Here is a 144,179-nt window from a genome sequence, read left to right on the forward strand (position 1 = left end):
GTTATTGCAATATTTAAAAAACTAGCGGGGTCACCCGTGGGAATCCCACGGGCATGGATGTGTGTGACATTTCGACATATTGAGTTATATGCTGCACATTCATTTTTACAAAATGGTTACTGGCAAGTCATCAGATCCAGAAATGGTGTGAATTTAGTTATTTCACATAATATGTGACCCCTCACTCCTCTCCACCTGACACTCTCCTGTCTCCACCTGACACTCTCCTGTCTCCACCTGACACTCTCCTCTCTCCACCTAGCACTCCTCTCCTCTCCAAACCCTCACATCCCTCTCCTTTCCAATCCCTCACCTCTCCAATCCCTCACACTCCTCTCCTCTCCAATCCTTCACACGCCTCTCCAATCGCGCCTCACACTCCTCTCCAATCGCGCCTCACACTCCTCTCCAATCGCGCCTCACACTCCTCTCCAATCGTGCCTCACACTCCTCTCCAATCGTGCCTCACACTCCCCTCCAATCACTCCTCTCCAATCGTGCCTCACACTCCTCTCCAATCACGCCTCACACTCCTCTCCAATCGTGCCTCACACTCCTCTCCAATCGCGCCTCACACTCCTCTCCAATCGCGCCTCACTCGCCTCTCCAATCGGCTTTCCCCGTCTCGTTTCTCTCCTTTTTCTCCCGTCTCGTTCTTTTTCTTGCTCCAAATCGGCCCGTCGGAATCGGAAATCGGCCCGTCTCGCCCGTCGGCCCGTCGGAATCGGAAATCGGCCCGTCTTGCTTTTGTGCTTGTGCGTAAATAAATTGTGTTCATGACACCATTTCTGGTGTTGGGCTAGCGGCTAGGGTGCCGGCTTAGGATCCTGGGTTCGAATCTCGGTCGATCGCCGAATTAATGCCAGGGGGGTTGACTCAGCCTGTCATCCTTCCGAGGTCGGCTAATTGAGTACCAGTTCACTGGTAATTCCCTGTTTGTCGTTGAAGGCGGCAAAAAGGGTTGGCGTCAGGAAGGGCATCCGGCCGTAAAACATTGCTTCAAAAAGGGGACAAAAAAACAACAACTACCACGGTCCCCGAAAAGGCCAACCCCCGCTTTGCGGGGAAAAATGGCCTCTAAACGGTGGTTTTTACACCATTTCTGGATCTGATGACTTGCCAGTAACCATTTTGTAAAAATGAATGTGCAGCATCTAACTCAATATGTCGAAATGTCACACACATCCATGCCCGTGGGATTCCCACGGGTGACCCCGCAAGTTTGCATTGACGTTCGTCGATGGACTCGTTCGCCCGTCTCATTCGTTTTCTTGCTGCATCCTGTTCAAGTCTGCGTTCTTCATCGATCGTCTCATTCATTTTGGAAATAGAAGTTTCCACGCAGCGCATGAATTGTCACGATCCTCAAGAGGAATTTGTCTCGTAATCATCAAATGATAAATGGCAAGTAAATTATATTGTGGAAAATTAAAGATTTCAAATAAACCTATTTAAAGTGTATTCGCACATAACTAATTTTAAAAAACGAAGAAATATCTCTCGGTAATTTCCTGAAACATATTTTACTTCCGGCTAATAATGTTGAATTAAATAAAAACGAAGAAATATATGTCGGCATCATTGTTGACGTTTTTGTGACGACTGTCATCAAACGAAAAAGTAATATATCTTAACGGAAAAGCAAAAGCGAATTTTTAATATATATCGACACGTTGCCGTCGGTGTCATGTTGGGCGGTGTATGATACACCATGACGCGATTTTTAAAAATATATCTCTGCATTTTCCCGCGTGTGTGGAATGTTCTCAATTATTGCTGACACCGAGTCCAAAACCATCGATAAAAATGAAATCATATGGTGAGTTAGATTGGAGATAAAGGCGTGAGAGAGACTCAATGGCCTTGAAGTTGAAGTTACAGGCGTTTGAGAATTCATTTCGTTCTATAAACGGCAACTTTCATTGGATTTCCTTCCCGTTTTTTTTCAACCGAGTCGAAAACTATGTTAGCGACTGTGAAAAATGAAATGATATATCGAATTTTTAATATGTATCGACACGTTGCCGTCGGTGTCATGTTAGGCGGTGTATGATACACCATGACGCGATTTTAAAAAATATATCTGCATTTTCCCACGTGTGTGGAATGTTCTCAATTATTGCTGACACCGACTCTAAAACCATCGATAAAAATGAAATCATATGGTGAGTTAGATTGGAGATAAAGGCGTGAGAGAGACTCAATGGCCTTGAAGTTACAGGCATTTGAGAATTCATTTCGTTCTATAAACGGCAACTTTCATCGGATTTTCTTCTCGTTTTTTTTCAATCGAGTCTAAAACTATGTTAGCGACTGTGAAAAATGAAATGATATATCGAATTTAAAATAGATATCGACACATTGCCGTCGGTGTCATGTTGGGCGGTGTATGATACACCATGACGCGATTTTAAAAAATATATCTCTGCATTTTCCCGCGTGTGTGGAATGTTTGTGGAAAATTAAAGATTTCAAATAAACCTATTTAAAGTGTATGCGCACATAACTAATAAAAAAAACGAAGAAATATCTCTCGGTAATTTCCTGAAACATATTTTCACGGAGGTATATAATAAACCTGGAGAGCCAATGATGGCTGTCGGCTGAAGCTAGCGGAAGTTGCTTGGCGGCCATATTGGGAAGCCGATTGTGTCTGCGTCCGTGTTTGATCTCACAATCAGCTGATCTCACAATTTCTGATTCATTTTGGATGCTTACCGACTGTAAGGAGTCTTATTTGTGAACGCGCTGTTTCAAAATGCCACAGTGTGTTGCATTTGACTGCACAAATACCTCAGGGAAGGCCTCCACATGCACATTTCACAAGTAAGTGACAAACCGCGATCGCGGGTGTTCTGCTTTTTCAGTTTTTGGCGTGGTCACGGTGGTGGGGCTAGGTAATTAAGTTTCAATGAAGTTTCAATGAAGTTTGAACACTGTGTTTGAATTTGATGATGTTAGACCACGCGCAGGGTGTGCAATACGACACAGATCTCAAATATAACTGTATTGTGTATTCACTAGGGCTATGTGAGTATGTCAGACTGATGTCTGATTGACACATTCATTGATTCAGATTGAAGTATCGAGATTGACTCGTCAGCTCGTGATCATTGTCAAGTGATTTAATTTGTGATGAGCTTAACTTAATTGTCCAGTCTACTACTGTCAGGGTTTCCATGCCCTCCTGTTTCACTCGTGAGCAGAAAGAGCAAATGGGGGTTACTTGTGGAAGGTACGAAAGTCCGACACATGGCAAACATTAGCAGATGAAGTTGTATTTAACTATACATATGAAACTCAAAATATTATTTTGATATGGAGTCGTTTTGACTCGGATGTTTTGACTGCCCTCTGAGGTTTTGACCCGCAACCACATTTTGTGACCACAACGTATTTTGTTTCAAGGTTTCCAAAGGATAAGGACTTGTGCTCCCGATGGACATCTGCCCTGAGAAGGGAGTCCTTCTACCCCACCCCAGGCACCACAGTTCTGTGCAGTGATCACTTCAATGAGAGTGACTTCGACAGGACTGGTCAAACCGTCCGACTGAAGCCGAAGTACTCGAAGTACTCGATGCATGTCACATGCTTAAACTTGCAAGAAACTGTCTTGATCCATGAAAATGATGGAGGATGGCAACAAAAAAGTCATCGCGTGGAAATACATCCAGGCACTCTTTGATCTGCAGAAGAGGGAAGGCTTGCGTCTGGGAAATAAGCTCTCCCGGAAACACATCGAGTGGAAGAGCAATGTCATGAAGGTGGACACAGCGCTCAGACATTGAGCACTAGTGTGGCAGATGCAATTCGGTTTTGCAGGGACACTTTGCAACTATCAGAATTTCAGGGCAGTGAGGCTACCTGCCAATACATTGAAACATTGGACAAACTGTTTGACATTCTAAATTCTCGCAATCCATTGGCACGAAACTACAAGGCACCACTCATGACATCACGAGAAGGACTTTTCCTGCCATTCCTGGATACTGCCTACAGTTACTTGTCCAACATCAAAAACATGAATGGTCAAGTTATGACCAATACGCGTTTGAAAACCCCCTTCATTGGTTTCATGATCTGCATAGAGAGTGTCACAATTTTGTATTTCACATATGTCAAACCTGCCTCATCTCCCCTGCGATACCTGCTCACGTACAAAATGAGCCAAGACCACATTGAACTTTTCTTTGGAGCGGTCCGCATTGCATGTGGAAGTGGGAATAACCCAACGGCCCGGCAGTTTGTTGCCGCATATAAGCGCCTCTTGATGCGACATGACATCAAGTCTGCAAGTGGGTTGCCCTTTGTCTGATATGGCGAGTTCACCAACACTTCATGTAAATATTTAAACTGTAAAAGATGTGTTGCATGAGATGTCTATATCTCCGCTCCATTATTCATGTAACAATTACCATGTCCTGTTGAACGTTCCATTGCAACATGTAAGTCTTGTATGTTATGAATAGCAAAAACTTCCGAAACCCAAGAATTGTGTGGGTTAACTACATGACAGCGTTTCATGTCATTTATGTGACTGGTTTCTAGCATCTCGGTAATAGAAACATACACATCTTAGTTACAATATAATGACTGAATTAAGTAACATCATATAACATGACAACAAATCAGATCTTTATATTGAGGAACATTATAGAACAAGCCAAAGAATGGCAAACGACGATGTACCTCAATTTTATAGATTTCTAGAAAGCTTTCGACTCCTTGCCCAGAGAAAGTCTGGGTCATAATGAAGAAATACAGCATACCTGGAAAATTAGTGAACCTTGTAAAAGCCCTTTACCAAGACTTTCAATGTGCGGTCGTCGACCAAGGTGAAACAACAGAATGGTTCAAGGTGAAGACGGGAGTTAAACAGGGGTGTAACATGTCAGGATTCTTATTCCTACTAGTGGGTGATTGGGTCATGAGAAGGACGATAAAGAACACCGAGCGGTAATTTTGGGCACTTTTTTTTCAAACAAGCTCTAAACCATTGGATTCCCCAGGAAAAATGCGTCTAGAATCAACTTCAAACTTTATGAACACCATTTCCTTAAAGAACGGGATTCTGAGCCCGAATATCAGTTCAAATATTAGTATTCTATATTAATTAAATAGTCGGCGGTCCTAAAATTCGCTCCAGCTGCATCATCAGTGCGCCACGCGTTTGCTTTGACAGGCTTTGTTTACAAAACAATCGGCTTCCCAATATGGCCGCCAGACTATTTCCGGTGGCTTCACGGCGGCTAATGCTGCGAGGTGGCCAATTGGCTCTCCATATTATATACCTCCGTGCATATTTTACTTCCGGCTAATATGTTGAATGAAATAAAAACGAAGAAATATATGTCGGCATCATTGTTGACGTTTTTGTGACGACTATCATCAAACGAAATAGTAATATATCATAACGGAAAAGCAAAAGCGAATTTTTAATATATATCGACACATTGCCGGCAGTGTCATGTTGGGCGGTGTATGATACACCATGACGCGATTTTAAAAAATATATCTCTGCATTTTCCCGCGTGTGTGGATTGTTCTCAATTATTGCTGACACCGAGTCTAAAAGTAAAACCATCGATAAAAATGAAATCATATGGTGAGTTAGATTGGAGATAAAGGCGTGAGAGAGACTCAATGGCCTTGAAGTTACAGGCCTTTGAGAATTCATTTCGTTCTATAAACGGCAACTTTCATCGGATTTTCTTCCCGTTTTTTTTCAACCGAGTCTAAAACTATGTTAGCGACTGTGAAAAATGAAATGATTTATCGAATTTGATTTGAAATAAAACTGGGGGAGAGCAAGACACCACGGGCCTACAAAACAGGACTCAAAGCTATGCGAGTTAATAAAATGGTGGATATTTGTTTATAGCCACTCCCAGAATGGGTGGAGCTATGGGTGGAGCTACTCTGCAAACCGAGTAAGCCACACCCCGGACAGACACCCAACAGATAGACAGACAGACAGACAGAATCATCTACGGCTATTATAATATAGATGCCTTTGTTGTACTGGCATTTTGATGGCAGCCTTTGTTGTACTTTGTGTTACACAGTGGAACAGTGTGAATGAGTTGGAAAAGCTTCCATGCCTCACAGAATTGAAAATCACCTTCAACTCAGTCATTGAGAAGGAGCAAGACAGCAGAACGACACGGGAACTGGTTGTGGCACGTGTTGGTGGCTTGCGAATGCTAAATCTCATGCCGGTAATTCGAAGGTGGCTGTTTAAGGATGGAAAGAGCTGGTTGTTGGATGGATAGTCGATTGTGTTCATGAAGAAAAGGTTGTATTTTGTATATCTCCTGTGAAGAAACTGCAGACACGATCCATGACAGGGAATGGATATTTCCATAGCTTAGAATGAACCATAGACATTAGGGTGGCACTAAAATAGGGGTAAAATTTCAAACACATGAAAATTATGGTCTTACCATTCAAAGTGGTTCCATTTATTGTAGAAATCACAAACGTAAATTTTATGCAACAACACAACACACAACATGCATTTTAAGGCCATGTTCCCTGCTAGAGCGGGGGTTAGCCTTGCGGTCCCCATGACAATCTTCTCCATTTTGCCCTATTTTCTGCATCTCTCCTTGTTAACCCCCTTGCCCGCATTTCTTCTTCCACCATCTTTAGCCAAGTCTTTCTCGGTCGTATAATCGTATAATCGTATCGTATAATATTTAGGGGTTGCTCACCGCAACATGGGTTGTTGCGGTGAGCATACAATGCAAAATTGTATAATTACATACAATTATATAATAATATTATAATTACATATTATGTCCATACATATTACGTAACAAACTGCAACATAGACAAATATAATCTGATCATTAATAATTCATAAACTTCAAAAATAATGAACATAAATCACTGGCATCTCTTGATGCCAGTATGCTTTAATGGGTTAAGATGAAAAGAATATGGAAGAATGATCGTTTTAAGGCCATTTTCCCCGCTGGAGCAGGGGTTAGCCTTGCGGGCCCCATGACAATCATGGTTCCCTGTTTGAGGCAATGTTTTTATGGCCGGATGCCCTTCCTGGCGCCAACCCTTAGTCGCCTCTTACGATGTGCAGGGATACGGTGTACCTATTCTAACCGGGGTACACACCGGGATCATTCATCCCAGCAAGCCGGTACTCAATTTGCCGACCTCGGAAGGATGACAGGCTGAGTCGACCCCCCTTGCGTTAATTCAGCGATCGACCGGGATTCAAACCCAGGATCCTAGGATCCCAAGCCGGCACCCTAACCGCTAAGCCAACACCAGGCTAGGTTAAGATGAAAACAACAACAACAGGCATTTTAAGGCCATTTTCCCTGCAAGAGCGGGGGTTAGCCTTGCGGTCCCGATGACAATCTTCTCCATTTTGCCCTATTTTCTGCATCTCTCCTTGTTAACCCCCTTGCCCGCATTTCTTCTTCCACCATCTTAAGCCAAGTCTTTCTCGGTCTTCCCCATCCTCTACTTCCTTCTACATTAATTCCCATCACTCTTTTCAACCAGTCACTTTCATCCTTCCTCAACACATGACCAAACCATCTCAAACTGTTTCTCTTCACAGCATCCATCACAGGCTCTATTCCCATCATCTTTCGCAATTCATCATTTCTCTTCCTCTCTCTCAACGATACTCCACACATCCACCGAACCATTCGCATTTCCACCCTTTCCAGCCTTCGTTGCTGCTCTACGTTCATTACCCATGTCTCACTCCCATAAATCATAACACTTCTCACACATGCAGCGTACACCTTTCCCTTCAGCTTCAATGACACTCCCCTCCTCGTCAGCACGCCACTCAGTTCCCGAAACTTCTTCCATGCACATCTCACTCGAGCAACCGTTGCCGAGTCTGATCCACCTTCTCCATTCAGCATGTCTCCAAGGTAACAAAATGTTTTCACACCTTCCAGCTTCACGCCATCTCCAAGATCCAACTCAACATTTCCTCCATCTGCAGCTCCCTCTGTGCACACCTTACACTTGAATGTAGCTGCCACACTGGTTAATGACCCTCTCAAACCACTACATTTTTGATGAACCCACTCAGCGCACATTGTACATTGAATGGAATTCACTCCGACACCCTTCCTGCACACAGCACACGGCCACTTCCCAGTTCTTTCCACCTCACCACATCCTTTACCAGTTGCCTTCACCATCGTTTTTCTGATATTCACCTTCAGACCTTTTGTCTCCATACATTCCTTCCACTTGTTCATCTTCTCCTTCAGTCCATCCATACTTTCTGCAATCAACACCAGATCATCTGCATACAACAACTCCCATGGTAAACCCTCCTTTACGTTCTGAGCCAGCACCTCCATGACAGCTACAAATAGTAGTGGACTTAGTACCGACCCCTGATGCACTCCCACCTTCACCTCAAACTCACCACTGTTCCCGCCCTTCGTCCTTACAGCTGTGCGTGCTCTTTTGTACATTGCCATCACAACTCTGATCAACCATTCCTCCACTCCTAACTTCCTCAATGCCCATGTCACTACTTCACGTGGAACCCTATCGAATGCTTTCTCCAGATCAACAAACCCAAGAAACAACTTCTTCCTCTTCTCCACGTACTTCTCCTGCAACTGCCTCACAATAAAAAGCGCGTCTGTCGTTCCTCTTCCTGGCATAAATCCAAACTGCATTTCGTCAATCTTCACTTTCTTCCTTATCCTCCTCTCCAACACCCTTTCCAATACGTTAATTCCATGCTCCAATAACGTTATCGCTCGATACGAGCCACAGTCCAGAGGGTCACCTTTCCCCTTGTATAGAGCGACGAGGGTACTCAGTTCCCAAGCCACTGGAATGCGGCCTTCTTTCACCACCAGATTGCAGACCTCTGTCATTCTCTTCACACCCCAATTTCCCGCTGCCTTCAACATATCTCCCACAACTCCCGTCGGCCCTCCCTCTTTTCTACTCTTCATTGCTTTTATCGCTGCCTCAACTTCCTCCTCGGTTATCTTCTCTGCCGGTCCTAAAACTGGGTTACTCTCTATGTTGCCATCCCATTCATTCTCTGCATTCAACAGTATTTCCATATATCTCTTCCATCTTCCTTTAATTCCATCTGGGTCCACAACGATTTGTCCCACTTCATCCTTCAAGCAACTCACCCCCATCACATCACACCTCTCTTTCGCTATCTGCTTTGCAATCCTGAATACCGCTCTCTGACCCTCTTCCGAATCCAAGCGCTCTCCGAACATTTTCCTACATGCCTCCTGTGCCTTTGCTACCTCTTTCTTTGCAGCCTTCCTGGCTGCCTTATAACTTTCATGCTCTGCCTTTTCTGCCCTCATACCCTTCGCCTTCTGCCACTCCTTGAACTTCTTCCTCTTCTCGTCAATCTTCTTTCCAACTTCATCATCCCACCACCATGTTTCCAAGTGCCTCGGTGGTCCTTTTGTCCATCCACATACCTCACCAACGGCTCCCAACAGACTATCTTTCATTGACATCCAACCACTTTCAAGCTCAACCACATCATCCTCCGCCATACTCAGCCTCTCTTTTAATGCCACCCTCACTAGGTTAAGATGAAAAGGAAAAAACAAAAACGTACCCTATTATTATTACTGTTATTATTGTTATAATTATTATTATTCGGAAGCGCGGTGGCCGAGTGAGTTAGACCGCGCGTGTTGGGTTGACCACGCCACTTGAGAAACTTTAGAGGCAATGAGCAACCACTATATATGATTTGATCACTGAAAATTTACCAAGAGTGTTTTCTCATGGGATCAAACAAAACGAGACCATAAGACCTAAAATTATGAAACATTCGGTTTTTAGTGCCACCCTAATAAACATGTTGCTACTTTATCACAGGGTAGTGCCAAAGCAACCCTCAACTGCAGCAGCAACCTTTGAAATTGAACAGGATAATGCACATCATGACTTGCTCTTAAGAAAAGTTGGTTGATAAGTTCAACCTACATTATTTGATAACTTCAACAGTTCAACCTACAAAAGAAAGGAGTAGTCGTTGTTGATGGGGATAACGGAGAAGGTGTGGGTTGGTGAGTGAGATGATTATGTGAGTGAGTGAAAGAGAGTGTGATGTAAGAATCTAGGCAATTGCAGACACACAGAAAATGGTGACCTTGTTAAGTTGGGCTTTATTTGTAAAAGTCACCAAGTGTATCGACTAGTAACCTGACTGTTCTCATCACGATAGACTTTCCAAGCACTTCATTCAATAATCCCATTCCAACTACACAGCCATGGCCATTAGACATCTGGCTTGTGCTGATGGGCACACACACTGAAATAGCCAAGCAGGTCAGGGGATACAGCAAGGGATCTGAAGCCAAGATGGGTTGGAAGGGAATGGGGAGGAAGGGAGGTGTGGGGTTGGGGGAAATAGACATGAGTATTACATTGCAATCTAATACATTACAACCTAGGCTTCCCTGATTCAGGAAAACCGAACAATGCCCACCGACAGCTGATGTCTTCTTGAATCTGCACACCCTTGCTTGTGCAGGTGAGCAAGAAGGAACGAAATAAAGCAGAGTGGGCCTACGTGAGGAGGTTTGGATTGGAGTGGCAGAAAGCCGGAGGCCGGGAAGAAAAGGGTCCAAGTGCAGAGTTCTTGCAGCTTCACCCTCGATACCAGAAGCTCATTGAGAGTAAGGGTGGTGTAGTTATGTTGTTTTTTGGGGGGCACTGTTTTCAAGGTGCGGCATGGGGAACGTTATGGGAAAGCCTGAGTATAAGGAACACAAACTGCTGCTTGGACGCTGTTGATTGTTACCAAGAATCGCAAGATGTCGTGGTGTTGTTCTTTTCCCCATATCCCATGATGCTTCATGCCATGAAAGAGTTCCATTCTTCCTGCAACCATCGTTTGCAACATGTGATAGCATTCGAGGAAGAGAATGCAGCTGTAGTTTAAATGTAGAACCAATTACTACTTACTTGATAATTGTGTTTAATGTGGCTCACGGAATGGCTTGGTAAGTCATAATTAAATATGCAATTATCTATTACTAAAAAGGACAAGCGTCTGTCATGCGTTATTCTGAAGGATTCCTGCAGTCATATAATTTTTTTAATGGCCCCGAGTGGGCAGACGGTCATCTCTTGAGGTTGTAGTTCAGACCTCTGCTGATTGGGGGGACCCCCTCCCCACCCTCAATCTGAAGTCGACAAATCTAAGATCGGGCGATCCTGCGGACCATCGAGTAGAATGGTTGCATCGGGTTTCAGAGCCATCCGTTGGTAAATAAGGAATGAGTAGGGATCCGAAGCTTCAGTGGTAACCCCACCTGTAAACCACCATGATCCGAAATTGAAAAATCGAAGCCTGCGTGTACAGGCCATTGAGTACAAGGGCTGTATCGGGTTTCAGAGCAATCAGTTTGGAAATAAGGGACGGGCTGGGATCCGAATTTTGGGGGGGTAACTCCTCACGCTCTCAGGAGCCCCCATGATCCGAAATTGAAGCCTGAACGATTGTGTGGGATATTGTCTTGTATTCATGTGTCAAGTTTCAGACCAATCAGCCGGGTGATAAGGGAGGAATAGCAAAAATAGCACAGAGTTAACGGACGGACAGACAGACAGACAGACATCCGGACATCATGACCCATTTCATAAGTTAATCTTTTCATAATCAAGATGAGATGACGTAAAAACGGTACCGTTTGGAAGGTAATGATCCATATGCAGTACTGTACTGGCTTGGAAAGCTATTAAATGATTTACTTGCAACAAACATTTGTGTCAATTGAATATGTACCGTATTAGAAATGCCTGTTTTAATAGGGCATCTTCCTGGGATTGAAGAAGAAGCAGGACCTCGAGCTTTTATGTAGCGGTTCCTGCTGTCAGAGAATAATAAAAATGTTACCGCTGGAAAGCTAATAATCGATTTACATGGAACCAAAACTTTGCATCCGTTTAATGGTAAAGTTGCCTGTTCTAATAGCAGGCTTTATGGGATTGAAGAAGAAGCGGGAATGCGAACCTAATTAAACGGTTCCATTTATTATTCCATGGTTTTGTTCCCAATTATCAGCAAAGTCATGGAATCCATCATTGCTTCGGGTATCAAATCCTTCCTCTTCTCCAATGCATTGATCTCTGATCATCAATTTGGTTTCAGACCAGGTCACTCTACTCTGGACATGCTGCTTCTGCTGTCTCAACAATGGATGGAGGTCCTCAATGCCAAACAGGAAATCAGAGCTGTCTCCCTCGACATATCACGTGCCTTCGATACGGTCTAGCACCCCACTCTGCTCACCAAACTCTGCTCCGATGGTATCCATGGACATCTCCACGCATGGCTGGCGGACTTCCTCTCTAGTCGTAGTCAACGTGTGGCCCTGAATGGATTTCTCTCATCTCCCCTTCCTGTTCAGGCTGGAGTTCCCCAAGGCAGTGTTCTGGGCCCTGTGATTTTTCTGGTCTTCATCAATGATCTCTCCGACTCTCTGGAAAGTCCTCTCTATCTCTTTGCTGATGACTTCATTCTCTGCCGCCCCACTCCTGATCCCTCAGATCAGCAGTCTGCAGCCTCCTCACTCTCTGCAGACCTGGACAAAATCACAGACTGGTCAAACAAGTGGAACATGTCTTTCAATCCTGACAAATCTCACACTCTTACGATGTCTCTCTGAAAAGACCGACTGGACAACCCTCCCATCCACTTTCTGAATAATCCTCTCCAAGAAGTTCTGTCACTCAAGCTTTTGGGTCTCACTATCTGCCATGATCTTTCTTGGGAAAACCACACTTCCAAGCTGGCCGTCAAAGCCAGTTGCCGACTGGGCATCGTCCGTCATGTGAAGTCCTTCCTTGGCACACCTGAGCTCCTCACCACATACAAGGCTTTCATCTGCAGCTTAATGGAATACTGCTCTCTCTCCTCTGGGCTGGTGCTCCTGCCTCACACCTAGCTCGGCTTCACGCTGTTGAAACCAAAGCTTTCAGAATCATTGGAATCTCCCGCGATGAAGCTGATTGTGAGGGCCTTTCACTCACTCACCGCAGGCAGGTAGGTGGTCTTTTTGTCTTCTACCAACTCCTCTCCGGCCTAGCCCCCCCCCCCCCCAGCTCTATCTGTGCTCTGTCCCCCGCTCTGTCCCCCAAATATTCCTACAGGTCGCACACTATCTGCCAGCAACCCTCTTCTGGTGAAACTGCCAAAATCAAGACTCTCTGCTCACCTTCACCCTTTCATTCCTCTTTACTCCCGCCTCTGGAACAAACTCCCTCACTCTCTTCAATCCCACTCCTCCCCCCAGGTCTTTAAAACAGCTGTTCTCCACCATCTCTTATCTTCCCCCATCCAAAACCTTGATCTTTTCTACCCCTGTTAATTCACCCCAGATCCACTTTTTTGAAATACCAACTTCTTTTCTGGAAGTCCTTTCAGTGGCCATGTGTTTTATACCTCTCACACCCCCCCCTCCCCCAAGCCCTCCCCGTCCCACGGATCTCCCGATGTCCCCGTTCTCTGCTGTTGTACTTGTGTGCTTCCTTCTCTCTCCCCATGTTGTCTCCCGCCCGCTCCCTTTATTGTATGTTTTGTGTGTCCGTTTTTTTTTTTGTGATTAATGTTAGCTCTTACACGAGCCTCGATCTTGTATACAAAAAAAAAGAAAAAGAAAAAAGATAGCGGGAACCCTTTAGAGCAGGGTTTCTTAACCTTTTTCCCTGTCAAGACCCCCAACGGATTGCCCACGATGTCCCCATACCCCCTTCGCCAGACTGTTGACTGACCAAGGCGCACCGTAGGTGCACTTAGCTAGGGGGGACTGGGGGCATGTCTCCTTAGATTTTTTTTTGATTTATCGGTGCTCTGTGGTGCATTCTGAGGGGTGTTTTTACTTTAATTGCCTATTTTCTTGGATGAAAGTTGGTAACTTATAATTACCCAGAAAATGGGCCAAGTTCAGGGATCTGCACCTGATTACCAGTCCAATTAGGTTCCAGTGTGACTTCAAAATATCTCAATAGCTTAGTTTTACATATGGATAATTAGGAACAGAACAGGAAAGAAAATCATTAGGATTTTATCCATATTTATTTCTTTGCTTGTTAACAAAGAAACAAAACAAACTAAACTAAACTAAAACATGCAAGTTTTATGCAAGCCGTTTTACTAATCTAGTGAGATTGTTGCTGCTGTTTTCATGTAATCAGAATATGGAATCGGGGCTCAGTTCGTGACAACACCACTCGCATATCATCGGACACATCAAGTCGATTTCTCCACTTTGATTTCAGGTTCAATAATACAGAGAAACCTGTTTCACAGAGATACGTAGTTGTGAAGAGAACCAACACATTCATTGCGCTCTTCGCCAAGCTAGGGTAAGCTGCTATCTGCTCACACCAAAACTGCTTAAAATCCAGCCCAGCCTTTCTGAAATCAGCTTTCTTTCTTTGATCTTCTTGGAACTCGATCAAATCATCCTTCACTAAATCGTTGTCACTCATCGTAGAAATATCAAACGAGAAAGGGTTCTGGATCCAAACGGATGCCGTGCTACGATCATCAATATCTGAGAAGTAACCCTCAAAATTGGTACTTAGGACTTTCAAATGGTCCTTGACTTCTTGAAGTATTTCCCCAGGCAATGCCTTTTCATCTTCTCCATCAAGAAGGATATCGCCAAGGATTGGAAAGTTCGCCATGTTTCCGCTTTCAACACGGCAACTCCAAATAGGTAATTTCTTCGTGAATGCCACTAACTTTCCCCTTGAAGTTGATATTTCATTGAATTAATTACAATTTATTATTATTATTTATTGCGAGCCCCATACCCCCAGATTTTGGTTCCCATACCCCAAGGGGTATGGATACCCCAGGTTAAGAACCCCAGCTTTTAAAGGACACAGAAGAAGCACAGAAGAAGCACAGAAGAACTTCGATGTCTAAAATAATTTACAATGTATTCCTAAACATATCTGGAAAGTTTGGTGCCGGCACCCCAAAGTGCACAATTTGTGAGCTGAGCCGCTCCACTACAAATCAGGTTGGTATACCATGTTCTTCACTATGTCAATGCACCCCCCCAACTCTTTACGCTCCATCACTCCATGACTCATTGTATGAAGCTTATATGTAGGCACAGGCTCATAAAAATGAGGATCCATGTGTGAGGAGCCAATGTCATTAGCTTCATCTTAAAAACACATCTCTTGTAAAAAAAAGTATTATTTGATTAAAAACAAATTTTGAAGATTTATTTGTTATTGACTTATAATTCGTTTCCCTGATTAACTTGTGCAAACGACAATTAAAATTATATTAATCAACTTCAACCGGAGTGTCCCTTTTGAAGTAGATGCAATATTGCATTCAGTTGTGCCGTGCAATAGATTTTTTTGGGGATTATTTAATGGCGCATTCCTTGCTCTTGCTATATGTAAAATGTGTAGGGTTTGAAAGATCCAAAATCTTTAATCCTTTGGGTTTTGGAGTATATTTGTTTTCAGACAAAAGTATGCTCTATCTCTAAGTACTTTTCCACTGCCCCAGCCCAAAGCTTACATCTCTTCAGAATTAGGCCTATTCCACGTCTCATTGGAATGCATGTTGAAATATACACTAGTTCCTACAGTTCCGCTTTGTCTCACTTCACCTGTTCTCACGTACAGGGATGCAACAATATGTACCAGCTCTTTTCCTTCTGACTTATTTTTGTAGATCCTCTGTTTAAATATAGTGGAAATATAACTTTGCCTTTGAGTGGCGATTGATTAAACTAGAACTCCTTCATGGCACAAAGCAGACTGGGTTCTGGTGAAATTGTCCATATTATTGAACCATGTGCCGAAGCTTCAGTATCTCTTACTCGTATATTTGGTTTTTGCAGAGTTTGGTGCACCGGAGGAATCGGAGTTACAGACATCTACGCGCATAATGAAGGATGATCTTTTACGTGAGTGTGCTCACCTTTTCCATTCCTTTAAATCTTCCTGGTGTGTTGTGAAAGTGATGGCGGATACATGCATTCGCAACCACGTAATAACCTACTGCACTAAATATATGTATATATATTATGTATAGATATTTTGTTTATTTATTTATTAATGTTGAAGGATTCGCGACTTCCGGTCCCTCGGGCGACGAGGCTTGCTTCGAGCTCTCCACGGCATCGAAGTTTGAGTGTTTTCCCATTCGTGTCTTTGTCCGGTTTCCGCTGGTTGTTTTGTTGTGTGTGTGTTGTTGTGTGTTTCTGTTTCGTTTTGGTTTTGTGGTTGTTGCGGATTTGTGTGTGATTGGTCGTTTTTTTTTATTCGCGCCTCGTGCACGGCCTGGTCTTTCCGGGCTCCCTTCCCCCCGTCGGTGCTTTGTGAGTGTAAGTTCTTTCCTTCATAGTATTTGCTTGTTTCTTTGATTTTCTTTTCTCCCCCCTGCCTCTCGCGGGCATCTTACCCTTTGTCCGGCGTTTTTAAAAACAGGACAAACGGATAGACAAAGAATTCTATATTGATTCTTTCTCTCCTCCCGGACACGTGCTTGTTCGCTCTCCTCCTCATCTCGACTTGTGCCCCGCCCCCTGTATCTCGTTTTTCTTCCGCCTCTGCTCCTTCTTTCTCAAATCCACGTTCTCGCTTGGAGACTTTTCCCAGATTGTTTTTCATGGTTTTCATGGTTCTGTTTGGATATTGTTGGAATATGTTTAAACCGCAGCCGTGATGCTGACGCCGCCCTCCCCCCCAGAATTTCCATGTTTTAAACGTTTCCCAGTGTTTACCCTGGTTAGAATAGGTACACCGTATCCCTGCGTGTCGTAAGAGATGACTAAGAGGGTTGGCGTCAGGAAGGGCATCCGGCCATAAAAACATTGCCTCAAAAAGAGAACCATGACAATTGCAAGTACATATGGGCAGGGTACAGCCCGAAGTGGAGATCGGTTTCTGAGGTTTGGGACATGGAATGTAGGGACAATGACAGGGAGATCAGGAGAAGTGGTGGAAGTATTGGTCAGAAGAAGAGTGGACATATGTTGTGTGCAAGAGACGAGATGGAAGGGAAGTGGTGTGAGAATGGTGAAGGGTAGGCAGGGACAGAAATACAAGTTTGTGTGGCAAGGGTGCCCGGAAGGCATGAATGGTGTTGCTGTCCTGTTTTCTGAGGAGTTTGTAGACAGTGTGGTGAGTGTGACTAAAGTGAGTGATAGGTTGATGATGGTGAAAATGATGATTGGAAAGCTCTTGGTGAACGTCATCTCGGGATATGCTCCGCAGGTTGGTCGAAGCGATGAAGAGAAGGACAAGTTCCGGTGTGCGATAGAGAAGCTGATGGAAAACGTGAAAGATGAGGAAGTTGTTGTGGTGGGAGGAGACCTAAATGGACATGTGGGAAGGAGTATGGATGGTTTTGAGGGAGTTCATGGGGGTTACAGATATGGTGTGAGAAATGGAGAAGGTGAAAGGATTTTGGAGTTTGCTGATGGAGCTGATTTGTTGATTTGAAATACTCAGTTCCAGAAAGAGGATAATAAGCTTGTTACATACACGTCAGGTGGGTCGACGACAACCGTTGACTACCTGATGGTGCGTAGGCGAGATATGGGGCACCTCCGGGACACAAAGGTGATCCCGGGGGAGGAGGCTGTTTCACAGCACCACTTGGTTGTCTGCGACATAAGGGTGAAAGGTGCGAGGATAGCTCGGCGGGTCAAGTACCAACTGAGAATGAAGGTGTGGAGGTTGAAAGAGGTGACAGTAAGGGAAGTATTAAAAGAGAGGCTGAGTAGGGTAGAGGATGATGTGGTTGAGCTTGAAAGTGGTTGGATGTCAATGAAAGCTAGTCTGTTGGGAGCCTTTGGTGAGGTACGTGGATGGACAAAAGGACCACCGAGGCACTCGGAAACATGGTGGTGGGATGATGAAGTTGGAAAGAGGATTGACGAGAAGAGGAAGAAGTTCAAGGAGTGGCAGAAGGCGAAGGGTACAGGAGCAGAAACAGCAGAGCATGAAAGTTATAAGGCAGCCAGGAAGGCTGCAAAGAAAGAGGTAGCAAAGGCGCAGGAGGCATGGAGGAAAATGTTCGGAGAACGCTTGGATTCGGAAGAGGGTCAGAAAGCAGTATTCAGGATTGCAAAGCAGATAGCGAAAGAGAGGTGTGATGTGATGGGGGTGAGTTGCGTGAAGGATGAAGTGGGACAAATTGTTGTCGACCCAGATTGAATTAAAGGAAGATGGAAAAGATATATGGAAATGCTGTTGAATACAGAGAATGAATGGGATGGCAACATAGAGAGTGACCCAGTTTTAGGACCGGCAGAGAAGATAACTGAGAAGGAAGTTGAGGAAGCGATAAAAGCAATGAAGAGTGGAAAAGCGGGAGGGCCGACGGGAGTTGTGGGAGATATGTTGAAGGCAGCAGGAAGTTGGGGTGTGAAGAGAATGACAGATATCTGTAATCTGGTGGTGAAAGAAGGCCGCATTCCAGTGGATTGGGAACTGAGTACCCTCGCCACTCTATACAAGGGGAAAGGTGACCCTCTGGAGTGTGGCTCGTACCGAGCGATAAAGTTATTGGAGCATGGAATTAAGGTATTGGAAAGGGTGTTGGAGAGGAGGATAAGGAATAAAGTGAAGATCGACGAAATGCACTTTGGATTTATGCCAGGAAGAGGAACGACAGACGCGCTTTTCATTGTGAGGCAGTTGCAGGAGAAGTACATGGAGAAGAGGAAGAAGTTGTTTCTTGGGTTTGTTGATCTGGAGAAAGCATTCGATAGGGTTCGACCCAAAGTATTGACATGGGCATTGAGGAAGTTAGGAGTGGAGGAATGGTTGATCAGAGTAGTGATGGCAATGTACAAAAGAGCGCGCACAGCTGTAAGGACGAAGGACGGGAAAAGTGGTGAGTTTGAGGTGAAGGTGGGATTGCATCAGGGGTCGGTACTAAGGCCACTACTATTTGTAGCTGTGATGGAGGTGCTGGATCAGAACGTAAAAGAGGGTTTACCGTGGGAATTGTTGTATGCAGATGATCTGGTGTTGATTGCGGAAAGTATGGATGGACTGAAGGAAAAGATGAACAAGTGGAAGGAATGTATGGAGACAAAAGGTCTGAAGGTGAATATCGGAAAGACGAAGGTGATGGCAAGTGGTAAAGCATGTGGTGAGGTGGAAAGAACTGGGAAGTGGCCCTGTGCTGTGTGTAGGAAGGGTGTCAGAGTGAACTCCATTCAATGTACAATGTGCGCTGAGTGGGTTCATCAAAAATGTAGTGGTCTGAGAGGGTCATTAACCAGTGTGGCAGCTACATTCAAATGTAAGGTGTGCACAGAGGGAGCTGCAGATGGAGGAAATGTTGAGTTGGATCTTGGAGACGGCGTGAAGCTGGAAGGTGTGAAAACATTTTGCTACCTCGGAGACATGCTGAATGGAGAAGGTGGATCAGACTCGGCAACGATTGCTGGAGTGAGATGTGCATAGAAGAAGTTTCGGGAACTGAGTGGCGTGCTGGTGATGAGGGGAGTGTCGTTGAAGCTGAAGGGAAAGGTGTATGCTGCATGTGTGAGAAGTGTTATGATTTATGGGAGCGATACATGGGTAATGAACGTAGAGCAGCAACGAAGGTTGGAAAGGGTGGAAATGCGAATGGTTCGACGGATGTGCGGAGTATCGTTGAGAGAGAGGAAGACAAATGATGAATTGCGAAAGATGATGGGAATAGAGCCTGTGATTGATGCTGTGAAGATGAACAGGTTGAGATGGTTTGGTCATGTGTTGAGGAAGGATGAAAGTGACTGGTTGAGAAGAGTGATGGAAATGAATGTCGAAGGAAGTAGAGGATGGGGAAGACCGAGAAAGACTTGGCTAAAGATGGTCGAAGAAGAAATGCGGGCAAGGGGGTTAACAAGGAGAGATGCAGGGGCAAAATGGAGAAGATTGTCATGGGGACCGCAAGGCTAACCCCCGCTCTAGTAGGGAAAATGGCCTTTAAAATGCATGTTGTTTGTTGTTAATGTTGAGGGTCCAGTCACGGACTATATAGTCCTCATCAAGGCCAGGCCTTAAATAAAATAACTGCATTGATAAATGTGAGGAAGGTGAGTGAAAATGAGTAAGAAAAGTGTATGATGAAAGTGTTTGATGTTTGTTTGCGAGAAAGCGAGATTGAAACTAGCCCGGTAGCTACGGTTTGAGTGAAACAGAAAGTAAGACAAGCAATCCTGACACGGAGGGTGTAAGACGGTTCCTGGCACCACTCTAACGCTCCTAAGTCAGGACGGTAGTACTACCCTGAGCGGTTGCTGTCGACAACCTACTTCCTAAAAATGTAGGGATATAGAGGAAAAGGTCATTCCTCTATATCCTGGGCCATCATATAATTGAGAAAGAAGTAAAAAACCAGACAGGATGTTGAGATATTTGGGAAGGAGGATGGCCTTTAAGGCCAATTTGGGAAGGAGGATAAGGGAGTATGAACAATTCAGGGTGGCAGCAGGTATTGGTATCGTTCGGACTGTGTAATCCAAGTGCATGTTGTCATAACATTTGAGCATTAAACTCTAATCCCAGCATGGCAAACATTAATTGTTTTTCCAACACCGACATTTCCTGCATTTTCAGCTTTGTACATCTTGTGTCCTGACCATCCAACACGAAAACCAATAAAGAAAACTTTTCCAAGTAAGACATAGTTGTACTTTTGGTTTGGGTTCTGGTGGACCTTATAACTGGTGAACTTTGTCGATTGTAGCGAGGAGTTATAGCTTGTGATTCGAGAGGTGTAATTCATGAGTACGGTTGACGTTCTCTTCTCATTTTGGATTTAACACCTGCTGGCATGCACAACACGAGATGTCACGAATACTGTGGTATGTTTTTGGGTAAAATATCTTCAAAGCAGGAATTATGGTCGATCCAAATTCAAATTATTTCCATCTCGTGCTGAAAGTGTTCTTTTTTGTTGCATGTTTCTCACACAGGTGCCATGTCTATAAAGAGGGTTAAAGGCCTTCTCACACATCTTCTCAAGACCAAAGGTTGTGAACTCAGCCTTTCATATGTGACTCAGGTTTGTATGTCTGTGTGCTTGCTTGTCGGTTATTTGTCACATTTGCTTTGCTTTTATTGTAAAAAAAAAAAAAAAAAATCTAAATCTCAGCTCGTGGACAGATTGCAAAAAGGTAATGTACTGACAGTGGAGCAGCAGGTCGATGCAGCAAGCAAAGTGGGGAGGGATAGGGGAAAGGAGGGGATGTTTCATTTAATTTTGGGGATGCTTCAACATTTGCATCATTTAAGCAAAATAATTTCATCTTAAAGTGTTCCTTTATTTGCAATACACTTGGTCCTCACTTAATGTTGGAGTTGCCTTCTCGAAAAACAACGTTGGGTTATGGTCGATTCGTAGATCCGAAATGTTTATAAACTCCTGCCCACAATTTGACAACAGCGGCCAGGACACTGTTCGAAGGTGGATTGCCTGTCCAAAAAGTACAATAACATTTGGCTAATCTTGTTGCCAGAAAGTCATGACTGTTGACCCAGATTGCCATGGGATACAAAGACATGCTCAGCGGTCAAAATACCAACTCCCATGCCCTACCGATGCGGTTGGACTTACCTTCTGAGGAAACACTTGAAACTCCGATTTTGGTTTTTTGGAATGCAATGCAAGTACCCAGTGATCCTCACAGAATACTTGTTACCCCTGAGTTCTGAGTTCAAATCCCAGTCAGTTATTGAAGTAACACCAGGTGGGGTTGACTTAGCCTGCCATCCTTCCGAGGTGGGCAGAATTAGGACCAGCTTACTGGGATGAATGAGTCATTCGAGTATCCTGCATAGGAGCGACGCCCCGTCCAGGAATGTGCCCAATAGCCAAGAAACTGCTTCGGTCGCCATATGCATCTGATGATGCGGGAGTGGCATCATCATCATTGATCTGTTTGCTTGGAAAACGATTTTTTTTTTTTTTTTTTTGTTTCATGCAGGCACATGACACTCTTGCATCTGATTGGTAGTTTGATTGTATTGGATGTAATAATTGGCCTTAAATGAATAATACAGTTCTGTCTCCTCCAATAATTCACTGGTCAACAAAATTTTAAAACTTTTATGGTTCTGGTATATGTTGAGGTGATTCTAACCAACATGAATCTGTATATTTCGATTATTATATCCAATTTGCATAGCACATCCAGTTTTACAGAACCAGTATACCATTGGAATATCAGCCACAGCCGAAATTTGTCTTGTACTCACTAATTAGGACTTTGTAAAGAGACTATCTGAGCTGTTAAGCGTTGCTTGGGATAGCTTTGTGGCTCTTGCTAACAGTGGAAATTTTCGAGCACCAAATTATGAAGAGCTTGTGGACAAGATGTTGAAGAGTTACCAGGCGCTCGGTGCTCGAATGTCACTCAAGATACATTTCATCCATTCTCATCTGGACTTCTTTCCAGAAAATCTTGGCGATGTCAGTGATGAACATGGAGAAAGGTTTCACCAGGAAATTGCCATCATGGAGATTCGATACCAAGGCCGATTCAATCCAAACATGATGTGCGACTACTGTTGGACTTTACAACCTGAAAGTGATTGCTCCTACAAACGCAAAAGTAAAGTTCAGAAGCACTTTTAATGTGATGTAAATAAAAACTTAAAGTTCATATCATTTTTGGAGATTAACATTTTTTTATGTGATGTAAATAAAAACTAAAGTTCATATTATTTTTTGTGATATTTTATAAAGTTCATATTATTTTTGGAGATTTACATTTTTAACTCAACTGGACTATGTCCAGCTGAGTTTTTGTCGACACCCAGTGTCCGTCGTCTGTCTGTCATCTGTCTGTCTGTCTGTCTGTCGTCTGTAAACAATTCGACGTCTACTCTCTAAAAGTCACAAATATTGATCAAATTTGATGAAACTTGTTATGCAGCATCTTTAAGACATAAACTAGTTTGGGATTGCATTTGGGCGTTGCCCGCCAAAAAATGGGCGCGGCAGGGTGGCCATATTGAAAAATCAATTTTTGTCAATCTGGTACTTCCTAATGTAGCTTGAAGGCTGAAACTTGGTGTGTGGACAGTATGTAACAAACCTCAACACATATATTACGGGTTTTGACGATGTCTGAAAAATGACCTCATCATGACCTATGACATGACTTGACCTATAAACATCAGTTTGGACGACGTCCAAGCTCTAAAAGTCACAAATACTGATCAAATTTGATGAAACTTGTGCCTTTTGCCACTTAAAGATATTTGAAAACACACATATAAACGCACATATAAACATATAAACGCACATATAAACTATCTAGTTTGTGGTTCTATTATGCATATTCTAACCATATTGATATCGACCAGTTGAGTTCAGGTTCCCTGGAACCTCTATTTTTATGTGATGTAAATAAAAACTTAAAGTTCATATTTTTCCATGATATTTTATAAAGTTCATATTATTTTTGGAGATTTACAATTTTTTATGTGATGTAAATAAAAACTTAAAGTTCATATTATTTTTTGTGATATTTTATAAAGTTCATATTATTTTTGGAGATTTACATTTTTTTATGTGATGTAAATAAAAACTTTAAGTTCATATTATTAGCGCTGAGGAAGCGCCTCTAGCGAATGACTTCCAGCCAGTGTAACGCAAATTCCTGTCACAGGAATTCTGAGATCATATAAGTGTGACGTGGCAGTTCCTGATTGGTTCGTGTTGGGGAACCCCTTCTCGCTGCCGACGTGACGTAAATTCGCGCACGCGCACTGGTGAAGCGCGAGATTCGGCCCAAGGTTCTTATTATTATTATTATTATTTTTGTATACAAGATCGAGGCTCGAACCATGATCGAGGCTCGAAATTCCATGCCTGAACCTCAGCGCAATCCAAGAGGATTCACTTGTTTTTTGTGACAATAAATAGACTTATTGAGACTTAATCAAGAAATTCGCATGCTCTAAAGATTTTTTCCCCACTTATGATGTACTACGTCAACGTTATGTGATAGCGAAATTTTAAGGTCAGATTGGGATTCGTGGGCACCAAATTAGTTAGAAACAGTTGAAAATAAGTCAGAACCAATTTGGCTGTTGACCAGTGTAATAATTTGTTCCTGAGTGCCTTGATATATATGGCTAACCCCCGCTCTAGCAGGGAAAATGGCCTTGAAATGCCTGTTGTGTTGTTATACATGAACCAATGGAAGCAAAGGTTTGGTAAAGCTGATTGTTCAACATAATGCGAATGTCAAGTGATCGTTTCATGCAGAATTTTAACTTCCCGTGTGTACTGCAGAACAGCGATGATGAATTCCAAATGACAACAGACGAACATACGCTTCATTTCTATGCCATCGCACCGGGTAATAGCCTGCTTGTGCGTTGGTGAGCGGACATTGGACAATGCCGGAGTTCTACGTCTCTGTAAATTCTTGCCATTTTTAAGGAATGCGCCAATTGCTGCAGATGTGTAACGAAGAAAAATGAAGTAGTCAAGGACCATGCTCATGGGACATTTCTTTGTGACAGCTTTGGACGAGTTATTAATAGCTCGTCCTTTAATTATGAGCTCCTGTGTGTTTTCGAACAGCCAACTGATTGATAATAACACTCAAGTCGTAACAGATGTGGATCTTCTAGAAGCCTTGCACAGCTACACAACGTATTGCCAGATTTTAATTGTTAATTCATCAGAGGCCGGGTTAAACGCAGCTGGAGTTTGTGTCGACAGTAAGGTAGTTAAACTAGGCCAGCTTGAAGAGTAAAAATGACAAACAAGACATTTCACTTTTTGGAGTCGCCCTGCTTTGCTGCACTCCACGGTGCGCTTGTTGAACTCAGTAGTATTGCTGTGCTGTGCCGAACATCGTACTCCTAGACGATGTGTTTGAGACGGTGGCAGACATGCTGTTAATCGGGCAAGTATGTTCGCCAAATTAACATCTTTTTATATGATCTTTTCCCAATTGATTGTGTGCATTCATGTCTCAAGGTGAGTGCTATGACAGACCCTGGGATGCCACAGACTGTGAATGCTGAGGGAGGGTTGTGAGGTAGGGGAGAGGGAGCGGCACAGATGTTCAGATCTCTCCCTCTCCACCAAGTCGTCTGGGGTGTAGCTCAGCGACCCGAGTCTTCATCGTTTGTCCTTTCCTCACCACTTCTTATCCATTATCTTCTTTTGTCTCAGATTTTTTAAATGCATTTTTTGTTGCAGCCTAAATCATCTCTTCAATTCTAGTGTTGTCTTTTTCACATGCCTTGTGTGTGACCAGGTTTTCTGTATAGCTTTTATGTATGTCACCAGTCCTGTAAGTGGTTTCCATTGGCTTTTTCCCAGAGGGGTTTCACAGTGATCTTGGTCTAACTATTTTGTATGCAGTTTTTATTTATTGAGCTTGTGTTCATTTTTGCTTCGATGCATGTTGAAACAAAGAGCAATCGCAGTTTGTAGACCCTCACCATTAATGGTTTTGTGGTGCATTTTGTCTGGCAAATAAATGGAAGAAAGTACTAAATAAAAGGTCATCAATTGCAAATGAAAGGTCTAAATGGTCGAGTTGTAAATGTGCAAAGGTCAAATTATCTGAAGTTCGAAAGATTGAAAGGTGAAAATGCTTAAATGGGTCAAAATCTTTGAAAGACTCAAGTGTCTCAAGCCTAAAGGGTCTTAAAAGGTCAAAGGGATTTAAAATGTGTAATTTAAGGTCGAGAGCATCAGAATTGTCTGAAGGAGTCCAAAGGGGTCTTAAAATGTCTAAAAAGGATCTAAAGGTCAAAGAGGTATTCAGGGTATTAAAAGGTCTGAAAGATGTGTGAAGGCCTAAAGGCTAGAAAGGAGTCAAGGGATCATGAGCACCAAGGAGCTTTCAAAAGACCTCCGAGGTGGAGTTGTAGAAAGGCACAGATCAGGGGATGGGTATAAAAAATATTTCAAAGGCTTTGAATATCCCTTGGAGCACAGTCAAGACAATCATGAAGAAGTGGAAGGCGTATGGTACCACCAAGACACTGCTTAGATCTGGCCATCCCTCCAAACTGGATGACCAAGCAAGGAGGAGACTGATCAGAGAGGCCACAAATAGGTCAATGGCAACTTTGAAAGAGCTACAGGCCTTTATGGCAAATATGCTTTATGCTTTATGGCATGTGACAACAATATCCCAAGCACTCCACAAGTCTGGCCTGTACAGTAGGGTGGCAAGAAGGAAGCCATTACTCAAAAAAGCCCACCTTGAATCCCATTTGAGGGATGCAAAAAATACTCCGGAGATTCTGAAGCCATGTGGCAAAAGGTTTTGTGGTCTGACAAAACCAAGATGGAACTTTTTGGCCGAAAAGCAAAATGTTACGTTTGGTGCAAACCCAACACAGCAGATCACCCAAAGAACACCATCCCTACTGTGAAGCATGGTGGTGGCAGCATCATGTTATGGGGATGTTTCTCATCAGCAGGGACTCGGTGGGGCACTTGTCAAGATAGAAGGGAAAATGAATGCAGCAAAATACTGAAAACAATCCGAGAGGAAAACCTGCTGCCTTCTCCAAGAAAGCTGAAATTTGGGATGGAAGTTCACCTTTCAGCATGACAATGACCCGAATCACACAGCCAAAGCTACACTGGAGTGTCGAAGGAACAAAAAGATAAGTGTCCTTGAGTGGCCCAGTCAGAGCCCCGACCTAAATCCAATCGAAAATCTGTGGCACGACTTGAAGATCGCTGTCCATCAACGCTCCCCATGCAACTTGACTGAGCTTGAACAGTTTTGTACAGAAGAATGGGCAAATATTGCCCAATGAATGTGTGAAAAGTTGGTCGAGATCTTTCCCAACAGACACAGCTGTAATTGCTGTCTAAGGTGCTTCCACCAAGTACTAACTCAGGGGGGAGGACACTTATCAAGCCAGGATATTCTAGTTTTGTATTTTTAATTGATTTGCTGAAATTTGTAGAATTTGTTTTTCATTTGGAAGTAGTGGGTGATGATGTGTAAATAAAGGTGGAAAAGTCTGATTCAAAGCAATTTAATTCCAGGCTATAAGGTAACAAAAGGTGAAAATTTTAAAAAGGGGTGTAGACTTTTTATTGGCACTGTTTGTTATCGTTTTGTTGCCTTATCTATCAATGGTAAAAGCCTCGTGCTGGCTTTACGGTTAGGGCGGAGGGCTTGGGATCCTAGGGGTCCTGAGTTTGAATCCCAGTCAGCCATTGAATTAACAGCAGGTGGGGTTGACCCAGGCTGTCATCCTTCCGAGCTCGGCAAAATGAGTAAGGAGTACCAGCTATCTGGTATCTGGCACTCTATCAGCGGCATGGATGCATCCCCAGGAAATTGTGCAACCAGCAGCTACAGCTGGCTGCATACGAATAAATAAATAAATCTCAATGGTGAAGATTCACTTTTAAAATTCTCAGATCTGGATCCGGATCTTCACCAATATTGAATCGATTAGTCCTTGTCACATACCCAACCTCTCCACCAAATTTCGTCCCAATCTGCCCACAACTTTTTGAGATATCAATATCTTTCAATCAACCAATATTTTTCCCTCCATCCCAACACATTAATTAAACACGACCACCCATTAAACATGAACAAACAGATGAACACAGCCAAGTCCTGTCAGCATGAACTCTCCTTGGTGGGAAACGTGAGGAGTGGGGCGGTCAGTGAAGAAGATCCGAGCACGAAGAGCAGATGATTGACAGGAGATTGGGGCGGAGCATCTGGAGGCCTCAGGACCGGTAGTCGGGAGGAGCCCTCCAAGTGTCCTCATGGTGAAACCTGGATCCATGACAATATACATCTCCGCAAATGACCGAAACGATGTTTGAATGTACTGCATTCTTTTTGTCCCCCGTCGCTCAGCGGAGCGAAAGGGGGACTATGGCTTTCCCCTCCGTCCGTGTGTCCATCCGTCCGTCTGTCCGTCTGTCCGGGCGTGCGTAAGCGAAGGACCGCATTCGAATTTAGTGTGTGGGTGCAACCCACGTCAAAATCCAAGATGGCCGCCGCCATGTATGTCTGATGCCATGTATGTCTGAACCTTGTAACCTGCATATCTTGAAAAATAAGCGAAGTACCAACTTCTAATCTGGTGTGTGGGTGTATCTAGGCATAAGGAAGAACGCTATTGAAAATTGGGTCGCCACGTCAAACTCCAAGATGGCCGCCACCATATATATGTCTGAAACTTGTGAGCGAAATATCTCGAAAAATAAGCGAAGTACCAACTTCTAATCTGGTGTGTGGGTGCATCTAGGCATAAGGAAGAACGCTATTGAAAATTGGGTCACCACGTCAAAATCCAAGATGGCCGCCGCCATGTTTGTCTGACCCTTGTGAGCGAAATATCATATCATAGCATGTTTTCTGCGTGTTCCACTTTGTCAACTCACATCACTTCCCCGACGGGGGACCTAGGCGTAACGCTTGTAATAATTATAGTTTCTCCAAGGATCACACAATGATGTTCCGAAACTGGCGATTTCTCGCATGTGGGTAGATAAAAGGCGGGAAGATGTTTCTTGATGTAAAGGGTTTATTAAAATGTATATGGGGAGAAGAAGGATGGACAAGACTATAAATAATGGAACAGATGTGCCGGTTGGCAGACCACTAGGATTTTGAGAGTTTCACATGGGGATGAAGGAGAGAAAAAAGATCTTGTATACAAGCAAAACTATAGCCCAAGTAAGGTGCCAAAATACCGGACTCAAACCAGACACAAAGGGAACAGACAGGACTTTTGTGCAGGCATGAGCCGTGACCATGCAGGTTGGTGTGGCACAGGGCTGGTGGAAGAGAGGATGGATGCGATGAGGAGATGCACTCAGGGGAAATGGCGTTCACTCCTTTCGGTGGATCCTTCACACCAGAGCGACGAAGCAGAGAGAGCCGAGGTATGATGAGCAACTACTTTGATTTCAATTGAATTTTATATTTTGAACACAGAAGAACACAAAACGTGGAGTTTCATAGTACTTTGGCGGTTTGGATGTGGTTTTGGCAAATTGTACGGAATCTCGTCCTCAGCAAGTACTACTGTGTTCAAAAAGTATCCGACCTTTATTTTTCGTGCGTAAAAAAAAAGAAGCTAGGGAGGCGTTGATTGGTGCACGTATGTAGGCGATCCTAATGCGCACGCATGAATTTTTTCCCACCTGCAGAAGCTGTCATTCGACGGCAGACCGCCGATGAGTGAGGATATGTAAGTGAGCGCCGTCGGATTTTCGTTTTTGACAAAATGACGGAAAAACTTGAACAACGCTACTGCATCAAATTTTGTGTAAATCTTGGCGATTCCCAAGTGGAAACGATCCGCAAGATTCAACACCGTTCATTCCATTATGAAGGAGGATTTTGGCTTCAGGAGAATCTCAGCAAAGTTCGTACCAAAGCTGCTAACAATTGAGCAGAAGCAACTCCGTTTGGAGATCGCACAGGACATGCTGGAGACTGTGAACAGCGATCCCAGCTTCCTCAACACAGTGATCACTGGCGACGAGTCCTGGGTTTATGGGTACGACCCAGAAACCAAGTTGCAGTTTTGATGCAAGTTTGATGAAACACAAAATTTGATGCAGTAGCGTTGTTCAAGTTTTTCCATCATTTTGTCAAAAACGAAAATCCGACGGCGCTCACTTACATGTCCTCACTCATCGGCGGTCTGTCGTCGAATGACAGCTTCTGCAGGTGGGAAAAAATTCACGCATGCGCATTAGGATCGCCTACATACGTGCACCAATCAACGCCTCCCTAGCTTCTTCTTTTTTACGCACGAAAAATAAAGGTCGGATACTTTTTGAACACACTACGTACGTGCAGAGAGTAGGCCTAAGGTCATTTTTTTAAAGGCTGTCTGCCTGTCAAACAGATTTTAAAATCATTCCAAACAGGACATTTATTGTTTTAGCGACATCATAAAGTACCCAAACCATAGGCATGAAAAACTAATGTAACATGTTAAATAAAGTAAGTGTGAAAGATGGTGCATCAATGGCGGTAAATTTGCGGGAAAAAAATTCCGAAAGCCTGCAAAACTTTTTTTTTTGTATTTCCATTGAATTATATACCTGAACACTGGAACAGAAATCGTCATGTTGCCATTTCCAAAAAACTCCAGTTTAGCAGTACTTGGACAAAATATGATGCCATTTTGCGCCATCTCGACCAATGAAATTTACCGCTCGCTCTCTCAGCATTGGGGAATCGAGATTCGGGCATAATCGTGACTCGTAGGAAATATAGATTGTGCTCAGAAACGTAAGGATGGATTTGAAAAGACCCTTCCATGACCTTTTTCTCAAGAATTTGTGGAGTAAAAGGTGTTCTATGGGCTCTAGTTATGAGAGCTTTCAATGCCACAGAGTCCAGGAGAGACAGGTGAGATGCTCGGGCAACTGTCCATAGTAGAGAGCAGGCGGGAGGGAGTAATGCATTCGATCGTGTCCGTGTGCGTGTGTGTGTTCATGTGTTTGTGAACAAGATATCTGGAAAAGTTCTGAACGGATTTGGATGAAAGTTGGTGGGATGATTGCCCTTGGGATAAGGAAGAATTGAGTAGTTTTCGGTGAAGCTCAGGATATTATTCCGGATCCAGGAATTTTTTGAAGGATTGTTTACCATTGGAAGATAGGGCTCATTTTTTTTTTACATTATCTTCTATATTTAACATTGTGATATGAAAATAGTTTTCATATTTGTTGTAAATGTAGTTTAAACTCGTAGTTATGCGTTAGAGCGGTGTATTTTGTTAGCAGCGTCGTCTTCAAGGTTCTTTTTTTTTCTTCTTCTAATAAAGACATATTCTGTCATTTTAAAACCACCAAAGTGTGTATTCGGTTTCCCCGTTTCATAAAATGTATCTGTTGATACGTATAATGCTTTAAAACTGTTTTTTTTTGTTTGTTTTTTTTAAACCTCAGAAGAGATATCAACATTTACCTCAGGGAATGTCAATCGCGGTGTCAGTATTTGATGAACTTATAAAGACTTAGGCGACTTATAAGTATGACCAGCATGTGCACGGGATTCTTCCCAGAAGAATGAGTGGTCGCATTTGCTTGTACGACTTAAAATGAGCGAGTTTTGTTTTGACGTTTGGGCCAGTTTTTCATGTTGTATCCCTAAGGAATGAAATCAACGTTTTTTCCTGGCTTACAATTTTATTTGAAGTCACACGTGCCTCAAAATACACTCACTTATATAGAATTGAACGCTGAATCCGAAAATGTAAGTGAAATTGCCTTGTTTTTTTTAACATTATCTTCTATATACAGTATTCTAAATATATATCTGTGCAGAGTCTGTCTTGTGTTGTCTTGTCTTGTCTTGTGTTGTCACTGAACTAGTCCCTCAAACTTTTGTGAAATCGTACTATTCCAACTTGACCCATGGTGGGAGTATGCGCTCTACTGAGTGGCGTTCTAGTTGAGCCATGCATAAAGGCCTTGTAGACTGATATATTTGGCCACCAAATTGACCCAATCTGTCCACCAAGTTTCTTCTGAATCAGTGCTCAACTTTTTGAAATAAGCTATATTTCATTTTTGGCCCCATATCTCAATGGTGAAGAATTGCTAAACTGGAACGACACTCTTCAACGTCACGTCGACCAATATGCCTCCGCCACATTATAATACTTGTACCAAGTTTGATTTAAATGCATTCAGCTGTTCTGAAGTATCACATTTTTACCTGGCATGACCTCTGCCCTTTGAACTGTTGATGCCATAATCCAATCAGTTCATCTTTGCATCATATATATTTATACCAAGTTTGTTCAAAATCCCATCACTTGTTCACAAGTGGATGCAGCAACATAATTTTTTACTTAACATGACCTTTGACCTATTGACCCCAAAATCTAATCAGTTCATCTTTTCATCATTATACATACCTGTACCAAGTTTGACTTAGATCCTTTCAGCCGTTCTTAAGTTATCGCAGTAACGAAATAATTGTAACTTATCGTGACCTCTGATGTTTGACCTCTTGACCCCAAAATCGAATGTTTATTTTTGCATAATAATATAAAATTATACAACGTTTGGTCAAAATCTCATCATTGGTTCACAAGTTAGCTCGGTAACAGAATTTTAGCTAATGGGACATATGACCTCTTGATCCCATATAAATCAAGCTATAACGACACCCAGTAGAAGCGTATTCCACTGATAGGTCGGATCTGGATTCGGACCTGAACCAAAATCTCATCGGCTTGTTATTGTCACCTAACCAACTCATCCACCTAGTTTAATCATAATCCGTCCACAACCTTTGAAATATCGTGCTATATATAATTTTTGGACCTCTCAATGGTGAAGATTCACTTATAAATTTTAAATATTCTCTTATCCGGATCCGTATTCAGATCTTCACCAAAATCACATGTCCACTAAATTTTCGCCGAATCCGTCCACAACCTTTTGAGATATCGTGTGCACAGACAGAGAACCAGACAGCTAGGGGTGAAAACATAACCTCCATCTCCCTTCGGTGGCAGAGGTAATATCCCCATGGGGGACAGAAGGCTATTTCCCTAATAGACCATGAGGCGTGCCTCCAAAATGTGTCCAGAAAATGATTTCCGTGGTGGATCTCTTGGGGCAACATGGAAACACTTGAATTCACTCGTCAATAGTATGCTGAGTGCTAATATCAAAATCCACAATCCCCAAACTAACCAGTTTTTGATTAACATGCATTTAAATAATACTTCACTTAAACAGCGCCCTCTATTGGCCAATATTGGATAATTGTGTACATTTCAATGGGAAAATGTTGTGGAGGTGTTATTTTGAGTATTGTCTCTTGCACGCTTCCGAATCATCAACATTTGGTTCATTTGGACATATTGATGGGGGGGGGGGGGGGGTGGAGGGGAGGAGCTGTTTGGAGATGACAGGTCTTTCATTCTAAATTATTTCAGAAAATTTTACAGTAAAGCATTTTTACATGAATATGTTTGGGTCCGGACGAGGAATTCCAACCGCCCCCTCCCCTCCACCTCCCCAAACCTCACCCTCCTCTAGTCCTGTTCCCAAAGCCTTGTTTGCATTATTAAAATGCTTTCAATACTATGGATTTCCCCACAATTTGTCATTTTATAATAAATTTCGGTTGTCATTAGGTACATTACAGACGTTATCATTTTGATTTGTAAACTTTGTATTAGAACTATATAACGTGTGTTGTGTTGAACATACATGTATACCTATATGTACGTAATATTAATTTCAGAAAAGAGGACTTTGAGGAGGGAAATGGAGACAATGTTCCCATCCCAATTTCTGCACATTGAATCAACTTAGACCCGAGTCAACTCGTACCCAAAAGAAAATAGGCCTTCCATTTTTCCATTCATCGAAATTTATTTTATAGCTCATCTGGAACATAGTTTTGGGGACCTCATGGGATGGCGCGTCATCCGTCTGTCAGTGCATCTGTAAAAACTTGCAACTTCTTCTTGGAAAACTGCTAATGGGATTGTGGCCACACTTGGTGTGATGAAATCGTCATCCAAGTTACGACACTGATGTTATTCTCCTCATGGCCGCTACGCGACACCTTCGCGGCTCTTATATATAAGAGACTGCCTTTCAGCGCAGACAGGAGATGTACATCCATTATCGCAATGTAACTCTATAGCTCCTCTGGGCTTCCATAGAAAGGTAACGATTCTGCTATATATATCATAAGCTCATTTATAGTTATACCACCTGTACGCATCTGTACTCACCTGTAATATTAATACAATGTTTATTGGTTTCTCTCTAGATGCTGTTGAGAACGAATTTCGATTAAACCTACTTTTGGGACGATGTTGTATCTTGATTTTACAACACTTAATCGAAATTCCTCTCCTGACATCGCTCGGAATCGAGATAATGCCCACGCTCCTGCAATGCTCGCCTTGGAGAAGAATGCCCAGCGGAGGACCCGTCGAGCTGGCGTAAGCCACGGAGAAGGGACCGGATGCATCGGAACCACGCAAGCATTTCATTTCGGAACTACGTAGCCAAAGCAACGACCTGCGGCAGAAAACCCGCCGGGTCGACGGACGTGCTTGGAGCCGAAGGTACGAGTCTAGCCGCAGTTGCGGGAAACGCTAACGGCTTTCCGATCGTCAATCGCCTCAACGGAACCTCCTCGACTTGTGTGCCTCGGCCCGAGATGAGAGTCCCACGCGAGTGATCACGACTCCCATGTCGGCCGTGCCTCCACACGGCCGGCACACTCCGACCACTCGCTACTCGGTGGAACCATCTCCTCTGCGCGAATCGCGCACTGCTCGTCGGAATCACGCCGTGCCTCTCACGACCGGCTCACTCCGACCACTCGCTACTCGGTGGAACCATCTCCTCCGCGCGAATCGCGCACTGCTCGTCGGAATCACGCCGTGCCTCTCACGACCGGCTCACTCCGACCACTCGCTACTCGGTGGAACCACCTCCTCCGCGCGAATCGCGCACTGCTCGTCAGAATCACGCCGTGCCTCTCACGACCGGCTCACTCCGACCACTCGCTACTCGGTGGAACCATCTCCTCCACGCGAATCGCGCACTGCTCGTCGGGATCACGCCGTGCCTCACACGGCCGGCTCGCCCTCCACTCGCTTCTCGGTGGAACCACCTCCTTCACGCGAATCGCGCACTGCTCGTCGGAATCACGCCGTGCCTCACACGGCCGGCTCACTCCGGCTGCTCGGTGGAATCACCTCCTCCACGCGAATCGTCGTGCACTGCACCCATCGCGGGCTAATACTCGGGAGGCCCGCGATTCCATTCTGATTCCGATCACCTCCTCGCCGCGAAGCCGCACGTTGCTCCCTTTTGCGGGCCCTACTCGGTGAGGCCGGCGATTCCTATCGCTGCTCGTCGGAATCACCTCCTACGCACGAATCGTGCGCGCTGCACCCATCGCGCTGCTCGGAATCACCTCCGACGCGAAGCCACACGTGGCACCCATCGCGGGCACTCTCTGCGACGCCGGCGATTCCTATCGCTGCTCGTCGGAACCCCTCTTACGCGCGAATCACGCGCTGCACCATCGCTGGATGGAATCCCTACTATGCACGACGTGCCAGTTGCGCGCGCCGCATCTTCGCTGGATGGACCCCTTTCGCATGCGATTCCCCTCGCAGGCCCTACTCTGTGAGGCCGGCGACCCCGTTTTGCTGCTGGTCGGAATCCCACCTACGCATGGCTACTCAGCGAGGCCGGCGAACACCGCTGCCCGGAATCGCCTCAACGCGTGAGGCTCGTTTGGCCCCACTCGGGGGACTCGCCACAGCACGGATGAGTTTCTATGGACGTCGAGCGGGACCTTCATAGCCTTTCACGACACTCGGGCTTATGCTTATGATAGATGATCGTATACCATGTGTATTCTATAAGATGATCGTATACCATGTGTATTGTATATGGCTACCTATGTCTAAAACTCCGGACAAAACACGGCCCGAAAGCTGCACAAACGAGACGCTACTTCAAGGCGTGATATGTATTCGATCCTCTGACCCGAAAGCTAACAAACGAGACGCTACTTCAGGTCGTGCAGTCTATCGCTGCCAAGCATGCTCGCCCTCTCGACTCGGCGTGCTCGCCCCTCGACTCGGCGGGCTCACCCTCTCGACTCGGCGAAGCCGCACTGGTTCAACGGGCCGAGCTCAACTTTCGGTTTCCCTCGTACGCGGTGCGCCCTAGATAATACTTTTCGCTCGTCGGCCGGGTTCGTATTCCGTATACCGATCTCCAGCCCGCTCGAATGCTGCTGCCCAATGGACGCGAGACTTTAGATTTCGGAGTGCTACTTTACTCCGTCTGGGGATACCGCTCAGCTGGAACTCGCCGTCAAACCCGCCCGCACGCGCCCGAACCAATTGATGACGTCATCGACTGAATCACGCGTTTGCTTTACAGCGTCATTAACGTAATTGCGTGCTTCACGCGATCTCATCGGGGATTCGTTTACATTTCCATGTACCTTGGTAAACTACGTACCAAATGTCCTTTACGTAAACGACGTAAACTACGTAACGCGGCGCTACCTCAAGGTCGCGCGCCCGCGCCGTTTAGGGAGTACACGGTGACCTCGTGAAATGGTGACATTGAGCGTCGCGCCCGACTCCCTTGTCACCTGCGCAAGTAACGGGGGCACCGTACTGCCTGCTCGCCCTTGACTCTGGGCTTGTTGTTTATCGGACAGAGTTCTTGGCTCGTATCCACGCACATTTCGAGACTGCGAGACGCCTCGTCTGATTCCATTTTCCCTCTGCCCCAGACTGACTGTGGCTCAGACTGACCCGGACTGTGAAGGTCGTCTGACTTCGGTATGCAGACGCCTCGTCTGATTCCATTTTCCCTCTGCCCCAGACTGACTGTGGCTCCGACTGACCCAGACTGTGAAGGTCGTCTGACTTCGGTATGCAGCGCGCTGCTGCCACCTCGGTAGGGGGGGGGGGGGGGGTGGGATCCCTGGAGGTTGTTGTTGCTCCCCCGGATCCCTGGAGGTTATTGTTGCTCCCCCGGATGCCGTCCGGTATAACGCCTCCCAACTCGCCCCTCGTGGGGACCCAGGATGACGTCCATGGATGTCTTTGTGTCTTTTGAGTCTTTGAGTCCGTGGATGGTCAATCCATCCGGGACATCTTGCATGGATGGACAGTCCATCCGGGGCGATGGGTGTCTTTGGGTCTCTGGGTCTTTGCGTCCGTGGCTGGTCGATCCACCCGCGGTCCGGCTGGATCCGTGCCATGCAATGAAGGCGTTGAATGGATGGATCGGTCGGACATCCGTGGATGGTTTGTCCAGCCGGGACTCTCTCTCGGTTTGTGCATGGGACAATTCAATTCGTGAGAATTTGACCGATGTCTTTGTCTATCTGGACAATCTTACGGTTTGTGGGTATGACCAGGAGCATCACGACGCTAATCTGAAACGCTTCCTCGAGGTCGCGCGGACATATCGCTTAACCATGAATGCGGCGAAGTGTCAATACTCTCTACGCACGGTAGACCTTTTGGGGTACACCGTGACCCATGGCTCCGTCTCTCCGGATAAGGAGCGTCTGCGCCCTTTGCTCGATATGGCTCCGCCTAGTGATGTATGCATCACGGAGGTTCTGCACGCTCCGCTGGGGAGGCGCGTTCCGGACGTTTTGTGCGTCGTCGTAATCAGTCATGCCGGTCGTTCGGGCAGCCTACGGAGGGCACCCGTGGCAAACGTTTTGCTTGAAATTATTCGCCGGAGCTTGTAATCCGTACGCGCTGCCGTCAGAGAGCGCTCGAGTCTCGTGATTTCAACACAGGGGGACTCCGGGGTATCGCGTAACTCTCGTTATGGCTCTCGTCGGTTCTCTCCCTCGGCAATTCCATGACATGGATCTTATGTGGATCGACCATGTACCCTTGGGAGCCAAGGCAGGTACAGACTTACTGTAATTGACTTACACTGTCATGGCCTCCTGTCATGTAATCTTACTTACTGTTACAGCTTATTGTAAAGAGGCTTACTGGTTTACACATCATCCACATCGACACATCTGCCTGAAATGCGTTGCATTGCGACGAATGGACATTCGCTCTTCGACAAGGCACACCTTATGTAATGAGTTGCATATCGCAAAGGTACACCTTATCCATCTAGCTACTGTGCCGACTACCCCACTGTTCAACGAGGTACAAATTATCTAATCTAGCTACTGTGCCGACTACCCCACTGTAAGACTACTGCTACCCACGGGCTCATCGTCTTCTCCCTGGAATGAACACTGCTTGCTCGGTTCGATATCTTCTTGATTGGGATTTCCTCCTCGATACATCTATATCTGGGGATTGATTGCTAACCAGGCTAACAGGTTGAAATGCAGTAACCCTGCCATCGGGATTGATGGCCCCTGGACGTTCGACTGGCAGTAACATCCTTCCGATGTATTTCGTTCTTTGCATTCCTATGTATCCCTCTGCTGAATTATCAGTATGTGTCTGCTGTTCATTACCGCCTAGTTAAGTTCTAAGCGCGGGGAGAATGTGATGAAATCGTCATCCAAGTTACGACACTGATGTTATTCTCCTCATGGCCGCTACGCGACACCTTCGCGGCTCTTATATATAAGAGACTGCCTTTCAGCGCAGACAGGAGATGTACATCCATTATCGCAATGTAACTCTATAGCTCCTCTGGGCTTCCATAGAAAGGTAACGATTCTGCTATATATATCATAAGCTCATTTATAGTTATACCACCTGTACGCACCTGTATTCACCTGTAATATTAATACAATGTTTATTGGTTTCTCTCTAGATGCTGTTGAGAACGAATTTCGATTAAACCTACTTTTGGGACGATGTTGTATCTTGATTTTACAACACTTGGCTTAAATGATATTTGGTATGTTGGAACTCGAGTACACGGCATAAAAAACAAATCAGGGTCTAAGGGGGTCTACCGGGGGGTTTCCCCCCAAAACAGGTATTTGCTTTGTTTTCATAAACGACACAGACAATTCCAATGAAACTTGACCACAACCTTCATTTATTTGTCGAAACTTCAATTCATTCCCCCCCAAACTCACCCCCCACCCACAATCTGGAACTCATTTCACAGCTGCCTGGTATTTCTTCCATTTAGCATTTCATTTTGGAAATCAACCAAAACTTTTGACACTTCACAAATAACCACATGTAAGGCAACTAACAAATAAAAGTAAGAGAAGGTGGTTGATTGGGGAGGTGGTTGAAATGAAGGGAAAAGGGAGTGGGTCGGAGAAATGAATAATGCGAGAAATGCATGTGAGAGTAAAACGGGAAAAATCATGTTAAATTTCCTATTTTTGTGCATTAAATAGGTAGATGGCCACTTCAAAAGAAACATGAATTTGTGAGGTTTATCGAGGTTGATATTGAAGGTGTAAATGCACCAATAAGGTGAAGTGGTTGCTTTGAAATTTCAAAGGAAAATAAAATAAAAGCATACTTTTATCAACTGCCCTATAACCCGCTGCCCTATAACCCGCTGCCCTATAACCCGCTGCCCTTTACGTGCACAGGTGAATTGGATGTCTATTTGTAAGTGTGGTCTGTCTGTCCGTGCACATTGTGCTTGTACTGATCTCATGGAAGGTGTGCGTCACTATGAAATCCATTCTTCTCTTGCATAGTTTACACTGCAGACGTTTTCAATTAGTGATTATTTTTCCAAAGTATGTCAACGGGATTGCAGGAGGATCTCTTTTTTTCATGAAGTCTGCATGCACGTCCTGGTGCATGTCGCAGATGTGTTCAGAGCAGTTGATTGCTTTAATATAGCACACTAGCAGAAGTACCCGGCATTGCCGGGCAGGGGAGGGGAGGGGGAAGGGGAACGGGGGGAAGGGGAGGAGAGGGGGGAAGGGGAGGAGAGGGGGGGAGGGTAGGGGGGGGAAAGGGAGGGGGAGGGGAGGGGGTAGGGTGGAGGGGGAAGGGAGGGGGGAAAGGGAGGGGAGGGGGGAAGGGTAGGGTGGAGGGGGAAGGGAGGGGAAGGGAAGGGGGGAGGGAAAGGGAGGGGGGGGAAGGGGGGAGGGAAAGGAAGGGGGGAGGGAAAGGGAGGGGAGGAAGGGGAGGGCCAGTCAACAATAACGTTGCAGTTCTCATGGGAGGAGAGCAGCACAACAATCGTGCCATCGTCCTGCATCTTCGCAACAACAGCACGAAGCGGATTTGGAGACTCACCGATGCTGTGACGCCCTCCAGTACCGGCGTTGCCGGGCGGGGGAAGGGAGACCCGTACATTCGCCCTCTCGACTCAAGCTCACTCGGACAAAAGCCTCGCACAAATTACACCGTGAAGGACCAATGGCCATGTCTATGCCACAAATCAAGTACGTGAGCGAGTCTGGCGCACTGAATTGAAAATATATAGAACGCTCATACTCCGTGAAAAGTGTAGCCGCCGTGTTGCCATCTTGGTTAGTACGACTCGACCAACTCGCTTCGCAGATCTCGTTTGTTTTGAACGTGTCCCAGATTTTAAAAGCCAGACAACTGTTAAAATGCCATTTTGTGCGGCAATAAACTGCTTCAATCGGTTAAGGAAGGGTTGTGGAAAGACGTTTCACAGCTGTTGCAAAGACGTTTAATTCATATCGCCAAAATCGACACAAAACACGATCGCACAAAAGGTGAAAAAACGCAATTGCTTTCGCTCTGAATTACGTGCAAACGCATGACCGAAATCACCATTGCCCAGCATCGAGTGCCAACCAAGATGGCGCCCGGTAGCTACATCTCCACCTATGTGGTGTGAATGGCAATGGTCATTCTATATATTTTCCGTTCAGTGGTCTGGCAGCGAGGATGGAACATCACGTGATCGCTCTGAGCGAATCAGCGAGCTGCTCTGGCACCGGCTGAGATTCCGTATATAATGTTCCTCGCTGAAATGCGCTGAGGTAAATATGAATAAAAAATATGGATCTCGTCAAATATTTTTAGGTAGGCCATGTCCTTCCCAGGCTCAATGGCCATGTCTATGCCAAATATCAAGCACGTGAGCCTCTCCGTTTAGGAGTCTATCGGTAACATACACACATACACACACACACACACACACACACACACACACACACACACACACACACACACACACAAACTGTGTTTTATTTATATAGATTTGGCAAACAAGAAACAGCGAAGATAAACCATCACAAATATCAGCCTTTGCCAACAACTTGGAGTCAGTCTTTAAATAGTTGAACATTGACGTAAAGTTTAAAATCTCAGGATGTAGGGTCCTTGAGGACTTTTGATAAAATAATTTAAGAATAAGTTTCAAAGACTTTGTCTCGGTCGGCTCATTTTGACGAAGTCTTCGAGGCCACTTGGGACCGGGCCGGCTGTGACCGTGAAAGTGCATTTGGCGTTCACACTATATCCGACCATCAAGAAATAACACATGACGTGTATTCTTTAGTGCGTGATGTCATACAGTACAGGCCTATCCGACCAAAGTGAGGTCAACAGCTGCAGTTGCGTGGTTTGCAAGCACCGAGACAAACTCTTTGCCTGCACACACTCAGGAATGTCTGCCATTTCTCTCCTTCCTCTCAGAAATCAATTAGTATGATGACGTCACCATTACAATGTTGAATGGCTGCTTCTACACAGCCAGAATTGCCTTTGTAATAATGTTTGAGTCACAATGCCCTTGGTATTCGAGCAGGTGATTCTCGCTACTCAACACCCTGCCTATGACCAATAAGATTTGTTGTGATTCTCATTAAGGACTCGGTATGGCTAGGGTCGGTATGGCTAGCCTTAATGATGCCCAAGTGACCTCAAACATGTGGTGTAAATGAGCCTAATGAGGGTACAGTAAATAAGAAATTCATAGATCAGGGGATACTTTGAGATTCAAGGATGGATGTTGGTCATGTGGCAGTTCAACATCATGCCTCTGACAATCATTGCAGGGATCACCACATTTCTGGCGGCGGTCCCACATACTGTAAAGTGTGTCAGAAGATAACTGTGGAGAAACAAGCATTCCAGGTGCACAGGCCGCGTCACACAGCCAACGAGGGTCCTTCGCACAAAGGGATGAGAAAGAGGATTTGGAGTATTAAGTGGGTCGACTATAAACAATCTTCAGCGAAATGAAACAGTAACACCTGTACAATGCAGTCACCAAACTGGTTTATTCAGCCACGTTCACTGCATAAGTCTGCATTTTACAAGTGACTGCATTTTACAAGATAACAATATTTCTTCTGCAAAATATTAAAAATGAGGGACTTGATGCAGTCTCATTCCCTCTTCTCTCTTCTGCGCATTCTTCCCCCTGTTACATCTGCCTTTTGTCCCACTGCCCCACTGTCAATGCCTTCTACCCTTTGTCACCTGACTCTTCAATGAGATGAGACTTTGTATCTAGCTTTGTATCTATACTAGCAACGGTACGCGCCCTACGGGCGGGGCTTCAATTGGGAAGCCGAAATGAAAAGGCAAAATATCAGAAATTGAAGGCAGAAATTTTTTATTTTAAACGATTCATATAAACATCCGTCAAATCATATCACACGTAAATCATCCCACATTGGTGGTTCATTGTGATGTGATTGTGTTTCATTGTGATGTTTGTGCGGCGACGGGCGGTGTGTACAAAGGGCAGGGATTTAATCAACGCGAGCTGATGACTCGCGCTTACTGGGAATTCCTCGTTCGTGGGACACTGTCTCAAGCCCCAGTCCCCATCACGGATGGGGCTCAGCGGTTTACCTGAGCCTGACGGCGAAGGGCAAGGCACACACTGGCCCGTCAAGTGTAGCGCGCGTGCGGCCCTGGACATCGAAGGGCATTAAACGTTCATTAAAGGATTGCGAAACGAAAAACATTACGAAATTACGTTCACACCGTCACGTCAAACACCACAGTGAACACATACATCGTCACAACATCGTCACAATGAGAACATCGTCACAATGAACGTTATGCAAACGCGAATGTTATGTGGGAGTCCAAACCTGAGAATGCTGGAGACCAAAGCTGAAAATGGGAAAATTAAATAGCCTATTTTACTCCCAGGGGTCCCAAGATTACCCACCCAAAATATCTTTGCGATCGGTTCAGCAGTTTTTACGGTACCTTCAAACAGACAGACGGACATTTGGTGAATTATAGTAAGATTATAAATGGAGCCATGTCTGTCTGTCTGTTGTGCTACAACTTCAGAAAGGATTAACAGATTTCAATGAAACCAACAGTGGATTCAGGGAACTCCCAGGAAGGTGTTTGACACATTTAAAAATAAAAATATTTTTTTAAAAAGAGGAAGCTTTGTGTTATGGGTACATGGGCACACGTGGTGAAACTGCAAACGCCAACTTACAATGCTGGCTATCCCTGCACGGAGGGCAGGATCTCCCAGGAATCCTTTTTTTGTTCTTGACGCATAAATTATCCATTGCAGCACAGATGGTATTCCCATCAGCAAAGCGAACGGTCTTATATGCTCGTCTGTATTATAAAAGGAGCCATGTCTGTCTGTTTGTCGTGCTATAACTTGAGAACAGATTCACGGATTTCAATGAAACCAATGACGGCGGATTTGGGGAACTCGCTGGAAGGTTTGCGATGCAGAAAAGGGTAGGTTTGTGTGTGGATACTTGGGCACACGTGGCGAAAAGCGATGGCGAAGGTGAGAAATTATTTTTATTTTGATCTTACTAATAGTGTGTTGTGCATATATTCGTAATTCAGCATCGAAAAAGGCCGTGATGAATATCCCATTAACAATCTCCCCCTCCTCACTCCCTGGGTGTATAGCAAGTCCGGTATCTATACACCGCCTAATTATATTTTTCCCATTAACAACAACTGTTTCTATTTTAGCAATTACACAAAGATTGGTATTCCCATCAGTGAAGTGACAGGTCTTATATTCTCATAAACATGAAATTCACATGCTCAACAATCAGTGAGAATAGCAAGCTGCACAGTAACAAAAAAAATGGCCACAATAAAAATTTGAAGGTACACTATGAAGACAATCTTGATTCTAACAAAATTCATGACATTTAAAATAATCCTTTTTTAAAACCACAAATCTCCAAATCATTCCATCTTTCACCACAACCAAATATTATCAAAACGTTTAACACTGGATACTCACAGGTATTCTTGTTGGACCAATGGCTGCCAACCATATTCCCATGGATACATCTTCTCCCTGCACAAAACAATTTATAGATATGAGACATTGCAGCACTACTAATTGTGCACCAGGCAAGCCTTTGTGGTGTCAAACAGAAGTGTTGTCAATAAAAGTACATGTCACTAGGTGTGTGTGTGTGGTGTGGTGTGGTGTGGTGGCGGTGTGTGTGTGTGTGTGTGTGTTGTGTTGTGTTGTGGGTTTAATAAGCACCTTGTCTCAACTCGGACGGTTTACAAGAGATTTATTAATGGATAAGGATACATGCATGGGAGACGTAGCGTTTAGGCCAGTAACACAACTTCATAGCCAGCACCAACATCTCAGCCAGCACCAACCGGTATTCGGTTTAATATACTTTCCCCCAGGACAAAGGAACTCAAGGACAGATTGCTGCCTCGAAGAGAAATTGCACAAAGTTTGCAAGTCAAAGCCTCATCGGGAAAAAAATGTTTTGCAAGGTCAAACATGCGATATGGTCAACAGTTGATACTTTAGTCAGACGCCAATGAAAATAGGTCACAGTGGGTCACTGCTGTTACCATCAGCATAAAGGGAATTTAATGAAATTCCCCCCCCCCCCCCGCCCCCCTCCTGTGTGTGTGTACGAGTGTGTGCACATATGTGTGTGTGTGTGTGTGTCGTTGGTTGTTATCTCAATTTGCGGGTTTCAGGAGGTGGAACATAGTCCTCCTAGGACCCAAAGTATCCATCTCCACTTCGGTAAGGGATCACGCGGTTCATGGACCAAACTGTTCAACTTTTTCTGAGTTTTGTTCCAAGGGCTCTTTTCAGGATCGCCACAGAACCCCGGATTGCCTCCAGTTGTAGTTCATTTGTGGAAATATTTCCGGGAATGCTTTTCAAAATCTCTGAGGTTCTTCTTCATCATTCCTGATGCTCAATTATCACCGGTAGAATTCCGATGCTCTTCAGCTTCCAAGTTCTCTTGATTTCATTTTTGAGGTCCTGGTATTTGGTCATTTTCTTGATTTCTGCGTTGTTTAGGCCAAAATCGCTGGGTCTCAATCAGCAATGCTGTCTTTTGCTTTTTGTTCCTGAGTACAATGTCCGAATGCAATGCTTTGTTTTCTATGTTCACACTCGATGGAATAATCAGGTCATACATGAGCATGACGTCCTCATTTTCAATGATTGTCCTTGGTTTGTGTTTCCATGAGTTTTCTGGAACTGGGATGTTTACATTTTTGCAGATATGCCAATGAATTGCTTTGCATACTTTGTTGTGCTGTTGTGTGTAAAGTTGTTAAGATAATATTTTTTTGCATCCCAAGAGCAGTTGACTAGTACTTCCTGTTTCTGTCTTGCAGAATCTACACTTGTCCGTCTGGCTCAGTCCCACCATCTTTTTCAATCCATTGGTGTGGTGCCCTTGATCTTGGACATTTATTACGATTCATTCGCTGTCCCAGTTGAGCTGACCTCTTAGCCATGCCAATGTTTCACATTCCGAGTGTGTGTGTGTGTGTGTGTATGCATGCACGTTGTTTTTGCCTGCTAACCCCACACGTATGTGGGCCTCAGGAGATGGAACGGAGATCTACCAGGTCTCAAAGTATCCACCTTTGTAGGTGTGTGTTTGTGTGTGTGTCGTTGGTTGTTATCTCCAAATGCGGGTTCCAGAGGTGGAATGGAGCCCTCCCAGGTCTCGATGTATCCACATCCATGTGTGTGTGTATGTATAACTAAGTGTGTGCACGTATATGTGTGTTTGTGTGTATGTATGTGTGTTGTCACTGGGACCTTTAATAAAGCCTCAAAACCAAAAACGTGATTGGACATGTTTCTTCAATAGAAGTTGCACATAATTGAGGAAATTGGTGGGACATATAAGTTGGCATTTCAGAGGCCGAGTACTTTGCTTTAGGTCCAAGGCACACTGTACCTTCAGTCGTTATTTTTCTAGCAAGAAGTTGAGTGAAAATAGTAATAGGTATCCACAACCATCTTGTGGAATGTCAGCTGACTCACTTTATTACCCTTGCCAGAGGGGAGGGAATTGCATTTGAGTCCATTTGTCTGTCTGTGCAGAACGGAAATCTGTGTATTTATGATCCGCCTGTCTGTGTATTTATTTTATTGTCTGGGAAGGTAATCTGCCTGTCCTACCTGGACTTGTGTACAGTTGGTGTTAGTCCATACATTGAATGTGGTTCATTGTTGTCAGGGAAACTCGAAAGGGGGGCAACAAAATGCTACCCATAAAAGGCATGACAGAATGTCTGTCCACATCTCCCTCGACAAAAAAAAAAAAAAAACTCAAGTAGAGTACAAATGTGCAAATCAAGAGTGCAAATGGAAAGGCATAGTATTTGCTAAATACCAAAAACTGGCTTCAAAGGTAAAATCCAACAAATACATTAATTTAATGCTTTATCTACTATGCAGTAATAATATTAAATGGATGAAGAAACCTTATTTGCTTCCCAAGAAGAATGTGCTATGTCGTGTCAAGGCTGACATCAAGCATGGTTGCACAAAGGCTAACAATTTTACAAAGAACAAAATCGGTAAATGCATGTCAGAGAAATTGTTGACTACGTATTCAATACTGCATTTTTTTTTACAACTAAAATGGCCACCAGTCTACCATTTGGCCAACAGTGATCAGATTGCAAAATAAAATGAGCTGCACGTGTATGCCATCATGTATTACACTTGTGCCAAGTTTGAACAAAATCGGACCATGCATGTCTGAGAAATTGTTGGAGACACGTTTAAGTAACAAAATGGCCGCCAGTCGGCCATCTTTGATCGTATCGCAAAACAAAATGATGCACATATGTATACCATCATGTATCGTCTCTGTGCCAAGTATGAACAAAATGGGTCCATACATCTTTGAGATATGGTTGTGGCCGCACGGACGGACGAGACCCAATCTATAAATCTCCCGTTTCGGACCAAGTCCATCATTAATGTAAAAAAAAAGAAAAAAGATCGTTTTAGACCATCTTTACCTGGTATGGCTTCAAATTGGCAGCATTAGCTCGAAGCCAGCGTGCTAGATCAACAGACAATACATAGGCCCCTCCACATGCAAATGATGGATAAGCTGGAGCTGGATATGAATCTTCTGCCCACTTTCCGACATGATCTACAGCCCAGTTTCTGCGAAAACTGTCACGAAGAAACATTTACTCACTGGAAATAATAATCTGATAAGATTACAGACAACTTGTCCTGTACAAAAGGTGTGTTCTGACTGTTAGAATTTGTATCTGCAAATCTGCAAATAGGATTTTTTGTATCTGCATTTGTATCTGCAAATAGGATTTTAACAAACCTTACCTTCCCCACCATATTTGTGACTGTTGCATGTATCCCTGTTTTGCAGCATTCTGCAAAATCTCTGCAACATCCAAGTAGCTGTCATCATCTGTCTTCAACAACATGAAGAAGTCCAGAGACTCAACTGCCCTAACGGAAAAGGGGTTTGTGAATACAAAAGACGTGCAATACAGTATCACAAATGTAGCAGATGAGTGACAAAAATATGTGCTATATAGTATTAAAAAATTGACATTCTTAATTGTATGGTGCAAGCAGCAGTTATCTAAAAGCGAAATATTTGTTGCAGCTGCCAATGTTGAGAGATTTTTTAACATCACATTATTAAACATTAAATATCTACATTACAAACTCAGACCTGCCTAACCTGTGCAAGTCCAACCAGTAATTGGTGGGCTGAGATCGGAGATCGCTGATGGTTCACTGTAAAGCCAACTTGTAATATTAGCTAGTTGGAAGCACTTGAAATTCGAAATTTCGACTTTTTTTTCGAAAAAGCACTCGAAATAATGAAAGGGAACTTAAAAAAAACATTGGGAAAAAATAAATGATTGAAAATTAAGTACTGTAATCCGAAATTGGGATACAATAAATAATTGAAAAATGAAGTAATGGAAATATTATTCATTCAAAAGGCGGCACACCACGGACTCCAAGCTAAAAAAAAAATACTTATGCCTCCGTCCAGGAACTTTCATAAGGAACTGTTAGAATCACGATTTTCTGAAATTTCAGTAACCCTTTCAATATATAATTTACGATTCAATTCAATAATTTATTGTGGGGGCAGAAACGGCAGAGCATGAAAGTTATAAGGCAGCCAAGAAGGCTGCAAAGAAAGAGGTAGCAAAGGCATAGGAGGCATGTAGGAAAATGTTCGGAGAACGCTTGGATTCGGAAGAGGGTCAGAGAGCGGTATTCAGGATTGCAAAGCAGAGAGCGAAAGAGAGGTGTGATGTGATGGGGGTGAGTTGCTTGAAGGATGAAGTGGGACAAATCGTTGTGGACCCAGATGGAATTAAAGGAAGATGGAAGAGATATATGGAAATACTGTTGAATGCAGAGTATGAATGGGATGGCAACATAAAGGGTAACCCAGTTTTAGGACCGGCAGAGAAGAAACCGAGAAGGAAGTTGAGGAAGCGATAAAAGCAATGAAGAGTAGAAAAGCGGGAGGGCCGACGGGAGTTGTGGGAGATATGTTGAAGGCAGCAGGAAATTGGGGTGTGAAGAGAATGACAGAGATCTGCAATCTGGTGGTGAAAGAAAGCCGCATTCTCGTGGATTGGGAACTGAGTACCCTCGTCCCTCCATACAAGGGGAAAGGTGACCCTCTGGACTGTGGCTCGTATCGAGCAATAAAGTTATTGGAGCATGGAATGAAGGTATTGGAAAGGGTGTTGGAGAGGAGGATAAGGAAGAAAGTGAAGATTGACGAAATGCAGTTTGGATTTATGCCAGGAAGAGGAACGACAGACGCGCTTTTTATTGTGAGGCAGTTGCAGGAGAAGTACATGGAGAGGAGGAAGAAGTTGTTTCTTGGGTTTGTTGGTCTGGAGAAAGCATTCGATAGGGTTCCACGTGAAGTAATGACATGTGCATTGAGGAAGTTAGGAGTGGAGGAATGGTTGATCAGAGTAGTGATGGCAATGTACAAAAGAGCGCGCACAGCTGTAAGGACGAAGGACGGGAACAGTGGTGAGTTTGAGGTGAAGGTGGGAGTGCATCAGGGGTCGGTACTAAGTCCACTACTATTTGTAGCTGTGATAGAGGTGCTGGCTCGGAACGTAAAGGAGGGTTTACCGTGGGAGTTGTTGTATGCAGATGATCTGGCGTTGATTGCAGAATGTATGGATGGACTGAAGGAGAAGATGAGCAAGTGGAAGGAATGTATGGAGACAAAAGGTCTGAAGGTGAATATCGGAAAAACGAAGGTGATGGCAAGTGGTAAAGCATGTGGTGAGGTGGAAAGAACTGGGAAGTGGCCGTGTGCTGTGTGCAGGAAGGGTGTCGGAGTGAATTCCATTCAATGTACAATGTGTGCTGAGTGGGTTCATCAAAAATGTAGTGGTTTGAGAGGGTCATTAACCAGTGTGGCAGCTACATTCAAGTGTAAGGTGTGCACAGAGGGAGCTGCAGATGGAGGAAATGTTGAGTTGGATCTTGGAGACGGCGTGAAGCTGGAAGGTGTGAAAACATTTTGTTACCTAGGAGACATGCTGAATGGAGAAGGTGGATCAGACTCGGCAACGGTTGCTGGAGTGAGATGTGCATGGAAGAAGTTTCGGGAACTGAGTGGCGTGCTGACGAGGAGGGGAGTGTCGTTGAAGCTGAAGGGAAAGGTGTATGCATGTGTGATTGTTATGAGAAGTGTTATGATTTATGGGAGCGAGACATGGGTAATGAATGTAGAGCAGCAACGAAGGCTGGAAAGGGTGGAAATGTGAATGGTTCGGTGGATGTGCGGAGTATCGTTGAGAGAGAAGAAGACAAATGATGAATTGCGAAAGATGATGGGAATAGAGCCTGTGATTGATGCCGTGAAGAGGAACAGGTTGAGATGGTTTGGTCATGTGTTGAGGAAGGACGAAAGTGACTGGTTGAGAAGAGTGATGGAAATGAATGTAGAAGGAAGTAGAGGACGGGGAAGCCCGAGAAAGACTTAGCTAAAGATGGTCGAAGAAGAAATGCGGGCAAGGGGGTTAACAAGGGGAGATGCAGAAAATAGGGCAAAATGGAGAAGATTGTCATGGGGACCGCAAGGCTAACCCCCGCTCTTGCAGGGAAAATGGCCATAAAATGCCTGTTGTTTGTTGTTTTTTCAATAATTTACGAATACCATTATGCAAAAATCTTCTTCGTGCAAACATTTGCGTGTCACAGCTTCACTTTGCCAATGACCTAGCCAGCAGGATAGCCTAGAGGTAGGCACACCCGCCTCTAGGTATAAACTGTCAACCTGGTGTTTTTCATAAGCAGAGTGAGGCATCAGTGCGTGTGCTGACCATCGGAGGGAAGGCCGTTAAGCTACTTGACGAGTCTGCTCGTATTAATTGGTGGATGTTAACCCTTTGAGTACGGGATTTTTTTTTTGATAATCCCGGGATCCCCAGCAACCTAAACAAATTTTTTAAAAATTCTCGAACCTCGATGAATTTAATAAAACGGGATTAATTTGGCATTTTTGTACGGGAATGCAACCACGTACTGACGATCTATTTATAGGTATAGTCGATGACGTGTAGTAACGTCAGCCGTACACAAAACTTTTTCACGGGTTGCGGCACTGGACGTCATCCATACTCAAAGGGTTAAAGATCACATGGCGTCTTTCGCAAAAGGGAGGCAAGTTATTGCCAGCACCCTGAACAAATTCTAAATTCATGCCTGATTGCCTGAATATGCAGAGACACTACATTAGCAGCGCAGCTGCGCTTCAGCAATTGATGCAACCTGCGTGCTGAATTCAGAATTGAATCCCAGCCCAATAAGCATTTGCGAACAAAAACGTTGCCAACTTCCGGAATGGACCTCTACACAGGTGTAGCTTCATTTAACAAGGCAGCAGAGGCAGGATGACGGGGTTTACAACGGTCTTGAGTATTTTCAATTGTAAAGCACAAATTTGCATTTTTACTTCAATTTTACGATCAATGACCAGTGGTAAAACTCAACTTCTACACATTCCTGCTGTAATACATGACTACTTTCTTCAAAGTCAGTGTGATTTATGCAAATATTACGGACAATAGGTAAAGGTAGGGATAGTCTGTAAAATTAAATTGACAGAGTTTCCAATGCGTCATGTTAAAATGAAAAGCTTTGTATCAGCTTGATAGGAATCAATTTTTCAAGGGTCAACAATTTTTTCAAGTTATCACTGCCTTTCTGAAATGGCAACGTTCCTCGTTCCTCAAAAGGAGCGCACATTCCATCAAACACGTTTTACCAGGAACGCTTTTTCTGTAGGATATGTGATACGCAAATGATCACATGGTTTCCAAGTACAGGTAGTAAGGATGCAGAGTTTAAAGTTCTGAAGTTTAAAATTTGAAGCATCAGCAGAGATGACTGGATGGATTGTCCTACCCCAGAAAGGAGCTCACCATGTGCAAAATTTCAGCACTTTATGAGGTAGGTGCCGATAGACGTCAACCAAACCATCAATGAAGAGGATATCTTCAAACGACTGCGCTTCCTGTTGAAGATCCTCGCTCAAGTGATGCTGCTTCTCAGTCCATTTCTGTAAGCGATCTGGTTTCCCAGCCAGAAATCGATCGAGACTGTTTTTGTCTGCAGGCAAGTATAAGAAGACAACAGTTAACACATTGTATTACATTTTCAACTCGGAGCATTGAGCACATCTCACACCAGTGATCAGCAGGTACCACCAATTCATGGAACGATTATAGGTGAGACTGCTTTGGACTAAGAGTGAACAACTAGAACGGCACTCGGTGGAGTGCAAACCTCCGCCAGGCTGAACAGTTTATGTTTTGTATCCCACTGATAGGCCGGATCTGGATTCGGAACTGAACCAAAATCTAATCGGCTTTTTTGTCACCTAAGCAACTCATCCCCCAAGTTTAGTCATAACTCGTCCATAACTTTTTAAATAAATATGTTATATATCGCTTTTCACCCGATCCCTCAATGGTGAAGAATCACTTGAAAATTAAATAATTCTCGTATCCGAATCCATATTCAGATCTTCACCAAAATCGAATCGAATAGTCCTCGTCACACACACCACCTCTCCACCAAGTTTAGTCCAAAACCATCCACAACTTTATGAGATATCGTTTTGTTTGTATCGTTTTGTTTGAAGCATCGATATCGTTATCGATATCATCGATATCGTATCGATATCGTTTGTATCGTTTTGTCCCTATCTCCCAATGATGAAGAATAACTTTTTAAAATCTTAAAGCCGGATCCGAATTCGAATCTTCACCGAAATCTAATCATTTCGTCCTTGTCACCTACGCTACATCGATGCCAGATTTTGTCTGAATCCGTCTACAACTTTTTGAGATATCTTGTTCACAGACAAACAAAGAAACAAACAGACAGACAAACAGACAGGGGTGAAAACATAATCTCCACCCACCTTCGGTGGTGGAGGTAATAATGTGAGCAACAGGGTAAAGTGTCATTTACCCCCTTGCTTTGATTATTTTAATGTTAACAGCATTGAACTAATTTTTGTTGATCAATCTTTAACAAACATCAATTTAATGTAAAAAAAAGGTTTTTATGTTCAGCAGCTTAAACTCATTGCCATCCCTTATCTGCAGTGCTTTTGGTGAAAACTAATAAAAGCAACATAGCTTACATTTACTCAAGGCTCAGTTGGAGCAAAGGAGCTACAATGTGGTTCTGTGTTTCACTGTTATTGTGGATTGCTTACACAAGCAAGGCCCCACCTTCACCTAAGGCTGGTTTGGCCTTTTCAGATGAAGTGCGCAACTTACACAGCAATAATTTATAACCAAACAATCAAATGTTTTTTTTTGTCACCCGATTTACATTTTGAAAATGCCAATGTTGAATTAAGAACGAGCCTTACAAAAACACAACCAATTAGTTATCTTTTTTTCAGAGTGCAAAGAGACGCAGGCATGAAGGATGGTGAAACACACACCATGTACACTGAAGATAAAGGATCCTGCAACCAATGGGTGCTCTGCACGGAAATCTGGAAACTCTCCATCGTTTTCACCATAGCGGCCCGTCTGCAAATACATCATGAATGCCCATGCAATAGTGATTTGGGTGCCATTGTGTTCAGCATCACAATGCCAGCTTGTTGTCACACATTAGGCCAACCTCACTCACAGGCACCTTATATTAGGTCTCAATTAGTATATTTAGCCGAATAAAAGATAAAGCTGAAATAATAAACAAAACAACACAATGTTTCCGACAAAAAAAATAAATGAAAATAATGAGTTTTCGTTTTTAAACTTTGTCACATTCCAGCAATTAAAATGACAAGAGCATGGACAACCCCCATTGGTTAGCATTCTTGAGAAGGAGGAAATTACTCTGTAGGAAATGCCCGAGTGAGTGCAGTGATAAAGTTGGTGCCATTGTGATGTTGCTGGTACCCAGAGTGCCCCAGGAAGTGACGGCAAGTTCAGTAGCTGTGTTTGTCTCGTGTATTCATCTACATGTCCATGTGTGTGAGGTGTGTGTGTGAGGTGTGTGTGTGTGTGTGTGTGTGTGTGTGTGTGTGTTGACGTGTGTGTGTGTGTGTTAGCTCCACTACGAGCCTTAGATACCATAACCAAAAAAAACTGGAAAGCATCCATCTGAAAATGCAAAGCCCATCCACATCTGTTTTATATTCAGACTTCGTCTTCCGTATGTTAAACATGATGACAAAAACAGCTTAAAAATACAAAAAAAATTGACAGATTTAGGCGATCTTAACCTTTTGACCTCCAAAGCAATATGCTTTGGTGACCCAATATGCAAACCCTGCTCAAATTACAAGTCAATCAAATTAAAATTGATGATTCTATGCGACCTTGACCTTTTGTTCTAAAAAAATAATCACCTTCTAGGTTTTGATTGGTGAACAAATTCAGTGAGCCAATATGAATTTTTTTTAAATTCCAGCATGAGAATTGACAATTTTATGTGACACTGATCTTTGACCTTTTGAACAAATTATTAATTAAATTAATGAACAGGATGAAATAATGAAATTGACATATGTGGGAAAATTACATGCCCAGACCAGGAATCAAACCCAGGTCCTCTGGAAAACCGTACCAATGCTCTGCCACCTGAGCTATCTGGGCGACCCTGACTGAGCATGCAATTTTCCCACACATATGATTGCCACTCTCTTTCCATCAATGCTTCCGGGGTACTCGCTGCCAACCATAAAAGCACTAATGGCCTGAACATCGAATGTTATAGTGAAGAAGGGACATCGCCGTGAATAAGACGAGTGGATTCTCGCCGAACGTTCGGCTCTACTGACTTGGAAGTCCAGCTTTTGCGTTTATAAACTTTTACTGATTTAATTTGACTGGATGAATCATAACAACTTGCATCAATTTATGCTTCTACATTGTTTTTGTACTATTTATTTTCATGAATAAAATGATTATTAAGAACATAAAATAAAATTTGTTTTCTTGAGTTATTAAGATCCTGCCTCACACCGCGCCCGCGAGATCCCGCGAGAACCCGCGAGATCCCGCGAGATCTTGGAGACGGCGGCAGGGATTTTCGAAGCTCCACACGGTCTCCACGTTTTTCGAAGTTAAGTCTGTTCACAATTGTATTTTGTCGAAACTGTATTTATCTTTCGGTGTGTGAAGTTATTGTGTGCAACTTTGGTTGTTTCTCGGTGTTTATCTTTCATAAATTGATCGTCTGTTTGCCGTGTCGCGAGCAAGGCCTTGTACAGTGTGCACTGTACAACCTTGAGGCTTTGTTTTTCTCTCAGTGGTCCGTCGTTTGTGATCCAATAACTTTCGTTCTCTGTATTCCCAGTCTTTTCACCCATAGCCTACTTCCTTGTGTAAATCTCAACTCAAAAAAAAAAAAAAAAAAAAAAAAAAAAAAACATTTCCTTCTCTGTTCTCATTCGTTTATTCATTCTTATTCGTTCGTTCGTTCTTCGACCACGTGTTTCTCCCCCATTTCCCCAAATAGTTTTCACTCATTAACCTTCAATGTTTACACTTTCCCCTCAAGTTATGTATTCCGTCATATTTTATAACACCTTTTTCTTCTTCTTCTTCTTTAAAAGGCTGCTTTCGACTTGCTCACCAAATCAATTCATCCCAAAAAAAATATCCATCTCCTATAGTGCCTTTGTTCTACATTCCCTAAACTCTCCTGCACTCCATCCTCCATCCAGCGTCCTTAAACGTATTTTTAACTCGAAGGTCACAAGAAACTCATTTTGCAATAAATGTTCGTTTCCCATAAATCGTACACTTTCAAAAATCCAATCTCACCCCTCCCCTCCAAATCTTCCCCATAACCCCTCCCCTCCAAATCTTCCCCATCACCCCTCCCCTCCAAATCTTCCCCATCACCCATCCCTTTCAAATCTCCCCCCTTGCCCCCTCCCTCCTAAACTACTCCCTCACCCCTCCCCGCCAAGACGCCCCCTCGCCCCTCCCCTCCTAGACTCCTGCCTCACCCCTCCCCTCCAAATCTCCCCCATATCCCATCCCTTTCAAATCCCTCCCCTTGTCCCTTCCCTCCCAAACTCCCCCCTCACCCCTCCCCTTCAAATCTCCCCACCCTCATTGCTTCTCAATTTCCCCCCGCTCACTCCCCCTCCTCAAAGCGTCCTCCCCGCTTCTTCCCCCTTCAAACTCTCACCTCCATCTCCCCCAACCTTCTGCCTCGCTCTTCCCCCTCCTCAAATAACACCTCATTGTGGCTCACCCAATCACCATCAAACCTTTTGTCCGCCCCATCCTTCCCTTTCTCCGAGCTATTCTGAAATCTCTGACACACCTTCAACAGCTCTCCCTACCTCTTCCACCTCTTCCACATCTTACCCTACCCCTCCTCCCCCCTGTTCTGTATCTGATGCTCCCCCTTCCTCTTCATTAACGGTATGGACCTCAAACATCCGGGGCCTTCGTTCAAACTTAACTGATCTCTCCATACAGGTTGCTTCTGTCAAACCAGACGTGATCTGCTTAACAGAAACTTTCCTCCTTTATGATGTCTCAGATTCCATAGTATCTCTCCCGGGCTACTCCCTCCTCCGGTATGATAGACCTGAGCCTCGTCCTGGAGGCGGGGTTGCTATCTTTATCAAAAACTCTCTTCCTCACTCGCCCTGCACTGCACTCTCTCCACCTCACCCCCAGGAATACCTCTGGCTACGGCTTCCCCTTCGCTCCCACCTCTTGTTCATATGTGTGTTGTACCGTCCACCAAACAGTGATGACTCCATCTACATCTCGCTGTCTGATGATATGGACCAACTTCTATCTACTCATCCCAACTCTCTCTTCCTCATATGTGGTGATTTCAACTGTCATCATGCCAGTTGGCTGGGTGTGGGTACCTCTCTCACCAGCCATGGCTCCTCAGCAAAGGACTTCTGCGACTCACTGGGACTGACACAATCTGTCAATTTCCCGACCCGGATCTCAGTCAACGGAACATCTTCTCTTCTGGACTTGGTTATGACTAACTTCCCTGAAAATGTCTGCTGCTCTTCTTCTGCTCCGATCGGATCATCTGATCATGTCCTTGTTAAAGTGGACATCTCTCTGACCATCCTCAGGGAGCCTGCTCAGCGTCGACGAGTCTGGCATTTCACTCAGGCCAACTGGCACGGTCTTCAAGCAGCCATCAATCATCTGGACTGGTCTCCCATCTCTACCACCTCTGACATCAACTCATCCTGGGAATTCTTCCAAAGTAAATTGCTCTCTCTCATGCACAGATTTATCCCATCTCGTCTTCAGTTGTCATACCCTTCCTCCCGTCCATGGTACACGGAATCTTGTGGTGAGGCTGTTGCCCAGAAACAACTTGCCTTCGTCTCCTGGAAAGCAAATCCAACGGAAGGAAATCTCATTTCCTTTCACAAAGCCCGAAACAAGTGTGTGTCCACCCTCAGGAGAGCCAGGAAACAATATCTCTCCGTTCTCAAGACCGAACTCTCTTATCTGTCTCCCTCTTCCAAATCCTGGTGGCGTCTGGTCAAATCCGTTTCTGGTGTTTGTTCCCCCTCCATCCCCTCCCTTACCTCAAACGGCTACACAGCTGACTCCGCACGTGAAAAAGCTGAATGCCTCAACTCTGTGTTTGCCTCTAAATCTTGTGTCCCAAACCCATCCCTCTCTGTACCCACCATACCCAGTCGTACCCTGCTGCTCCTGGACTCCGTGTCCTTTCCTCCTGACAAGGTGGAAAAGTTTCTGTCAACCCTCGACTCTGATTCTGCAACTGGACCCGACGGCATCAGCCCACGGGTCCTAAAATCCTGCTCTGCTGCTCTATCTCACCCTCTCTCTGTTCTCTTCACCCTCTATTTTGCTCAAGGTCAACTGCCATCTGCTTGGAAATCAGCCAACATCACCGCTTTGCACAAAAAAGGTGCAAAAACAGATCCTAGCAACTACAGACCAATCAGCCTTCTCCCAATTATCAGCAAAGTCATGGAATCCATCATTGCTTCTGATATGAAATCTTTCCTCTTCTCCAATGGCTTGATCTCTGATCATCAATTTGGTTTCAGACCAGGTCACTCTACTCTGGACATGCTGCTTCTGCTGTCTCAACAATGGATGGAGGTCCTCAATGCCAAACAGGAAATTAGAGCTGTCTCCCTCGACATATCACGTGCCTTCGACACGGTCTGGCACCCCGCTCTGCTCACCAAACTCTCCTCCTTTGGTATCCATGGAAATCTCCACGCATGGCTGGCGGACTTCCTCTCTAGTCGTCGTCAACGTGTGGCCCTGAATGGGTTTCTCTCATCTCCTCTTCCTGTTCAGGCTGGAGTTCCCCAAGGCAGTGTTCTGGGCCCCGTGCTTTTTCTGGTCTTCATCAATGATCTCTCTGACTCTCTCGAAAATCCTCTCTATCTCTTTGCTGATGACTCCACTCTCTGCCGCTCCATTCCTCTTCCCTCAGATCGGCAGTCTGCTGCCTCCTCACTCTCTGAAGACCTGGACAAAATCACAGACTGGTCAAACAAGTGGAACATGTCTTTCAATCCTGACAAATCTCACACTCTTACTATGTCTCTCCGAAAAGATCGACTGGACAACCCTCCCATCTACTTTCTCAACAATCCTCTCCAAGAAGTTCTGTCGCTCAAGATTTTGGGTCTCACTATCTGCCATGATCTTTCTTGGGAAAACCACATTTCCAAGCTGGCCTCCAAAGCCAGTCGCCGACTGGGCATCCTCCGTCGTGCGAAGTCCTTCCTCGGCACACCTGAGCTCCTCACCACATACAAGGCTTTCATCCGCAGCTCAATGGAATACTGTTCTCCCCTATGGGCCGGTGCTCCTGCCTCACACCTAGCTCGGCTTCACGCTGTTGAAACCAAAGCTTTCAGAATTATTGGAATCTCCCGCGATGAAGCTATCTCTGAGGGCCTTTCACTCACTCACCGCAGGCAGGTAGGTGGTCTTTCTGTCTTCTACCGACTCCTCTCCGGCCTTGCACCCCCAGCTCTCTCTGTGCTCTGTCCCCCAAATATTCCTACAGGTCGCACAAGATCTGCCAGCAACCCTCTGATGGTTAAACTGCCGAAATCTCGGCTCTCCGCTCACCTTCACTCTTTCATTCCTCTTTTCTCCCGCCTCTGGAACAAACTCCCTCACTCCCTTCAATCCCACTCCTCCCTCCAGGTCTTTAAAACAGCTGTTCACCACCATCTCTTATCTTCCCCCATCCAAAACCTTGATCTTTTCTACCCCCGCTAATTCACCCCAGATCCACCTTGTTTGAAATTCCAACTTCTTTCCTGGAAGTCCTGGCAGTGTCCATATGTTTTATACCTCTCCCACTGCCCCCTTCCCACGCCCCCCCCCCCCCAAAGCCCTCGCCCTCTCTCAGATCTCTCGATGTCTCCATGTCTCTCGGTCCCTGCTCTCAAATGTTGTGTTTGTGTCCTTCCCCCTCTCTCCCCATCTTGTCTACCGCTCCCTATGTTATATGTTTTATGTGTCGGTTTGTCTTTCTGTGTGATTAATGTTCGCTCTTTCACGAGCCTCGATATTGTATACAAAAAAAAAAAAAAAAAAAAAAAAAAAATCCTGAAACTTACCTTTAATAATAACGATGATAAACTTGCTCCAATAATATGATGGAGATGTAGATGATGGTGACGAGTTCATGGAGATGATGACGTTGCAGGGTGTGAGGGGGTTATTGTGCTGATGGCCTATGTTAATTAGGTGAATAAATATGGAAAATAGTTCACCAACGCGTGATGATTTGAGCACATTGACCACAATCTGCAAACCTCGCCTCAATAAATTCAGCGCAACAGAGGGAATCCACGAAGGGCAAACCACACAAACAGCAAGGCCCTCAATACAACAAAACAACAGCCATTTTAAGGCCATTTTCCCTGCAAGAGCGGGGGTTAGCCTTGCGGTCCCCATGACAATCTTCTCCATTTTGCCCTATTTTCTGCATCTCTCCTTGTTAACCCCCTTGCCCGCATTTCTTCTTCGACCATCTTGAGCCAAATCTTTCTCGGTCTTCCCCGTCCTCTACTTCCTTCTACATTCATTTTCATCACTCTTCCCAACCAGTCACTTTCATCCTTCCTCAACACATGACCAAACCATCTCAAACTGTTTCTCTTCACAGCATCAATCACAGGCTCGATTCCCATTATCTTTCGCAATTCATCATTTGTCTTCCTCTCTCTCAACGATACTCCGCACATCCACCGAACCATTTGCATTTCCACCCTTTCCAGCCTTCGTTGCTCCTCTACGTTCATTACCCATGTCTCGCTCCCATAAATCATAACACTTCTCACACATGCAGCATACACCTTTCCCTTCAGCTTCAACGACACTCCCCTCCTCATCAGCACGCCACTCAGTTCCCGAAACTTCTTCCATGCACATCTCACTCTAGCAACCGTTGCCGAGTCTGATCCACCTTCTCCATTCAGCATGTCTCCCAGGTAGCAAAATGTTTTCACACCTTCCAGCTTCACGCCGTCTCCGAGATCCAACTCATCATTTCCTCCATCGTCAGCTCCCTCTGTGCACACCTTACACTTGAATGTAGCTGCCACACTGGTTAATGACCCTCTCAAACCACTACATTTTTGATGAACCCACTCAGCGCACATTGTACATTGAATGGAGTTCACTCCGAAACCCTTCCTGCACACAGCACACAACCACTTCCCAGTTCTTTCCACCTCACCACATGCTTTACCACTTGCCATCACCTTTGTTTTTCCGATATTAACCTTCAGACCTTTTGTCTCCATACATTCCTTCCACTTGTTCATCTTCTCCTTCAGTCCATCCATACTTTCTGCAATCAATACCAGATCATCTGCATACAACAACTCCCACAGTAAACCCTCCTTTACGTTCTGAGCCAGCACCTCCCTCACAGCTACAAATAGTAGTGGACTTAGTACCGACCCCTGATGCACTCCCAGCTTCACCTGAAACTCACCACTGTCCCCGTCCTTTGTCCTTACAGCTGTGCGCGCTCTTTTGTACATTGCCATCACTACTCTGATCAACCATTCCTCCACTCCTAACTTCCTCAATGCCCATGTCACTACTTCATGTGGAAACCTATCGAATGCTTTCTCCAGACCAACAAACCCAAGAATCAACTTCTTCCTCTTCTCCATGTACTTCTCCTGCAACTGCCTCACAATAAAAAGCGCATCTGTCGTTCCTCTTCCTGGCATAAATCCAAACTGCATTTCGTCAATCTTCACTTTCTTCCTTATCCTCCTCTCAAACACCCTTTCCAATACCTTCATTCCATGCTCCAATAAATTTATCGCTCGATACGGGCCACAGTCCAGAGGGTCACCTTTCCCCTTGTATAGAGGGACGAGCGTACTCAGTTCCAAATCCACTAGAATGTGGCCTTCTTTCACCACCAGATTGCAGATCTCTGTCATTCTCGTCACACCCCAATTTCCCGCTGCCTTCAACATATCTCCCACAACTCCCGTCGGCCCTCCTGCTTTTCTACTCTTAATTGCTTTTATCGTAAGAGACGTAAGACTAAGTAAGAGACGACAAAGACGTAAGAGACGACTTACGTCGTAAGAGACGACTAAGAGGGTTGGGGTCAGGAAGGGCATCCGGCCATAAAAATATTGCCTCAAAAAGAGAACCATGACAATTACAACTACATATGGGCAGGGTACAGCCCGAAGTGGAGATCGGTTTCTGAGGTTTGGGACATGGATTGTAGGGACAATGACAGGGAGATCAGGAGAAGTGGTGGAAGTATTGGTCAGAAGAAGAGTGGACATATGTTGTGTGCAAGAGACGAGATGGACGGGAAGTGGTGTGAGAATGGTGAAGGGTAGGCAGGGACAGAAATACAAGTTTGTGTGGCAAGGGTGCCCGGAGGGCGTGAATGGTGTTGGTGTCCTGTTTTCTGAGGAGTTTGTAGACAGTGTGGTGAGTGTGACTGGAGTGAGTGATAGGTTGATGATGGTGAAAATGATGATTGGAAAGCTCTTGGTGAACGTCATCTCGGGATATGCTCCGCAGGTTGGTCGAAGCGATGAAGAGAAGGACAAGTTCTGGTATGCGATAGAGAAGCTGATGGAAAACGTGAAAGATGAGGAAGTTGTTGTGGTGGGAGGAGACCTGAATGGACATGTGGGAAGGAGTATGGATGGTTTTGAGGGAGTTCATGGGGGTTACGGATATGGTGTGAGAAATGGAGAAGGTGAAAGGATTTTGGAGTTTGCTGATGGAGCTGATTTGTTGATTTGTAATACTCAGTTCCAGAAAGAGGACAATAAGCTTGTTACATACACGTCAGGTGGGTCGACGACAACCGTTGACTACCTGATGGTGCGTCGGCGAGATAGGGGGCACCTCCGGGACACAAAGGTGATCCCGGGGGAGGAGGCTGTTTCACAGCACCACTTGGTTGTCTGCGACATAAGGGTGAAAGGTGCGAGGAGAGCTCGGCGGGCGAAGTACCAACCGAGAATGAAGGCGTGGAGGTTGAAAGAGATGACAGTAAGGGAGGCATTAAAAGAGAGGCTGAGTAGGGTAGAGGATGATGTGGTTGAGCTTGAAAGTGGTTGGATGTCAATGAAAGCTAGTCTGTTGGGAGCCGTTGGTGAGGTATGTGGATGGACAAAAGGACCACCGAGGCACTCGGAAACAAGGTGGTGGGATGTTGAGGTTGGAAAGAGGATTGACGAGAAGAGGAAGAAGTTCAAAGAGTGGCAGAAGGCGAAGGGTACGGGAGCAGAAACAGCAGAGCATGAAAGTTATAAGGCAGCCAGGAAGGCTGCAAAGAAAGAGGTAGCAAAGGCGCAGGAGGCATGTAGGAAAATGTTCGGAGAACGCTTGGATTCGGAAGAGGGTCAGAAAGCAGTATTCAAGATTGCAAAGCAGATAGCGAAAGAGAGGTGTGATGTGATGGGGGTGAGTTGCTTGAAGGATGAAGTGGGACAAATCGTTGTCGACCCAGATGGAATTAAAGGAAGATGGAAAAGATATATGGAAATGCTGTTGAATACAGAGAATGAATGGGATGGCAACATAGAGAGTAACCCAGTTTTAGGACCGGCAGAGAAGATAACTGAGAAGGAAGTTGAGGAAGCGATAAAAGCAATGAAGAGTGGAAAAGCGGGAGGGCCGACGGGAGTTGTGGGAGATATGTTGAAGGCAGCAGGAAGTTGGGGTGTGAAGAGAATGACAGAGATCTGTAATCTGGTGGTGAAAGAAGGCCGCATTCCAGTGGATTGGGAACTGAGTACCCTCGTCCCTCTATACAAGGGGAAAGGTGACCCTCTGGAGTGTGGCTCGTACCGAGCGATAAAGTTATTGGAGCATGGAATGAAGGTATTGGAAAGGGTGTTGGAGAGGAGGATAAGGAAGAAAGTGAAGATCGACGAAATGCAGTTTGTATTTATGCCAGGAAGAGGAACGACAGATGCGCTTTTCATTGTGAGGCAGTTGCAGGAGAAGTACATGGATAAGAGGAAGAAGTTGTTTTTTGGGTTTGTTGATCTGGAGAAAGCATTCGATAGGGTTCCACGCAAAGTATTGACATGGGCATTGAGGAAGTTAGGAGTGGAGGAATGGTTGATCAGAGTCGTGATGGCAATGTACAAAAGAGCACGCACAGCTGTAAGGACGAAGGACGGGAACAGTGGTGAGTTTGAGGTGAAGGTGGGAGTGCATCAGGGGTCGGTACTAAGTCCACTACTATTTGTAGCTGTGATGGAGGTTCTGGCTCAGACCGTAAAGGAGGGTTTACCGTGGGAGTTGTTGTATGCAGATGATCTGGTGTTGATTGCGGAAAGTATGGATGGACTGAAGGAAAAGATGAACAAGTGGAAGGAATGTATGGAGACAAAAGGTCTGAAGGTGAATATCGGAAAGACAAAGGTGATGGCAAGTGGTAAAGCATGTGGTGAGGTGGAAAGAACTGGGAAGTGGCCGTGTGCTGTGTGCAGGAAGGGTGTCGGAGTGAACTCCATTCAATGTACAATGTGTGCTGAGTGGGTTCATCAAAAATGTAGTGGTCTGAGAGGGTCATTAACCAGTGTGGCAGCTACATTCAAATGTAAGGTGTGCACAGAGGGAGCTGCAGATGGAGGAAATGTTGAGTTGGATCTTGGAGACGGCGTGAAGCTGGAAGGTGTGAAAACATTTTGCTACCTCGGAGACATGCTGAATGGAGAAGGTGGATCAGACTCGGCAACGGTTGCTCGAGTGAGATGTGCATGGAAGAAGTTTCGGGAACTGAGTGGCGTGCTGATGAGGAGGAGAGTGTCGCTGAAGCTGAAGGGAAAGGTGTATGCTGCATGTGTGAGAAGTGTTATGATTTATGGGAGCGAGACATGGGTAATGAACGTAGAGGAGCAACGAAGGCTGGAAAGGGTGGAAATGCAAATGGTTCGGTGGATGTGCGGAGTATCGTTGAGAGAGAGGAAGACAAATGATGAATTGCGAAAGATGATGGGAATATTGCCTGTGATTGATGCTGTGAAGAGGAACAGGTTGAGATGGTTTGGTCATGTATTGAGGAAGGATGAAAGTGACTGGTTGAGAAGAGTGATGGAAGTTAATGTAGAAGGAAGTAGAGGACGGGGAAGACCGAGAAAGACTTGGCTAAAGATGGTGGAAGAAGAAATGCGGGCAAGGGGGTTAACAAGGAGAGATGCAGAAAATAGGGCAAAATGGAGAAGATTGTCATGGGGACCGCAAGGCTAACCCCCGCTCTAGCAGGGAACATGGCCTTAAAATGCATGTTGTTGTGTGTTGTGTATTGCTTTTATCGCTTCCTCAACTTCCTTCTCGGTTATCTTCTCTGCCAGTCCTAAAACTGGGTTACCCTCTATGTTGCCATCCCATTCATTCTCTGTATTCAACAGTATTTCCATATATCTCTTCCATCTTCCTTTAATTCCATCTGGGTCCACAACGATTTGTCCCACTTCATCCTTCAAGCAACTCACCCCCATCACATCACACCTCTCTTTCGCTATCTGCTTTGCAATCCTGAATACCGCTCTCTGACCCTCTTCCAAATCCAAACGTGCTCCGAACATTTTCCTCCATGCCTCCTGCGCCTTTGCTACCTCTTTCTTTGCAGCCTTCTTGGCTGCCTTATAACTTTTATGCTCTGCCTTTTCTGCCCCCATACCCTTCGCCTTCTGCCACTCTTTGAACTTCTTCCTCTTCTGGTCAATCCTCTTTCCAACTTCATCATCCCACCACCATGTTTCCGAGTGCCTCAGTGATCCTTTTGTCCATCCACATACCTCACCAAAGGCTCCCAACAGACTATCTTTCATTGACATCCAAACACTTTCAAGCTCATAGTAAGGGCATTTTATGAGATATTTCACAAATCTGTTAACTAAATTGTTACCAAAATATTTATTCACCAATATGTTTGTAAAGGTGTGTAATAACATGTGTTAAAATGTTGAAGTTCAACTCCCGTGGGAAACCCAGAAAAAAAGCTGTTGAATTCGGGTACCGAAAAATTATTTTCGAGAATTTTTTTTTTTTTTTTAATCGGCCCTTAAGTAACTTATGAGGGGTCAAATAAGGGTTTTTCATGATTCTGAGTTGATTGTTAACATTTATATTTTCACTTTTACATTTACACACAAAGTAGCTTTTATTTCACATACATATATAATACTCAAGAGTTATTTCTCATTCACAATGTCAGAAGTTTCAACAGTCATTGTCTATGTCTTCTTCAGACTCAACAACATCATGACTGCAGTTTCTGCATGTAATGCCATTACAGACTCCACAGGCCGAGATGCACGTGACCCCATTCTTCTTGCAGCTGCATCACCGGTTGCTGCAATCTCCATGACAATTACAGCTCGTGAACTGCAATAGCTCCTCAGGAGCCGTGGGGTCCAGTGTTGGAACTGGCTCATACCCATGCACACCTATTGTCCATCCATAGTCACTGGGGTTCAGAGACATGCTCTGTAGAAGGCAGGCCTTTGTAAGCAGGCAAAGTTTCTAGTTCCTTCATGAGTTGACAGTACAGCCGTGCGCCCTTGGCATACTGATGATGGCCTGCAGCGGCAAAGATGTGAAGCATCTTGGTAACAATGCAGGACAGATGCCCATTGTGGTCTGCAAGTCGCTCGGTTCTGATAAAGACCTTGATCACATCTACCATGTGGTGGTACTCCACCCAGAGTGCAGGTGTTCTTCCTCCTTTTGCGAGTCGTTTGAAGGTTTCTTCAAACCTTTGCTCAAACACTGGCACTACTGGGTCTGAGTGTCTGGCTCCCATCTTCCCATCAGCCACCTTCTCCATGAAGGTCTTCATGTCACCACGCTCCTCCTCAGTGAAGGCAAGTTTCATGATGTGTTGATAGATGGCTGCATCGATGAGGAGGTGAACACGGATTGCCTTGTCAAAACATCCTCCATCCATGATGTGGTTGGCTGTCGTACTTCCAGGATAGATCAACTGGATCACATCTAGTAGTCCAGAATCTTCCATGATGTTACCCATTGATCCAAGATAAGACTTCAGCAGGTGAAAACCACCCAACCTTGGAATGACGGGTAGATTTGCCTGCTTTATTAAATTCACAGCCTTCAGCCAAATCGGAAGATCAAAGGTCACTACAGCGACCCCAGCGCGCCGTATGCACTCTTTCAGAGTGGTGAAGATGGTGTTGAGGTCATTAGGGTCTCCTTCAATAACTGGGAGGAACTCGATCTGTGTGCTCTGCTTTGCATCATTAGCATGGATTCTCTTCATCCAGCCATTCCAGTTGGAGTGTGGGAACTCAGGATCGTTGGCTTTGATCACCCACCCCGCTGCCCAGAGTGTGTCACCTGGAGTGAGGAGTGGCTGATCATGAGCCAGGGAGGAGGAAAGCTCAGCGAGGGGGAGAAACATGATCGCGTTCGTTCCTATCTGTTTCCTGTTCGTAAATGGAATAATCTTTACTTCAGTTCCTCTCAGGATCTTAGCTTTGTCGAGTGCCTTCAACTTCACCCGGGGGAAAGCTGCTGTTGTCTGTGGATCTGGCAAAGGTGGTGCCGGAGAGGTGACTTCGATCCAACCCATTGAGTGAAAGGGAGTGTTTCCGTGAATAGAGACAATGTTTAAATCTATATTGTCTCCAACAAACTGAGTGACTGCATTGTTTATTTCCCCAACCTCCATAAAGACCACCTGATCATTACTTGACAATTCACTTTCACTGGCTGGCACTTTGGCTGTCATCACTGATTGATCCTCAAGCGCAGCATCAACCGCAACCTCATCATTGATCTGTTCATCGGTTTCCTCCACAATGGTGTCAAGAGTGCCAGAAGTATCTGGAACATCATCTCCACTCCTACTATTAAGGAAGCAGTATTTGTAGTTTTGTGTCTCCGTGTAAGACTCAGTGTATCCCAGCCGGTGGAACTTGTTGAGCATCCATTTTGACCCAAATCTATGATCAAGTTGTATGGCAAGCCCCATTTGGTGTGGCAATACTCCAGACCGAGGTCGACAGGCCTTAATACAATTCTGCCCCCAAACGGCAACTCTTTCGTCTGTCTTGACAATCGGTCTCAAGAACATCTGAAGGCTTGCAGGAACAAGTGTCAGCTGACTATCGATGTCACTCATACTGTGTGTGGTGGGGTATGACTTTGGACCTAAATCAATCAAGGCAATATCATTGGATATGAACTTGAGTGCCGTCTTTATGATCTGAGTCTTCTCATCTCCATGGTCAAGATTAGCATGATGCTCTCGCAGAATATTGTCGGTGCCATCTTTGAGACAGAGTACATCTGCCCTTCTTTCCTGTGTTGTGAAATACAAGGTGTCTTCGTATTTCTCTAGAAGTTTTATCTTTAGCCAATGCTTTGAATAAGAAAGGCTCTTCTCTGGTGACTGATCAAACTCCTGCAGCTTTTCATGGACTTGGTCCATGTTCATTACCCCATGCTCTAATTCTGAGTCTAACCATTCGCAGAATTCAATAAAAACTGCCTCTCGCTCCTCATCAATACTCCTCTGTCCTCTCTTCCTTTTTCCTTCCTCATCAGTCTTAGACAAACTGTCACCTCTCGCAAACATAAGTTTGCATCGCAAATGGTACAGTGTTTCTTCTGCTACCAAGTCGTTGATCCCTTCCAGGCGTCCAGTGACTTCAGTGCCCCAGTCATCCCCGCGACTCCGTGCTGTCTTCAGCAAGCTTGCCTTCAGTGCATCTGCAGTCAAATTATCTGGCACTCTGTATTTCTTTCTAGCTTGTGCTGGATTATTTTTGTAGAGCTGGGCTGGTTGGTTGCAAAGAATGCATACATCCTTATACAGGAGGTCAACTGACTGTGATCTTCTAGAACTGCAGCCAGTTGATGAACTGAACTCACAAGTAGTGCGTCTTCTCTTCAACTTTGATGACTCTTTCTCTGCCTTTGATGCTTGAGCTGACTTCTTGGTGGTTGCAACAAAGTTGTTGTACAGATCATTTTTACACTTCTGGTGGTACCTCAGTTTTCCTTCCTTTTGAGCCTCCTTCATACGTTCCACAACAGTAACATTTTCGACAGTTTCTGCTTCTTTCAATAAAGTTGAGTATCCCTTTGGAGTTGCCTGTATGAGCCTTTCAGCTGGTGTATCCGAGCGTGCACAGATGAAGCAATTGAGCACAGGTGGAGTAATGTCTTCATCCATATTGCTAGACTCCATGTCCTGCAAAGTAGAAAATGAGATATATTTAGAAATTATTTTTCCACAAAGGAGTGTCTGTGGTGAAATATAAATGTTAACAATCAACTCAGAATCATGAAAAACCCTTATTTGACCCCTCATAAGTTACTTAAGGGCCGATTTAAAAAAAAAAAAATTCTCGAAAACAATTTTTCGGTACCCAAATTCAACAGCTTTTTTTCTGGGTTTCCCACGGGAGTTGACCTTCAACATTTTAACACATGTTATTACACACCTTTACAAACATATTGGTGAAGAAATTTTTTGGTAACAATTTAGTTAACAGATTTTCATATGTTTCCCTTACTATCAACCACATCATCCTCTTCCATACTCAGCCTCTCTTTTAATGCCCCCCTCACTGTCACCTCTTTCAACCTCCACACCTTCATTCTCGGTTGGTACTTCACCCGCCGAGCTCTCCTCGCACCTTTCACCCTTATGTCGCAGACAACCAATTGGTGCTGTGAAACAGCCTCCTCCCCCGGGATCACCTTTGTGTCCCGGAGGTGCCACCTATCTCGCCTCCGCACCAGCAGGTATTCAACGGTTGTCGTCGACCCACCTGACGTGTATGTAACAAGCTTATTATCCTCTTTCTGGAATTGAGTATTACAAATCAACAAATCAGCTCCATCAGCAAACTCCAAAATCCTTTCACCTTCTCCATTTCTCACACCATATCCATAACCCCCATGAACTCCCTCAAAACCGTCCATACCCCTTCCCACATGTCCATTTAGGTCTCCTCCTCCTACCACAACAACTTCCTCATCTTTCACGTTTTCCATCAGCTTCTCTATTGCACACCAGAACCTGTCCTTCTCTTCATCGCTCCGACCAACCTGCGGAGCATATCCCGAGATGACGTTCACCAAGAGCTTTCCAATCATCATTTTCACCATCATCAACCTATCACTCACTCCAGTCAGACTCACCACACTGTCTACAAACTCCTCAGAAAATAGGACACCAACACCATTCACGCCTTCTGAGCACCCTTGCCACACACACACCCTTGCCCTCAATGTACATCAATTTTAATAAGATAATTATTTTAAAGATTGGTTTTTTTTAATCCTGACGTTTAGCTCTGCTGAAGCAGTCTTAGACACCAACCGCCCTTGGACACAGTAATAAGACGATGTTGAGTCGCAATTTAGGACATGGAGGCTTTATTGATCACCAACAAGCACAGCGTCAATCAGTATGGTATATAGCCATGTTGTCGGCCGCTTTTTAATTCCGAAACACATACACACCCTCTCATGCTATATATTGATATATAGCATTGTTCTTGGAAGTATTACGAAGGTGATTTGTATTCTACAGTTTTCAAGTATATATTTCAATTTAAATAATGGTTTAAAGAGGTCTAAAGGCATATATAAAATAAATAAATTCCGGGGTTTACTGACGTCCTATCGAACATGTTACGTTCGTCATTTGTGCCTGTTGTTTGTGTCCATCATAGCATCCTTAAAAACAGTACGTTTCCTGTTTGGAATGATTATCTATTTTGTTTGACTGCCAGACTATTATGTCACTCCTCGCTGCGGATGTGCGTTCAGGACGAATTCAAATCAAAATACGGTAAAAACAGCAAAATTGTCGAAAATTGATCAGACAGACAGATGGATGGACATTAACTAATTGCTTAACCATGCTTTTCACTTTGTGTGTGCTTGGTAAAAACAGTTGTTCTCAGCAGTCCCCAAATCTTGACAGTTTTCCACCCGGATAAAACACTGCAGATCATTATGAGAGAGTGGACGCAAAGCTCACCAAAGAGAATCGGATAGCTCCACCACCATCACTGAACACAAGCCGTCGTGCATCGGTGATTACGATGTCTGTAGGTCCCAACCCTTCCCATACCACTGAGCCTTCAAATCCCTGCAAGTCAAAGGAATATGGTGGGAAGGGTTAATGATGATAATGCAAGAGATTGCATCCCAATACGACTTCAGGGAAAACTGGAAATATGCTGCAATGCAATCCAACGGAATACTCATTGAATAACTATAGACATGCCAATGGGAAGTGATAAAAAGTGTAAATATGTAAATAAAATAATTATTTAAAAACTGGATAAAAAAGTGTATTCACAGATTAAAATTTTTTACATTTATTTATTTAAATGAGGATCCACACAAAATCACCTTAAACAATAGTCCTTGCTATTAAAATGGCATCACTGAAAAGATTAAAAATAAAAGAACTAAAACTTCACTCATAGGACTATGAATTAACCAATGTTGAAGAAATTAACCAAAATAAAATGAGAAATCCATTGATTAGTCAATGTTTGTCACTTTTAAAACTACTACATATATATGTGTATGTATATATATATATATTCATATATATATATATATATATTGTTGCGGTTCTGGGAATGTACATATTGATTCATAAAGGTTAAAGGTTTGCCCCCATAGTTAGTCCACATGCAACACGTAGGCCACCTTAGAACTTTAGTTATGTCATAGTATATGTGAGAATAGGGCCATTCCCATTAATGATACCTGCGTTGTGTAAAGAAATAAATAAGCTTAGGTCCCGTTCATTTTGCGGCCCACCCTCCAAATCGACCTCGTCGGGCAGCATCCATCCTGTGCCATGATTTGGCTAATGCACCTCCTTTGCCAGCAGCGTTCGCTGCCCTTGGGTTTTCACTCAAAACCAGCCAAATGCCACGAGGTAGGCCTGGAAAGGGGGAGGAGCGCGAGGTCGGGGTGTGGCCACGTTGAGCAGCACGTCAAAGGCGGAACCGGTAAGAGCCAACAACCAACCAGGGCTCGGGTGGAATGGCGTGAGGGGCGTGGTAGGAGCGTGGCTGGCAAATTCCAGAGGGTTCGTTGGGCGGCGCTATATAACCGCGCGCACAAAGCCCTTCGAGAGGACTGGCCAGAAGGATTATAGAGGACTTGAGGGCTGGAGGACTTATGCGCTTTATCAAGAGGACTGAAGGAATCGCGCTTGCTACCAAAGGGTTTATGCGACGTGACTGTGCATAAAAAGGACTCATGAGGAGAAAACGCATGAAGAAGCGCGTTCGAGCTGTCGATTATTACGTACGCAGCCCCGCGAGTGTAACCGCCAAGCCAGCCTACCCTTCGCCCGCGTTCCGCCCTGTAATTGTCCGCTCCGCGCAAATGACACGAGGCGAGTTCCTGGCCGCTGCCGCTTGACCATCTACACCACGGTACGAGTAGGGGACCGGAGTGAGCTGCCCGGACGCCATCATCCCCGGACCATCAACCCAACCTTCTACATCCCCGTGTGAGTGTGTCTGTGTGTGCGGGCCCATTTGTTTTGGGATAAGTATAAGACTGTTTAAGGCTTCACTGTGTGTACTTCTCTTCCTTCCTGTACAAATTATTAATAAACCAATTCTTCTTCCTTGTTTCTTCCTAATTCGACCGTATCAGTCTTTTCCTCCATTGGGTAAGTGTGGCACGATTCGGCACCGCTCAAATCGGGTTAGTTCCTGTTAACAGCTCGGATCACAGCTCGCTATCGCTCAGCGTTTCCACCTAAAACCGTGGTTCGGGCGGGGTTATTTCCTTGCTTCCTGGGAGGCACTGGTAATTAGGTAATAGGAATAATTCGGCCTACCACCCTATTCAGCGTTGACCGGAAGGAACGTCATAGCCCCGGATCACGTCGGCTAGCAAAAAGACAAGGGGATTAACCCCCCCTTGGTAAGGGGAAAGGCCAATGTTGAGATCCGCAACATTTGGTAGTGAGGAGTGGGGATTTGGAACCTGGGACTAAATTTTTTAGACAACATTTTGGACACCAAATTTGCATATTGGGCACAACATTTGGTGTCAGGGAAGTCGGATTGGACCCGAAGTGCGCCTAACGCACTCCAAATTACGAGCGGCCGAAATTTTATTAACATCCAAATTAAATTCGTGCCATGGCTAGTCAAGACGGTCGGATGCCGGTGGGGGTAGAAGATGAGGAGGTAGAGGAATTAGGAATAACCCAGGACCCCCGGGAAGAACTGGGAGAAATGGAGGAGAGCATTGAGGAGGGTGCAGCAGTAGGGGTGGCAGGCGAGGAAAATGGCGGCACCGCGCACATGGCCACGGTAGCCGAGCCCGCGGTGCCAATGGACATGAACCTCTTTATGGCGCAAATGAGGACCTTTATGGTCAGGTCGGGTGAAGCCAAGGAAGAACTAAATAACCAAATGAAGGAAATGGGTGGCCAAATGAAAGAAGGGTTAAATAATTTGGAGAACAAAATGGGAGAGCGATTGGGAAATCAAATTGGGGGATTAGAAAGCAAAATGGGGGGGCAAATGAAGGAAATGGGGGGCCAGATGAAGGAAATGGGGGGCCAATTGAAGGACGTGGGTGGCCAAATGGGAGAAATGAACGAGGGATTAGTGGGGTTGGCAAACAGGATGGGCACCCAAGAGAATCAAATGAAAGGGATGAAAGACGGGTGAAAAGGGTGTGGTAACAGAATAGGAGGCCAAATGAAAGAGATGGGGAAAGAAATAGAGCGCAGGTCAGGCGGGAAGGTCGCATTGGTACGCGACGGGGTAGCGCGACTTGAGGAACATGGGGAAAGCGAGGTTGAGCCAAGCACAGCCAGGTGGACCGGGGTAGAAATCGCGACACGGGGTGTGGAAAAGCCGACGGCCGCCGAATTAAAAATTTTTATTTTATGTGCACCAGCAGTCGTCAAGCTTAATAAAGAACAAGTACAAAAAGTTTTAATTAAAACAAAAGCCGCTTCGATGTTACACAATGCCTAGATGCAGCTGTGCCTATAACGTCGATGTTATAGGCACAGGACATTCCTATTGATTCGATTACTTGATGTTATTTTTGTGCAAAGTGAAAATATATCTCGGCAATTTCCCGTGTGTGGCGACGAATTTTTAATATATCTCGGCATTTTCCCGTCTGTTATTTCAGGCGGTGTATGACTGACCATGCAGCGATTAAAAAAAAAAAATCTCGGCAATTTCCCGTATGTGGCGACACGTGAACGAAGCTATGCTCCTCTCTCCACATTATTGCGACGACGTATAAATTAAATATTTCATCGTGACGATTGTCATCAAATGCACGAATTTTTAATATATCTCGGCATTTTCCCGTCTGTTATTTCGGGCGGTGTATGACTGACCATGCCGCGATTTAAAAAAAAAATATCTCAATGGACTTGAAGTTACAGGCCTTTGAGAATTCATTTTGTTCTATAAAGGGCAACTTTCATCGGATTTTCTTCCCGTTTTTTTTCAACCGAGTCTAAAACTATGTTAGCGACTGTGAAAAATGAAATGATATATCAAATTTGATTTGAAATAAAACTGTGTGAGAGAGGAAGACACCACGGGCCTACAAAACAGGCCTCAAAGCTATGCGAGTTAATAAAATGGTGGATATTTGTTTATATGAAGCCTCTCCCAAAATGGGTGGAGCTATGGTTCCCAGAATGGGTGGAGCTTTGAGGTTTTGTCTTCTCTGCAAGAACAAGAAGAAGAACAAGAAGAACAACAACAACAACAGCAGAGGGCACTCTATGACCAGCGTCTGCGACGCGGCTAAAAAGAAATTATAGTGGAAAGTGGGGTTGAGGAGACGGCAGAGTTAGTACATGAATTGAAGAAAGAAATGGAATGTACTCAAAGTCTGCATTCGGATTGTGATGTCGTGCTGCCTAACCCCAATGAGAATTTGCAGGCGCTGCTGTGGAAAAGGGTCCCGAAGGTAAGCAGGATTGTGTATGGCGCGAAGAGGTTTGGCGCGAAAGTGTTTGGCGTGAAAGGATTTTTCGCGCGCTTGGGATCCCGACGTCACCCGGGCGCTTGTGGAAGGTCCGTGGTGCGCTGTGTGAAAGTGAATGGCGCGCGTGTGCAAACGGCGCCGGAGTGCGAGTATTAAACTGAGAGTGAGAGTGAGTGCACAACGGAGTGTGTGTGGGAAGAGTGTGTTGAAACAGAGTATGAAACTGAGAGTGAGAGTGAGTGTGACACAGAGTGTGAGATGGATGAAGAGAGTGTGCGAGGATGCACACCAGAGCGTGTTGGAGAGAGTGTGCAGGGGTGCACACCAGAGCGTGTGATTGGTGTGCAATAGAGTGCACACGCGTGAGTGTTACGGAGTATGTAACGGAGGAGTGTGCGCAAGAATGTGCGTGAGGGTGTGCGGTGATGATTGGGTGTGTGCAGTAGTGCACACCCGTGGGTGTTACAGAGTGTGTAACAGAGTGCGTAAGTGGTATGAGAGCGCCAGGGTGTGCACGAGGATGTGTACTAATGGAGTGTGTGAGCAGCGTGAGTGTGCCTGAGTGGTGTGTACCTGAGTGTGGAACGGAAGAGTGTGCACGAGACCGTGCGGTGGCAGAATTAAGGGAGTGTGTGGGATGTATAAGTATGGAAAGAGTCGCGTGGTGTGCGAATGCGGCTCAAGCATCGACGCAGACCGGGGCAGCGTTTAGGGCGACGGATAGCCGACGCGAGCTCTCGGGGCGTGGTGCGCTTTGTGTGCTGTGGGGATCGTTGCCGCGCCAGTCTCGCAAGGAGCGCCGTGCACGATTCGGGCCGGGCCCCACCCTGTATGGTCGGTGCCGTGGCAAAAGCGGCAAACGGCACGATTCCGGGGGAGGAAGGCGAGGTCGGACCTTCGCCCCCTGGCGGGCGTGGTGCTCCGACCGGGGGAGGTTGGGTCATCGCGCCGGAGACCGGAAGGCACCGCGCCGAGATGGCGCCTGGAACCTTGGACCAAGTATGCCTCCTCCCCAGAATCGAAAATGCCGGACGGACCCAACCAACAGGAGACTGACCACCCGCATGCATTGCTCGGCTTTGCGAAGCCGAGCTGCGAGAATGTATTCCCACCCGACGAGGCTCAAGAGTAGTGGACGATTGGTAATGGCAGTAGTGATGTCGAATGGTAGCTTTACCATTCACCTCACATTACATTGGGGCACATGAGCTTCAGATTATGGGGTTTGGCAGTGAGAACTAGCCAGGGTGGGCTAGGTTATTGTTAGGGATTAGAGAAATGACAGAAGGGACAAGATTTAAGTAGAGACATTGTACAAGTAGTGGGGACGTAGTCAGATTAGGTGTATATTAATGACGAGGAAGTGCTTAGTATAAGGGAAGACGGGGAGCACGAGTTTTAGAGGGAAATAGCTAGTCAGATGATGCTGTGTGTATGAGCTTGAGCTTGAGAGTCTTTGTGATGAGCTTTAAATAAGGAATTGAATGGGAACCACCGTGGGAATGAACTTGGTGAAATGAGGCAATGGTCTGGGCTGACCGGAGAAAGTGTATGAGTGGAGTATTGAGGATGTGTGTAAGTGTGTTGAGTGATTGACTTGCATGGCGTGCAAGTTAGAATACTGAGTTGTGTGGAATAAATGGTGTGGAGTAAATGGTGTGTGGAATGAGTGGTGTGGAGTGCATGGTGCGAAGGAGTGGATGGGGGAAGATGGACCCCTTCACGAGTACCCGGGGAGGGTAGTTTAAAGTTAGGTAGAGGGAGTAGGTATATTGTTGGATATTGACATCTGTGGTGCAGGGAGTAGCAAGTTGTTGCTTTGAGGGGTGCATGAGTGAGTGGAATGGCTGGGCGTGTGGGCTTAATTAGTGAGTATGGTTAAATGGGCACTCCGCCACTGGTAGTCTGTCGGCCAGGTGATGCCGCAGGTAGGCTCTGGGAGCCAGTTGTGTAGTGTTCAGTGGGGCCCGAGGATCCTAAGAGAGGACCCGGGTAGCCCAATGCCAGAGAGGGCATCAGAGGGGTGAGAGCCAGGAGGGCCTTCCCCAGTTTAGGGTAGTTGTGAGGAGCTAGGCAAGCTCGGGTGGCGACTTCAGTGGCGGAGGTGCGCAGGTAAGTAGGACCTGCTGGTAGAGCCACACGACCCAGCCCCGAAATTGTGCGAGGGCACAGTAGGAAAAATGGGGGGAGTGAGACCCCAAATTGGAAGAGCACCACAGGATGGTCAATGGGAATTGGTTTTAGAACCACATAGTGTAAAGAGGCCAATTGGATTGGCAGGGCAAGACCCCGGGTAGTGTAAAGAGTTAATGTTATTAGAAGGATAGTTAGGATGAAATCTCTTCGCACCATCCGCATCCACTCACCAAGTTGACGGAACTCCACACCGGGTCTTGCAAATATTTGGAATGAAAGATGCATCATGACGTGGGTGAGACATTGTGTTTATTCCATCCCTTCCTTCTTGGGAGGGATTGGAAACGAATTTGGTTTAGGGGGAGATATGGGAGATAAGACGGTAGAGACGGAATTTGTAAAGTGTAAATACGGGGAAGGGCAAGGGTAGAGTAGGTTGACATGGGGGGTGACGAACGGCTAGGGACGAGCTTTCTCCGCTCGCCCTCCCGCGCCCCTCATGTTGCATTACCTTGTGATTACGTGTACCCTTGCGCCCTTGCCCCCGATAACCTCTGCTTTGTCTTTCCTCCCCACCCATGGACCCATTATCTTTTGTTGAGGGGAGTGTGCAGGTACCCTGACCTGTGCGGCTGCACCTTTGCGCTGCACCCTGCTACATGTTGCCTGCACCGGTACACCTCATGGACCACACGTTCTGTGGCCTGGCACCTTTGCTTGAGCAGACAATCGCTGCAAGCGTTATCTTGCTCCTGCGGACCACTGTTTTTAAGTGGCCTCGATGCCATGCAGTCGGACTACCTAAGTTGGCCCTGCTGGCCAATAAATAAATAAAAAGCGGACACGGTTTGTGCACTTTTTATTATTCCGGTGTGCCAGGAAAAGAAGATCTCCAAGTTTATTACGGCACACCGAAGAGGAAGACGCAGCCAAGATACAACAGCCCAGCAGCAAGCACAAGACATCATTAATTATTTTGAAATGTGATGATTGTGCAACTTTGAAATGTGATTGTGCATTTTGGTGATGGTGCATTTTTGTGCATTTCTGATTTATTATGGTGTATGGTGTATTGGTGCAGTGCATTCTCAATTCTGTGTTTCTCCTTTTCAAAATTTCTTTTTCCCACAAAAGAACAGGTCCTGGGTTCTAGTATTGTAAATAATTAGTAGTCTTGTAAATAACATGCTCCCCACCGGCTTTATGTATAGTTTGCGAATTCTTTCCGTAATTCGGTTAATTGTGGGCGTGAGTCTGTTAGTTAGTACACAACGCAGTAGGTGGGACATATCTAGTGTTTAAAATTGTCGCACTCAGGGTGTTAGGTTAAATGTAGAGGGAAACTACACCTAAGTGTCACACTAATTAAAAGGTAGTCCTGACCCTTGCATCAGAACCGGTCGGGCTCACTGGTGTGTGGGTTCGGCTCGGGGACGAGCCTGCCGAAGGAGGGGTGCAGTGTTGCGGTTCTGGGAATGTATATATTGATTAATAACGGTTAAAGGTTTGCCCCCATAGTTAGACCACATGCAACACGTAGGCCACCTTAGAACTTTAGTTATGTCATAGTATATGTGAGAATAAGGCCATTCCCATTAATGATACCTGCGTTGTGTAAAGAAATGAATAAGCTTAGGTCCCGTTCATTTTGTGGCCCACCCTCCAAATCGGCAGCATCCATCCCGTGCCCTGATTTGGCTAATGCACCTCCTTTGCCAGCAGCGTTCGCTGCCCTTGGGTTTTCACTCAAAACCAGCCAAATGCCACGAGGTAGGCCTGGAAAGGGGGAGGAGCGCGAGGTCGCGGTGTGGCCACGTCGAGCAGCACGTCAAAGGCGGAGCCAGTAAGAGCCAACAACCAACCAGGGCTCGGGTGGAATGGCGTGAGGGGCGTGGTAAGAGCGTGGCTGGCAAATTCCAGAGGGTTCGCTGGGCGGCGCTATATAACCGCGCGCACAAAGCCCTTTGAGAGGACTGGCCAGAAGGATTATAGAGGACTTGAGGGCTGGAGGACTTATGCGCTTTATCAAGAGGACTGAAGGAATCATGCTTGTTACCAAAGGGTTTATGCAACGTGACTGTGCATAAAAAGGACTCGTGAGGAGAAAACGCATGAAGAAGCGCGTTCGAGCTGTCGATTATGACGTACGCAGCCCCGCGAGTGTAACCGCCAAGCCAGCCTACCCTTCGCCCGCGTTCTGCCCTGTAATTGTCCGCTCCGCGCAAACGACACGAGGCGAGTTCCTGGCCGCTGCCGCTTGACCATCTACACCATGGTACGAGTCGGGGACCGGAGTGAGCTGCCTGGACCATCATCCCCGGACCATCAACCCAACCTTCTACATCCCCGTGTGAGTGTGTCTGTGTGAGCGGGCCTGTTTGTCTTGGGATAAGTATAAGACTGTTTAAGGCTTCACTGTGTGTACTTCTCTTCCTTCCTGTACAAATTATTAATAAACCAATTCTTCTTCCTTGTTTCTTCCTAATTCGACCGTATCAGTCTTTTCCTCCATTGGGTAAGCGTGGCACGATTCGGCACCGCTCAAATCTGGTTAGTTCCTGTTAACAGCTCGGATCTCGGCTCGCTATCGCTCGGCGTTTCCACCTAAAACCGTGGTTCGGGCGGGGTTATTTCCTTGCTTCCTGGGAGGCGCTGGTAATTAGGTAATAGGAATAATTCGGCCTCCCACCCTATTCAGCGCTGACCGGAAAGAACGTCATAGCCCCGGATCACGTCGGCTAGCAAAAAGACAAGGGGATTAACCCTCCCCCCCCCCCCCCCCCCCAAGGGGAAAGGCCGATGTTGAGATCCGCAACAATATATATATATATACAAATCCGACTTTACGCCACTCTTCTAGAGTAAATTTCAGTTCAGCGAACGTCATTATGTGCGACGTTACGTCACTCCTATGGACGTGAAAAAAAAAATTTCCTTAAAAATATATTTAAAATAAATAAAATAGTACATAAATTAACAATAAAAGAAGCTAAAAAACAATTTAAAATACAATAAAAAGCACATTAAAAACATATTAAAATGTACGTACAGTATACTGTACGTACGCGCAACTGCTGGTTCTCATTCAAAACAGAGGCGACGTATAGTATTCCTTTACTGTGTCTGTGTTAGCCATGGGTCCTAAGAAGGATAATGCTAGTGTTTCCAAGCGTAATGTGGTTACGATGGAAGAGAAGTTAAATCTGATTGAAAGGTATGAAAAAGGTGAAAAAGTGTCGGTGACAGCGCATAGACCTTATCGTGAATCGGAACCGCAATGCGTCATGGGATCGGAAAGGGGCAATAGCGCCGCCGGCGGTCGCTATCACTTTGACAGACTACTTGTTTACATTGACACACTACGTGATCGTTACCACTTTAAACTACTTTTAGGACTTTTTTACTGTGACAAATTAACTGTGAACTGTGATCAGCTCATGAGCCAGTATTTGCAAGCCAAGGACACCGTCGCAAAACTGAAAGCCGCCATTGCAGTATGTAACAAGAAGCTTACTGTTTCGGACATAGCAAACTGTGATGAACTTGTGAAACTTTATACAGGTTTACCTAGTTATGACCTGTTTAAGTGGTTATTAGCAGAAGTATCCCCTCATGCACAGAACCTTCATTATTATAAGGGGAAATTATCAATGGAAGACAAGACCTGGCAAATAAACAACACTACAAAACTCGGAGTTAAGCGATCTCAATCTTTAGAGGATCAACTACTCATGACACTCATGAAGCTTCGGCTTAATCTTCGCGAGGAGGACCTCGCATTTCGCTTTGGATTAGGACAAAGCACCATCTCCCAAGTTTTGTTCGCAAGTGTACAGACAATATAAGTCAAGACCTACTCTCAAGTGCCTTGTTGGTATTACACATAGCGGAACAATTTCATACATTTCCAAACCTACAGGAGGAAACACGTCGGACAAAAAAATTTGTAAAGATGACGAACATTGTAGACAAGTTCCAGTCCGGCGATATTTGTATGGCCGATCGAGGTTTCAACATTCAGGAACTGTTCTTGCATAAGCAGGTTGTTTCTCTTCTCCAATGGGAACCCCCCTTTCCCTCAAATATTTCTTTAAATTGCTGGATTTTAATGCCAAAAAACGCTGTATTTCTTTCACATTAGCCATCTTCCTTTCCGTAAACACAGCGTCGATCGTAGACAGACGCTTCCTCTTCTAGGTTCGTGTTTATGTTTGCCCCCTTTTCGATCCCATCATGCTTTGCGGTGGAGCGCCCTCTGTTGATATTTACCGATTCGCGATAAGGTCTATGCCTTAGGGCTGCCACGGTCGACGGTATCGACCATCATTCATGATAGGGAACGTATTCTCGCATACGTCACTGAAAAAGCGCCGCCGATTAAGACTGCTAAAATGTGTGTTTGTGTTCAGAAGAGACGCCATGTTTAAGGTGAATAACATGTAAGGAACTGCGCTCCAACGTGAGTCGAAAGAATTGACGCGACCAAAGACGGAATTCGTCCGAGTTGCTTTATTGAAACAAAACAGCTCAGGTATTCTGACAAGCCCGTTTTTCGGGCAACAATATATATACACATTTATGTCGGGAAGTTTGCCCGGCAAAAGCTATACGGGCATGCCCGGGTATCAAGGGCGAGCCTTGGAAAGGCGAGTCTGGACCTGCCCGGGCGTGTTTGGCTGCGGCCTGGCAAGTCGAGGCTGGGCGTGCCCGGGCGCTCTGGGCGAGCACTGGAAAGGCGATAGCGGGCATGCCCGGACGCTCTGGGCGAGCCCTGGAAAGGCGATAGCGGGCATGCCCGGACGCTCTGGGCGTGCCCTGGAAAGGCGATAGCGGGCATGCCCGGACGCTCTGGGCGAGCCCTGGAAAGGCGATAGCGGGCATGCCCGGACGCTCTGGGCGAGCCCTGGAAAGGCGAGAGCGGGCATGCCCGGGAAAGACGAGACCGGGCGTGCCCGGGAGGTTCGGGCGTGCCCGGGAACAGTGAGTCCGGGCATGCCCGGGAGAGGCGCGTCTGGCCGTGTTCTGGCCGGTGCAAGGCGATTATGTACATCCCGCGGTAACCGCTACACCGCCGATTAAGACTGCTAAAATGTGTGTTTGTGTTCAGAAGAGACGCCATGTTTAAGGTGAATAACATAATCTTATTAATTTTATTTATTATTCTTTACAAATTCATTTATTAATTGTGTTCATTACTCATTAAAAAATATGACTAAAATGTGTTTGTAGTGTTCTTTAAGGTTTAGCGATAGTTATATACTTTCGCGAGTTATTTACTCTAGTTTTACGGTGTTTGTCTTCATTTTGAGGCATTTTTAAGGCGTTTTTTTTGGGGGGGGGGGATACAAGATCGAGGCTCGTGAAAGAGATAAAAGGCATTACGCCCGGTTTACGTCAAAAACCGAGTTACGTCATGGCTTATGGAACCAATTAATGACGTAGGCCGGGGTATTACTGTATATATATATATATATATATATATCTATATATATATATATATATATATATATATATATATATATATATATATACATACATACATACATACATACATACATACATACATACATACATATATATATATATATATATATATATATATATATATATATATATATATATATATATATATATATATACATACACACATTGAATGAATGATCGTTTTTTAAGGCCATTTTTCCCCGCTAAAAGTGGGGGTTAGCCTATATACATACACACATATAAATATATATGATTATCACATAAATATCACAACAGTTCTTTCTCTGACATTATGGTCCACCATAAAGGGAATCAATTTAGAGAAAAATACAATGGATGACCTTTTTCTTTTTCAATTCAGTGTTCCTCAACAACAATGCACTTGCTCCATTTGCCCTTCAAACCGACTATGATATTGAGTCACGTCTCACTTCAAGCTTGCCTTATCATCACTGGTGAATCGCTGGTAATGAATGTGGAATTCAAATTATTGAAACAAATAATGATAAAGTGAGGGAGGACATTGGTGGAATCAGCTCGATTTGACGGATTGGGCCGAGTTGAATCTTTGTGCTTGTGGACTCGGCTCGCAGTGCAGTGGAGTGGTTCGGCACATCGGCCTGCGTTTTGCCCTTGGGCCTGTGGACTCGGCTCTACTTCGTAGGTTGGCCTGCATGGCAGGGAACCGATAGATCGAGAGTGTTAGGCTTAGCAGAGATTCTGAACAAGGAAGATTGTGCAAGCGAGAGGAGGAGGATTGCATGCGGGAGACGAGGAAGATTGCACGAGGGAGTCGAGGGTCAAACTGAGTGGCGGTAATTGAGTGTGAAAAGCATTTACTGTGCTTACTTTGAATTTTTTTACTTTGGTAAGGTAGAAGTGAGTCGGGTGAGGGAGGAGTGGGTTGGGTGAGGGAGGAGTGAGTCTGGTGAGGGAGAAGTGAGGTGGGTGGGGGACAGGAGTCAAGTGTTGAGGGTGAAAATGAGAAAAGGGGGGGGGGGGGGCGAGCGTCGAAAGTGGTGTGTGTTTGCACACAAGATGGGCCGAGCAGGCTAATGTAATAAGTTCAGCAGATCAGCTCGGGCTGCTGCACTGCTGATTGATGACCTCTGTCAGATGACCTCTGACTAGCTCTGTCAGATGGGCAGTGGTTCAGAAGCAAGGTCCAGCTAGGTAGTTACAATGTGGGCTCAATGGGAGAAGAGGGGTCGAGGTGGTGGAGATGATGCAGAGAAGGAGTTTAGAAATGTGTGTGCAGGAGACCAAATGCAAAGGAGACATAATAATAATAATAATAATAATGCATTTATTTTATATAGCGCTTTTCAGGAAGCCCAAAGACGCTTTGACAGAGTGCAAAACATAACGCATAGCAAAACATAAAGACAATTGCAAAAAAAGAAGAATCAATAGGGAAATATTCAAAGCACAAAGGAGGGAGAAGGAGAGGAGATAGTCAGGGGTTAGATGCTGTGGGTTAAATGTTGAATGCAGTGTTGAACAGGTGGGTCTTGAGTGATGTTTTGAATGTGGTGAGTGAGGAGGAGTCTCTGATGGTGTGAGGTAGCGAGTTCCAGAGGGTGGGAGCAGCGATGGAGAAGGCCCTGTCCCCCCAGGATCTAAATTTGGTCCGGATGGGGGGGGGTCAGGAGGTTGGTACCAGCAGAGCGGAGGTTGCGGGTGGGAGTGTGTCTGGAGAGGAGGTCAGCCAGGTAGGATGGGGCCAGGTTATGGAGGGCTTTGTAGGTCAAGAGGAGGATTTTGTACTGGATTCTCTGGGAGATGGGGAGCCAGTGAAGCTTGTAAAGGACGGGGGTGATGTGGTCACGGGTCCGGGAATGGGTGAGTAGACGGGCAGCGGAGTTCTGAATGTATTGGAGTTTATTGGTGATTGTTGAGGGTGAACCATAAAGGAGGCTATTGCAGTAGTCCAGACGGGAAGTGATGAAGGCGTGGATGAGGGTTTCTGCAGCCACAGAGGAGAGGGATGGACGGAGACGGGCGATGTTTTTCAGGTGGAAGAAGGCTGTCTTTGTGATCTGTTTAGTGTATTTGTCGAAGGAGAGGGTTTGGTCAAAGATGATGCCAAGATTCCGGATGTGAGGGGAGGTGGACACTGGGAAACCGTCGATGTTGAGGGCAAAGTTATGGGTGGACTTGGTGAGCGTTTTTGGGCCAATGATGATTATTTCAGATTTATCACAGTTAAGTTTGAGGAAGTTGATTTGAAGCCAGGATTTTATTTCAGTGATGCAGTTTGTCAGGATAGAGTGGGTGGCGGTGGAGATGGACTTGGTGGAGATGAAAAGCTGGATGTCATCGGCGAAGCAGTGGAATTGGAGACCATGACGGCGGATTAAGTGACCGAGGGGGGACAGGTAAAGGATAAAGAGGAGGGGGCCAAGAACTGAACCTTGGGGGACACCTTGGGGGAGGGGAGCAGTGGGGGATTTGCAGTTATTGATGGAGATGAACTGACGTCTGTCAGAGAGGTATGATTTAATCCAAGAGAGGGCAGTGCCGGTAATGTTAAAGGTGGTTTCAAGTCGGGTGAGGAGGATGGTGTGATCGATGGTGTCAAAGGCAGCGCTGAGGTCGAGGAGGACATGGCAAGGAAGTTAGTAGGAGGATACAGGCGTTGCATGCAGGTGGGGATGGAAGGAGTAATGGCGTGGGAATAATAGTATTGGAAAAGATCAGCAAACAGGTAGTCAGAGTGGAAAGATGAGAGGGACGGCGAGTTATGGCAGGTTGGTGATAGAAGCAAATGGTGTGTGTTATGTCTGTATCTGGGCCTCAAACGGGAAGGACTGAGGCAGAGAAGCTGGAATTCAGAGACGCACTGGAGAGGATGATGGGAATGGTTGAGCTGGAGGTGATGCTGTGCATTGCAGGGGACTTTCATGCACACGTGGGAGTAGTGGAGCCGGGTGAAGGGGTGTTGGTAAATTTGGTTGGGGAATGATGAATACAGAGGGTCAAGAGCTGGTGAAGCTGGTAGCGAAGAATGAAATGGCCATAGCTGCCTCATTCTTTCAAAAGCACGAAAGCCACAATATTACGCAGAGGAGTGGACGGCATAGAACATAACTAGATTTGGTAGTGGACAGGAAGTGACAGTTGTGGTGGGTTAGGAATTGCAAGGGAGTGATGGGAGCAAATGTTACCACCCAGCACAAGCCTGTGGTGTTTGTGGTGAGGATGAAGAAAAGAAGTGAGGTTAAGAGCAGGGGTCGGAATATTAATAGGTGGGGGAAGTGTAGGGGAAACGTCACTGTAGTCGTGTAGGGGAAGTGTAGGGAAGTGTAGAGTACACGTATAGAATGCGGACAAGTTATGGGAAACTTAGCGAAGAAGTGGATGGTTTGGAGGAGTCATGTAAGAAGTATGGAGAAGCATTTAGGGGAATTGCAGAAGGTTTGCATGGAAGGACGCCAGGAAAGGGTGTATCGTCTAGGGATAGAAACCAGGTATGGTGGATGGAGAAAGTAGCATAGGCAGTTGATGAAAAGAATGTTTGGAAGCGGATAGAGAAGATCAAGGATAGAAGGAAGCAGCCGGATGTGATGTTGCGGCAATTGTCAACGGGCAGAATAAGAAAGCAGCAAGGAGAGCTGTGGATAAGGTGAGGAATGATATGGAAGAGGAGGTGTACAACAAGTTGGAAGAGGATGGTGGGAGGAAGATGATCTATAAATTGGCTCATGACAGGGATGAGGATAACAAGGACATGAAGGGGGTCGGTGATTAAAGATGGGGGCGGGAGCCTCATGCCAGAGAGGGGGGCAGTATTGAAGGTGTTGGAAGGATATTTAAAAGAGCTGTTGACCGGGAAGGAGCAACGGCGAGGTGGAGCTACCGAGTCATGTGGAAGGTAAAGTGGCGTTAATGGAGATCACGGAAGAGGAAGTGCAAACGGCATTGAAGAGGATGAAGAAGAGAAGAGCGCCAGGAATTGATGAGGCGTGCACAGAGATAATAATTTCAGCAGGAGAAGTCTGAGTCAGATGGACGAAGAGGTTGTTGAATCTATGTATGAGTAGTGAGGGTTCAATTCCAGAGGATTGGAGGACAGGATTACTTGTTCTGATATGGAAGGGGAAGGGCGATTTTCAAGTTCTGGTGAGGTAAAGGGACATTACACTCTTTAATCATGTTGTGAAGTTGCTGGAGAGGATTCTGGATGGAAGGATAAGGAAAAGTGTGGAGATGGTGGTGGAAGATTCAGGTCGGTGCGAATGCATGGAGGAGGGTGTAATGGCAGAAAGAAAGATATCAAGGAAATTGAAAGGGAAGGTTCTGATGTATGTAGGTCCTGCAGATACCTGGTGGAGAGGGGACAAAGCACAGAGAGGGCAGAGAATGCAAGACCAGAAAGGAGATGGAAAAAATACAGAAAGACCACCAACCTGTTGGCGATGGCGAAGTGATAGGCCCATAGATTCAGCATCATCACGAAAGACTCCAATGATCTTAAAAGTCTTGGTTTCCATGTCATCAAGCTGAGCAAGGTATGAGGCAGGGTGGTCAGCCCAGAGGGAAGAGCTTGCCTGAGGGAGATCATGGCTGAGAGTGAGACTCAAGAGTCTGAGTGACTGAACCTCTTCCAGAGGGCTGTTGAGAAAGTACATGGGAGGATTTGCAGAACGGTCCTTTCAGAGAGAGAGAGAGCGCGAGTGTGTGAGATTTCTCAGGATTGAAAAAGATATTCCAAGTATTTGACCAGTTTGTGATTTTGTCAAGGTCTGAAGAAAGGGAAGAGGCTGTTGCATGTCTAACTGAAGGAGGAGGGATGTCACAGCAGTGGGTGGAGTCATCAGCAAAGTGATGAGGATTTTCCAGCTAGTCAGTGAGATCATTGATGATTATTTGGAATAAGGTTGGGGAATGTTATGAATGCCTTGAAGCACGACAGCTTTGACAGAGAGAAGAGAAGAAAGGATTCCGTTGAGAGCCACACGTTGGCTACGAGAGCAGAGGAAGTCAGTAATCCAAGAATAATCATAATAATGAGTTCCCTCAAAAGGAACTTCAATGCAGAAGGAGGCTGTTGGGCCCATCAAGCCTATGCAATGGTTGCTAACCTATGATTGTCTGTCCTTGCTCTATCCTTTTCAATGCTGAGAATCAAGCAAGGAAGCAGTATGTACCATTTTAAAAGTCTGTGGTATGAGTCATTTGTGGTTCGAACCACCGACATCCAAGAATCAGAGGGGATGCTCTGACCGAGCATCACAGCACAATGCCAGCCTTTGCTGTCAATTGTGAGTGTTGAGGTGTCATGGCATCATGTCATTTTGCTGAAACCTTGCACATGACAAATTGCTCTTGAATAATGGCAAAAACAATGCCTTGAGAAAATTCATTTTGTGGCTTGGTGGCAACTGCCAGCTGTCCTAACCTGGGGTAGATTTCAAGGGACTCACGTTCATGCTTCAAATAAACGCCTATTTGACTTATAGAATACAAGAGTACTGTTGGACCCTGCTATTCGCGGGGGATATGTTCCTGGAAAATCCATGAATAGCGGGGCATTGTTTCAATGGAAAAAGGAGGAATAGGTTCCTGAGTCATGAAAATCCACGAATAGAGAGAACCAAACCACGATTGGCAAGGCAAAATCTGCGAATGGTGAGGCCAATCCCGAGAATGTCGATGAAAGTCCCGGAAATGGCGAGACAAAACCCGAGAATGTCGACGAAAATCCGCGAAGGTCGATGAAAATCCCGTGAATGTATGCCGCGGCATTGTTTCAAAGGGGACAAGCATTACGCCTAGGTCCCCCGTCGGTGAAGTGATGTGAGTTGACAAAGTGGAAGATGCAAGGCGGCCATCTTGGATTTTGACGTGGCGACCCAATTTTCAATAGCGTTCTTCCTTATGCCTAGATACACCCACACACCAGATTAGAAGTTGGTACTTCGCTTATTTTTCAAGATATTCCGCTCACAAGGTTCAGACATACATGGCGGTGGCCATCTTGGATTTTGACGTCGCGACCCAATTTTCAATAGCGTTCTTCCTTATGCGTAGATACACCCACACACCAGATTAGAAGTTAGTAGTTCGTTTATTAGTCCCATACCGGTGTACACCGGAGGGGACTATAGGTTTGCACGCCGTCCCTCCGTCCGTCAGTCCGTCAGTCCATCACGCAAAGAACAGTTTTCCGGACTTTTTTTTCTAAACGCTTAATGCTCATGATTTCAAACTTGGCACATGGTTTCCTTATGATAAGTTACAGATCAAGTTCGAACTTCACGACGTTTCGATCATTTTTGACAAAGTTATGGCACTTTGAACTTTAGGAATTCTGATAATTCTGATGATCCTTAACTCAGTGCCATTTTAAGTTTTAATTTCCTTTAAAAAAGATTTTCTCTGCAATAATTGGACCGATTGAGATCAAATTTTCACCATAGGGGGGACTCGGTCTGTAGAATATTTTAATGGTAATTATGACGTCACAGGTCACGTGGTTCGCCCGCCATATTGTTTTTCATGAAAACACAAAAACCCCTTTTTCTCTGCAACGGCTGAACAGATCGAGGCCAAACTTTGCAGGCAGAATCGCATACCCATGACGAACAAAAAAGTCAACGAGCATGACGTCATGCATCACATGGTTTCAGAGTTATGACATTTTTAAGCATGAACCTTTAAAACCGAGCCCCTCCCTCATTTTTGATCCAATCGAGGGGAAACTTCACAGATCTGTTCAGCATTTCAATCTACTAAAATGTCATTTTGGAATTTGCGATAGGGCACGTGGTTTGGCAGATATCGTTAATTAAACGAAAATATTTTTAAAATGGATATCTCGTTTATTCTGGAGTTCTCCTCAAGCCGCACCGCGCGCCCTCAGGCTCGTCTCGCAAACGTCAACAGCGTGACACATCGTCAACAGCACGACACATCGCGCGCTTTCCGGAGGGGCGGAGCCAAGCCGAGCAACAAATATATATACATCGATCATTGATCGTGAACCGGAAAATATAATAAATTACTGATATTTAGCGACTCGAAAGGTTCTTTATCAACAAGTTATTTTCTCGTGCTTCTGCTGACCTGTCTGCAAGGTGTATAAATCGATGTCCCGAGTGCGAATCACAGGTGAGCCCATCCTGAGGTAATTAGCGATTGGGAACGATTCAGAACCTGTGGGTGAATAACCCTTGGTAATTTCCCCAACAGTTTTCCGGACGACAGACTGCCGGTAGGGGACATGTATTGCAGCGCAATACTCAGAATGCTTGTTTTTCAAGATATTTCGCTCACAAGGTTCAAACATATATATGGTGGTGGCCATCTTGGCGTTTGACATGGCGACCCAATTTTCAATAGCGTTCTTCCTTATGCCGAGTTGCACCCACACACCAAATTAGAATTCGGTCCTTCGCTTACGCACGCACGCACGGACGGAGGGGAAAACCATAGTCCCCCTTTCGCTCCGCGGTGCGACGGGGGACAAAAAGGGGGATACGTTATAGGTTCCCGGCGGTTCCTGATTCACAGAGGAAAATTTTTAAAGTTTAAAATGTTTGACCGTAAATGCACATGATTACAGTTTCACAAAAAATGCTTACAAATAAAAAAAACGACAACACCAGGTACCATTTCCAATTTATTGAAGGAATGCGCTTACAGTTTATTAAAAGTGCTTACGCATACTGTACTGTGAAAGTTTAAAAAAAAAACACAACACCATCATGTCACGTTTAAAAAATTTATTTTACAAACACACGCAAGTTTAAAATGATGATGATGATGGTGATGGTGATGGTGATGGTGATGATGATGATGATGAATTAAAATGCCATTAATTCCTCGAATTTTGAGGGCAACCCAAATGATGGTGCACCAAAATCGTGCACTAAGGGATAGCCAGGAGAGGTAGGAGAAGGTGAGGACGCTGATGAGAATGCTGGTGAGGATGCTGAGAGGAATGCTGGAGAGGGTGCTGCTGGTCTTCAGATGGAAGGAGCAGGGCTGAAGAAATGGATGATGGGGAGCTGCCTGACACATTGCCCAACATTTTGATGCAGCTCTTTATACAGGAGCAGCGCATCATCCAAGCCCCTCTTGAACTTGAGGTACCTCTCCACGACTGGGTCAGCGTCTTGTACCCTGTCGACAATGGCCCGCATGCCATGGAGCAACTCGCCCAGGAACTGGTCTGCGAAGTTAGACCATGGCACCTCTTCCTCATTACTGCCCGCCTCCTCCTCCTCCTCGGAAACCTTTGGAATGGTGTCCAACTCGTCCTTGATGAGCCGGTTTAGGGAACAGTTCAGCATCGTGGTTTTCAGCATGAAGTCCCTCGTCTGCGTGTTGTCCTCAATCCATATTCCGAGAGTCTTCTCCATCCTTTCCATGTGGACATTCCGGACATGGGTGACCACCTTCATACTCGATACAGCATTCGCTGAAACTTTCTCACGAATCACCTTCTCCTTCTTCCGTATGTAGCGAACGGTGGATTCATTGACACCGTAATGCCTGCCAACAGAGGCCGCACTCTCTCCTCTCGAAAGCTGGCCAAGCAGCTCCACTTTCTGGCTCAGGCTCATCACTTTCTTCTGCCTCTTGGTAGCTGACGCATCTCCGGCACTGGTCTTGCGCTTGGGAGCCATGATGGAACGATGAGCAGAGCGAGAGTCAAAAGCACAGTTCGAAGCAACGGGACGAGAACAATGATTGAGATCGAGGACACAATCTGTATATGTAGGATTGCGAGCATTGTGGGTATCTGTGGGAGGTACCCTGCCCATTTTTTGTATGGGATGTTATCGGATGATACCGTATTGAGCCTATCTGCTAATTTCAATAATCGATTTAATGAAGCATTTGCATTCTACAATGTGCGGGGTCGACTTGTTTACGCAGCTGATGGAACATCCCCCAAAGCGTTTTTATTGTGCAAGATCTCTGATGATGGATGCTTTACCGTAAATTGCAAACTGTAATCGATTTAATGAAGCGTTTGCATTATATGAGGGGCAGTCAACAAGTAACCTTAAAATATTTTTCACAACTTGTTTATTGCATGTACGTGTGTAACAACTGTGTTATTTTTCAACATAATCTCCATTGCATTCAATGCATTTTTTCCAGCACTTTACTAAGGCCTGGATTCCTCTGGGAAAAAAAATGTTTTCACTGCTTGTGCAGCCATTTGGGCACCGCCTCTTGAACCTCTTCATCGGATTGGAAAGTGGTTCCACCAATGGCTTCTTTAAGTGGCCCAAAGATATGGTAACTGAAGGTGTGAGTTCTGGCGAGTAGGGTGGATGAGGAAGACGCTCAAAATGCAAGTCCTCGATTGTTGCAGCTGTAGCGCGGGCAGTATGGGGCCGGCATTGTCATGCTGCAGCAAAACACCAGCAATGAGTAGTCCACGACGTTTTGATCTGATTGCTGATTTCAGATGAGTTTTAAGGAGGTCGCAGTATGATGCACTGGTGACTGTAGTCCCTCTGGTTATGTAATGCTCTACAAGTGGGCCTCGGCTATCCCAGAAGAGCATCAGCATCACTTTTCCAGCGGACAGTTGTGTGCGGAATTTTTTGGGCTATGGTGAAGTTGAAAGGCACCAACCTTTGCTTTCCCTCTTCGTTTCTGGCTGAAAGTAGTGGACCCAGGTTTCATCCTTAGTCACTACACACTGTAAGAAAGTGTCGCCTTCTGTTTCATAACGTCGCAGAAGTTCTTCACATGCGTCCATTCGCCGTTCTTTCAGTTTGGGTGTGAGTTGTCCAGGCACTCACCTTATAGACACTTTGCGGAACCCCAGCACGTTGTGAATGATATGGTGTGCTGAACCATGGCTAATGTTCAATTCGGAGACCACTTCAACCAGCGTAATGCGACGGTTTTCCCTTAGCACTCACTCAACTCCTGCAACCATTTCTGGTGTGTCGGCTGTGTGAGGCTGGCCCGAGCGAGCAGCGTCTGCTGTACTGGACACTCCACTTTTAAACTTCCTGTCCCAGTAGTACACCCGTTGCAGCGATAAACATGCACCACCATATTGCATCTTTATTCTGCGATGGATTTGACTGGGATTCACACCCTCACCTCCCAAGAAACTGATGACAGAACATTGCTCTTCCCTGGTGCATGTTTCTAAAGAAGCCACCATCTTGGAACTGCTCTACTGATGTCATACGCCCAGATCTAAAACAGGCAAAACATGACTCTTACCAATAGATATAACATATTGTTGCGGATTTGAGAATCCTGTGTTTTTTTATTGTTGTAAATATCACCCTGTGTAAGTGTAATGAATTCTTGTAGATACCTCAGCTTTGTGTGCAAAGGTCAAAGGTCGTCCTCTTAGTTAGTCCATATACATGCACGTAGGCCACCATATACCCTTCTAAATAGTTATTTCCTTATTATGTGTATTAGTTTAAGGCTGTGTTTCCCATTAGTTGACTCTGCATTGCATCAAATTGAAATAAGGTAGAATCCCCTGTCAAGTGCATAGCCTCTATAACCAACTGCATTCGCCGCCATTGCCATGTGCTCTAACTCGGGGAGGAAGGGCGTGGCCCGCCCATCGTCATCAGAAGGAGGAGTGAGCCCTTGCCGATCAACCAACCAAGCACGAGGGGTTTGGCTTGAGAGGGCGGAGAAAGAACGATCGGGGAGGTTCACAATGATTCGAGGGTGTGGCCTATATAACCCGTCACGCGACGCCCCCACCAAGAGAGAGAAGAGATGCGTCAGAGAGTTGGGAGTCCACCGCAGCTTTGAACAAACCGCAGCTTTGAACAAACCGCAGCTTTGAACCAATCGGAGCTGTCACCTCCAGCCCTGCCGTTTGCACGAACCTGAACCTTCTCATCCCTCCACCCATTCCTGCCATTCCATCCTTTTGTGTACGTGAGTTTGTTTTGTGTGTCTTGTCCCTGGGGTATAAGTTAAGCCTGTATAGATAAGCTAGAAATTGCACTGTGACTTCTGATCCTTCCATCCTTCTGTCTTTATTTTCGTATCTTTCCTTCTCCTTGGTTACTTTTGATTGTGTACATAATAGTTAGTAATAAATTCCTGTTCCTCCTTACTCTGCCTTCTTTCCTTTACATCCGTTTCGTTTTAGTGATTTCCCCATTGAATACCTGTGGCACGATTTGGCCAACGTTCAAGAATCGGGTCTAGTTCTGTTAATGGTTCGAGCCGCGGGCTGCCATCCGCTCGGCAAATAACATCTTGTCCACGGTCGCGAACGAGGTTGCTCACCTGCCTCTCCGGAGGGAGCTGCGCAACTTCAGGAGCGGAGACGGCCAGTGAAAATAGAAGGGGGACTAACCCCCCCCCCCCCCTAAGGGGAGTGCCGTACTCCGGTTCCGTAACAATATGTTGTCTACAACTACACACATTCTCGAATTTATATCGCCATTTAAAGGTTACTTATTGACTGGCCCTCGTATAATTCGTGGAGTTGACTTGTGTACACATCTGGTGGGATATCCCATGAAGCTCGCTTATAGTGCGGCTAAAATTCGTGCCCGCGAAAACCATGAAAACGCAAATCACACAGCAGTGATTGTACTGTATAAGTAGGTCATGATTGCGGCTTGCATAATATGGTTTTTTGCATGGCTGGTGAGAGATGGGTTTTATAAATGTGTCAAGCTAACAGCTGTACAGTACAGTATAAGCAGGTCATGCTCATGGCTCGTGAATTATTTTTTTTGCGCCACTGAAAAACCGCGAATTCGTGGAACATGGCCGCGAATAGGGAAAAAACCTGCAATTTTGCGGAACACGGCCACGAATAGAAAAACAACCGCGAATTCACGGGACACATCCGTGAATAGAGAAACATGTCACATTTTATCAACCGTGAATACGCAGATTCCACGAATAGCAGAACCGCGAATAGCGGAGTCCAACTGTACACCGATGCCATACATGGCTAAACATCCATTTGTGGATTTATTTGGAGTTTGCACCTTCTTTGCATAATAATTTGATGAATCCAGCACCACCTTTGTTCTAAAAACAATTACAAAACTTGTTCAGAATAAGTGGATAATTTCCCGATATGCTTTAAAATGGCTACTACAAAAGTGTAGCTTCATTCAATAAATCTGCACAATAACGGGTTTAACTGCAATTACAGATAAGTGTGACACAGCATGCTTACTCTGGGTAGTACAAACTGCTGCACAGGTTTATATGAGCAGCCATCACGATGGAAACCTGGGCTTTCTGAGCTGAAGTGTGTCCAAGCCACCAGTGACTGCAACAGATTTGCACACGAAGTCTTAAACAACAACAAAATTTGCATTGTCTGAAAATGTTCTAAAGCTTCCAAAACATGAACCTCACATGGAAAACATGCTTCAACAGAATTCCTTCATTTAATGCATATTTTGTCTAAACATAAACACATTCTGGAAAACGTGAAAAATAGAACGGCACTCGGTAGGGCGCATACCTCCGCCAGGCTGAACAGTTTGTTTTATATCCCACTGAGAGGCCGGATCTGGATTCGGACCTGAACCAAAGTCTAACCCGCTTGTTCTTGTCACCTAACCAACTCCTTCATAACCTTTTTAATATCATGTTATATATCGCTTTTCGCCCGATCTCTCAATGGTGAAGAATCATTTTAAAATTAAATAATACTCGTATCCGAATCCATATTCAGATCTTCACCAAAATCGAATAGATTAGTCCTTGTCACATACACAACCTCTCCACCAAGTTTCGTCCAAATCCGTCCACAACTTTTTGAGATATCCTGCTATATGTCGTTTTTGGCCCTATCTCCAAATTGGTTAAGATTCACTTAAGCAATTATACTAGCCGGATCCGAATCCGGATCTTCACCAAAATCTAATGATATCGTTCTTGTCACATACACTACCTCTCTGCCAAATTTCGTCCGAATCTGTCCACAACTTTGAGATATCTTGTTCACAAACAGACAAACTGTTTTTGTCTGTTTGTTCAAACTGTTTGTTCACAAACTGTTTGTTCACAAACAGACAAACTGTTTGTCTGTTTGTCGATCTCGCGAGATCACGGCGAGGTCATGTCTTTTCGAAGCTGTTCCATGCGCTCACGCTTTCGAAGCTAAGTGATTTTTCACAATTGTGTTTTTGTCGAGACTGTATCTATCTTTTCGGTCGGTGTGTGTACCTATAGAGTATCTTTTGGAAAATTTTCGGTGCTAATTTTTCGTACATGTATACACAATCGTCGGTGAATGCGTATCGAGTATTCTGAGGCCTAGTACTCGTAGGCTTAGGTTACCGTACCGTCTCCGACCTTGTGGTTTTGTTTTTCTCTCAGCGATTCGTCGAATGCGCTGCAATTATTTTCGTTGTCTGTTTCGTCCCAGTCGTTCACCCCATACCTCCTTGTTTAATATCTCTCAAAAAAAAAACCCAAAAAAATATTTCCTTCTCAGGGCTTATTCGTTTATTTGTTCGTTCGTTCTTCGTTCACGTTGTTCGCGATCACGTGGTTAGAAATGTATAATCTCTCCCCTGAACAACTATTTTCTCTCATATATTATAACACCTTTTTCTTCTTCTCCTACAAAAGGATGCCTTCGTCTTGCTCACCAAATCTATTCATTCCAAAACATATATATAATACCATCTCTTACAGTTCCTCCTTTCTACATTCCCTAAACTATCCAGAACTCCACCCCTCCTTCAGCATCCTCAAACGTATTTTTGACTCGAAGGTCTCAAACTCATTTTGCAAAAAATGTTCGTTTCCCATGAATCGTACACTTTTCAAAATCCAATCTCACCCCTCCCCTCCAAATCTTCCCCATCCCCCCTTCCCTCCTAAACTCCCCCCACACCCCTCCCCTCCGAGACTCTCCCTCGCTCCTCCCCTCCTAGACTCCCCTCTCACCCCTCCTCCTCAAAGCATCCTCCCTGCTTCTTCCCCCTTCCAACTTTCACCTTCATCTCCCCCAACCTTCTGCCTCGCTCTTCCCCCTCCTCAAATAACACCTCACTGTGCCTCACCCAATCTCCATCAAACCTTTTGTCCGCCCCATTCTTCCCTTTCTCCAAGCTATTCTGAAATCTCTGAAATCTCCGACACACATTCAACAGCTCTCCCTACCTCTTCCTCCTCTTCCACATCTTACCCTACCCCTCCCCCCCCTGTTCTGTACCCGAGGCTCCCCCTTCCTCTTCATTAACGGTATGGACCTCAAACATCCGGGGCCTTCGCTCAAACTTGACTGATCTCTCCATACAGGTTGCTTCTGACAAACCAGATGTGATCTGCTTAACAGAAACTTTCCTCCTTCATGATGTCTCTGATGCCTTGGTATCTCTCCCAGGTTACTCCCTCCTCTGGTATGATAGACCTGAGCCTCGTCCTGGAGGTGGGGTTGCTATCTTTATAAAAAACTCTCTTCCTCACTCGCCCTCCACTGCCCTCTCTCCACCTCACCCCCAGGAATACCTTTGGCTACGGCTTCCCCTTCGCTCCCACCTTTTGTTCATATGTGTGTTGTACCGTCCACCAAACAGTGATGACTCCATCTACATCTCGCTGTCTGATAATATGGACCAACTTCTATCGACCCATCCCAACTCTCTCTTCCTCATATGTGGTGATTTCAATTGTCACCATGCCAGTTGGCTGGGTGTGGGTACCTCTCTCACCAGCCATGGCTCTTCAGCAAAGGACTTCTGCGACTCACTGGGACTGACACAATCTGTCAATTTCCCGACCCGGATCTCAGTCAACGGAGCATCTTCTCTTCTGGATTTGGTTATGACTAACTTCCCTGAAAATGTCTGCTGCTCTTCTTCTGCTCCAATCGGCTCATCTGATCATGTGCTTGTCAAAGTGGACATCTCTCTGACCATTCTCAGAGAGCCTCCTCAGCGTCGACGAGTCTGGCATTTCATTCAGGCCAACTGGCACGGTCTTCAAGCAGCCATCAATCATCTGGACTGGTCTCCCATCTCTACCGCCTCTGACATCAACTCATCCTGGGAATTCTTTCAAAGTAAATTGATCTCTCTCATGCACAGATTTATCCCATCTCGTCTTCAGTTGTCATACCCTTCCTCCCGTCCATGGTACACGGAATCTTGTGGTGAGGCTGTTGCCCTGAAACAACTTGCTTTCGTCTCCTGGAAAGCAAATCCAACGGAAGGAAATCTCATTTCCTTTCACAAAGCCCGAAACAAGTGTGTGTCCACCCTCAGGAGAGCCAGGAAACAATATCTCACCGTTCTCAAGACCGAACTCTCTTATCTGTCTCCCTCTTCCAAATCCTGGTGGTGTCTGGTCAAATCTGTTTCTGGTGTTTGTTCCCCCTCCATCCCCTCCCTCACCTCAAACGGCTTAACGGCTGACTCCGCACGTGAAAAAGCTGAATGCCTCAACTCTGTGTTTGCCTCTAAATCTTGTGTCCCAAACCCATCCCTCTCTGTACCCACTGTACCCACCGTACCCAGTCGTACCCAGCTGCTCCTGGACTCTGTGTCCTTTCCTCCTGACAAGGTGGAAAAGTTTCTGTCAACCCTCGACTCTGATTCTGCAACTGGTCCTGACGGCATCAGCCCACGGGTCCTAAAATCATGTTCTTCCGCTCTTTCACTCCCTCTTTCTGTTCTCTTCACCCTCTCTTTTGCTCAAGGTCATCTGCCATCTGCTTGGAAATCAGCCAACATCACCGCTTTGCACAAAAAAGGTGCAAAAACAGATCCTAGCAACTACAGACCAATCAGCCTTCTCCCAATTATCAGCAAAGTCATGGAATCCATCATTGCTTCAGATATGAAATCTTTCCTCTTCTCCAATGGCTTGATCTCTGATCATCAATTTGGTTTCAGACCTGGTCACTCTACTCTGGACATGCTGCTTCTGCTTTCTCAACAATGGATGGAGGTCCTCAACGCCAAACAGGAAATTAGAGCTGTCTCCCTTGACATTTCACGTGCCTTCGATACGGTCTGGCACCCCGCTCTGCTCACCAAACTCTCCTCCTTTGGTATCCATGGAAATCTCCACGCATGGCTGGCGGACGTCCTCTCTGGTCGTAGTCAACGTGTGGCCCTGAATGGGTTTCTCTCATCTCCTCTTCCTGTTCAGGCTGGAGTTCCCCAAGGTAGTGTTCTGGGCCCTGTGCTTTTTCTGGTCTTCATCAATGATCTCTCTGACTCTCTTGAAAATCCTCTCTATCTCTTTGCTGACGACTCTACTCTCTGTCGCTCCATTCCTCATCCCTCAGATCGGCAGTCTGCAGCCTCCTCACTCTCTGCAGACCTGGACAAAATCACAGACTGGGCAAACAAATGGAACATGTCTTTCAATCCTGATAAATCTCACACTCTTACGATGTCTCTCCGAAAAGACCGACTGGAAAACCCTCCCATCCACTTTCTGAATAATCCTCTCCAAGAAGTTCTGTCACTCAAGCTTTTGGGTCTCACTATTTGCCATGATCTTTCCTGGGAAAACCACATTTCAAATCTGGCCTCCAAAGCCAGTCGCCGACTGAGCATCCTCCGTCGTGCGAAGTCCTTCCTTGGCACACCTGAGCTCCTCACCACATACAAGGCTTTCATCCGCAGCTCTATGAAATACTGCTCTCCCCTCTGGTCTGGTGCTCCTGCCTCACACCTAGCTCGTCTTCACGCTGTTGAAACCAAAGCGTTCAGAATCATTGGAATCTCCCGCGATGAAGCTAACTCCAAGGGCCTTTCACTCACTCACCGCAGGCAGGTTGGTGGTCTTTCCGTCTTCTACCGACTCCTCTCTGGCCTTGCCCCCCCAGCTCTCTCTGGGCTCTGTCCCCCAAATATTCCTACAGGTCGCACAAGATCTGCCTGCAACCCTCTTATGGTTAAACTGCCAAAATCAAGACTTTCTGCTCACCTTCACTCCTTCATTCCTCTTTTCTCCCACCTCTGGAACAAACTCCCTCACTCTCTTCAATCCCACTCCACCCTCCAGGTCTTTAAAACAGCTGTTCACCACCATCTCTTATCCTCCCCCATCCAAAACCTTGATCTTTTCTACCCCCGCTAATTTCGGTCCCCTTGTGTTTTATACCTCTCCCCCCCCCCCCCCCACCCCCCCTTCCCACGCCTCCTGCCCCCAAGCCCTCTCCCTCCCACACTTCTCCCTGCTCTCAAATGTTGTGGTTGTGTGCTTCCCTTTCTCTCCCCATCTTGTCTTCCGCTCCCTCTTTTTGTATATTTTGTTTGTTTGGTTGATTTGTTTGTGAAATAAATGTTAGCTCTTTCACGAGCCTCGATTCAGTGTACAAAAAAAAACCAAAAAAAAACAAACAAACAGGCAGACGGGAGTGAAAACATAATCTCCATCCACCTTTGGTGGCGGAGGTAAAGATGAGACTGTTTGCACTTCGGTGGAAGACGTTCAGTCTCTTAAACTCTTGGGTCTGGCCAGAAAGCCATGACCTCTTTTTCAGATCATATATCCAAACCGAGGCCTCCAAACCCTAGGTATTCTCTGTTAGCACTTCTAAAGTTCTTAAATTTTACAAAATACTTATTTGTAATACAATGTAGTACTGTAACGCAATTCCTCATTCAACCTCATAGTCATTCCCCTGAAGCCAACCTCATAGTCGTCGATGTTCTCGTTCTCAAAACATTTAAATCCTTGTCAGAGACCATTAATAAGCCAAGACACAAGGCCTACTGCTCATTCACCATCGGCAAGTTGACAGCCTCTAACTTACTATGGTTTTGCATCTCCCTTGTCCTTTCAGTCCTCCACCCATTCCAGGTCATGTGCATTCTTCCAAGACTCCCTCTTTGTTAATCATCTAAAGTTCAGGCTTCACACCTATCTCCATTCCTTTATCACCTTTTTCCCAAGTCTGTGTCTGTCTAATTTGTAGTCCTAAGATTTACGGATCTTTAAATTATCTTTCATGTTTAGAACGTTTTCAGATGTTCTAAACATGAAGGTACCGTGGCCTTCAAAAGATTTACGCTTGCATCCTGTTGATTCATTCCGCTTTAAATTCCAATTAGACATTTATAAAGCAGTTTTCAGTTTTGACATAAAGGTCCCAATAACCCCCGCCTAATACTTCATCCACCTTGCATAAGAGCACGGTTTCATTATAATTCGACAACTCTCTTGACTTTGTTTAAAAAATGTGGCATTTGGTGTTTATTTTCCATACAGGCACATGGTCTTATGAGGTTAGTCAATTCGTAGTTTATTGTGCGTCAGACAGGGACTCATTTTGGCAGAGCAGATAAGCATGACATTATACATGTTGGCATCATGCCTATCTGCTCTGCTATCTCCTTCAATACTCTCGGATGTTTATCCAGCACCAAAGCTTTATCTTATTTCGTCAATTTAAATGAAGACATCAACTAATGAGAAAGACAACAACCAAAGAACTAATACCGGCAGATGGGACACCCAGTTTAATAATAATAATAATAATAATTCATTTATTTTGTATAGCGCTTTTCCAGAAGCCCAAAGGCGCTTTGACAGAGTGGAAAACATAATGCATAACAATACATGAAAACAACAATTGCAAAAAGACAAGAATCAAGAAAACAAACAGCAGCGATATACGGCATATATATAAGACAAGAATCAAAAAGACAAGACAAGAATCAATAGGGAAATATTTAAAGCAAAAGGAGGGAGAAGGAGAAGAGATAGTCAGGGGTTAAATGCTGTGGGTTGAATGTTGAATGCAGCGTTGAACAGGTGGGTCTTTAGTGATGTTTTGAATGTGGTGAGTGAGGAGGAGTCTCTGATGGTGTGAGGTAGTGAGTTCCAGAGGGTGGGAGCAGCGATGGAGAAGGCCCTGTCCCCCCAGGATCTGAATTTGGTCCGGATGGAGGGGGTCAGGAGGTTGGTACCAGCAGAGCGGAGGTTGCGGGTGGGAGTGTGTCTGGAGAGGAGGTCAGCCAGGTAGGATGGGGCCAGGTTATGGAGGGCTTTGTATGTCAAGAGGAGGATTTTGTACTGGATTCTCTGGGGGATGGGGAGCCAGTGAAGCTTGTAAAGGACGGGGGTGATGTGGTCACGGGTCCGGGAATGAGTGAGTAGACGGGCAGCGGAGTTCTGAATGTATTGGAGTTTATTGGTGATTTTTGAGGGTGAACCATAGAGGAGGCTATTGCAGTAGTCCAGACGGGAGGTGATGAAGGCGTGGATGAGGGTTTCTGCAGCCGTGGAGGAGAGGGATGAGCGGAGACGGGCAATGTTTTTCAGGTGAATGTCCATCCAAGGGACGGCACACACACTGATGAATTACCCTATCTGTGAAATACCGGGATGACAGTTTATAGCTGTGTCAGGATTCAAACCTAGGCTAGACAGCTTAGAGATGAATGTGCATACCTCTAGCCCACCCTGCGAGCCCTTACCACATCGTACTAAATAAACTATAAACATGTCCGAAGGAAGCGGTTCAGTTTGGCATTTTTAATATGAAATAGACAAAGCCTAGAAACAAACGAAACCCATTAGAATTACCCTTTAGAACCATTTAGAATTACCCGTAAGAACGCACTAGAATTGCCCTCTAGAACTGCCCTTTAGAACCCATTAGAAAGTACCCTTTAGGACCCTTTATAATTAAACACGGTGGGTTAGACAGGTTCTTCTTCTTCATTATTCGACGAAGGTATGGATATAGCCAAATATTAATTGAAGCGGCTTCACCACTTAAAAATAAAAATTTATTTACTAAAATACGTAATTTTGTCAAAAAACGGTAGTTAGAGAATAGAGATTAATTGATCTGACGTTTTCTTAAAAAGGGATTGTGAATTGTGAGGTGAAATGGGTGTGAGTGTTAAGCTTGTGTGATCATGGTAAAATGTGTTTTTCGTTTATCACTCATTTTGGGGACTTAAATGGTTAGTGTCATGTTAAAACGTGATGTGACGGTAGATCTGGTGATGATGTCATGGCCGACATTTTTTGCAGGGCTCCTGTACCACAAGATTTGCCACTACACTACAACATTTGGTTACAACAGCACTACAAGCCCTTAGCAGAAGGTATACTTTCACTTTAAATATTTTTTTTACTTGAGTTGATCAATCAAGCAGCACTTTTTATACGATAATAATTGGTTTGCATATTCATCACTTTGGTGTTGTTGAAAATAAAAAAGGTACGGTTATCAAAAAGGAAACACACCTGTGTAGCCCGGTTGAACAGCTGCACCGTGGCGTTAGGTGTGGATGAAGTTTGAACATCAGTGAACACTCCAAGATGAGTGATCACCACGGAGTGTCGGATGGTAAAATCCAGTGCCAAAGTGGCTGCGTGGACCAAAGAAGCCTCGAATGCTCGTTTTGAGCCAGACAGGGTAACAACAGCGATCAAGTCTTCTGACACTCCTTGTGAAATAACGCAGACAACATATCTATAAAACAACTCATTTATTGGGTGTTTTCAAGTTTATTATACGTGTCTGAGAACATGTTTCAACAGGAACAGCTTCACGAGCTTTGTTTTGCTTATTTAAAGCTATTGGTTGCCAAACACTGCATGGAAATAAATAAACAAAACCAAAAGTTGAAACAAAATGGATCATTCTATGAGGATCATTTTTGATCTTTAACTAAAGCATTGAGACACATTTTGAACAGTGAATATATTTAATATATTGATTAAAATACAATTTTATTTCAACTGGTTGCATTCAAACTGATTAAAACAAGAGCAAGAAATGCTTTGCAATACATGTCCCCTACCGGTGCCAATTAATATTCTTTAATTTTTAAACAAATTTAAAAAAGAAGATTAAACGCCCCAAAACTCAAACCTGTTCTGTCACTAATCATAATAAAGCCATGTACCAAGTTTCAGTTGAATATGTTAAAGAATATGTAACAAAGTGCAGAAAAGCACAGATAGGACGGATGTAAGGATAGACTGAGAGCAAATCTATAGTCCCCTTCGGGTAGGCACGGGTACACCGACCCTCCTTACACCTCATAAGGAGTGCACCTTGTATGTAAAACGCACATGTCAGGTGTTGTGCTCATGAGAGCAGTAACCAATTTTATCTACCTACTTTTCCAGGAGTAAGAAAAAAACATCACCAAAGATATCAGATTCTGTAAAAAAAAAGAAAAGAAAAAAAAAAAGGAGACATATCTGATGTACAAGGGGCCATCTGCATTTTACATCTGGAAGAATGGCAAAGTTGTATTTCACATCCATCTCCCCATCGCACCCCACCCCAACCCTCCATACATCACATCAATTCACATCTCCTCCGATCACAACCTCATTTCCATTTCAAATTAATCCTCCTCTAACCTATTCGCCCCTCCTTACATTTTTTCCACATAATGTTTATCCCCCTTTATAGTGATCATCTGGCTGGCAGAATAGCCTAGAGGTATGTGCACTCGTCTTTAAGCTGTTTAGCCTGAGTTTGAATCCTAGCCCAACTACAAACTGACATTCTGGTGTATGAGACGCAGGGCGATTCATCAATGTGCGTGCCCCTCGGATGGGCGTTAAACTGTGCGTCCTGCTGGCATTAGTTGGTGGGTGTAATAAAGACCACACGGTGTCCTTTGCAAAGAGTGGACAAGCTATCACCATCACCCTGAACAAATTCCAAATTCTAGCACTGACTACTGCAGGGAGGGCAATGGCAAACAACCTAGTTCAACTCTTGCTCAGGAAGCTGCTTTGGTGGCACCAACACTCTGTGAAGAGTATGGTGTTCGAGAGAGAGATAGCGATCATCATAGTGAAGATATTTTTTGTAATCAAGTTCTATACATACCCGAGTTTGTCACATTGAGCAAAGAGCAAGAATAATAATCTTCTCTGTCTTCTGGTGGAATAGAGCATCCTTCAGACCCCACCACAAAGCGAACAAGGACCCTGTAACAAGCATCAGGCAGAACCACCGTTCTAATCACATCATGCAAGCTTGTGATGATGATTGTACTTAAAAATAATACATTATTTGTTGTCTGCAACAACGTACAAACCAGGTTTGGCTATTTGCTTTGCATATGCATTGCAGCACCTGTCTCTTAAAGTAGGATCGCGATAAGTCTCGCCCACCCATGTGTCACGTAGCACCCGTCTCTGTGCCTCGTTCTCTCGAGCTGAAAGTACGGCCACCAAGAGATCATAGTGACGTCGATGTCCACTCAGCAAGCCTAACAAAAGACCATCAAGATGTCAAGGTTGAATGACTGAACCTGTGGCTGTGGTTGTGAAAATTATTACTGAAGGAAGAAAAAACTTCTCAAATAATTATAACTATCATTTTGTACACATTCGATGTGGTGGCCATTTTCTTCTGTGCCATCCCTATCCCGAGTACTACCGTACACCATCATGATATCTGGATTGACCTTATATGAGAAACATGCACTTAAAAGTTTCAGACAAGCATGCTAAAAGTCAGCTTGTTCCAATAACAAAACTCTTCTTTTTCCAGATAACTTGTGTCGCACAGTACCCTCGTCTCTTTCGTAGGCTGCAGACAGCAGTTGCACAGTCACGTGAAAAAGTAAGTACACCCCATGTAAGGTTTTGACTTTTTCAACATATTTCAACATACAGCTATTTGATCTTCATTTCAACAATATTGACAGATAAAGGTGATATAATATAACAAATATCATGAAACATTTACATTTTGTAGTCCATTGTATAATTTAAATAAACATAAATGCAAATTTTGCATGTGGAAAAAGTAAGTACACCCTTACATTTATCACTCCTTCAAATACCTAAAATTAGAATCAGGTGCACCAGCTGAGATGCAAATGATTAGAACATCGTTAGAGAGGATCTTGGAGGAACCTGTCTTATTTAAACCTCAGACATTTAGTTTGGTTTGCTCTTTGTTGTTTAAGTGTGCGGCGTCACCATGCCTAGATCAAAAGAGCTCTCTGAGGCCTTCAGAAAGAAGGTTGGAGATGCCTACGAGTCTGGGAAGGGATTTAAAAATATCTCCAAATAAGTTGAAATCAATCATTCGACTGTCCGGAAGATCATCTACAAGTGGAGAAGATTCCAAACAACTGCCAACTTGTTCAGGCCAGGCCGCCCCAGCAAGTTCAGCCCGAGAGCAGACCGCAAGGTGCTGAAAGAAGTCTCTAAGAACCCCAGAATGTCATCACGGGACCTACAGGTAGCTCTTGCCACTGTTGATGTCAAAGTGCACGAATCTACCATTAGAAAGAGGCTGCACAAATTTGATCTACATGGGAGGTGTACCAGGAGGAAACCTTTGCTGTCCAGAAAGAACATCAGGGCAAGACTAAAGTTCACCAATGAACACCTAGGTAAAGACCAGCACTTCTGGAACAATGTGCTCTGGACAGATGAGTCAAAGGTATTTGGCCACAGTACCAGAAGACATGTTTGGCGAAAACCAAGGACAGCATTTGACCACAAGAACCTGATACCAACTGTAAAGCATGGTGGTGGAAATATTATGGTTTGGGGCAGCTTTGCTGCATCAGGGCCTGGGCAGCTCACCATCATAGAATCCACAATGAATTCTTCATTGTACCAGAGGGTGCTTGAGGATAATGTGAGGCCATCTGTCGGAAAGTTGAAGCTCAACCGAAGGTGGACCTTGCAACATGACAATGACCCTAAACATACCAGTAAATCCATCAAGGAATGGCTGAAAATAAAGAAATGGAGGGTTCTGGAATGGCCAAGTCAAAGCCCGGATCTAAATCCCATCGAGATGTTGTGGGGGAATTTGAAACGAGCTGTGCATGCAAGAAATCCCTCAAACATCGCACAGCTGAAAGAATTCTGCATGGAGGAGTGGGCAAAAAAATTCTCCCAGTCGATGTCAGAGACTGGTAGACAGTTATAAGAAACGCCTACTTGAGGTTGTTTCTGCCAAAGGGGGCAATACCTATTAGAGCCAAACCTATTAGAGCCAAGGGTGTACTTACTTTTTTCACATGCGAAATTTGCATTTATGTTTATTTAAATTATACAATGGACTACAAAATCTAAATTTTTCATGATATTTGTTATATTATATCACCTTTATCTACCAATATTGTTGAAATGAAGATCAAATAGCTATATGTTGAAATATGTTGAAAAAGTCAAAACTTTACATGGGGTGTACTTACTTTTTCACGTGACTGTACATCTCTCTTGCTGATCTGGAAATGATTTGAATCTGGTCTGATAAATGGAACATGTTCTGCAATCCTGGAATACAAGTCTCACACCACTGCACCGGACTGATCATCAAACAAACACACCTATCAATTTCCTTAGTTATCCACTGAAAGAGATTGTCTCGTGAACCTCTAGGACTATCAACTTACAACCTTTCATGGGACGACGACATAAGCAAAGCTGGTTTCCAAAGCCAGCCACAGACTGGGCACCCTCCATCAATCAAAGTCTACCATTGGAAGATCAGAGCTACTCACAGTCTACATGATGTTTGTATCTTAATGGAGTGCTGCTCTCCACAATGGGTTGATACCTCAGCATCACATCTGTCTCTTCTAGATTCTGTGGAATCTATTTAAGCTCTGGAATCTCCATGATGAGGCCGAAGCACAAGTTGTGTTGCTCTCATATTGCAGGTATGTTGGTGGCATCTATATTTGGTGCCATCTATTCTCCAAAATTGCTCCCCCTGCTCTCTCTGTCCTCTGACTCCTGCCACCCGCCAGCAACTTCCAGTAAACCTTCCTGGTAAAACTTCCAAAATCCAAGCTGACTGCACACTTCAAATTTTATATTCCTTGCTTCTCCCAAACAACAACAATGTCACCAACAAGGTAGAACAGGTCAATCGCTCCTGCACAGTTACTCCTTCATTCCCTATCCCTCTGCTTTTCAATATCCTCAAACTGAATAAAATGTTTCTTCCTTCAAAAAGCTCTTCATTTTTTTAAACACGACAAAAATATATTTTCAAATGCCATACCTTCCTTACTAGTCAGTCCGGAACAACCCATTCATTCTTCTTCATAAAATTATCTTACTTTTCTTTTTCACAAGGCTTATTTCCCAAAACCTCTTCACTCCTAAACACCAAGTTCATACAGCCCCCTCTTGAACCTACAGCCCCATTTTCCTCTGTGCCTTCAACCAAAAATATTTTTAGCATGAAGTGTGTGAAAAAATGAAATCATGAAAAAAAAAAGAAAAACAGAAAAATATATATATTTGAAAAATCAGGTGATGAAATAAAATATGGGGGAATACCCCTGGCACTCACCTGGTAGTATACTACAATGACAGTATACTAAAATGACAAGGTATTTTAAACCAATTTAAATGTAGAATCATACTAACATGTAGAATCATACTAACATAATTATAAGACTTTAAACAAACAAACAAAAAATACCTATTTTGGGGGGCAACCCGTATCCCCCACCCTCCCATCCTGTATACCTCCTCAGACCCCAATTTTTCTAATGCCTTGAACAAACATTGGTGCATCACAGGTGATGAAGGTTGTAGTGAAAGTTTCATTGAAATTGTGTATGTAGTTTCAGAGAAAAGAGCAAATACCTATTTTGGGGGGAACCCCCCAGTCGACCCCTCACGGCCTGATTTTTTTTAATGCTCTGAACAAACTTTGGTACACCATGGGTGATTAAGGTTGTGGTGAAGTTTCATCAGAATTGCGTGTGTATATTCTGAGAAAAAAGCAAATACCTATTTTGGGGGGGTCAAACGTGGACCCACTTTGACCCCCCTATAGACCCTTTTAAACTTCGATTTTCTCAGTGCAGTGAACAAACTTCGGTGCATCACGGGTGATGAAAGTTGTGGTCAAGTTTCATCGAAATAGTGTGTGTAGTTTCAGAGAAAAAAGCAAATTCATATTTTGGGGAGTCAAACATGGATCCACTTTGACCCCCGGTAGACCCACTTAGACCCCGATTTTTTTAATGCCATGAACAAACTTTAGTAACAACACAACAAATATCGTTTGTGCCAAATTTGGTCGCAATCCCATCAGCAGTTTCGGAGAAGAGGTTTCAAGTGTTTACAGACGGACAGACTGACGGACGGACGGACGGACAGACTGACGGACGGACGGACAGACTGACGGACGGACGGACGGACAGACTGACGGACGGACTGACGACGCGCCATAGCATATATGCTCTCCTGAACTTCGTTCCAGGTGAGCTAAAAACCATGAAGTCTGTCGTCGCATATCCAGTGGAGGAATCCTGAGACATCCATTTTGCAGAGGTTGTGTGCACATGACAATTCCCCTTCACATCCATACATCATGTCAAACCCCTCCATGTCTGTACCCTCCCCCCTTCCTCTACCTGCTTCCCCCTCATCCCCGTCCCGCCCCCTCGCCCTCTCAACATCTTTTTCAGACATGGACCAACTTTTAACCACTCAACCCAATTCTCTCATCCTCATATGTGACGATTTCAATTGTCACCATGCAAATTGGCTGGGTGTTTGTACATCTCACCAGCCATGGCAATTCTGCAAAGGACTTGTATGACTGTGGAACTGACTCAATCTGGAAACTTTCCCATCTGAATTTTTGTCAATGGCAAATCCTTCCTTCTGGATTTTATGACCAATTTATCCACCAATGTATTGGTTCACGAGTTATCAAACAGAGTGACCACTATATTCGTCATGGGTGTGTGTCTGTCTGTCTGTCTGTCTGTCCGCAGCATAACTACCCGATGATATCATCCGATCTTGATGAAACTTGGGTGGGAGGTTGATATCATGATCTAGTTGTGTCCTGCCTAGAGTGGGCGTATTGAGCCCATTGTGGGCGGAGCCACGCCCGAAAAAGATGTCTTTTTAGGGGGTAATCGATTTCAAGCTACATCTTATCCGAAGGGTTTGGTGAAATCTGACAGGGGTTTCGATATTTGGTTAGGCCAATGTCATGTTTCTAGCCCCAAGGAGCTCGATTTTTCATTTTCGCCCCAAGGTCACAAGGTCACAAAATTTAGAAAAGTCGATTTTTGATGGTTTTATTACATTGTTCGCTTCCTGATAGGGTGAAATGTCGTACATGTTTTTATATTATCACATACATAATGAAATACAAGTTTTCCAACAAATTTCAGAATCTTCGACCTTTGAAGGTCACAAAGGTCAAATTTTCAAAGTTGTCGGAATCGAACCGAATTTTCGGTATTGTGTAGCTAACTAGTCTCATAACAGATAATACATTCCTATTTATATATTTTCAATGTCGATTTTGACCTTTGTCATTGAATACCGCTCGCTCGTGAACCATCGTCATCTCCTGACTTGTCTTGTTTTATCTTCCTCTGCTCCAATTGGTTCATCTGATCATGTGCATTGTGCATGTGAAGCGCCATTATGTTGCAGCGAGTCTGGCAGTTCACTCAGGCAAACTGGCTGGGACTGCAAGTAGCCATCACACTTCAGGACTGGTCTGCCACCCCTGATATTAAATCAGCCTGGGAACTCTTGCACAGAAACCTGCTCTCCCTTATTCACAGATTCATCCCATCTCATCTTCAGTTATCTTCCTCCCGCTCTTGATACAATGAATACTGTGGTGAGGCAGTTGCCTTGAAACAACTTGCATTCTCCTCCTGGAAGACAAATCCAACCGAAGGCAATATCAGATCAAAAAGCCTGCAATAAGTGTGTGTTCACTTGCTGGAGAGAAATCTGTCCAACGTCAAAAACTTTCAAACTGGTCTCCCTCCTCTAAAACCTGGTGGCTCCTTGTTATGTCTGTCTGTAATGTGCGCCCTCTCTATCCCTTCCCTCTTCAAATGGCACCACAGCTAACTCTGCTCATGAGAGGGCCTAATGCCTCAATTCTGTGTTTGCTTAAACATCTTGTGTCCCCAACCGCTCGCTATCTGTACCCACCCTACCCTGTCATACCCAACTGCTCCTGGACTCAATTTGTTATACCTGAGATGGTGGAGAAGTTTCTGGCAACCCTCAACTCTGATTCTGCAATTGGACCGGACAGCATCACCCACCTTTCTGCTCTTGCACTTCCTCTCTTTGCCCTTTTCATGCTATCATTTGCCCTAGGTCATATTCTATCTTCAAGGAAGTCAAAAACATCACTCCATCACATAAAAGGTAAATAAACAAATCCCCTTAACTACAGACAAATTAGCTTACTTCCAATCATCAGCAAGGTAATGCAATCCATCATTGCAGTTGACATAAAATCATTCCTTTTCTCCAACGACCTCCTCTCAGATCATTACTTTGGATTCACACCAGGTCACTCTACTTTGGACATGCTGCCTCTACTCACCAACAATGGATGGAGGCCCTCAATGTTAGAGATTTTATCAGGGCCATCTCTGGACATATCTAGAGCTTTCAATACAGTCGAGCATCCTGTCTTACTCTCCAAACTTTCAGCCTATGGCTTCCAAGGCCAACTCCTCACCTGGCTTCGTGACTTCCTCTACTCTCACAACCAACTGTGGCTCATCTGAAAAATCTGAAAAATCATTAATTTTCATCTGATTAACCTAGAGATTGAAGAAAATTGCATAGCGCATAACTGAATTGGGGCCCCAACTATTTTTGAGGTCAAAAGGTCAACTCAAGGTCAAACTTCGAATATCATCAATTTTCATCGAAAAGATCATCAATTTTACTCTGATTGACCTGAACTTTGATTGAGATTAGATTTGAATCTTAATGAAATGGACAGTTTGATGTATCCATGACAACGTTTTTTTGGGGGGAGGGGTGGATTTTGCAAGTAACATGCTCTGCATAACGTCTTTGTTGTTTGTTTGTTTGTCTGTGAGCAGGATATGTCAAAACGTAATGGATGGATTTGGACGAAATCTGGTGGGCAGGTTGGATGTGTGACACGGACGAATCGATTTGACTTTGTTGAAGATCCGGATCGGAATTTTTAAAGTGATTCTTCACCATTTTGAGTGATAGGGCCAAAAACGATATCTCAAAAAGTAATGGACGGATTTGGATGAAACTTGATGGACAGGTTGGGTGTCTGACAAGGACGATTCGATTCAATTTTGGTGAAGATCCGGTGGAGGTATGTGCTCTACCAAGTGATGTTATAGTTACCTCCGCCGCCAAATGTGGATGGAGGTTATGTTTTCACCCCTGTCTGTCTTTGTCTGTCCGTTTGGCTGTCCAATTGTGAACAAAATATCTCAAAGAGTTGTAGAAGGATTCGGACAAAATTTGGCAGAGATGTAGCGTATGTGACAAGGACGAAATGATTAGATTTTGGTGAAGATCTGGATTCGGATCCGGCTACTAGAATTTTTTATGTGATTCTTCACCATTGGGAGATAGGGCCAAAAACAATACATATCAGGATATCTCAAAAAGTTATAGATGGATTTGGACGAAACTTGATGGACAGGTTAGGTGTCTGACAAGGACGATTCGATTCAATTTTGGTGAAGATCCGGATCCAGATCCAGCTAGTAGAATTTTTAAAGTGATTCTTCACCATTGAGTGATATGGCAAACCAGGCGGAGGTATGTTCTCTTCTGAGTGCCGTTCTTGTATTCTCTGTATCCATGATGGGAGTACAGGTCCATTGTCTGAGGACTCAGGGGGTACGTGGTGAGAAAAAGTTTGAAAATAAATATATATGAAGTGAAATTTGAAGTGAAAGTGAAATAAATATTTACTATATGAAGTGAAATAAATATATTTAATGAAATGATTTAAATAGCACCCCACATAGCTCACCTGTTAATGACAAAGATGGAAAAAACGTCAGGTGTACATAGTAAGCAACCATGAAACAACAAGGTAGTGTGCAAATCAGCAGCCACCGACTCGTTCCCATCAGTTCAGAACATCCAGGCCCAGGCTCGACAAGGTTCACAAGCTTTTCGGAACCATGGATTGGGAGATTAACCTGCAGGGACCGACACCAAATCTGTATCTTCACGCTGAACCTGAAAAGCCCAACACAGCACACACACGTACGTGGTACACAACACATGCACACCTCAAACACGTGACTAAGTGATGGTTAAATACGTAGTACATACCTTAAACCACACTTATTCCCTCAGGTGACACCTACAAACCATAATCTACATTGCTTATATGGGGAAACTTGGCCCAAGTCTTTCACGAACCGGCTGGCCACTGCTGTCGTTCGGCTGAAAGTATCAGGAATTCGTAAAGTTGTTCAGTGCCGGAGATAGCTCGCCTCCTCTTCGTGAAAGACCGTCGGATCTTTAACTTTCACTAACCAATGCTTGTATACGGAACACCCAGCTTAACATCCGTCTAAGGGACGACGTCCGATGGCGATGTGATGTGAAGCACCAATCCAACAGTCTATATCGAGAATGGAACCCAGACTACTGACGGCTACCTGCACACCTCGCCGCGGTCCGAGTGTGAAACACGATCAGAACTCCAACTCTTTGCAAAAAGACTGGGCAGAAGAAAATACTTTCAAAAGTGAAACATGCCTTCAAGGCTAAATCTTGCGCAGGTTCCGGAGGCGTTCTCTTGAAACAGTGCCTCCAGGGCATATCTACTTTCTATGAGTATGGAGTGACTGAACTACTGCATTTGGATTATATATTTTTTAACTTTCATCATTTTATCATTCGCTTCCTTCACCTCCTTTTGCACTCATTTCCTGCAACCTCTTTATTTCTCCATTCTTCTCATCTCCACTACCCAGTCTACCCTTCCGGCCTTCCCTATCGAGTATGAAAGAAAACTGATTCCTTTAGCTTGTGATTTACGATAACATCAAAGAGAGGAGTCAGTGTACGAAATCTGAAAACGTCGGTGCCTCGAAATATGATTCCGAAGGACCATCTTTGACTCACATTCAGGCGGGACATTCGAATTTGTGGCCTCTCCGAAAGACGTATTCCACAATGCTGGTACAGAGGTAGAACTTTGTTAAACAGTTTGGTTCCACCCCGCCAGACGCCCGCAAGGTAGCACTCGTTACCTGTTAGCCGTTACCTATTATTACCTGTTATGGACGTCCCTGCCAGTGTTTGTAACCCCAACCCGATGACACAGCTAAATGGAACGATCCATGTTCAAAACTGAAGGCATCACTAACTGGTACAGTTGGCCAGCAGGGAGTTACTGAAGGCTCAGGTCAGGTCCGACGTTTCGACAACCTAACTGCCGGTCTTCATTCCGGACTGGACAGTGCTTTCACTATATTACTATTAGTATATATGTTATGAGCCATCGATGGATTTGCACTATCGACCAATCGCGCTGCACTATCAATGGATCTATCATTCGTGCAGGCATCGTTAGACATATATATATATATACATCGGTAGAAAGTATATATATATACATCGGTAGACATGTATCACTGACACATACATACATACATATATATATATATAAATAAATAAATAAATATATATATATTAGTAGCATATATATATACATATACATATGTATATCTATCTATAATGCCAGTAATCTCTGTGTGTCTGTCTGTGACCGCTGTTTCTCGACAACCACGGGTCCGATATACTTGAAACTTGCCAGGTATATTGCTGGGGACCCGAGGATGTGCCTTTTCAAGGTTTCATATTAATCGGACAAGTAGTTAGCGAGCTATGTCCAAAAAACGATTCAACCAATCAGAGAGCAGCGAGCTATCACGTGTGCCGAACGTGGCGAACAGACTCTGCCTCGGACGGCACATTTTAGAGCGTATTCATTTATTTCACGTTGGCAAACTATGTTGGCGTTAAACTATGTTTTACAACTAATTAAAACTAATTTGCGATTCATTCGCTTTCCTGCGCGTTTGTGCACGCTATGGCGATTTCTTTACCAAACTCCGCAAGCCGTTCGCTTTGGACCAAACCATTTCATGTAAATAGAGGGGGGGGGATTGTCACCGTACTCGCAAGCCGTTCGCTTTGGACCAAACCATTTCATGTAAATAGAGGGGGGGGGATTGTCACCGTACTCGCAAGCCGTTCGCTTTGGCTTTGCGAATGGACCAAACCATTTCATGTAAATAGAGGGGGGGGATTGCCACCGGACCAAACCATTTCATGTAAATAGAGGGGGGGGATATAATTTTAGATATATATATAGTACGGGCATGCCCTAGTACATATAATGTATATATAGGGCCTATATATATATATATATATATATATATATATATATATATATATATATATATATATATATATATATATATATGCCCTATATATACATTATATGTATATATATATATATATATATAGGCCCTATATATACATTATATGTATATATATATATATAGGCCCTATATATACATTATATATATATATATATATTGTAACGAATTTGAGAAAGTGTAAAGAATGTGAGAATTATGGTTTTGTTGTGTGGAAATGTCACCCTCCGTAATGTAAAGAAAGGTCGAAGCTCGTCCGCTTAGTTAATTCCATAAACCTACACGCAGGGCACCATATATCCTTTTAAATAGTTATTCCCTTATTCTATGTAGTTTAAGACTGTGTTTCCCAATAGTTTGACTCTTCATTGCACCGAATTAAATAAGAGTAGGTCCCATCTGCAAAGTGTCAGGTTTGGATGGTTTTCGCCGCAAATGGACTCCATTGAGCACGCGGTCGGTTGGAAGAAGAAAGGCGTGTCTCCACCTCGTCATAGAGGGGAGGAGTGAGCCAGCCCCGAACAACCAACCAAGTATAAGGGGTTTGGCTTGAGAGGGCGGAGAGAGAATGCTTGGGGGAGGTTCGCAAAGGTTCAAGGGTGGGGCTTATATAACCCGCGGGAGACGCCCCCACAAGAGATGAGCTACGGAGATGAGATACAGAGGATGAGCGCTTGGAAAGCACGCGACGCACCTGAGACGAGCTGCATGATCCAGGAGAGGAGAGAGGGATGTCCCATGAGCTTTGAACCACCGCAGCTTTAAACCACCACAGCTTTGAGCTTCGACGGCAGTTTCGACCGTGGCCGCGAAGGAACGGCGGCTGCTGAACGTGCCGATCGAGAAGGGGGCGGCGGCTGCTCACTCCCGGCCTGACCGTGCTCCGGTTCCAGTTGGACCTTCCTCTCCTTCCAGCCAATCGTTCCTGCCTTCATTCCCCAGTCGTGTAAGTGTGCTCGTAGTCTGTCTTTTGTCTTGTCCTGGGGTACTAAGTAAGACTGCTTAGGTAAGCTAAGGTGCACTGTGTCCGCTTCTTCTTCTGTTTTTATTTTATTATCCTTCCTCCTCCTTGGTTTCTTTTAATTGTGTAAATATTAGTAATAAATTATATTTGTCTTTCATACCTTTTGTCTTCTTCTTTCCATTACATCCTTCATCTTTGTCTTTTCCCCATTGGACACCTGTGGCACGATTTGGCCAACGTTTCAGGATCGGGTTTAGTCTTTGCTAATGACTCGAACTTCGGGTTGCTAACAACCGCTCGGCAAATAGACCATCCAAACCGGGGTTCGAGCGGGAGTCCCTCCCTTGCTCACGGTCAGGAGTGGCACTCAGGTCCTTGGGACTTTTTGTAGACCAAATACCCTGGCTGCTCCCGACCGGGAGGAGCGTTGGGACCCCCAGGACTCACGTCGGTCAGTCGCGGACAAGGGGACTAATCCCCCTCTTCTTAAGGGGAAAAGGCCGACGGAGAGATCCATAACAATATATATACAGACTTGGCATTTAATATGGAATATTTGTTTTGTCTTAACTTGGGTTTACTTTCTGAACTCGGTATATCAATCTGGTGAGTTTCTTTTATGCTTCAGTGATTTCTTTGTTAAAAGAACCATGTCACTGATTGTCTGTCGCCGCAAGAAGTCAATAACAGGATTATATCACAGGTGGCGTGACAAAATGTACGGACAGGTACATTTGACGATTGGCTTCACAATCGGGTATATAAGGGTTGTTGCGTTGTGTATTAGTGGAAAACAACTGCTGCACGCCTACAAAAGTTATTGCCGCTTCCTCTGGAGATGATCCGTCAACTCGACAATGCTGTTTGTCATGGAGTGGTGGCTTTACGAAATTCCGGCATGAAACAGCGTGCTATTGCTCGGCAGTATGGCATCACTCAAGGTCAGGTGTCAAAGATCTCGAAACGAAATGCTCAGAGGGGTGTCCCTACTCCAATATCGAGGCCAGGACGTCCCCGCAGTACCACAAGGAGGGATGATTGCCAGCTGCACTGGTTAGTCCGCAATGGCCGTACCAAGTCAGCTAATCGGCTTAGGGCTGAATGGCAGCAACTGACAAATGTGCCTGTATCCAGAAGGCTAGTCAACCAACGACTGGTTCAAGCAGGCTATTGTGCCAGGCGTCCCCTGAGAAAGCCACGCCTGACAAGACAACACCGCCAGCGCCGATTGCAGTGGGCCAGAGAGCACCGTCAATGGCAGCCAAGACACTGGAATCACGTGATCTTCAGTGACGAGTCTTGATTTCTGGTCTATCGTCAAGATGGCCATGTCCGTGTGCACAGACAAGTGCATGAAGCCTACAACGAAGATTGTATAGTGCCAAGAGTCCAAGCTGGAGGTGGTGGGGTGACCGTTTGGGCTGCTTTTCATGCAGGGGGCAAAACTGAACTGGTTGTTCTGAATGGAAACCTGAACCAGTTCAAGTACAGGGCCATTCTGGAAGAAACATTGCTTCCATTTGCTCGTGCAGCCTTTCGAGGAAACTTTGTCTTCCAAGATGACAATGCATGGCCTCATCGTGCTTGCATGATCCAACACTTTCTTGCTGACCGTGGTGTAGAGCATATGGAGTGGCCTGCCATATCCCCGGATATGAATCCGATAGAGAATTTGTGGGCAGAATGAACGCGTCAAATCGACAACTTGGACCAGCAGCCTACCTCTGTGCGTGAATTGCAGCAGGCTATTGTAACTGCATGGCAAGCGATTCCTGTCCAAACCTTGGCAAATCTCGTGAACAGCATTCCTCAATGTGTACGTGCTCTCCTGAATGCTCGTGGGGGTTGCACGACGTACTGAACTGTAATTTTACTGTCCGTAATCCCAGTCGTAATTTAACTTTTGTTTTTGTTTAAAAAATTTTTGGCTAATGTGCAAAATAAAGAAATACTTCTGGAAAACATACAGAAGTTTAACACAGTACTGTCCATGAATTGAGTTCAATATCAGTTGACATCACTGTAGTGAAATTATACCAAGGTGAACCCAGGGGGTGCTCGCCACGAAAGGGGCCGTCTATAAGACCCGGGACACACGGGGCGTGCGGACACTTCGGCGGGACTCACTGTGACATTATCCAGTAGTTGAATGGTATGTACGCCCCCAAATGCCGCGCTGCGTTAACCATTGTTATATCGAAGCTACCTTTGCTGTGCTTGAATGCTCTGATTTAATGCCTATTGTTGCATGTATTGTTACAGGAGATATTGCCGATCTAAATGATATTAAAGCCTACCCAGAGGAAAGTCGTGTCTGCGCTTGATTTTCACGACATTTAATATCATTTAGTTCGCCAAATGGCTGACCACAAGATGATCGTGGTTCCGATTCTCGGTGCCGACCCACAAGCTGAAGGATCTGCATCGGAGTTTGCTCACTGGCTCAACATGCTGCAGAATTACTTCGCTGCTCACGAGACGGAGCCAACCGCTGAGATACAGCTGTCCGTCTTACAGTCCAAGGTCCATCACACTGTGTACAAGACCATTTCTCGATTTGAGACGTATGATACGGCCCTGGACGAGCTGAAGCGCCTTTACATAAAGAAACGGAGCGCTGTGCACGGCCGGCATCAACTCTCTCAGCGACGGCAACAACCGTCTGAATCGATCGATCGCTTTGCGCAGGAGCTGCGCTACTTATTGGCAGATTGCGTGCAGGACGTCCGGACTCACGAGCAAGTGCAGGACGATTTGCTCCGAGATGCATTCATATCCGGAATTAGTTCTGGAGTCTTGCGGCTGCGTCTCTTGGAGGTCGCGGAGCTGACATTTACAGAGGCACTACGGCTGGCACGCGTTTATGCAGATGCTCGAGAACAATTGACCGCATATGATCACCCACGAGTCGTGGCGGGGACCTCGCAACTCGCGCGACCCGAGAGGGCCATCGCCGAGGATACGGAGGAGGACCCGACCACCACGACGGCCGAGTCCCTGGGTGCTCCGGAAGCGGACTCCGCATCCGGCCTCACTGCAGCTGCCGCTGCCCGGCCACGGTTTGCCCGGTATGCAAAATGTTATTTTTGTGGCAATCGGCAGCATCCCCGGTCTGAATGCCCGGCCCGAGAGGCGACTTGTCACCTCTGCTCCACTAAAGGCCATTTTGCAAAAGTCTGCAGAAAGGCCGCCCGGGGCACGCATTCCCGAGCGACCTTGAATGTGCTCATCGCTGAGCCAACGGATCGAGCACCGGACGGGGCGCCTTGCACAGCTTTGATGAGCCGCTCTCCTCCTCGCGGGCCTCTGGCTTCTCGCCCGACCTTGGTGAGATACGTCGGGCCGCCGAAACAAATGGCGCGAACGCGACCGGTCACAGAGCATCTAACCTTGACTGGCTTTCAAACGCCTCCTTCAAACAAGCGACATGCACCCACTTTGGAATTGCCTCTCGAAGTGCGGCAAACGCAGCACGTGACTCGAGCGCCATCTGATGACAGCTTTTGCGAATTACATGCTTCCCTTCAGGCATGTCCATCTGCAGATGGCAGAATTCTTTCTCACGTGGCTCGAGCGCCATCTGGCGGTAGCTCTTGCGAATTACATGCACCCGCTTTGGCATATGACTCTGCAGATGGCAGAGAACTTTCTCCCGTGGCTCGAGCGCCGTCTGGAGGCTGCTCTCACGACTACTCCACACCCACTCTGGCAAATGAAACTACCAAAGAGCCAACTGACTTCAATGCTCCTGCTGAGGCCCGAAGGATTGCAGCCGGCGTGGGATCCACCCGCGAGGCGCGATCTTCTCGCCCGGCCGGAACTATACCTGCCGGGTCTGCCGGCCTAGCGCAGGCCTTCATTCCGCTCACGGTTGCGGGCGTTGTTGCGCAAGCTTTAATTGATACGGGATCCACGGATAGTTTTATTGATCAGCGTCTCGTGCATCAACATGGGTGGCCGGTTCTCGGGACAACCCGCCGGATCTTCATGGCATCTCAGGGACTTCGGTTGAGCACAAAAGGGGCGTGTCGATTGAAACTTGTGATAAATGGACGCATGTTCCCGGACGTGTATCTCATGGTATTACCAGCCTTATGCGCTGACATTCTGTTAGGGCTTGATTTCCTTAAGCGGCATGGTCGTTTAGAGATGGACTTCGGAGGGCCGGACACGCTCGCTGTGTGTGCCCTCGCTCAAATGGACATGGAGCCACTCTCACTGTTCCCCAACCTGACCACTGATTGTACCCCTGTAGCCATCAAATCGCGGCGCTACTCTCGCGCGGACGCGCAATTCATTGCGGAAGAAACGGCCCTGCTCTTGAAGGACGGTATCATAGAACACAGTAGGTCTCCGTGGAGGGCCCAAGTCTTAGTGGTGCGGAGTGAGGCTCACCGCAGGCGAATGGTAATCGACTATTCGCAAACGATTAATCGCTTTACACAGCTGGATGCCTACCCATTACCGGGGATGGACGCCCTGGTACGCCAGGTGGCCCTGTATTCCGTTTATAGCACTCTCGATCTACGTAGTGCGTATCATCAAGTCCCCATCTCTAGGGCTGATCGCGTCTTTACAGCCTTTGAATCGGGTCAGCGGTTGTACCAGTTCACGAGACTTCCTTTTGGGGTAACGAACGGCGTCGCTTGTTTTCAGAGAGCTATGGATGACCTCGTTGCGAAGGAGCATTTGACGGATGTCTTTGTCTATCTGGACAATCTTACGGTTTGTGGGTACGACCAGGCGCATCACGACGCTAATCTAAAACGCTTCCTCGAGGTCGCGCGGAAATATCGCTTAACCATGAATGAGGCGAAGTGTCAATACTCTCTACGCACGGTAGACCTTCTGGGGTACACCGTGACCCATGGCTCCGTCTCTCCAGATAAGGAGCGTCTGCGCCCTTTGCTCGATATGGCTCCGCTTAGCGATCGGGCTTCGCTGAAACGCGCTCTAGGGCTGTTCGCCCACTACTCGAAGTGGGTGCAAAATTTCTCTGCTAAGCTCCGCCCCCTCGTGGCCTGCGACACTTTCCCCATGGGCCCGGCCGCCCTGGCGGCCTTCGAGGGCCTTAAAGTCGACATTGCTGGCGCCGCTGTCGCAACGATTGACGAGAGTGCCTCTTTCGTTTTGGAGAGTGATGCCTCGGATCATGCGATAGCGGCGACCCTCTCCCAAGGAGGCCGCCCTGTGGCTTTCTTCTCGCGGACTCTCACCTCCGCCGAGCGGAGGCATTCGTCCGTCGAAAAGGAAGCGTACGCGATCGTCGAATCTATTCGGCGATGGCGTTCGTATTTGCTTGGGAGGAGTTTCCAAATTATCACGGACCAACAGAGTGTTGCGTTTATGTACGACACCTTACATGCTCAGCGCATTAAGAATGAGAAAATCACCCGTTGGCGTATCGAACTCGCCGACTTCTGCTACACCATCAAATACCGCCCGGGGAAGGATAACCTGGTCGCTGACGCCTTATCGAGGCCGGCCACTTGCGCGGGGGTCGTATCTTTGGAGAGGCTGCGCACTTTGCACAGCACTATGTGTCATCCCGGGGTAACGCGCTTCGCGCATTTTGTGCGCGCGGGCAATCTGCCGTACTCGATGGAGGACATCCGCCGCATCTGCCGTGATTGCGCGGTCTGTGCGGAACTCAAACCGCGTTTTTATAGCCCTCCCCTGGGGACACTCGTTAGGGCTACTAGACCGTGGGAGCGCTTGGCGATGGACGTCAAAGGGCCGCTGCCAATGTCGAGCAACTCTCGCTATCTGCTCACTATCGTCGATGAGTATTCCCGATTCCCCTTTGCTTACACGTGCGGGGATATGTCGGCTGCCACGGTTATTCGGTGCCTGCAGAATTTGTTTTCTATGTTCGGGTATCCGGCCTACGTGCATACCGATCGGGGTGCGGTGTTCCTGTCCCAGGAAGTGAAGGGCTACTTGCTCCAAAATAATGTCGCTTCGAGCTACACCACCCCGTACCGGCCCCAAGCTAATGGACAGATCGAACGCTTTAATGGGATTATATGGCGGGCCGTCATGCTAAGCCTTCGGACCCTCGGCCGAGGCCTCGATAAATGGGCGTGGTCGCTGCCTGCCGCTCTAAACTCGATCCGGGCTCTCCTATGTACTGCCACCAACCAGACTCCTCACGAACGACTGTTCCACCACCCTAGAAGCTCCGGCAGTATCCAGTCTTTACCCAGCTGGCTCGCTGAACCGGGGCCCGCCTATCTCAAACGAGCAGTTCGCACTAGCAAGTACGACCCCCTTGTTGACAAGGTGCAGGTCCTCCAGGCTAATCCCGAGCATGCCCGCGTGTTAACAGCTGATGGCCGCGAGTCTACTGTCTCCGTACGCCATCTCGCCCCATGTGGGGACGACGACAGGGATATCGACGAACCCGTCTACGAGTCTATGGACTCTATCGAAGCTTCCCCTATGGAACTACCACTGTCACTCCCGTCGTCCCCCGCTCCCGTGCCCGAAGGCGCAGGGGCGCCCCCTCCGACTCCAACCTCCGGCGGCTATTCCGACGCGGGGGACTCCGGGCTAGGGGACGCCGTGCCCGGTAGATTCCGAACACGAACTGGCAGGGAGGTTCGCCGCCCCGACCGCTACGGGTGGACCGACTGACGTGGATTGACGTAACCCTTTCATTTATTGCTGATGCTTGCCTGCGAACTGCCGAGCGGTAGTATAGTTTTAACGACGGGGAGAATGTAGTGAAATTATACCAAGGTGAACCCAGGGGGTGCTCGCCACGAAAGGGGCCGTCTATAAGACCCGGGACACACGGGGCGTGCGGACACTTCGGCGGGACTCACTGTGACATTATCCAGTAGTTGAATGGTATGTACGCCCCCAAATGCCGCGCTGCGTTAACCATTGTTATATCGAAGCTACCTTTGCTGTGCTTGAATGCTCTGATTTAATGCCTATTGTTGCATGTATTGTTACAGGAGATATTGCCGATCTAAATGATATTAAAGCCTACCCAGAGGAAAGTCGTGTCTGCGCTTGATTTTCACGACAATCACTTTCAAGGATCAATTTATTTGCTTCGAAATGTCAAATGTGGTTTTTGTTTCTTTTGAAGGTCACATTCACAAAATCTAGAATAATTTCAACATAATTCCAATGAACTTTTGGTTCTAAGTCAACTTGAAAAGTAAGTTCACCCCCACAAAAAAAATATTCCATATTAAATGCCAAGTCTGTATATATATATATATATATATTGTTGCGGATCTCACCGTCGGCCCCTTTTCCCCTCACCAAGGGGGGATCAATCCCCTTGTCTACGACTGACCGACGTGAGTCCTGAAGCTGCCCAGCTCCCTCCAGAGGGGCAGGTGAGCAACCTCGTTCGAGACCGCGGACAAGATGTTATTTGCCGAGCGGATTAGCAGCCGCGGCTCGAACCATTAGCAATTACTACACCCGATCTTAAACGTTGGTCAAATCGTGCCACAGGTATTCAATGGGGAAATCACAAAAACGAAACGGATGTAAAGGAAAGAAGCCAAGGTAGGAAGAACAGGGATTTATTACTAATATTTACAAGACCAAAGAAACCAAGGAAGAAGGAAGAATACGAAAATAATTTACAGAAGAGGAAGGAGACACAGTGCAATAATTAACTTACCTATACAGTCTTACTTATTCCCAGGGACAACACGAAGGACAGACGACAATCAGACTTACACGGGGAATGAAGCAGGAATGATGGCTGGACGGACGAGGAGGTGGGATCACAGGCGGGAAGGATGCGGGTCCGGTTGGTGTGAACGCGCGGCTCGAGGTGAGCAGCCGCCGACCCTCCTCAAGCGTGTTCGCACGGTGGCGTTGCTTCGCGGCCGCAACTGCCGTCAAAGCTCAAAGCTGCGGTGGCCAAAACTGCGGTGGACTCAAAGCTCATCTGCTCGTGGGGGCTTCCTCGGTCATCCGCTGGTGGGGGCTTCCTCGGTCATCTGCTTTGGTCATCTCCTCCCTCAATCGTCTGCTGGTGGGGGCTCTCCCCCCACGGGTTATATAGCCACGCCCTACCAAGCCATGACCACACCTTACCAAGCCGTGCCCACCGAGTCCTGGTTGGGCGCAAGGGCTTCCTGGCTCCACCTCCTGAAGACGATGGGCCGGCCACGCCCTTCTCCCCCGAGTTGACCGTGTGCGTAATGGAGTCTTGGGGTGAAGAAAACCGCCCAAAGTTACTGGCACTTTGAAGAGGCCATGGGGGCGTCGGAGGGATCTATCTTATTTCAATTCGGTGCAATGCAGGGTCAACTAGTGGGAAACAGAGCCTTAAACTACATAGAATAAGAAATAACTATTTAGAAGGGTATATGATTTTCTACGTGCATGCGATGGACTAACTAAAAGGACGACCTTTGACCTTTACACAACGGAGGTTTTTACAAGACTCACTAGAGGGGCATATTTACAAACAGGATTCTCAAATCCGCAACAATATATATATATATATATATATATATATATATATATATATATATATATATATAATATATATATATATATATATATATATATTGTTGAGGATTTGGGAATTGTGTGTGTAATTTGATGTAAAACTTGTTGTAAATATCACCCTCTGTAGTATCAAGGTCAAAGGTCGCCCTTAGTTAATCCATCGCACACACGTAGCAAATCATAGATTTCCCCTCGGTAGTTATGTCCTTAATATATGTCAGTATAAGGCTCTGTGGTCCACTAATTCATTGCGTTGCATCAATTAAATAAGATAGGTCCCTCCGACGCCCCCATGGCATCTTCAAAGTGCCAGGTTTGCTGGGTTTGCTGCATTCGCCCTCCATTAGCCACGAGGTAATCTCGGAGAAGAAGGGGGAGGAGCCACCTTACGGGCGTAGCCCGCACCTCGTCATCAAGGGTGGAGCCCCGAACGACCAACGACAGGCTCGGTGGGTATGGCTTGGGAAGGCGTGGCATAAAACCCGCGACGACGCCCCCCACACGAGAGATGCGGACACGAATGGTTACGTGCGCGGACTGCCTCGCCGTGCTGCCCCCTTGCTCTGGAGCTTGCACCGCCTCGTGTCGTCTTGGGCCCTGCTGACTGCGGAATCGGCGCGGGAGAAACCAGCATCACGCCACCGGCCCCGACACCTCGTCGAAGCAACCTCTCTGGACCGTGCCCCGTCCTGCCGGCATTCAATCCCATCTGCAATTTCCCCATCGTGTGAGTTTGTCCGTCTTTCATGTTGTCTTGGGGTTTACTAAGTAAGCTTGTATAGTTAAGTTAATATTTGCACTGTGTTTCCTTGCTTCTTTCTGTCCAGTTATTTTCTTATCCTTCCTCCTCCTTGGTTCTTTTTATGATTTGTATATAATTAATAATAAACCCTGTCATTCCCTACTTTGCCTTCTTCTTCTTCTTCTTCATGCTCGTTCGGTCACTTTAGAGGTTTCCAAATTGAGTGTACGTGGCGCGATTCGGCCGACGCACAGGAATCGGGTTTAGTTATGATAAACGGCTCATGCCGCAGTTCGCTTCGCTCGGCGCAAACAATCCATTACGCTGCGGCCGTGAGCGGGAGTATTTCCTCGCGTGCCAGGAGGCGCTGGTAATTAGGTCATAGGACGGTTGGGCCTCATACCTTACCCAGCGCCGACCGGGCGTGGCGTCATACCCACGCCCCCGGGGACCACGTCGGTCAGTCATAAGACGAGGGGATTAATCCCCCCTCGATAAGGGGGAAGAGGCCGACATTGAGATCCGCAACATTTGGTGTCGGGAGCGAGATGCGGACCTGAAGCGCGCTTAGCGCGCTCAAATTACGAGTGGCCCACAATTTTATTTAACATCCTAAATTTTAAATCGTGCCATGGATGGTCAAGGTGATCGGATGCCGGTTGGGGAGTTAGAGGGGTTAGAATCAACCCAGGACCCCAGGGAAATGTATATGGGGGAGAGAGAGGAGGAGAGCAATGAAGATCTGGTTGCAGGGGTATCAGGTGCACAAAATGGCGGCGCTTCGCACATGGTCGCGGCAGCCGAGCCCGAGATGCCGGAGTACATGAGAGTATTTATGATGCAAATAATGGCCAAATTAGACACCCAAAAAGAAGAGACGAGGGCTCAGGGTGAGCAATTAGAAAATCGAATGGGGCAGCACTTGGGAAATCTAATTGAAGGGTGTTGTAATAGAATAGAGGGGGACAAATCACGGGCAGAAATGAGGGCCGATAGAGAGCCAATGGGAAACGATTGGAAAACCAAATTCGGGGGATTGAGTAAGGAGGTGGAAAAGATGGATGCAATGCCAATGAGGGAAGAAGTAAGGGCCAACACCAATAACTTGGGAAGCAAATTGGAGGGATTCGGAATCAAATTTGAGTGAGTCGGAAGCAGATTAGGGGACAAACTGGAGGGCATAATTGGCCAAGCCAAAGAAATTAATGAGGGGTTGGCGAGGGGGCAAGCCGCATATGAGTTGAGGGAAGCCGAGAGGGACAGAGACCGCAGGTTGGGCGAGAGGGTCCCAAGGGTGCACGACGAGGTAAAGCGGGTCGAGAAGCACTGGTTGGGCGAAGTGGAGAAAAGCACAGGTAACTGGACCGGGGTAGAAATCACGACCCGGGGTATGGGGCAGCCAGCGACCGCTGAGGTAGAAGAGGGAATTTTAATAAAGCCAGCGGTCGTCATGGTGAATAAAGAAAAAGCAGTAGTGGGTATAATTGAAATTGAAAAGACGACGGAGGTAGCCCAGCAGTTGGAGGAAGGAATGGAAACTGTACAAAGTCCGTGCTCACATCACGATGCTGTGCTTAATAATCCTTATAAAGATTTGCAGGTGTTGGTGCAGGGAGGAAGAAGAACCCCAAAGGTGAGACGGGCTGTATGTGGTTCGGGCTGTGGACGGGCTGTAGACGGGCTTCAGGGTTCATATATACGTCTGCTGTATATATGAACCCTGAAGGTGAGACGGGCTAAGAGGTTTTTTAGCAGGAGGATGTTTGGCGCGAAGAGAATTGTCGCGCGATTGGGATCGATATGGCACCCGGGCGTTGGTGAAGGGTCCCCTGTGAGTAAAAATGGCGCGCTTGTGGAGAAAAAGTGTGCATCGGGGAATGAGCGTGTTACAAAGCGCGAGTGTGAAACCGAGTGCGAGCGGGAATACACGTTTGGGATGAATGGCGAGAGTGTGCGAGAAAGCACACCTGAGTTGGTTATGGCGCGGGTGTGGGAGAGCCCATTGCAGCGCGTGAGTGGGTGGATGCGAGAGTGCACGCCCATGGTGAGTGTTACGGAGGACGTAACGGAGGAGAGGTGTGGAACGAAGTGTGCGAACGGCGAGGGTGCGCGAGAGGTGTGGTGTGTAACAGGGAGTGCGGTGGTGGAATGGACGGAGTGTGTGGGATGCACTGGAGGCGCCGAGACGCCAGGTTTTGTGAGTGTAAAATGGGTCGCGTGGTGTGAGCATGCAAGTGAAGCATCGACGTTAACCGGGTTAGCAGTTAGGGCGACGGATAGCCGAGGCGAGCACTCGGGGCGCAGTGCGCTTTGTTGGATGTGAGGCCCGGCGCGGGTCGGTGCCGCGTCGCTTCTCTTGGAAGCGTCGTTGCCGATTCGGGCCTAGCTCCGCCCAGCACGGTCGAGTCCGGGCCTTGTCGGGCAAGGCGACCGGTCCGGTTCAAGGGCGGGTAAGAGGAAGCGGAACGGTGCCCCCTCGTAGGGGCGGGTCCCGACCGGGCGAGATTGAGCCATCGGGCCGGAGGCCGCAAGGATCCGTGCCGAGATGGTGCGTGGAATCTCGGCCCGACCAAACCGCCTCCCTTGAACGGAATGCCGGACGGATTCAACCTGCAGGCGACCAAACCACCCGAATTCATTGCTCGGCTTTGCGAAGCCGAGTTTTAATGATGTAACGACGCACCGAGGCTCAGATATAGTGGACTGTGATGATAATAGTGTTTTGGACCCGAAATTGAGGATAGGGAATTTGTGATTGGAAAAATTTTGATTGGTTGAAATTTGATGAGCAAAATTTATAGTGGAAAATGCCCGATGTGGTGGGATGGCAAATCCACCATCCCTCACACCACGGGGGCAAAGGAGCTATAGGTTTATGGGGTTTTTGGCAGTGAAAACTAGCCGAGGGAGGGTTTGGATAATGTATAGGGACCTAGAGATTGACCATAGGTAACTGGAGATTTAAGTAGCGACATTGGACAGGTAGTCGGGGACATAGAGAGGGTAGTTGGATGATAATGACGAGGGAGCGCAATAATGTAAGGGGCGACGGGGAAGCGCGAGTTTTAGCAGGGCACCAGGTAGATCAGATGATACCGTGTGTTTGAGGATCGAAAGTGTATTGAGCAGTATATGAGTGAATAATTGTGATTGTGAGTTGTATTGAGAATTGAAAGTGTATGAAGCCGCGTATGAGAAATAATTGGTTGTGCATTGTATTGAGTGATTGAAGAGACCTGGGAGGAAGGAGGGTGCAAGTGCCACCAGGTGTGTGATTGCACAGGTGTGCAAGTGAACAGGTGTATGACTGAGTAGTGGTGATTGTGTGTCGTGTTGAGCAAATGGTCCTGGAGGAAGGAGGGTGCAGGAAGCACCAGGTGTGATTGCACAGGTGTGCCAGGTGAGCACAGGTGAGCATGATTGTATGGAATAAATGGTATGGAATATATGGAGTATGGAATGGATGGTGTGGTGAAAACTGTGGAGTGGAGTGGTTGGTGCGAAGGCAGTGGATGGGGAGGATGGACCCCATCACGAATACCCGGGGAGGGTAGTTTAAGAGTTAGGTAGAGGGAGTAGGTAAATTGTGGTTGGATATTGGCATCTGTGGTGCGTGGTGGAAGAATGGTGTTTGGATGGGTGCATTAGTGACGTGGAAATGGCTGGGCGTGTGGCCTGTTAGTGTATGTAGTTGAATGGACACTCCGCCACTGTGAGGATGTCGGCCAGGTGAGGACGCAGGTGGGCTCTGGGAGCCGTTAGAGTTGTGGATGGGGCCCCCCCGGAGGACGGACCCGGGTAGCCCAGTGCCAGAGAGGGCACCGAGTGGGGTAAGCGCCAAGGTGGGCCTTCCCCAGTTAGATAGGTTAGGGTAAGGAGCAGGTAAGCTCAGAGGCAACTACAGTGGTGGAGGTGTGCAGGTGGGTAGACCTGCTGGGAGAGCCACACGACCCAGTCCTGAAATTGTGCAAAGGCACAGGGAGTTGAATCGGGGGAGTGAGACCCCAAATTGATGAAGCACCACAGTTTGGTCAATGGGAATTGGTTCTTAAAACCGCATAGAGTGTAAGACGGCCAATGGTTTGGCAGGGAAAGACCCCGGGTAGTGTAAAGTGTATTAAAGTCATTTAGAGGATAGTTAGGATTGAAATCTCCTTGCACCATCTACATCCACTCACCTGAGGTGACAGGACTCCACACCACGCCATGTGTTTTATTATTTTTGTGCAAATGTTTGGATTGTGGGACGCATCATGACGTGGGTGTGACATTGTGCTGATGTTCCATCTCTCCCTCCTTATGAGGATTGATGATGAATTGGTGATGGCAAATTTGGTTAGAGGGATTGCGATGACGAATTTGGTATATGGGAAATATTGGAAAGACGTGACGGTAGCGACGAATTTGTAAATGTGTAGATTTTTGTAAATATGGGGTAAGGGCAAGGGTAGTGTAGGTAACAGGGGGGGTGACGTACGATCAGGGACGCGCTTTTCTCCGCTCAGTCTCCAGACGCACCTCACCTTGCATTGCCTTAATTGATGTGTACCCTTGTGACCTTACCCCTCGCTCACCTGTCTTCTGTTCCCCTGTCTCCCACCCGAGGACTGTGCTCTCTGGGCACCGAGAGGAGCGTGCGGGAGTCCGCCATTGTGTGCCAGAACTCCCGCAACCAGCATGCATTGCATTGATGCACCACTTATGGACCGCCGTTCTGCGGCCAAGCACCACTTTATGGACCCCACGTTTTGGGGCCTGGCACCTCTGCTGGAACCGGCCACGATGGCCGGGGGTCTTGCTTGTGGACCTCGGTAAGGTGGCACCTATGCCAAACAGGTGGACCACCCTTAGTTGGCCCCTGTGGCCCTAACTAAAAAGGGACACGTTCTGTGCTGTTTATTATTGCCAAATAGGCCGCATGAAGAAAGGAAACATCAGGAAGAACATCGGCCCAGCAGAGAAGAGGAAGACCACCACCAGTAGTTTTTTTTTTGTGTATCATTATGATGAACTGGTGACTGTTGCACCGAATGGTGCTTTTGGTGCGGTTTTGGTATTTATTGGTGCTCCTTATAGTACTGGTCCGTCGATGCAATCCGTGCTGTCTCCTCCCTCCCAACAGGAATTTCTTTTTGTTTCCCTGAAAGAAAAATCACAGGTCCTGGGTTGCGTTTTGTAAATAGTCAAAATAATGTCACTGTAAATAATGCTCCCCCACCGTTCATGTTTAGTTTGAAAATAATTCCGCAATTCGGTTAGCTGTGGGTGTGAAACTGTTAGGCAGGGTGCAACGCAATTAGCGGGACATATTTATTCGTGTTTTAAGATTGTCGCACTCAGGGTCAGGTTAATTGTAGAGGGTTACTACACCTGCGTGTCACACTAAAGTTAAAATTTTCGGGCCGGGACGTCCCGTAAGGAAGGAGGGTGCAGTGTTGAGGATTTGGGAATTGTGTGTGTAATTTGATGTAAAACTTGTTGTAAATATCACCCTCTGTAGTATCAAGGTCAAAGGTCGCCCTTAGTTAATTCATCGCACACACGTAGCAAATCATAGATTTCCCCTCGGTAGTTATGTCCTTAATATATGTCAGTATAAGGCTCTGTGGTCCACTAATTCATTGCGTTGCATCAATTAAATAAGATAGGTCCCTCCGACGCCCCCATGGCATCTTCAAAGTGCCAGGTTTGCTGGGTTTGCTGCATTCGCCCTCCATTAGCCACGAGGTAAGCTCGGAGAAGAAGGGGGAGGAGCCACCTTACGGGCATAGCCCGCACCTCGTCATCAAGGGTGGAGCCCCGAACGACCAACGACAGGCTCGGTGGGTATGGCTTGGGAAAGCGTGGCATAAAACCCACGACGACGCCTCCCACACGAGAGATGCAGACACGAATGGTTACGTGCGCGGACTGCCTCGCCGTGCTGCCCCCTTGCTCTGAAGCTTGCGCCGCCTCATGTCGTCTTGGGCCCTGCTGACTGCGGAATCGGCACGGGAGAAACCAGCATCACGCCACCGGCCCCGACACCTCGTCGAAGAAACCTCTCTGGACCGTGCCCCATCCTGCCGGCATTCAATCCCATCTGCAATTTCCCCATCATGTGAGTCTGCCCGTTTGTCCGTCTTTCATGTTGTCTTGGGGTTTACTAAGTAAGCTTGTATAGTTAAGTTAATATTTGCACTGTGTCTCCTTGCCTCTTTCTGTCCAGTTATTTTCTTATCCTTCCTCCTCCTTGGTTCTTTTGATGATTTGTATATAATCTCTATATATAAAGGAGGAGTGTCTGTCTGTCTGTCTGGATGTCCGCTTATAACTCAAGAACTACACATCGGAGAAAAGTTTTAGACACAGATTCGGAATCAGCATAAAATTCCGGTGGTTATAGGGTACGGTTTATTTTAATATCAATGGTTTAAAAAACCGGGCCAGCTGCAATTCCATGGTGTAGTTTGTGGCGGTGCTATTGCCCCTTTCCGATCCCATGACGCATTGCGGGTCCGATTCGCGATAAGGTCTATGCGCTATCACCGACACTTTTCCACCTTTTCCATACCTTTTAATCAGATTTACCTTATCGTCCATCGTAACCACATTACGCTTGGAAACACTAGCATTATCCTTCTTCGGACCCATGGCTAACACAGACACAGTAAAGGAATACTGTACGTCGCCTCTGTTTTGAATGAGAATCGGCAGTTGCGCATACGTACAGTATACTGTACGTACATATTTATATTTTTTTAATGTGCTTTTTATTGTATTTTAAATTGTTTTTTAGCTTCTTTTATTGTTAATTTATGTACTATTTTATTTATTTTAAATATATGTTTAAGGAAAACAAATGTTTTCACGTCCGTAGGAGTGACGTAAAGTCGCACATAATGACAAAATGCGCGCCATTTTTTTGCACCAAGAACGAATAAACGGTGGCCTCCCTCACTCTCACACCTTGATTTGGTGCAAAGACAAAATCCGACCAGACAATATAGACAGGATCATATCAGCAGAACTGCCAGATCCAGAGATGGACCCAGAACTGTTCAAGACCATCTCCACACAAATGATTCATGGGCCCTGTGGCAGCATCAGCCCTCGATCTGTTTGCATGAAGGACAACAAATGCCAAAAAAGATTTCCCAAACAACTTCGCCGAGAGACAGAGACTGGTGATGATGGATATCCAGAGTATCGCAGGAGGAGCACTGGCGATAGGGGTCACACTGCTAAAGTCAGCATTCGCAGTGTGGGAGAGTACAACGTTGACAATCGGTGGGTTGTTCCCCACAACAAAATGCTCTGCAAAATCTTTAATGCACACATCAATGTGGAATTGTGCAGCTCAGTTAAGTCCATCAAATATGTATGCAAGTATGTCAATAAGGGCAGTGACATGGCAACATTTGAAGTAGGTGACAAAAAAAGGTCAGATGAGATTAGCAGGTTCCAGTCAGGCCGATATATATCAACAAACGAAGCAGTGTGGAGGATCCTTGGATTTAACATTCATGAGCGATATCCAACTGTCATCAATTTGGCCGTACATCTGGAAAATGGACAAAGGGTCTATTACACTGCAGAAACTGCCCAAGCACGAGCACATGGGCCACCTCCTCAGACTACGTTGACAGCTTTCTTCAAACTCTGCATAGAAGATGACTTTGCCAAGACTCTTCTGTACAATGAAGTCCCTACCTACTACACATGGGAGAACAAAACGTGGAATCGCAGGAAGAAGGACATTCCAGTGGAGTAGACAATTATCCTGGAGTTTATGCCAGCAGTGCAATTGGCAGAGTCTACACAGTTCATCCAAAGAACAGAGACTGTTTCTTTCTGCGCCTTGTCCTGCACACTGTCAGAGGTCCAACATCCTTTAAAGATTTGCGACGGGTTAATGGTCAAGATTGTGCCACCTTCCGTGATGCCTGCCGACTCCATGGTCTATTGGAAGAAGATGAACATTGGAAAAAAGCCATGGATGAGGCAGCAGTCTCACAGGCACCAAAACAACTACGGCAGCTGTTTTCCATCATATTGGCAGCATGTGACATTCAGGATCCAGAGAAGCTCTGGGAGGACCACAAAGGAAATATGTCTGAAGACTTTCTTCACTTGGCCAGATGTCAGAACCCTGGTGTGGATATTGATTTCAACTGTGCAATCTACAATCAAGCCCTGAGTGTCTTAAAACACACACTGATCGCTACCTTGATTTCAATTCTTGCCATCCAATGGAACACAAAAGATCGGTAGTGCACACCCTTTCAAAAAGAGCACGTGATTTACCATCCACCTTTGAAGACAAGATGAGTGAGGTGGACCATCTTCAAAATGTGGTAAGGGCAAATGGCTATCCTGACAGCTTGCTACCCAACAGGAAAACGACAAGGGCTTCCCCACACAACAGACTGAGACCGAGAGAACAACCAAAGGGTTGGTGTGTTCTCCCTTTTGTACCGGGGGTTTCACAGAGGGTCGGCAGAATTTTGAAATCAGCAGGAGTGAGGGTGAGTTTCACACCGGTTTTCACCCTTCGCCAAGCCCTTATGAGGGTCAAGGACAAGCTTCCGAGGAAGGATAGGTCAGGGGTGGTATACGTAGTGCCCTGTGGTTGTGGAGCTGAGTATGTGGGTGAAACCGGGAGGACCTAGGTCAACGTATTGCTGAACACCAAAAAGCATTTGAATGTAATTTTCCCAGCAGATCTGCTATTGCCAAACACGGCCTAAAGGAAGGCCACACACCTTTATGGGATCGGGTTAATATTTTGGGTTCCACACCCAACAGAAACAGAAGACGTGTTTTGGAGGCTTGGCACACTGAAGAAACTGTTACCTCGATCACACAAGAGGTAGTTGACTTACCGGTAGCGTTTGACCCACTCTTGTGTAAACGAAGCAGGCATTCCGTACTTTGAACAACGAGTCCACATAATATGTCACACAAGGTTTTTATTTGGACAATTTGCCCCCTCCCCCTCCCCCCTCCCCCCTCCCTCCAAACCACCCCTCTCCCAAACCCCCCCCCCCTCCACTTCCACCCCCCCTCTGGTTCCCTCCCCATTCTATCCCCCCCCCTATAACCCCTCAACATCCTGCATTCCCCTTTACTGCATAGGGCCACATGTGATGATCTTGATATTATGGCAATTTTATTTTATCTTAAAAAAAATTTTTTGCTTTAATATATTTACAGTTTGAATTTAATTTACAATTTAATTGTTTACAAGTTTAACTTTTAATTAAATGTAATTATTGTTCCTGATTTTCTAAACACGAGTTATAATCCAGCATTGCTTACAGGATTCTTTTAAGCCGTTAATATGTGGTTGATTTTTGAATTTGGTCAATAACGTCTCCGTTCACGAGAGCGGTGTGATACGGTTTCATTGGCTGTCCAGCTTTGCCCACCCCACTTTGCATATACCCCGCCCACTTTGCATATAAGGGGATGTTGAGATGATTTTATCACTGTTGAGGAAGATTAACGGAGGCGTGTGGCTTCACATGTTGTTAATCGAAACGTTGAGTCAAAGGGAGGCGCAAAGAACCCCTCCCTTTATATAAGGGATCGTTTCTCTTGATGCAACTTTAACATGCGGACTGAAAATTCGTTTCTCGGCTTCTACTGGACGGAATCGGCTGCACATTTCAGAAGTAAATGCTTTGTACATCGAGGTAATATGTTCCAAATTTCAGCAACGTCCGTTTCCACATTCTTTATTTTTGCGTCCGAGTGCGTTTATATTTCATTGCGTCCCTGTTTTATTTAGAAACGCTCAAATTCACGTTGGTGTCTGTCCGTCCGTCCGTCCGTCCGCCCAAAATGTGTTAGCACCCATATCTCAAAGGCCATACAATGAAACCAGCTGAAACGTGGAATATACATCGGCCAATACGTCTAATTAATGGCTTTCAAAACAAATTCCACCTAAGTGCCAAAGTTTTTGCTTTAAAATTAAATATACATAAATACATACATACCGGGTGGCCCATTTATCACTGACAGTTTTCAAATCTATAACTTTGTTGTTTCTTAACCAAATCAGATTAAAAATTTACACAACGTAGGTACACATTTCACGTTTTTATGCCTCCACCCACGAAGAATGGCCAGAGGCATTATGTTTTCGGGTTGTCTGTCCATCCTTCCGTCCCTCCGTCCGTCCGTCCGTACGGGCTAAACCTCGTTTTTCTCAGCAAACATATGTCCGATTGAGATGAAACTTTCAGGGTAGGAGTGACACCCATGCAGAATGTTTTTATGGTAATTGTGATGTCATAGTTCACGTGGTATGGCAGCCATCTTGGATTAAACACAAATAATTACAAATTTATTTCTCGGAAACCGATGAATGGAAAGATTTTAAACTTGGCACATTGTCAAGTACTCCCGATGGGGAACAAAAACATGACAATGATAACATCATAGGTGAAATAGTATACCAGCCAAAACTATTTTAATGAAATTCTTTAATTGCATGCACATGATCTTTGACCCATTTGTATGGAAATATTAAATTTATGACATCATAGGTCACATGGATTGGCAGCCATATTGGATTTAACCTAAAACCTTTAAAAAACTTCTCCCAAACTACCAAATTGATTGACTTGAAACTTTACGTGTGTCATTGATTAGGCATGGCGATTAAAAGATGATCACAAAAATATCATTGGTCACATGGTGTGGCAGCCATGTTGGATTGAAGGAAAATATAAAATAATTATACAGTATCTCTTAAACCGCTTACCCTATTGATGCAAAATTTTAGAAATATAATCTAACACCACCATCGCATATAGTTTGAAAATGATAATGTCGTAGGTCATGTGGTTTGGCAGCCATCTTGGATAGAAAAACGAGCCTTATCTGATCAACACAAAACTTCACAAACGTAATCCCCATCCCATACATATGCAGAGTGTGCATTTTTAAGGTCATATCATGTGGTCTGGCAGCCATATTAGCTTGAAAGCCAATATTAAAAAAATTCCCTTCTCTGAAACTGCTTCACCGATCGATGTGAAACCTGTCATGGTTGGTGAAAATGTGATACTTGAAAACAGCTGAAGGGATTTACATCATACTTGTTTATTTTTAGGACAGTGAACAAGGGTATCTACCTATTGTGGGACTTTGCGGAAGCATATTGGCGACACAATCGCGTTGTTCTAGTTTTTGATATTAGATTCACTGATTTATTCTTTCTCATTTTTTCAGAATTAAAATGGAGTATCCTGTAAATGAGAGAGCCAAATGTGCAGCGTGGTTTGAGTGGACAAGCAGCGTCGTAACAGTTCAGCGCAAATTCCGTGCAGAATTCAACAAATAACCTCCTGCAAGAAACAGCATTATTAGTTGGCACAGAGCATTGATGGAAGTTGGCAGTGAGCAAAATGTGCAAAAAAAGAGAAAAAGAACCAGAGTAACAGAAGAAAACATGGCACTTGTTGGCAAATCCTATGCATTTGGCATTGCTGTTGTGGTCTGATGATGCCCTTTTTCACTTGAACAGGGGTGTTAATCAGCATAATCATCGGTACTGGTCTCGATAGAATCCAGACTGGGTAAAGGAGCAAGCTTCAGGAGCCAAGAACTACTGTCTTGGCTGCTATTTGGCAGGGTGGTGTTTCCGGCCCATTTTTTTTCGATGAAAATGTCACAAGTATGAGCTACCTGATAATTTTGCATGATCAGTTCCAGCCAGACGTGAAGCTAGTGGCAAGGCTGATGAACTGATATTTATGCAAGGTGGAGCTCCTCCCCATTGGGGTATCCAGGTCCGGAATTGGCTCAATGAGACACTGCCCGAACGCTGCATGGGTCGTGGATCCCCCAATATTCCCAGGCCTCCACACCTGACCTCACACCATGTGACTTTTTCTCTGGGGGTTTATTAAGTCGAAAGTCTACACGAAAAAGCCAACCAACATCCAGGAACTGAAACAGAGAATTCAGGCAGCTTTTGGTGAAATTACGGTGGAAATGCGACAAAAGGTGGCGTTGGAATACAGAGAAAGGCTGAATAAACTGATTGAAAATGGTGGAAATCACATTGAAGTTCATAACTCAATTTGTAAGTTCTTAAAGTTTATTAAACTTGTGTAAAAAAACCTTGAAATATGTACCTATGTTGTGTAAATTTTTTACCTGATTTGGTTAAGAAAAAAAAAGTTATAGAGATTTTAAAACTGTCAGTGATAAATGGGCCACCCTGGCCCACTCTTCTTGTGCAAACTGCTCCAGTTCTCCCAGATTTGAAGGGTGCCTTCTCCCAACTGCTGTTTTCAGATCTCCCCACAGTTGTTCAATGGGATTTAGATCTGGACTCATTGCTGGCCAGTTCAGAACAGTTCAGCGTTTTGTCTGGAACCATTCCTGGGTGCTTTTTGAAGTGTGTTTGGGGTCATTGTCCTGCTGCAAGACCCATGACCTTCGACAGAGACCCAGCTTTCTGACACTGGGTTTAACATTGTGCTCCAAAATCCCTTGGTAATCTCCTGATTTCATGATGCCATGCACACATTCAAGGCACCCAGTGCCAGAGACAGGACAGCAATGCCAAAACATCACTGAACCTCCTCCATGTTTGACTGTAGGGAAGGTGTTCTTTTCTTTGATGGCTTCATTTTGTTTTCTGTAAACATAGAGATGATGTGCTTTACCAAAAAGCTCTAATTTGGTCTCATCTGTACACAGGACATTCTCCCAGAAGGATTTTTGCTTGTTCAGATGTGTTTTGGAAAACTCCAGTCGGGCTTTCTTATGTCTCTCTCTCAGCAGTGGGGTCCTCCTGGGTCTCATATCATAGAACCCCCTTTCATTGAGTTGGCGACGGATGGTGCGAGTTGAGACTGTCGTACCTTGTGTCTGAAAGTTAGCTTGAACCTGTTTGGCAGTTGATCAAGGTGCTTTCTCTCCCATTCAAACAATCCTTCGCTGCAATCTTCGATCAAGTGAAAACCTACGCCCCTTTATATTAACTTTTCTAGAGCATTACTTGGTTCCTCCTAAGAACACAAGGGTAGTACAACATGCACACGAGATTTTTTAAATATCCCTTCTTTTCTATTGTTTGACATTTTCTTCAAGCTATGGAATGTCCCTTCTTTTCTATACTTTGTCACATGACACATACCATATAAAGGGGCCTTTTCTATGCCCCTGGCATTTTTCCCAAGAATTACTACCAGAGTCAAATTTTTCGATGTCCAACTTTTTGGGAATCACCCCTATGAGCCAAGCAAAAATAGGACTGCAGGTTCTGAAGCTCACCTGGATCAGGAGCAAGTCATTCAAACCCCCCACAGACTCCCTCAGACCTTGATATTTTAATGCCATGAACAAACATTGGTACATCACGGGCAATGAATATTGTGATCAAGTTTCATCAAAATCGTGTGTGTAGTTTCGGAGAAGATAGCAAATACCTATTTTGGGTGGGGTCAAACTCCCCACAGACCACCTTGGACCTTCAATTTTTTATGCCGTGAACAAACATTGGTACATCACGGGTGATGAAGGTTGTGGGCAAGTTTCATCAAAATCGTGTGTGTATAGATACGTGCACTCACCCCTAAAAGCAGTCTTGCCCAGGCTCGAATCCCGACCCAGCTATAAACTGTCATCCTCGTGTTTCACAGGCATGATGATTCATGAGTGTGTGTGCCGTCCCTCGGATGGACGTTAAGCCGGCCGTCCCGTCTGCTGGTATTAGTTGGTGGATGTTGAAGATCCCACGGTGTCCTTCGCGAAGCGTCGGCAAGCTATCGCCGGCATCCTGAACAAATTACAAATTCCTGCTCTCTCGGTCGTGCACCCTGCATCGATCGCAGTGTCGACCTCGTCCATGATTGTAGACTTGTAGTAACCTTTAACCGCGAAACTGTCTCGGCAGCACATCTTGCGCCAAACAGCCCGAAGAGGACAAACATGCACAAGCACCATAAAATGATCCTGTGTTTGCACTGCACATACACCCGTTAGTGGAGCCTTCACTTCTGAATAATAAGCCAATGATAAAACAATAGGTTACCAATAGCAACAGACGTCCCGCCGTCCCTGCAGCACATTTCTGCACACATGAGATAACTGAATTCATTTCAACAATTGGTGCAAAATTCCTGGCATTCGACATCTGCACGAAAATTAAAAACGTCAACCATCTATTTTACAATTACATTTGTGACGTCACAAAGTGTCTCCATTAAAGTCTCATATACCTAAAACACAATTACCATTCGTTTCCAAAGATCCTCGTGGATCGAAGCATGTTTGACTCTTCAGATAACGTGACCCTTCCAACTGGAACGTTATCGCTGATAAAAAAACAACTTTGATCGCCATGCTATGAGAAGGCGATTGGGAACGTTTATTTACGTTAAATACATAAATGTTCGTTTCGGGTTGGTGATGGGCTCACACTGCTGGACCTTCAACTATTTCTTCACCTCAAACGAATGTTAGAACTACTGTAGTTTAATGTTTTTCCTCTTATAAAATCTACAAGATTCCCTGCACCACACCACCGTATAATTTGTTTTCTTAAACTTAGAGGGTCACAGACACAAAAAATGATGTTTGGTTTAATTAATACGTATTGTTTCACTAAACACTTAATAATTGTTATTTTTTTGAATAAATATCTTGAAAAGAAGATTTTAATGTTTTTGGGTGTCCTTTTGGCCCGACCCCCCAAAAACGTCAATTTGATTACCCACGTGACCCCGACGGCATCTCGAGGATAGTCTTGTTGCAGGAAGTTTTTATAATGATTTTGACTATCAGAGGGGTCTTGATCAGAAAAATCTTCGTCAAATTCACTTTCTGACGAGTGCGAAGTGAATTTTGCGGCCATTCTCCGTTGCGTGCCGAGACAGCCTTGCCTTTGATGACGTCAGGCACGCAGGTGACGTCATGACAATCGCGATTTTTTTTAGGGGCGGTACCTACCGGATTTGTTTTTATTTGTAACATTTAATCGTAACAACTGAAAAAATGATTACAATTAAGAACCATGTTCAGTTCTTTGTTTATGACTTAAAAATCAATATGATCACATCAATCAAAACGAAAGGGTCGAAGTCTAAGTGTCAATCAAAGATTCATTCATTCATTCATTCATTCATTCATTCATTCTTCATTCATTCTTCATTCATTTATCAAAAAATAAAAATCCTGTCTGTTGATCTTTAACTATACAATATATATATATATATATAATGTATGTATGTATGTATGTATAATATAAATATAAATAAATATATAAATATAATGCTTAATACCTTTGCTCTTAAGATACTGTGAGAGTGTAAGGGATTTAAAATAATGAAATGATTAATTGTTTTCAGCGTGCTTTCCAATGCTCATCAGCTGGACGATCATGTGGTTGCTACTCGAACTCGATTCCGCAATATGAAACAACTTTTGCATATACAGTTTAGACGTTTTGTTCCCAATTCACATAAACAATCCAGCGGTCCTAACGTGTTTTATCAGAATAAATGAATAAAACAACGTCTACTTCATGTTGCTGAGATGTAATAATGTAAATGATGCGACGACGTCATCGCAGTTCCAGCGCAGATGTGTGGGCGTGGCTTGCGAGTTGAATCACGTGGACTTGGAGAGAGAGAGAGAAGGCACGTTGAGAACTTCATTTAAGGTCAGCTCTAATTGTGTGCATGTTTCGGCGATTTATTGATGTCTATCCATAGTATTTATTACTATTTGTAAGTTTATCGTCCATGGTATATCGGAGTGGGTTAATCGATGGCATAGGTTGGCTACCTGTAGTTTACGTGCCCAGTTAGCCCGTAAAGTTCTTGAAAAGTTGGTTTCGTGAACGATCGTAGTACGAGAAACGAAGGTGTTGAGGTGACGTGCAGTCAGGGTGGATTTCGGAAGTTGACCAGGAAGAGGTTACTGGAAGATTGCGTGCATCCTGGAGTTGCTGGGAAAGGTCTTGGGACCCAGAGAGTGGAGGGAGCAATATTGGAGGAAAGGTGGTGAAAGCAAAAAGACCACCGACCTGCAACAAAAGTGAGATTAATGAAAATGTTCACTTAGGGTATCATTTGTCTGACCTTATAATTTCCAATTTTTGAATAATTTTGCCTTTCTTTGTTGCATTTGGCAAGCAGGACTCGGATCAGTATAAAGTTTTATTACTCCAGACGATTGTATCCAAGTCTGCTCCCTCGAAGCTCAGATTTACAATTGTTGCCTTCAATGGCTTTTTAATTTCTTATATTTAACTGAAATATAAAATTGCAAAAGCACGAAAAATGCTTCATAACGATTTTATACGTTTGTGTAAAGGTGACTATAGAAAAGGATGAAAAATGCATACTAAGGTTTGCATGTGCGTTTGTTGACATGTTCTGTACTCTTACGGAATTGAACATTTTGTTTGTTCAGGTATTTGTTTTTAATGAAGGCTTCCTCCATCGAGATGAATTCAGAATCGGGTCCCTATTGGTTATTATTACATTACATGATTAGTACATCCTATTAATTTAGATCAAGATTAGTTAATCCTATTGGTTATTAGCACCTAGACAGTAACACGATTATATATCCTCCTTGTGTTATTACTATATATATATATATAATTCCTGTAAGGTTTTTGATGTACATATAAGATATTTAGAAAACACAAAAGGTAACATGACAACAAACGCTGCTTTAATTGATCTTTCCCAAACTACCATTCAGCGAACGACCTTGTCACTCACTAACTTGTTATATTTTATTTTGCATTAACAAAAGTATCCGGCGTTGTCGGGTCACAATGAATCGCTTCCTGAAAGGAATATGATATACACAATCGGGGGTTCTTCATCGAGAGGGCATTTTAAAAACAGATTGCAAGTACAGTGGAGCAGTGGTGTATCGAGGAAAAATGACGCTCAGGGCGAGATGTCAAACTTGGGAACTTGCCGCCCCTCGTAACTGTGTGTGTGTGTGTGTGTGTGTGTGTGTGTGTGTGTGTGTGTGTGTGTGTGTGTCCGTGTGTGTCCGTGTGTGTGTGTGTGTGCGTGTGTGTCCGTGTGTGTGTGTGTCTCCCCGTGTGTGTGTGTGTCTCCCCGTGTGTGTGTGTGTCTCCCCGTGTGTGTGTGTGTCTCCCCGTGTGTGTGTGTGTCTCCCCGTGTGTGTGTGTGTCTCCCCGTGTGTGTGTGTGTGTGTGTGTGTGTGTGTGTGTGTCTCCCCGTGTGTGTGTGTCTCCCCGTGTGTGTGTGTCTCCCCGTGTGTGTGTGTGTGTGTGTGTGTGTGTGTGTGTGTGTGTGTGTGTGTCTCCCCGTGTGTGTGTGTCTCCCCGTGTGTGTGTGTGTCTCCCCGTGTGTGTGTGTGTGTCTCCCCGTGTGTGTGTGTGTCTCCCCGTGTGTGTGTGTGTGTCTCCCCGTGTGTGTGTGTGTGTCTCCCCGTGTGTGTGTGTGTGTCTCCCCGTGTGTGTGTGTGTGTCTCCCCGTGTGTGTGTGTGTCTCCCCGTGTGTGTGTGTGTGTGTGTCTCCGCGTGTGTGTGTGTGTCTCCACGTGTGTGTGTGTGTGTATATGTCTCCCTGTGTGTGTGTGTATGTCTCCCTGTGTGTGTGTGTGTGTCTCCCTGTGTGTGTGTGTGTCCACGTGTGTGTGTGTGTGTCCGCGTGTGTGTGTGTCCGCGTGTGTGTGTGTCCGCGTGTGTGTGTGTCCGCGTGTGTGTGTGTCCGCGCGTGTGTCTGTGTGTGTGTGTCCGCGTGTGTGTGTCCGCGTGTGTGTGTCCGCGTGTGTGTGTGTGTCCGCGTGTGTGTGTGTCCGCGTGTGTGTGTGTCCGCGTGTGTGTGTGTCCGCGTGTGTGTGTGTCCGCGTGTGTGTGTGTCCGCGTGTGTGTGTGTCCGCGTGTGTGTGTGTCCGCGCGTGTGTGTGTCCGTGTCCGCGCGCGTGTGTGTCCGTGTGTGTGTGTCCGCCCGCATGTGTGTGTGTGTCCGCGTGTGTGTGTGTGTCCGCGTGTGTGTGTGTGTCCGCGTGTGTGTGTGTCCGCGTGTGTGTGTATGTCCGTGTGTGTGTGTGTGTCCGCGTGTGTGTGTGTGTGTCCGCGTGTGTGTGTGTGTCCGCGCGTGTGTGTGTGTCCGCGCGTGTGTGTGTGTCCGCGCGTGTGTGTGTGTCCGCGCGTGTGTGTGTGTCCGCGCGTGTGTTTGTGTCCGCGTGTGTGTGTGTCCGCGTGTGTGTGTGTGTCCGCGCGTGTGTGTGTGTCCGTGTGTGTGTGTGTCCGCGTGTGTGTGTGTCCGCGTGTGTGTGTTTCTCCGCGTGTGTGTGTTTCTCCGCGTGTGTGTGTCTCCGCTTGTGTGTGTGTGTGTGTGTGTCTCCGCGTGTGTGTGTGTGTGTCTCCGCGTGTGTGTGTGTGTGTCTCCGCGTGTGTGTGTGTGTGTCTCCGCGTGTGTGTGTGTGTGTCTCCGCGTGTGTGTGTGTGTCTCCGCGTGTGTGTGTGTCTCCGCGCGTGTGTGTGTGTCTCCGCGCGTGTGTGTGTGTCTCCGCGCGTGTGTGTGTGTCTGTCTCCGTGTGTGTGTGTCTGTCTCCGTGTGTGTGTGTCTGTCTCCGTGTGTGTGTGTCTGTCTCCGTGTGTGTGTGTCTGTCTCCGTGTGTGTGTCTGTCTCCGTGTGTGTGTGTGTGTCTGTCTCCGTGTGTGTGTGTCTGTCTCCGTGTGTGTGTGTGTGTCTGTCTCCGTGTGTGTGTGTGTCTGTCTCCGTGTGTGTGTGTGTCTGTCTCCGTGTGTGTGTGTGTCTGTCTCCGTGTGTGTGTGTGTGTCTGTCTCCGTGTGTGTGTGTGTGTGTGTCTGTCTCCGTGTGTGTGTGTGTCTGTCTCCGTGTGTGTGTGTGTCTGTCTCCGTGTGTGTGTGTGTCTGTCTCCGTGTGTGTGTGTGTCTGTCTCCGTGTGTGTGTGTGTGTCTCCGTGTGTGTGTGTCTCCGTCTCCGTGTGTGTGTGTGTGTCTCCGTCTCCGTGTGTGTGTGTGTGTGTCTCCGTGTCCGTGTGTGTGTGTGTGTGTCTCCGTGTCCGTGTGTGTGTGTGTGTCTCCGTGTCCGTGTGTGTGTCTCCGTGTCCGTGTGTGTGTCTCCGTGTCCGTGTGTGTGTCTCCGTGTCCGTGTGTGTGTCTCCGTGTCCGTGTGTGTGTCTCCGTGTGTGTGTGTGTGTCTCCGTGTGTGTGTGTGTGTGTGTGTGTGTGTGTGTGTGTGTGTCTCCGTCTCCGTGTGTGTGTCTCCGTCTCCGTGTGTGTGTCTCCGTTTCCGTGTGTGTCTCCGTTTCCGTGTGTGTGTCTCCGTCTCCGTGTGTGTGTGTCTCCGTCTCCGTGTGTGTGTGTCTCCGTCTCCGTGTGTGTGTGTCCCCGTCTCCGTGTGTGTGTGTCTCCGTCTCCGTGTGTGTGTGTCTCCGTCTCCATGTGTGTGTGTCTCCGTCTCCGTGTGTGTGTGTGTGTGTGTGTGTGTGTGTGTGTGTGTGTCTCCGTCTCCGTGTGTGTGTGTCTCCGTCTCCGTGTGTGTGTGTCTCCGTCTCCGTGTGTGTGCGTCTCCGTCTCCGTGTGTGTGCGTCTCCGTCTCCGTGTGTGTGCGTCTCCGTCTCCGTGTGTGTGCGTCTCCGTCTCCGTGTGTGTGTCTCCGTCTCCGTGTGTGTGTCTCCGTCTCCGTGCGTGTGTCTCGGTCTCCGTGCGTGTCTCTCCGTCTCCGTGCGTGTCTCTCCGTCTCCGTGCGTGTCTCTCCGTCTCCGTGCGTGTGTCTCCGTCTCCGTGCGTGTATCTCCGTGTGTGTATCTCCGTGTGTGTCTCCGTCTCCGTGTGCGTGTGTGTGCCTCGGTGTGTGTGTGTCTCCGTGTGTGTGTGTCTCCGTGTGTGTGTGTCTCCGTGTGTGTGTGTCTCCGTGTGTGTGTGTCTCCGTGTGTGTGTGTCTCCGTGTGTGTGTGTCTCCGTGTGTGTGTGTCTCCGTGTGTGTGTGTCTCCGTGTGTGTGTGTCTCCGTGTGTGTGTGTCTCCGTGTGTGTGTGTGTCTCCGTGTGTGTGTGTGTCTCCGTGTGTGTGTGTGTCTCCGTGTGTGTGTGTCTCCGTGTGTGTGTGTCTCCTTGTGTGTGTGTGTGTCTGTGTGTGTGTGTGTCTGTGTGTGTGTGTGTCTGTGTGTGTGTGTGTCTGTGTGTGTGTGTGTCTGTGTGTGTGTGTGTCTGTGTGTGTGTGTGTCTGTGTGTGTGTGTGTCTGTGTGTGTGTGTGTGTCTGTGTGTGTGTGTGTGTCTGTGTGTGTGTGTGTCTGTGTGTGTGTGTCTGTGTGTGTGTCTCTGTGTGTGTGTCTCTGTGTGTGTGTCTCTGTGTGTGTGTCTCTGTGTGTGTGTCTCTGTGTGTGTGTCTCTGTGTGTGTGTCTCTGTGTGTGTGTCTCTGTGTGTGTGTCTCTGTGTGTGTGTCTCTGTGTGTGTGTCTCTGTGTGTGTGTCTCTGTGTGTGTGTCTCTGTGTGTGTGTCTCTGTGTGTGTGTCTCTGTGTGTGTGTCTCTGTGTGTGTGTCTCTGTGTGTGTGTCTCTGTGTGTGTGTCTCTGTGTGTGTGTCTCTGTGTGTGTGTCTCTGTGTGTGTGTCTCTGT

General features: G+C 45.6%; 3 protein-coding genes across 9 annotated transcripts in view; 2 read left to right on the plus strand and 1 right to left on the minus strand.

Annotated features, from left to right (window-relative positions):
* Positions 1-25,531, plus strand: part of TBCE (tubulin folding cofactor E) — a 142,394-nt gene extending 116,863 nt beyond the window's left edge. For all 3 annotated transcript variants that reach the window (XM_068129775.2, XM_078785692.1, XM_068129776.2), the window contains 6 exons: positions 6,066-6,218; positions 10,526-10,670; positions 15,873-15,938; positions 20,596-20,655; positions 20,955-21,043; positions 24,284-25,531. In XM_068129775.2, coding sequence (XP_067985876.1) covers positions 6,066-6,218; positions 10,526-10,670; positions 15,873-15,938; positions 20,596-20,655; positions 20,955-21,043; positions 24,284-24,376 — 606 coding nt within the window. In that variant the 3' untranslated portion in view covers positions 24,377-25,531. The remainder of the gene's footprint in view (positions 1-6,065; positions 6,219-10,525; positions 10,671-15,872; positions 15,939-20,595; positions 20,656-20,954; positions 21,044-24,283) is intronic.
* Positions 25,532-40,082: 14,551 nt separating this feature from the next.
* On the minus strand, positions 40,083-111,693 carry B3GALNT2 (beta-1,3-N-acetylgalactosaminyltransferase 2). Of its 3 annotated transcripts, none has more exons than XM_078785739.1 (13): positions 111,271-111,693; positions 110,963-111,134; positions 103,295-103,430; positions 103,046-103,146; positions 101,437-101,639; positions 93,434-93,529; positions 69,689-69,799; positions 52,635-52,725; positions 51,097-51,283; positions 46,991-47,119; positions 46,660-46,819; positions 43,640-43,696; positions 40,083-41,554 (listed from the first exon to the last, which is right to left on the minus strand). In XM_078785739.1, exons 2-13 carry the CDS (start codon positions 111,060-111,062, stop codon positions 41,357-41,359), a joined length of 1,569 nt encoding a protein of 522 aa, XP_078641865.1. In that variant the 5' UTR covers positions 111,063-111,134; positions 111,271-111,693; the 3' UTR covers positions 40,083-41,356. The 3 variants fall into 3 exon arrangements, with proteins under 3 accessions (XP_078641865.1, XP_067985878.2, XP_078641871.1); XM_068129777.2 differs by having other exon boundaries at positions 110,963-111,174; XM_078785745.1 differs by having other exon boundaries at positions 101,437-101,636; positions 110,963-111,174; positions 111,271-111,641.
* A 27,500-nt stretch (positions 111,694-139,193) lies between these two features.
* LOC137435905 (potassium channel subfamily K member 1-like) overlaps positions 139,194-144,179 on the plus strand; it is a 45,302-nt gene continuing 40,316 nt past the window's right edge. The window contains exons 1-2 of one of the 3 annotated variants that reach the window (XM_068129778.2): positions 139,202-139,256; positions 139,447-139,633. The gene's annotated coding sequence lies outside the window, so the exon portion shown is untranslated. Of the gene's footprint in view, positions 139,257-139,446; positions 139,634-144,179 lie in introns of all 3 variants that reach the window. The other 2 variants (XM_068129780.2, XM_068129779.2) reach the window with 2 other exon arrangements.

Source organism: Myxine glutinosa, chromosome 1, assembly GCF_964187855.1.
Source record: "Myxine glutinosa chromosome 1, kmMyxGlut1.1, whole genome shotgun sequence".
In the NCBI taxonomy this organism is placed as follows: Eukaryota; Metazoa; Chordata; class Myxini; order Myxiniformes; family Myxinidae; genus Myxine; species Myxine glutinosa.

What these genes read in the sequence shown, in the direction of transcription:
- B3GALNT2 (XM_078785739.1), bottom strand. Translation starts at nt 111,062, where the DNA reads ATGGGAACGAGTCGGTGGCTGCTGATTTGCACACTACCTTGTTGTTTC. An exon ending in AGCAGTTTGTACTACCCAGA is followed by an intron (nt 69,800 to 93,433) that starts GTAAGCATGCTG and finishes TTTGACTTGCAG; the next exon opens with GGATTTGAAGGCTCAGTGGT. An exon ending in CCAATTTGAAGCCATACCAG is followed by an intron (nt 43,697 to 46,659) that starts GTAAAGATGGTC and finishes TGTTTTGTGCAG; the next exon opens with GGAGAAGATGTATCCATGGG.